This window comes from Mycetomoellerius zeteki, unplaced genomic scaffold (assembly GCF_001594055.1).
Source record: "Mycetomoellerius zeteki isolate Tzet28-1 unplaced genomic scaffold, Tzet1.0 scaffold151, whole genome shotgun sequence".
In the NCBI taxonomy this organism is placed as follows: domain Eukaryota; kingdom Metazoa; phylum Arthropoda; class Insecta; order Hymenoptera; family Formicidae; genus Mycetomoellerius; species Mycetomoellerius zeteki.
Window position 1 is genome coordinate 1,714,455 of NW_017256458.1, and position 135,018 is coordinate 1,849,472.

At 35.4% G+C, this 135,018-nt stretch overlaps 6 protein-coding genes and 1 long non-coding RNA gene across 10 annotated transcripts in view; 4 read left to right on the plus strand and 3 right to left on the minus strand.

Moving 5' to 3' along the window:
- Positions 1-31,736: 31,736 nt before the first annotated feature.
- LOC108720557 (centromere-associated protein E) lies at positions 31,737-70,756 on the minus strand. Its single transcript, XM_018444637.1, has 8 exons — positions 70,457-70,756; positions 64,451-64,751; positions 60,846-60,940; positions 43,324-43,430; positions 42,314-42,609; positions 41,282-41,459; positions 38,105-38,274; positions 31,737-36,625 (listed from the first exon to the last, which is right to left on the minus strand). Exons 1-8 carry the CDS (start codon positions 70,501-70,503, stop codon positions 31,781-31,783), a joined length of 6,039 nt encoding a protein of 2,012 aa, XP_018300139.1. The 5' UTR covers positions 70,504-70,756; the 3' UTR covers positions 31,737-31,780.
- A 65-nt stretch (positions 70,757-70,821) lies between these two features.
- On the minus strand, positions 70,822-77,990 carry LOC108720509 (odorant receptor 13a). The gene is given in 10 exon segments (XM_073512019.1): positions 70,822-70,903; positions 70,905-70,960; positions 70,963-71,152; positions 72,326-72,378; positions 73,190-73,404; positions 73,822-73,930; positions 73,993-74,092; positions 74,925-75,208; positions 76,335-76,643; positions 77,572-77,990. Coding segments are annotated over 10 exon segments (1,554 nt in total). The 5' UTR covers positions 77,728-77,990.
- A 421-nt stretch (positions 77,991-78,411) lies between these two features.
- LOC108720550 (BTB/POZ domain-containing protein KCTD3) lies at positions 78,412-86,003 on the plus strand. Of its 2 annotated transcripts, XM_018444625.1 has the most exons (12): positions 78,412-78,476; positions 79,839-80,125; positions 80,366-80,679; positions 80,774-80,923; positions 81,494-81,682; positions 81,768-82,247; positions 82,486-82,602; positions 83,081-83,086; positions 84,224-84,363; positions 84,459-84,645; positions 84,839-85,117; positions 85,522-86,003. In XM_018444625.1, the coding sequence occupies exons 2-12, from the start codon at positions 80,067-80,069 to the stop codon at positions 85,719-85,721; spliced, it is 2,121 nt and encodes a 706-aa protein (XP_018300127.1). In that variant the 5' UTR covers positions 78,412-78,476; positions 79,839-80,066; the 3' UTR covers positions 85,722-86,003. The 2 variants fall into 2 exon arrangements, with proteins under 2 accessions (XP_018300127.1, XP_018300128.1); XM_018444626.1 differs by lacking the exon at positions 83,081-83,086.
- Positions 85,588-90,461, minus strand: Sras (Ras converting CAAX endopeptidase Sras). Of its 2 annotated transcripts, XM_018444627.1 has the most exons (7): positions 90,043-90,251; positions 88,773-88,878; positions 88,568-88,706; positions 88,115-88,351; positions 87,872-87,934; positions 87,682-87,796; positions 85,588-85,641 (listed from the first exon to the last, which is right to left on the minus strand). In XM_018444627.1, the coding sequence occupies exons 1-7, from the start codon at positions 90,162-90,164 to the stop codon at positions 85,596-85,598; spliced, it is 828 nt and encodes a 275-aa protein (XP_018300129.1). In that variant the 5' UTR covers positions 90,165-90,251; the 3' UTR covers positions 85,588-85,595. The 2 variants fall into 2 exon arrangements, with proteins under 2 accessions (XP_018300129.1, XP_018300130.1); XM_018444628.1 differs by lacking the exon at positions 85,588-85,641 and having other exon boundaries at positions 86,399-87,796; positions 90,043-90,461.
- FBXO11 (F-box protein 11) lies at positions 90,398-99,692 on the plus strand. The gene is made up of 8 exons (XM_018444624.1): positions 90,398-90,839; positions 95,305-95,595; positions 96,000-96,791; positions 97,249-98,101; positions 98,190-98,410; positions 98,828-99,046; positions 99,124-99,331; positions 99,427-99,692. Exons 1-8 carry the CDS (start codon positions 90,752-90,754, stop codon positions 99,554-99,556), a joined length of 2,802 nt encoding a protein of 933 aa, XP_018300126.1. The 5' UTR covers positions 90,398-90,751; the 3' UTR covers positions 99,557-99,692.
- A 2,384-nt stretch (positions 99,693-102,076) lies between these two features.
- On the plus strand, positions 102,077-104,262 carry LOC108720520 (uncharacterized). Its single transcript, XR_001936529.1, has 2 exons — positions 102,077-103,376; positions 103,451-104,262. It is a non-coding gene; the product is annotated as an uncharacterized lncRNA (long non-coding RNA).
- Positions 104,263-127,210: 22,948 nt separating this feature from the next.
- The window catches only part of side-III (sidestep III), a 20,303-nt gene continuing 12,495 nt past the window's right edge, over positions 127,211-135,018 (plus strand). The window contains exons 1-5 of one of the 2 annotated variants that reach the window (XM_018444571.1): positions 127,211-128,796; positions 129,149-129,577; positions 132,505-132,637; positions 133,512-133,720; positions 134,157-134,267. In XM_018444571.1, coding sequence (XP_018300073.1) covers positions 129,394-129,577; positions 132,505-132,637; positions 133,512-133,720; positions 134,157-134,267 — 637 coding nt within the window. In that variant the 5' untranslated portion in view covers positions 127,211-128,796; positions 129,149-129,393. The remainder of the gene's footprint in view (positions 128,797-129,148; positions 129,578-132,504; positions 132,638-133,511; positions 133,721-134,156; positions 134,268-135,018) is intronic. The other variant, XM_018444572.1, reaches the window with a different exon arrangement.

A 135,018-nucleotide genomic window follows, 5' to 3' on the forward strand; every position in this document is an offset into this window, starting at 1 on the left:
CTTAAGTAAGATGACATTTCTCCGATATTTATTCTATCGCATAACAACGATATTCATTCATTCCATCACACGAATAACAATGACATATATTCCATAATGTAGATAACGAACACACATTTCCAAGATTTTCCTGATCCGTTTGCCAATGCACGTCCTCCTTGCTCGTCTTCTTTCTCTGTCACTAAGATTGAACCGTAATAAACCAGGACGTGATAAATTTTATTGAGGAAACTGCAATGCGAAACGTATCGCAAGACACGAGATGCATACATGAAGTAAAGTAAGCCGCGAACGAATTATCAGAAGCACAGGCATAAAATCTTGCTTGCTGCAGCGCGGACACTTTTATTGCGTTGTTCGTCGGAAGTTATTATAACAACAATCAGGCGAACTTCCGCATTGTTCTCACGTCTTACTTCATACCTGCCATATTTCCATGCATAAAATCTTTTAATTTAAATTTTTATCTCACACCCGAGACACGCTCGCTTGAACTCGCGAGAATTTCGAATTAATCCACGCTCCTATTCATTTTTATTCACAGTCCGACGATAGTCGTAAAGATCTGATCTCTCTTTAGCACTAATTTTCTCATTATATTGTTGCTTCTATATTCGGCTTTATTATGTTCCGCATTTAATTACAAACATTTTTCTCATTCTTATTTCTCCTCGAATATAACTCTTTTACGATGTCACGCCAGCGCGCGAGTGAATTCTTATTACTTAATTATATTCTACAGAGTAACTATATAACTGTTTCATTTTATCACGGTCCTCTTAATGATGCACTGACATTTACACGCCAATATGTCACCGATTTTTTGTCCAAGCTCGCAGATTATATTCTTATATTTATAAAATAAGTCTTTTGTTTTTTAACATAATAATCCTATAATTAGTAAAAAGCCTTAAAACTTTCTTATTAATATTTTTCCTTTTTGTGATTAGGTATTTTTGATTCTTTTAATTTCTGCTTTTCTATTAAAATGTCAACCCAAATATATTCAATATCTCATAGTGTATAAAAATGTTATACTTTCATAAAAAAAAACTTGTGAGAAAGAACAAGAGTTTGCATTTTGAACAAATTTGTGAGAAAAAAATTTAACATTCTAGAAATGAAATTATAGCAAATCAAAGTAATTCCGACAAATAAATATGACAACTCGAAAAACGGCATCATTTCTTCTATCACATCAAACAAATGAATAATTACCCGAGCGACAGCGGTAAAATATATTGTATCGTATTTTCCTCGTCGACGCGGCGTGATTGAATGGCGCTCGTACTTTTCCCGCGGAGCGTTTAGCTCACTTATTTAGAACCGGACGACACGATCCCGAGGGACGGACGGCCACTGTGATAAAATAATAAAAAAACCGCGCATCGAGGAAATAAGAAGCGGGGTACGGCGCATTAGTCGAGAAACACTGGTGGCGGTCTATCATCTGGCATATAACGTGGCACAGTTAAATAAACCCCGGGAAATGCATTTCTCTGCGTACGCGCGCTCGTCCCGCCGCGAATACCACCGGATGTGGCTGTCATCCCCGCGTGCTCGTGCATCATCTTCCAGAAGACGCGGGATCACATCTTCCTCTCCGTTTCTTCGTCGGTTCCCATTCCTATCCTCCCCCTCTCCCATCCCGCCTGCTTCCTTTTAATGGTGATCCTTCTTTTGGTGAGCTCCTGCTGGTGATTCTTTGAGTCCACGAACATTATTAATCCTCCGGTATTTTCACCTTATTCAAAATAATCCGACTAACTTCATTATTAATTCGTTGAATTTGTGAATATTGCAGAAAATTATGCCACTCTTGCATATTTTCTTTTTGCGATATGGCTTTTCATTCTTCTCAAAATTTTTGATAGATCATATAGTCATTATCACTGATATTATAACAGTAATAATTATAATTATGATAATATACAGGGTGTTTCCAAATTAAATGGCAAAACTTCGGGAGCGTGTAGAGGAGTAAAAAACTAAGAAAAAAAGTCCTATAGACATATGCTCGTTTTTGCTCCGTTTCAGAGAAATCGAAAAAAAATGTTTACATTTCTTGCCATATCTAGCACCGACATATTTGATTACATTTTCCACTTTCTGTTATGAATTTGTCAGTCGCTCTTTGAAAGCCTTTAACAGTAGATGAATTTTGTCTTTTGCAATATGCCGCGTACGTATTCTAATAGTGAATATGCTGATATGGTTTTTGTATACGGTTTCTGCAACGGTAATGCTTTAAAGGCGGTGCGAGAATATGCACGACGATTTCCAAACAGAAGAGTGCCAAACCGAAGAGTGTTTATGTTGACATTTAATAGATTGCGAGAGACTGGAACATTTTCAATTCGACAAGAAAACAACCGATTTCAAGCAGCGTTACGAAGAGATTTGCAGGCAGGGAATCGTATTTTACAACATTTTGACAATCATCCTGAGACCAGCGTTCGGAATGCGTCGGCTGTATTGGGAGTGTCACCACAAACAATTTGGCGAACTGTAAAAGGAGATAATCGCTATCCCTACCACATTCAAAAAGTGCAAAATTTATTACCTCAAGATCATTGGAACAGATTGAACTTTTGTAACTGGTACCTTCAGACATGCCACAATGATATTTTATTTCCATCTAAAATAATGTGGTCAGATGAGGCAACATTTACCAGAGGTGGAATAATTAATCAAAGGAATTATGGGCTCATCAAAATCCCAGGTCTGTTAGAGAATACAAATTTCAGCAAGAGTTTTCTGTTAATGTCTGGCTTGGAATTTGGAACGACGTTTTAGTGGGACCGTTTTTTTTACCTGCAAGATTAAATGGGGACCGTTTTCTAAATTTCTTGGAGAATGAATTTTCTGACTATTTAGACTATTTGTGACTAGTTACAGTCACAAATATCAAATCACTTTCATCTCAGTACATATTCAACATCAAAGATAATCTCACACGAACGATACGTAAACACATCACCTTGTGCAGCTTGGCATAAACAGTGCTACAAATGACATAAATTATATACATAGAGAGACCTTTAAAAAATCTCGCGTTTAATCACTTTAACACATAATAAAATGATTGCGTGAACGGAAAGCGAATTTATTCCCAGCATCGTACTGAACAAAGACGAGGACGATGACAACGATGACGACGAGAACGACGACAACAACAACCATTGCAGCGACTTGGACGATATTTTCAAGGCGGGAAATTTATGCCGCTCGCGCCATTCGTTACGACGACGGCTCTATCTGCGCGTGACGTTTATTAATAACCTTTCTATCTTTAAAGGGAATAACGACGCGCCGGCGTGTCACCTCGCTAACGAGACTAAAAGCTCGTAATTGATTCTCTTCCGGCGCTAACCCCACCAGACGGGACCGTGTTCACTCGGATGAAAAAGAAGGCTGGCTATTAGCACCCGTTCATCGGCGACTATTAAATCAGAGAGACATGGCATCTGGCATGCATCGCTCGCCAAGGTTACCTTTGGCTACATCTGTTTTACAGAGACTTTTTCTTCAATCAAAAAAGTACTTTGATGTGATTCAAGAAAAAGCAAGAACTGTGTTCTCTAATTTGTCTCAGTCACATTTGACAGCGTGTGTAATTTCAATCATTGAAACGTTTCGTTTACAATAATAGTAAATTGCTATTCTTTATATTGTATCAGTTAATTAATGAACTTGCTAATTAATAAACTTGTTAATTAATAAATTTGTCCTACATGAATGTAACAGATGTTTTTCAAAAAGTTAGATTTATTCATAATACGTTTAAAATATAAAAGATGAAAGCTTGAACTTCCCAATCAAATTTAAAATCAAAATTATATGCTACAATTAAAATTATTGCTACTTAATCGTACCCCGATTTTACAACATAATTATATAATATATATTATAATTACAAATTTAATTAAAATACATTTCATGGAAGGCATTAATCAAGTAATATTATCTTAAAATTAAATCAATTATAAAGCTAATAATAAATTTTATCTGTTAGAATTCTTGAAATATTCACATTACTACAGATTTCTAATTTCAATATCCAATAAAAGACTTCAATCAATATTGATATTTGAATAAATTTATAATTTAAAATACATTTTCTCTGCTTTAAATCGCTGATCAATAGATCAAATTGTTCAAAAGATCAAATTGTTCAAAAGACGTTATTAAAATTGATAATATTGAATTACCGCGCTACTGGGAAAACAATTTTCTTGACATCGTGTCGCGTGGCACGTAATGTCAAGAGAATTGTTACTACTGGTACACTCACCAGAGATTCTTCGTGATACACCCGGCTTGAACGCAATTTCTCATTAAAGATAATGCCCGTCGTTCTTCAGGCGAACAACTGCGACCGCGAGTAAGAACAGAACGTAATGCCAGCATTCCTCTTAATTAGGATCGTACCTCACCTTACTGCGAAATGCGTTCTACACGGTCTGCTTGTTAAACAATAGCAGAGATATGAGTAGATACCTCGTTCTAATATTCTAGATAAATGGAATTATGTTGAAAACAAGAAAAATAGATTTAGAAACGAAACAACTACGGTTATTTAGTCGGATTTCAGAAAATGCCGACTAAATTAATGTTAAGTATCGGCAGATTATAATTGTAAATTGATTCCTGAACGGATTATCTAATATTAATTAGTATCAGATTATAATTGTAATTATATTTAAATTTAATTATCTCAAGGTACATTAATTCGAATAATTTGAAGGTATTTTCATAGTACGACCTCGTATTTATCCACTTTACAAATTACACAAAAATGTCTGTCAAGATCGTTTAAAAGCTTATTTTCAAAAAAACCTAAGTTCAATTCAATTTTAGCTTAATAAATATTTTATATTTTAATTTTAATTCACGATTGAAGTATACGCGAATAGCAATTAGCCATGCTCATGAATTTTTGTTACCACGATCAAGATTTATAAACCGATCGACAAGAACAGACGATATTGAGAGAGAAGATCGAGTAGTGGTGTATTTTCGATCGAACCAGCACTCGAAGAAAGTAGCTAGAGCTCACTCGAAACAATCGAGAGCCGGTCAGAGTGCCGTCGGGAAGCTATACGAACGACGTCCTTCCGACCTCGTATTCATCCACTTTGCAGGTCACACAAGAGTGTCGGTCTAGATTGGATGGCCATCGTCGCCATTTGCAAGGTCAATTGCATCGGTCATTTGGGAAGCCACGAAGGTTTTCTTCGTCGACGTTTACCGATACTGGAATCGAACTATTGTAACTCTTACGAGTTGTCGAAGTAGAAAAAGCAACAATCGCGCAAATGGCTTTGGAAATAATATCTTTAAATCTATTGTAATTGTATAAAATGTTCTCTCTTGGATTATTAAATATAATAAATCTTAAAAAATGTTTGGTTCCATAAACTACAATAAGATACGCTTCCAAATTATAAATCTCATTTTTCAGAGATACGATCTCTGATTTTTCAGAGATCGATCGTATTCATACAGAGAGAGTTTGTATATCATTTTCATTCTTTAAATGAAGCTTTGCAACAATTTTCCAAACAACGAATTGGTCATACATCAACGAATAGCATAATAACGGAATTTCTATTACACTAATTAGATCTATTATAATTTACGTGCACATAATATCACAATGGCACGCTCCGACGCGTTGTTCACGTTGCAAACTAAATTACAACCGATTATTTACATTGAGTAATTATGAATATCCCGCTGGGATCGATCATAATCAACGCTATATGAAATTTATGGAAATCCTTTAATGCAAGAATACCTTTGATGTGATTTTAACTGAATGATCGAACACTATCTCAAGATTTTTCTTGCGGAAGGAAGTTTATTTCGCGCCAAATTTATTGACATTATCTGTTACCACGATTATCTTACTTTTATATTTTAATATCTGTAATATATAATATTTCCGTTTCCTCTTTCAATTATATCTATTACAATATTTATAATCAGAGAAAGTTTATAAGTTACTAATAAATTTTTAGATTACCTTGTATGTGTTTGTACAGAAATTTAATACAAAAAGTAATACAAAATTGAAGCAAATGATGAAATATAATATAAAAAATAAAATATACCCAAGCTCATTGTACTCAATTTCTTTAATAAAAAGTTACTTATAAGTAACTTGTAAAGTAACTTTCCTAATCCTGATTACAATATTTAATATGTTATATTAATACATGTATATAAACAAGATATCGAATTTTCCTAAATATTTCAAGAATATTTCACAACACATTTTTACTTCGGATATATTTGTGATTCTCAGATTACCTATGATGAATATCAAATATTTGAAATATATATTATATATTATATAATCTTGAAGCAAGTTATTTTAGGTCAGAGAAGTTTAACGACCATAACGTTCAAGTCTCCACATCCGAGATCATTAGAACGACTTCGGACAGACGTGTTTCTACGTGACTTGTTCGACGACGTTTTTCTCTCGTGGCTCGAAGGTATCGAACGTTGAGATCGTTTCTCTCAGTTTTATTTGTTTTGCGAACCGTACAGTCAACTAGACGCTTTCTTCTCCCTTCTTACGTTTGTCTTTAGTGTATATTCCTGTCCCGGTCTTATTTCTTACACTAAAACAAATGATACGCATATAGAAACTTACTCATAAGCTTTATGGATTCGGAAGACCCAAAGATCAAAAGATTCAAAAATCTAAGAACTTGAATATATAGATCTTACATTTATATAATAACAAAATCTCTAAAAAAACCTTTGACTAGTCTCAACAGAAATCTCAAAATTATTTTGTAAAATTTCTCGATGACAAATAATAGCCACACATAAACTTTTCTGTCTTTAATTTATTGCTGTTTATTACTTTTTATAAAGACACAGAGAATTTACTCTTTTTATATCTCTTTAAAGATATTATAACTTTTTAAACATTTATATTATTATAAAAATAGTTCTTTTAAACGTGTTTTACGATTACAATTAATAATTTAGAAAAATATTTTTTTCTTAACATTAATAAAGAATAACAATTAATATTTATAAATTTCACAAACGTCAAACCGTTCAAAAATAAAACGTTTAAAAAATATTAACTCAAATTACATTACACTTATGATCAGGGTTGGGTAGTACTAAGTTAAAAAGATAAAAGTTAAGTTAAAAAGTTAAAAAGTTAATTAATTTTAACTTAATTTAATTACATTTTAGACTTTTAATTTTTAACTTAATTTAGTTACATTTTATCGGTAACTATTAACTTTTAATTTGATTTTTTTGAAGTCAATCCTCAGACACAATGTGAGAGGATAATGAATATATAATTTAGTAATTTTATATTGTATAATCGTTACTCGTGAACAAAAATAATCAGATTTTTTAATAAATATGCTGTGAGAAAGGAAAAATACGAAAAATTATGTAAAATAGACAAACTTTTTCTTTTTTCTTTTTTTTTGGTTGTTCGTTCGGACCAAATTTAACTTTTAACTTTTCAATTACTTTTTTTTATTAACTTAACTTTTAATTCAATTAATTTCATTATGGATTAATTTGTATTTCAATTAAGTTAAATTTTCAAGGCTGATAACTTTAACTTAACTTAGTTAAAAAAAAAGTTAACTTACCCAACCCTGCTTATGACCTAAGAGAAAGTGTTTTGAGCAAGACTGTAACATGATTGTCAAATGTGATTGCCTTCTACGAATCTTTCGCGGTAGAGACACCTGCGTGGATTGCTCGAACGAGGTGGTAACGTCGCTCATTAGTGAATACCAGGTCGGATGCTGGCCTGCCTGCCTACAACTCACAGTCGACGTTACGTCCTTATGTTTTTTAATGGTATACGTATGAAATGACCAACTGGATGAATGTTAATAATACATTCAATAGGACAAACGATGTTTATGTAGAACAAATTAATTATTTCGGCAAATAATGGTTATTAAAATTTAACATTCGATTAAATCTTATCATACAATAATGAAAAATTTAAATTAAGTTTAAAATGACATATGTATTATTGTAGATTTTTATTTTAAATTATTATTTGAGTTTCCCGAAAACCTTTTATCACTGATCATAAACCAAGAACGAACTATTTCTTTTCGTAAATTTCCGGAGTTATCTTAGTGACAGGAAAAATAAAATGTAACGCTCGCAAGCGACCGGTTCCGATCGGCCGGATTCAGATGAAATCGCAGAACATCTCAACTTCGCGTTCACCAAATATCGAGAAGACGAGAAGAGAAGACCGCACAAGAAATCAAAACCGGCGCCATAAAACGCGACGTCGCATGTCGTCTTTCGAAAAAATTCGCGGCGTCTCGTCGAAGAGACGTCGAAGGGTCGTCGCCGCGAGAAATGTAACTCGACGACAGCATTTCCTCGCCGACGAAGTTTTTACGAAGAATCGCGGGCGTGGATTCTCTCGCCGACTTGTCGTCGACAGAAGTCCGGTTGTAAAATACGTATTTCTCATGACTGACCCGATTCGTCGTCGTGTCCCAATCAAAACTTTATCCCGTTGCTTTGTATCACGGTAACTTCCATCCGCTTTACATCCATCATCCGCGAATTCGTGCCACGTCTATTTCATTACCGTAGATTCAGCACTGCATGACTTGCCAAAAAAATTGAATTTTCCGACTCGTAGGATGCGAGAAACTTGAGAATTAATTAAGTTTTAGAGGTAACACAGATTCGGTCAGAATCAGTTAAATGTTCATAAAAGTAATCTTTGAAAAATGTTAAGAAGATTTATGTAGATTTCGTGATATTCATAAAGATTCTATTTTATTAATTATAATAAACAACTATTTTTATAATAATTAGTTCTATCAATTTTAGAATACTGCTTTCTTTCACAATTATATTCTCTCTCTGACACAGACAAATTTTAATAAAAACATTAAATTTAAACCAAAATATGACAAAAAATACCTGTTGCAGCATAAAATTTATATTCATTTACGTATGTAATAACTGGTACAATCTAAAATAGGTATTGTGTATTACCATAATAATTTTCTTACGTGAAATAAAAAATAGTCCAAATTCAATCGTATTAATACAGAGAATATCTCAGAACTATCGACGAATGTATAAAAACATTCAAAGCATTATAATCTCTCTATAATTCAAATATCAACAGCAGATATATCAACAATAAATTAGAATTTTTTGCATAAAAGAAAGATATTTCTAGTAAAATTACTAATGTTTGTTGAGGATTAAAGATACATAAAAAACTTCTTATAAACATAATCTTTAGAGATTTTGTGAGAAAATGATGCGCATAAAAAAAGTAATTTTATTAAAACGTCGATTTTTTTATATTTGTCAAAATTATTTCACAAATAGACATCAACAAGCTTTTTTTTCAATTACGTGTTTTAAAAGTATTTATAAGTTAAACTTCATAAAAGTTCCAAAAAATTTTTTAAATAAAATCATCACGATTTTCTGAAAGATATGATTTTTTGCGTTTTCAAAGAAATTTTTTTTTTATTTATGTTAGAAGTTCAATCAATAAAGATATCATTTATAAAAAGAATTCCATTGAAAAAATTTATTAAAATTTTATTTTTCGCCAAAAATAAACAAAAAAATAACATTTTTAAAATAATTTATAACTTTGATAAAATCGTTCTCTTGCAACTTTTTACACATTTTTCATAAAATCTCTAAAAATTGCATTTATAAAAAAGTTTTTGTATTCCTTTAAGTTTAGTATTCAATTAACAGTAAAGCATTTTACTGGAAGTGACTTGTTCGGTACGCAAGGGTCTTATAATCCCTTAAAAAAATACCTTTAAATAAACCAAAATCTTTTTCTCTCTCTCTCTCTCTCTCTTTCTCTTCGTGATTTCGTCCTAATGAAATTTCCCCCAAAACACCATGTTTTTCCACCTCGATCACAACCACATTTAGAGACATGTCGAAAGAGAACGAAGCACGACGTCCGTCCGCGAACGGTGTGGCAACTGGCAAGCGCATTAGAATAACGCGACGCGGCCAGACTGTGCCACTAATTACATCCCGCTGCCTAGTTTGTATTAATGCGGACGTTAGCATTCAGCCACGGCCGTCCAGCTTTCCGCGTTACGTCGTCGCGTCGCGTCGCGTCGTCCCGCGTTGGTGCCGCGTTACGTGCGTTACGTGCGTCACGACGACCGCTCTGGTGGCCGTTGTTACGGCCCAGAAGGGGCATGTTGCAACCCTCTCGCTCTTCAACCCCCGTCGACCAAGGGATGCACACGGCAGGTGGATTTAACTGCAGGTATACGCCGCGTAGATAGGCACCCGGCATTCCGTGCCCGAAATCACTTCGCGCGCTAAGCTCGTTACTGATCTCGTGCTTTATTCACAAATGTCGTCGCTACAACCCGTCTCGCGATTAACTCTGTTACATGGAACACGGTGATGAGAGTAAAAGATGTTTACTGACATGATAGATACCCGTAGCGATGTAATTCACTAGTGAAACGGTGCTCTATCGCGAGTTTGGATTATTCGTAATCCGAAATAAAGTACTTAGAATGTCATAAATCCATTAATATATCAGAGTAAAGTACTAATAATTAATTAGATAAAATAAAGCTGCATCGAATCATTTGTATCGTAATTGTTACATGTTACGAGATACTTTGTGCAATTTCATGTGAAGATTCGAGCTCCTACAATTTCGACCTTTCCGCTGATTCTTTTATTCCACTGATAAATTCTCAGCAATACGAAGATATAGCGGTATTCAATAATTTCAACATAACGGAAAAATAGGGAACGAACAATGAAAATTTGAGAGGGATCGCTAAAAGTATTAAAAAGTGCTTGGTTTTTTTAAATGAAAGTAATTTTCATAAAAGCACGACGCATTTTCCAATCCCTAGGATTGAAAATTTCTTCGATCCTACAGCCATTAGTCTCAATATCGTAAAACAGAAATGATATTCAATAAAGTACCTAAGGTAAGTGATAATATCAGGCAAAGCAACAAATGCAACAATTCACTCTCTTCCGTTTCTCTCTTTTCAATCTTGGATCACCTTTAGCTGTACCCGTGCTTTATTCGCTTTCTTCTTAAAAGGAATCGTAATAAATAATATTATATAAATGCAAATAAGCAATCACCGATTTTATGATACCTACGTTTGAAAATGTATAAATGAGAGTTCCCTTTATTACTTACAGTAATACGTAATATTATTTTCGTCACCTCATTTGCAACATTTTATGTATATCTGACACAAAAGGATCAAATGATGCAAACAATATCATATAACAAATAGTTAACGATATTTACAATAAATTAAAAAATATCATCGTGACCAGATATCTCGTTTTACTTTTACATATCATATAAATTAAATTTATTAAATCGTAAATGAAAATTTCAATTAATAGAGATGTATAAGGAGTTGTTGACAGTTGCATTATTAAATTGAAAATCCTTTTCTCGAAATTAAATGTTATCAGTGAAGAAACATTTACTGTTCGATTCGAAACAATTTACAGCAAGAGAAGTGCAGGAAATGTAGCAGTATCTCTACTCAGCCTTCAAATTACTGGCTATTCTCTGATACACATATTCGATTACTTGTAAATGATGTATACATATATGCTTCAAAGGAAGCAAACGGAGTAAATAGGACCATAGAAATGCAGATTAGCCGTAAATTGACGATACAGCGGCAAATTGGAAACTATATTCGCGGTATACCCTATCTTTGTTGTACAGTGCAACCTATAGTCTTTGTATAACCATATATCGAGCTTAATGTCTGTAACTTTCCACACTCGTGTATATTACAGACTCAACTATTTTTTATTTGAGCAGTACAATAAAATTGTTTATTCTTAAACAACAGTCTAACTATATTTACAAAAGTTTTTATGAAGTTTTTATGATTTTATGAAGAAAAAGTTTTAGTTTTTCATATTAAATAGTTACAATAAAATAATAGAATGTCAAAGTTTTATTTCTATACCGAATTATATTAGTATTCCATCCATCAAGATTATAAAGGAAAAAAAAACTATTTATCTTCAGAAATTCGTCGCGCATCTTAATTTCCATCGTGAACGAGAAAGGAAGAAGTTTCTTTCACGGATGTATTAATCTCGACAGGGCTACATAGAGAGATTTCGCTAATTACAGTCTCGAGTAAATCATACTTTGGACAAATAAGTAAAAATGCAAGAACTGCGCAGAAAGAAATAGAAACAAACGACAGGAAGAGGAAGGACTCCCTTTCAAGGAAACGCTGTGAATTAGTTTCCATTTGCTAATTACATGCGGAGTCGCACGACGACGGGAAAAAGAAGCGACGGAAATAATTATGTTTAATCTCACAAAAATTAAAAACTCTGAGACGATCGAAAGAAACTTTTTCCCCTCTCTTCACGAGCCACATGTTTAAAATCGATAATTGCAATGCATCGTCCATTATATTATTTCCAGCCCTGTCTTACTACAAAAATGATTATTATACAAACATTTAAATAACATCACGTTAATAAGTTTATTTAGTAGTTTGTTGCAATTTAAAATAAGAAATATAACAAATTTTAATTTACATATATATTTACTTACAGGGCTGAATAAAGAATTAAAATTGCAGCATTTAATTCTTGACTGAACATGAAACATGAGTATTACAATTTCAATTCTGGTAAGTAATGTTCTAGCAAGTAATATTGTGCTTTATTTATTAAAAAAGTTCTACAATATATTCCTTTTCATAAAAGGATTTTAAATAAAATGTAAACGTAAAATTTTTCACGAATATGTTTAACAAAAAAATAAAAAATATTATATTTAATATATATTCTTTTTGTGTGTACTGTAACATTCAATATCCTACATTTCAACATACATTTTTTGTGTACTGTAATGTTCAATATTCATATACAAAAAATTTTGCAAAAATACAATTATATTTTTTATCTTTAAAGGATTATAACTATTACACACATTTTCGAACAAACTAGTCATAAATTAGTGCGTATCGGACGTGATATACGTCTTCAAATGAGTCACCGTCCACAGTTAAGGATTAAAAGACTGCAGAAACGAACAGCGAGACACTCGCACTAAAAGGGTGCAAAAGGAAGGAGCGTGAATCGTGGAAACCTTCGGTCCGGTTTTTCTCGTCGCTTATCTCTCCGGCAGATACGTTCGTAGCGTTCGTTGCAACCGGCAACGGTGAGGAGAGGAGGAAAAAGGGGAAAAAATCATGAAAGAAACGAGGGCAATGCGCGAAAAGTACTAACCAACGTGTACAAGTAAGACCTCTGGAACAACCGTGCGCGTTGGTGCGCGTACCCGCTCGCGCTTTTAACGAGCAAACTTTCGACAAATAAATTTCGCGAATCAGCGCGCGCTTCGCCCGAAGGAGGCGCCTGTTCGTTCGTTACGCGACCGAGAAATCTGCGAGAATCGGGCTGCAGTCTCTCTTAACAGCGAACGAGTTGCATCCAATGCATCTCCAGAACTCATTCATTAAAGGGGAGGAATCACGCGAGTGACCACTTTTTGCGCGATCTACTTTAAACGCTTCCTCTCGGCTAGCTGTTCAAAGCGAGCGAAAGCAGAAAACGGTCGTGATCTGTGTAATGTCTGACGAACCATTTTCGCGAAAACGAATGTTGATTCTGCGGCTGTCCAAACAACGTTTTAAAGAGAAAGATGTCCTAATGTTTGAACATTCCTCGAACGTTACGTTATTTTTCAAAATAATTCACGTAACTTATCGTTTTGCGAGTCATCAAAATTATCACGAATTTATTCTAGTATGGATTCAAATCAAGAGTGAGATATTTGTATAGAAGAAAGAACGATTTTGCTAAAGTATTTAAAAATTTAGCTAGATACAGACTTGAAAATAGTTTTGCTGAATCACCAAAATAATTATGAAGGACACTCAAACTGGTTGCTACACTGCACTGATTGTGAGAGAAAAATCTATGGTATTTGTAACTATAATTACTATAATTAGAATTATTGCTGTTGTACAGTAATTATAATATTAATTAAAGCATTGCTCGTTATGCTTAAGCGTCTTAAATACATAATTATTTTGATGAGCCAATAAATTATTTTCAGATTTGTATCTGGTCATATTTTTAGATATTTCAGCAAAATCATTTTTCTCGTGTAACATTTACGGATACGATCTCATATCAGATATTCACAAGAAATGCATGTCGAAGATTTTTCACCTTCGATCAAATAGCGTGAAAAAGTCGCGCGTGAAAATTTCCCAAAGACTGGATAAGGAACTTGGCGCGTGAAAATTTCCCGATGACTAGATAAGAGATCTCGGCACGAAAATTGCATTCCACCATCACGCTCCGGCAAAACTCCTATTAAGTAGTCAATTTTATGGACGACAGTCAAAGAGCCTATTCGGATCGCTTTTTGTATAATTGAAGCGTGCCGAGCGAGTAATTATTGTCGCTAATAGATATCAAAGGCAAATGACGATACAAATATAATTGCATATAAAGTAAGACTCACAGTAGAAGTGTCTGAAGCATCTGAAGCACTAAGAGTTGAAATATCTGGAGAAACTGGACGAGCGATGCGATGGTTAATCTATAAAAAGACAGAAAAACCTTGAAGAAAGAATCGAGTTGTGATTAAATATGCGTTAAAAAATCAATTAGGTAAAGTTTACAAAAAATTGAGGATTTTATAAAATCACGAATAAAAATTATATATACACAAATTTTACTTGCACTCTAATTAATATGACGCGTATTTTTAAATGATTAAAAAATTAAAATTAAATTAGGAAAATCTATTTTTATTTATATTATTTTATATAATTAATAAAAAATGTACTTTGTATTCTATAAAATTATGATCTTTATATATTCGATTAAACACTGCGAAATTCTTCTTTTTAATAAAATGCTAAATTCAGGACAATACAATTGTAAATAATTTTTAATTATTTTAATTAATTATTTTCATGACTTAATTTACAACAGAACAAATAAATTATTTTATTAAATTATTTATATGTATAATTTAATATTTGTAATCGTTTAAAGATTAATTTCTATTATTATGATATAATGATATTAAAAGCTATTATTAGTTTAAAAATTTAGAATAATACTGCAATTGTAAATACTTTTTAATTACTTTAATTAATTTTAATTATTTTCATGACTTGATTCACAACGCAACAAATAAATTATTTTATTACAATAAATTAATTATATAATTTAATATTTGTAATCGTTTACAGATTAATTACAATTATTATGATATAATGATATCAAAATATTACAAATAAGCAAACAGTTTAATTATGTAAAATAACTGTTTCTATTATTGTGTCTGTCTCTATTAGTGTGTCTTTGTATTTAAAATAAGTTATAAAGAAAATTACCACAAATAAATAAAAAAAGATATTGTTTTATTAAGTTAAATTATTAATAAACACGATACCAAAAATAATATTTTATTTTTTAACCATAAAAGTATAGTAAAAATTTTTCGAAAGATACATATCACAAATACGAGTCCAGTAATACCGCAAGATTTTAAGCAAGATTTGTTTTTATTAATGTGCCCTGGAGCTGAAAACGTTGTGTTATGAGTGTACATTGAAATTGTAAGTATAATTAAAATAATAATTTATGTGATATTAATTTAAACAATTAACTTACATCTATCATCTGTTTTCGTAACTATATATGTTAAAATGAGTCAAATGTGGATAGTCACATAAATTGGAGGCACATTAATAGGAGCATCGTCTTTTAAAAGAACGTATTAATAGAGACAAAATATTTTCTTTATTTTATCAAAAACATAAAACATCCTTAGATTAAAAATGTATTACAAGAAAAAGAAATAAATGAAAAACCGATATCGATTTCAAGCAGACAAAAAGCTACAATATTTAATGATTAATTCAGTAATGAGCAAGTTGGCTCGAGGGTAGGTATCTGAGGGTAATTATCTTAAGTTATCCTAGTAGAAAAAAAATAATTACTTACGTCCCGTCGCTGCAATCGGTTGACTCCGCCACTACTTTTAACATCGCACGGCTGACCAAACTCGTGGGATTATCACTTAGTCCACGATCGATCCGCATGGAATTCTCGGCTTTCACAAATGTGATAATTTTCAAACGCAAAGTTCTGAAACGAATGTAATTGTTATAAATGCAAAATGTCTGATAAAAAAAATCGGCGAAGTCAAAAGATGTCGAACAGAAATGCCGTGGAAAATAGGGAAATTCATGCGATGATACATATCGTCGATTAAATCGAGATTATAAGTTTATTCGACACTCCTGACAATTCTGAGATACGTTGAGCAATTCAAAAAAACATAAGCCACTCACGTCGTCGGAAGACGCCAAATGGTGGAGGGGGATGGTTCCTTCACTTCATATCGACGCTCACTTCATACCGACGCTCGGACCTTCGACGAACCACGAATATCCGACATGATCGACGCGATCGACATAACTGATATCACAAATGTCCAAAAAAATGTTAATACACGCTGATTTACGCTTCGCGACGACCGCTCGTTGTTGAGCCCGACACTCCCGACGCGTCCGAATGCGAGATACGTTTTTAGGAAATTCGAAAGACGACGGCAACTTCACGCCGATGCTCGAAGCTTCGACGCGACGCAATATGGCGTGGTCAAAGTCAAGTGGATTTGAAATTGCGTTTGACCATCGCACGTACAAATTTATGCTAATTTATGCTATGACGATCACTCACTGCTAGACTCGACACTCCCGATGCGCTAAAGACCTGTTCAAGAAGACCTGCTCGGAAGATTGCGGCAACTTCACTCCGATGCTAGAAGTTTCAAAGGGCCAACGCTAACCGTCCGATCGGAGCAACGAGACTCGGTCTGTAGGATATCCCGAAATACGGATCGATTAGCGGTCGCACGTACTAATTTATGCTCCAAGATAATCGTTCGACATTCCCGACACTTCTAATAATACGCTACAGGAATCCATAAGACCGCGGCAATTTCACTCCGATGCTTCGAGCGAACAGTTCTTGCGATTAGCAAGAATAGATTCGCGGCACGCGTTGCTCCACGACAATCATTTATCACCGGATTTAATATTCCCGACAATCCTAACGTTCATTGTTCACACGAGGCTCGTCCTGAACGGAAAAAATACGTGCGAAACACGGAACGATGCGAAACGCATTAAGGAGACACCGGCGCGTGCCGAGTCGTCCAGCGAACTGACGCGCGAATCGCGTCGATCGCGCGATAGACTCCGTGACGTCACGTTGTGCGTCGTACGATAATCATGGCCGATAATTAACCGTTACATTTTCAAAAAAAACGATCGCGGTGTTTTCGCATCGCTAATGTAGGATTCACACTGCGTACGACATCCGCGTCGTCCGATATCTAATAGGAGAGCTTGTTTTCTAGATATTTCAGCTAGCAATATTTTGTCGTACGATGATGCTCGTATGAAAATGTTCGTTAAGGTTTAACTTTTTCGTCCGACGACGTATGTACATACGACGGATACGTCGCAATATGCAACTTACAAAATATATGCAGATAAAAATGTCGCTAACTAGAACCGTAATGCAGTGTGAATCCTACATAAGGATGCTATTTCATTTGTACGTTTTCGTCGTACGACAAATGTGTACAGAACAGAGAGGTCCCCTCGGATCTCTCTGTCTTGTAGCTAATCAACAGGCCAATCAACTTGAAAAATTTGTCGTACGACAAAAACGCACAAATGAAATATGCGTTATATATACACTTGTAACGCCGTTACTTTGTTGATTTTCATTGAAAAAAATGCATGTAATTTTACATGGAAATTACATGCATTTTTTTCAGTGAAGGTAACGATCAACAAAGTAACGGCGTTACAAGTGTATATATAACCATATTTCATTTGTGCGTTTTTGTCGTACGATAAATTTTTTACATGGAAATTACATGCATTTGACTGGAAAATTATCTAAATCACATAAATATGCTTGGAAATTTACTGGAAATTGTAAATTTCCAATCATATTTAGGCAATTTTCCAGTCATGAACATGTAATTTCCATGTAAAATTACATGCATTTTTTTCAGTATTATAATAACGATTTGGTAATGACATTGTGAAATTTTTATGACGGTAACGCTAACATTAGAGTTAAAAAAGTCAATCGTTACTTGTAATGGATTGAAAAAGTCATTCGTTACTGAAAAAAATAACTCCTAATTTGTAAGGCGTTACTTTTTAGTAACGAGTAACGTTACGCGTTACTCGTTATACTTATAACTTTTTCAATGTAACGCGTAATAGTGACAAGTTAATTTTCAAAGTGACTTTTCTAATCTTAGTACAACCTTAGCATTTAGTTAGTTAGCGTTACCGTCATAAAAAATTGCAACATCGTCATCAAATTGTTTTATTATATTTACTATAAAAAGTAATGACAAAGTAACTGAAAAGTAACGTTTGCCAACTCTGAAACTGTTACTATATTTTTATTCGTCTTATTCTATGGTTTATCTTATATGTATATCAGATAGTGGATGTGAACGACGTGTCGATCGTTCATTTATACTTATATTCGAATCTGACTTTTTATAAAGCCATGTGAAAAAATGCGAAAGAATTTCAAAACCGAATCGATGAGACGATAAAGAAAATTTACGAAAAATGATGATACTTTAATGTCGATTAAACTCACTACGCGAATAAAGATACTGTCGATGTGATTTTAGCAACGTGTCACGCAATTAAATTAATACTTGCATTAATCGTCCAGTAATATAATCGATATGTGCAAACGTACTCGTCGCAATTTCGAAAATGCGAACACACATCAATAATTCATTTGTGTTTATTAATACCAATGTAAATTAACTATAACTTCGATTTAATTTATTCTTTATCTTTTTCTAATTTTTGGAACTGGAAAAAGATAAAGAGTAAGTTAAACAGAGATTAATCCTTCATCGGTAATATAAAATTATTATAATTTTCAGTTTCCACGAAGAAAATGTAGAAATAAAATGATCCCTGAACGGTCGCAATAAAAGTTGTAGTCTCCTATTAGAATTTATGATGAAAAAATCATCCGTGTCTTTAAAATTCAACATTGTCAGTATAAAGTTAAAATTAATCCATATTGGTAGAAATGAAGGGATATTAGATAATTTACTTTTAATATGAAAGTGAAAAAATTAAAGCCGAATCATCGATATGGCTTCTCGCAAAAAACATAGAAATACAGATGTTTATATTCGAATATATAATATCGTTATAACAGATTTACACTAATCCTTGTATCAATTCGATATTCTGGTTGACGTGCAATCACAATTACGAATAAACGAACGAAATAGCGAATTTTAACTACGTAATTTTAACAAATAAATTTATAATAGATTAATGTTTCAGATATAAAGAATATGTGAAAAAATATGTGAAATTGGACGCATTGTTTCATATAAAACACAAAATACGTAATATGCAGATGGGATGCACACATAATGTGCAATATATTATATTTATGTAGATGGAAAATAATATGTATCATAAAGTGAATATGGAAATATTTTCGCGTTGTTCGTGCTTCGTGCATTCAAATACTTTTTAGCCGCTGAAATACCAGTTATCAGTTATCATGATACAATATGAATTTTATACAAATTCTACTACTATCGCTCGTTTGCTACAACGATATAAATTGCCAGAAATTATCATTTTTTAGTTGCTTGCGGAAAAAGAGCGCAAACATAAAGAAGAAAAAGAAAAAAACGTGCTTTAAAAGAAAATACTTTTATTCCTCTACAACTACCATATACTTATTACAGCAAAATGGTATTTTTTAATTAATATTACAAAATTTTAATGACTCAAAATAAACTCATTTTCTGAAAAGCTTTGTTTTTTGAGTCATTGTAGTAAATGAACGATATTATTTTACATTATATTTTACATTTCAATGTGAAACAATGTACTGTCGGCTATTTAGCAGTCATGTAATTAACGATTAATGACATAGGACATGCATTCGGAAAGTACGTTGTCAACACTATTATGTCATTATATATCTTTATCATTCATTATACGTAAAACAAGAGAGTCGATTGTGTATCTTGAAACGAGGTGAAAATTACAAAAGTGAACAGTGTTGATAATGAAATTATAAATATTCCAATAAATCACTCACTTTTGTAATTTTCGTCTCGTTTTACACTATTAGATATCAAAGGAGTAATGGAATCCAATCCCTTGAATTAAACAATACTTTGTTATTTTTAGCTTTCATATGTATTGAAATGTAAATCAATCTATTTCTTCCATCATCCATTAACTTAGTAAGTAATAATAAACTAAATTTTAGTCTTTTTAATTTCTTGAGTTAAATTGTGTTTAACTCCATTGTTTTTAGTGAAATTAACGACATATTGAGTAGAAGCAGTGACGATCTATAAAAATAAACTAAAAAATAGAAATTAAAAATAACTCAAATTGGGTATAATTTGATATTATGAATTTAATAATCCAAGATACACAATCGACTCCAAGAATAATACGGGGTCTAAAACAAAAGTCGTATTAAAAAATACGTGTCTCTTAGATTTTCGTGTTTTACAACATATATATTTCATGGAGAATCAAATCGGTTCCGGACAGTTGTGAAACTTCCATTGTTAATATATACTATAGAAAAAAAATATGGGTGTTGGATCTATCTTATGCAGGGTCTACCCAATAGAAGTCGTAGCAGTTGTAAAGTCTTAAGTCGTAGAAAATTGACCACAATCACAGTTGATTATTCTTCTCATATTCAACAGTGATTAGTCAATTTTCTACGACTTAAGACTCTACGACTGCTACGACTTCTATTGTAGACCCCGCATTACATGTCAATGGCTACGTTTACACCGTGCATTTAGGCCGCGGCCTATACAATAGATATCCTTGTTTATCCTGTAGGTTAAACAAGGACATCTATTGTATAAGCCGCGGCCTAAACGCACGGTGTAAACGTAGCCTATGGTCTCCCCCCCCCCTTTGGCTACGCCTATGTTGGTAGCAAATCGACACGTTCGCGACGTACTTCAGAGCGTATCGCGGTGCAAGTTGCAACATGGCGCATCAGTAAATCGGTTCCCGCGCAATACAATCCGCTTCCTTCTGTAACGCACGATATGAAGATATTGAATAATAAACCGAAGGGCTCTTATATTCACGATACTGTGATCTGCCTTTGTGGGTCGGAAATTCAATGGGGAAGACAAAGAAAGAACCGAGGATTCTTCCGTCGAGCCGACGGGCAATGAACATTGCGAGTAGATTGCGTTGTTTACGTCGCCATGTTGTGACGGTTGCAAATAGGTGATATAACGCTCGACTTGCCGTGATCGTCCGACGCTCCTAACTCCTTGTGTGTCAACATGGCATGCGATCACTGTTTCCGAGAACGTAACTAACACCGTTCAACGTAACATTCGAGGTATGCGACATTCGGGCTGCGTTCCATTTGCTGCTCAACGCTCGTGGAACTATTTCATCCTTGTTGTTTGTCAAATGTCGAATAAGGATAAACGATCGTAAGCGCCAAATAAAATGCATCCTATATATGTGTTATGCAATACGGAAAACGTCATTCGGTCGTGAGATTCATGATATTTACGTATAGCCATTGTCGTTAGTCTGAACTATCAAGGTGGGGTCATTCAATATTAAATTTATAGGGTCAAATTTAACCTATATATAATTTAAGTTAAAATTTAAATTATTAATTTAATCCAATTTAATTTAATTTAAGTCGCCACTACTTCTACTCAATATATCGTTATTTTATACTAAAACAATTGATTTAAACAGTTAACATTGGATAATTAAATACAATAGATTTAACAGTTGGCGCGCCATAAGCAAATTATTTTTTAATGAAATTGAAAAAATAGAATATTAAATTATTATTTGAATTATTACATTGAAAAAATTTTTATGTATATATTTGTACTGAATGTATAATTCATAAAACGTTTTATTTTAACTTATATTCTGGCTATAAAAAGAGAATGACAATCTAATGAAATTTATGTATTTTTATATGTAGGATTGCCTTAAAAAATATTTTTGGGATGTCAAAATTGTAATTAAGCATTTCAGAAATATTAAAAATATACATATATAATATTTTGCTATCAATATTTTTAAAGAGAGGATTCCAAGGGAAGAGCATGGTTTTATGACCCCTCCGTGAATCCGCCAGTGAGAGCATTAAATAAATAGTGTTATAATATTTATATCTTTTTTTAATACAGGATCTCCTAAATACATTTTAAACATGTTAAAGTATATATAAGAATCACATTTAACTAATTTTTGTATATTTAATTATTATAAAGTGTGTGATGAAAATTATTCCAGATCCATCATGTGCAGCAAAGGACCAAAAAATCATCTAAGGACCAGAAAATCACCTTCATGAACTAAGGGTTATTCTACAACCATGCCTCAACTTCTCTCATCTTGCGATGAATTGGATTATCGTACGATATAGAATTTTTTTTTACTTTTTTTAAAATGCTGTAAAAAGAATGTTACGTAAGTATTTCTGACAAGCGATATGATTGTTGTATCGCTTCTGGTATCATGAAACGTTAATTTACGATTGTAATTACAGATTACATGTACTCTCTTGGCGGAAATGTCCTGTCATGTGTGAGTGAACATTTCAGATATGGCAAGATTTCAACGATGAGATATTGACTGGTGAATAAATTTACTTATTATACAGGGTGTTTTTTACAGGGTTTTTATACACGCTCCCGAAGTTTTGCCATTTAATTTGGAAACACCCTGTATATACTTGCATGTTTCAATATCAATCTCACTTTTAAAGATAAAACATATTTATCTTGAATCTAATTTATTCAATAATGCAGTGTACTGAATTTGATTACAAATCTCGATATAATTTTTTTTTTAAGTAAATGTAATGTTAATTTATTTGCTACAAAAAAGAGAAAAATTTAGAGGGTATGTCCTTTAAAAATAATTATTGAAATATGTGATTTTATTTATATATATTTTAAAAGATAAAATATAAATTGATATAACATATCATGTGAGATCCTTTTTCAATAAATTCGGTTTACATAAAAAATAGACAAACGTACTGAAGGTTTTACAACATTCGAGTAATGATCGTTTAAATAAACTGTACAAAGTAACTGTGGTATTTTATATAACAGCCTTTTATTCAATTTGTCTTTGTTTTATAATTAACTTGAAATAAGTTTGATTAATACAAGTTGATAACAAGTTATTCAATTTAGCTTTTACAATAAATTGAATATGAGCCTGATAACAATTTTTATTCGATTCAGTTTTATTTTACAATTTATGTTTGGTGTATAAGCTTGTTCTGATGTCAGCTTGATAACAGTCTTTTTTATTCAATTTAGCTTTACAATAAATTTCCTTTCTTTTTTTTATCTCTTCATAAATACGAGAAAAATATCAAATTTTTAAAAAAATTCAATTTCTATCTCAATTTAGAAAATAACGATTTTCGAATCTCTCTAGATCATAAAAATGAATTAGTTTATACAAATTAGGAGATATTATCATATGTTGGGCTTCTTCGAAAATTTATAGCACATTTAATCATTGCTTGATTTTATTTTCGCACATCTTTTTACAGGGCAATGGCAACTGCTTCTCTCATCGAGCTTCTGTCATTTCATTCTTCAGCTCACTGCTTGGTAAGTCCTTTTATATCTTTAGACTATAATCTTTACTGATTTGAGATAATTACTGGTTAATTATCGAATTTTGTATAAAATAATTTAGAGCGAAATATTTTTCGATTAACTTGCATTTGGAAGATGGATTTTTCATCTTTTTCAATAATCGCTGCTTTTACTCGGTATATATGCTGTAAGGAATGAAATTCTGAGAAAAGAGTGACTTTTTGTACGCCGGCGGAATCAAGTCCGATCTTGCGACTTTAATTCTTCAACTTCCACCGATAGTCTTCGGTTTGCGTCATTCCGTCACCGAAAGAAGTTCACTTGTCTTTCCTTAATTCTGCGATGACGACGCGAAGCACAGACAACTTAAAAACTAATAAGTAACTGCCGCCTAGCCACGTCCGCTTCCTTTTTCTTCGTCTCGCTTTGTATCTTTCATATTTCGTCGCGTTTCTTTCCCTCTGTACCACTTTTCATTCTTTTTGCTACCAAAAAAGAGCCTTCCATCTTGCTACTGCGCATTTACAGGGTGTCTACGAAATGATTTACGGAATACTATACGTAATAATTTAATGGCGTATGTCTTAGAGAATCTTAGATACGAAATAAATATTTGCAACATTATACATTAACGTAAATTAATTTCGTTCCTAGATAAAATATATCACTTAATTGACTTTCTTTAATCCAAAGTAGTCACCTGATTTTCTTTTTTGTATCATGATTACCTGAAATGTCTTTACACCGCAATTCAAAATCACTATTATTAATGACATAATGTTTATTATTGATTGCTTTCCGATTTATTAATATTTGAGAACATTATGGATAAGTATTTAATCACAATTTTCTGAAAAAGTAAGAAATTAAACAAATATTGAACGGAATAAGCACATTGAGTAGTTTATTATGATAGTACTTCTAAAGAATGAAAAATATATAATGATATTATTTCTAAAAAAAATAAAGATTTTAATATAATGATTTTTTATTACAGATTTTCAATGGAATTGCATATTGAAAAGTTTGTAAAGAATAGTTATTATTAAAAAAGAAATTTTATTAAAAGAAGTTTTATTAAAATGAAAAAAAATGTTAAACAATAACTATTAAAAACAATATTTTACAATAATTCACATTTTTTTGCCACTGGCATATAAAAAAATAGGTGACTATTCCCGGATTAAAAACATTTCTCTCAAATTTTACAAAATTTTTGATATTTATTTATGATAGACACATGATCGCGTAAGTAAACGAATAAAGCACTAAATTTGTATCAAGTCTCTGATAAAAATTAATCGGTTTTAGTTTCATCTGTTTTAATTTCGTATTATTCTTTTTCTTTTAAAATACTTAGTGTATCTATATATAAATTTGCGGTCGCGAGAGCGGCTAATTGCCAGAAATGTATCTTCTCCCGGTCACAAAATTCGCTCGTAGTCCACAGAATTGCTCGACAAAGCTAATCCCGCGCCGAGTTCCTCGACCCTAAAGCCAAAGTCTCATAAATTCAACGAATCTCTCTCAATGCGCGCTAAGATTTAGTTAAAAAACGAAGAAAAGAATCACGAAGGGGTGAGTCATTCTGTAGCCCGACAGTTCGGATTATTGCAGTATTAACCCTCATCTTGACAAGGGTTCTAAAGTTTTCTTGAGAAATCGTAACGACCCGTCTCGTCTTCGAGTTTTCTTTGTGTTTGCTATAAATACGATAAAACGGCAAGAATATGGTCAATGAATAAATTGGCATCGATTCGTAATGACTTTACAAAAGTTAATCCGTAGAATTTTTTCTCAAAACGATTTTTTTAATTCTTTATGATTGATTCTAATAAAAGGATTATAACGCTATTATTAACAAACGAATACGGAAAGAAGTTTTGCTAAAGTACGTAAAAATTTAGCTAGATATAAATAAAAAATAATTTTGTTGAACCATTAAAATAAATATGTAGAACGCTTAAAACAATGCTATAAAAAGTTTTAACATTCTAGGAACCAGTTTGAGCATCCTACGTAATTATTTTGATGCTTCAAACAAAATTATTTTCAGATTTGTATTTAGCTAAATTTTTAGATACTTAAGCAAAATTTCGTTCTTTCCGCGAATGATGTGTTTTTTCAATTGAGTTGATAATAATTCCATTTTTTTTACGGTGCTCCTGAAATAAATCGCTGTAATAATTATAAAATGTATAAAATTAATAGAGATTCAGGTTTCTTCCTGCTTGTACTCATAGTCACATCTTATATTTAAGACCGTCATAAGTACAATCTTAAGATGACATGAACTAATCAGAAAGTCACATTAGCATCTTAGGACATTATTTAAGATGATCTACTTTATCATATCATGAGTCGGTTTTCATTGGTAGAACTGGTTCGCACTCAGTGCACATTAAAGCCGTTGTAAATCAATAATACAGAAACAAATTAAACCGCAAAATTCTCAATACATTTTATCTTGCTATTTGATAAAATGTATTGACATTTATCAATTGAGATATCTCGCTTTTACATTCAGAATATCGATCATGTAACTTTTTCTCTAGAGCGGAAACGTAAAGTGAAAATTTTTATGTATGTATGAACATATACACATCTACATATAATAAATTTTCACTTTTCATGTTTCCGCCCTAGAGATAAAGTTACATGATTGACACCCAGATTAGATTAGTGTACTTAGCTTTAATGTGCATTGAACACTTACCAGTTCTGCCAATGAAAAACGCTAGAATCACGATATGATAAAGTAGATCATCTTAAGTAATGTCCTAAAGTGTTAATATGGTTATTTCTGATTAATTCATGGCATCTTAAGACTGTACTTAAGATAGTCTTAGATATAAGATCTGACTATGAATACAAGCAGGGAGAAACCTGAATCTCTATTAATTCGATAGATTTTAGTTATTTCAACGATTTATTTCTATCAGGAGCACCGCAAAAAAATGGATATTGTGTAATTTACATCCACTTCTTCAAAAGGCAATAGTGCGCGGGAGCATTTTGCGGTTGCAGGAAAAAAGCCCTCATGTCTTCTCTCAGGTTTCTCTCTGGTGATACGTTGGAAAAGACCTTGATAGATACGCGCGGGCACATCGGCAGGCGGTGGTCGAAGTTAGACCCCCCGCCTACAAACCACGGCAATAAAATGAATTTATCGATGCCGCAAAACGGCGGCTCCTTACTCGCTCTCCTCCCGCGGTCGTACTTCATTTTACCAATATTAAACGCTGTAAATTCAGACCGCCAGCTTCCATCCTCCTCATTCTCTTTACCCACAGTTCGCGCTCTAGTCATCTCTGCCGCAGGGTGCTCGGGAATCGATGGACTCTTGTGTTCTACGTGCATGTGTGCATGTATATGCAATGACTATATCGTACATCATCGAGGTCGTCTTGACAACGATTATTATCACGTAAATGAAAAGCATCACATAGTATTTTTAGTGATGTAAGTTTTTTTAAAACTTGACTTATTGAAAAAGTTATACGTATAAAATATCGATTACTATTATGTCTGTGATGGAATATTGTATTTTTATATATGTTTTGATAATTGCTTAGACAAAAATTTGACGCAAGGTCGTTGAAATTTATTTAAATTTTTAAAAATTATTATAATGTTATTAATGCTCGAGTTTTCAATATCGATTTTCTTGTAAACGAAAACTTATGAAAAGATCTTATCTCTGAAATATTCTGTAACTATTCTATAATTTTATTTTCCCTATGCTTTTCTTTGTATCTCATCTTATGTTTTAACTTGTAGCGAGTACACTTTATAATTTTGAATAACCAGAATTCAAATTAAAATAATCATAAATGTAAATCAAAAATAAATTTGCCTGTTTTTGTTAAAAATTGAGGAACATAATTTCAGTAATGGATTATAAACAACCATTACAGCAAAAATAGACTTGTCGCTGTTTTCCAATTATATTGCATTATGGATTATATTATGCCAAAAAAATAATTATATCACTTTCTAATTACATAACATACAAAATGATTATATTACATTAAAAAACTTCATGTTATTTTCAATCCAAATATTGCATTGTATCTCCATTATGTATTAGACAGTTGGATCGTCCCTCCCTTGCAATTATTTAATATTTCATCAAATAACATGTGACCATCAATTGAAATAGAGTCACATATGGATTTCGCGGCTAGATCAGGCTAGATCTATTTGATAAAATCGCGATGCGTTAATCGAACTAATTGCTGCGTCGTTGATCGCGTTGTTGATCGTTACCACGTATCGCGTCAGAATTTCATTCGGAATGCAGCTCGTCGACGTTGACGCGAACTAGCGCAATATCGGTATCCCCCATCCCACCCCCATAATCAGACTCGTAAAAGTGAAGTTTACGGCCGGTCGAGCTTACGCAAAAACCCAATCATATCCACGTATAACGCGGCGAGAGAAAAATAGCATGGCGACGCCGCGCCACGTGGCGAGTGCTCGAGTATCGTTGCATAAAATTCCGGATCAACAACGGATTTTGTTCGATCGAATGACCGAGTCGTGGATTTATATGTTATAACTTCATGGCGACAACGAAACGAGCATTGGCTGCTCGCTCTTTATTGCCTTATTTTAATCAGGGGTTCTCGAGAAGCACGTGATTCATCTATGTACATGCGTCGTTGCGCGATTATAAAATCGTTCTCAGCGATTTCAAGGATTTATGACAGTATACTTGATTTATTTAGAACTGCGTTTCTACTTTAGCTATAATTAATTAATCTGTCTGCGATATTTATAACAAGAGAAAAAAATTAATGAAGAGAATAAACACTGCGATTTATATTAATTAATTAGAATCTGAAAAATTAATATTAATTCTCCGGTAATGTGAAAATGTTTTACCTTTTATCCTTCAAATTTCTTGATTTCTTCAAATTTCAAATTTTTACTAAAATCTCTTCTATATTTTTTTACTCTTTATCCACAACTTTTAGGTCTTCAAATTACAGTGCAGATTTTTATAAATGCATAGGTTTTTACTAAAATTTGATATTTTTGCACGACGTAACAAACCAAAAAATTATGTTACATCATATGTGAATAAAAAAATTAAAAATTTAATTTACTTAATAATCTATATTGTAGTTGTTATTTAATTTCATTTTAAGAAAAATTAGGATATATTTTGGACTTCAAAAATAATTTTTTTCGAAACTAACTTTTTTTTAACTTAAGTTAATTCAATATTAACTTAACTTTCGGCAAGTTAATTTTTTATTCCTTCAACTTTTAACTTAACTTTATTAATTTTGTAAAGCCATTAACTTTAACGTTATTCAGTTAAAAAAAAACATTAACTTACCCAACCCTGATAATCTGTAAGAATGCCTTTACGAGACATTTTCTGTTTATTTCTCATCACAGATACGCGACACTTGAGTTACGCATGATGGAGACACGTGAATGCATCTGCAATATTTACGAACCGTCGGATGATCGTTTCGCGACATTCTTTGGCAGTGAAGCAACGTCGCGATGCAATGCTTGTAAAATAGCGAGCGAATAAATCGAAAATTCGTGATTTATTCGTACAGACATTTCACACCGTGAGCGTATAATATAAAGTGAACGAATGTAAACTCACGTATTGCAAAATGCAGATAGAAAAAGGTGTACGAGTCTCGACTTAAGGCGCCTCCAGATATTGCCAACGTTCCAACATTGGCAAATACTATGCACACACACATGACATACATAATTATCCATATTGAATGTATACCAATTTAGCGAATGTGTGCAAAGTTGGTGTATATATTGATCATATCATCTGGAGGCACCTTTAGCGTAAATTCACTACGATCATCGCGTATCTTTCTGCTAGCTTTGCCGTGTTATCTGCACATACGATATGTGGGGGTAAACGAGCATCGTTATGCTTGCATCAGCATCAAAGACGAATACGACGAGCGGAAAACGGGACATGTGGCGGCAGTTTTCTGAACGTGCCGCGCGCATAATGCATTCGATCGGTCTTTATCGATGTGGAGGCGGAAGCGACGGCCTAGAAACACAATTATCAGCTTCTACATCTCTTCGCGATCCATATACAATTTTAGGTCTCTGTGTTTCGATGATATTGCGCATTTCTCTGTCACGAGACATGTTATTTTTGCGGAGTAAGGAAGTCTTTTGACGATCTTGACGTTTGATCACGTGGTCCATGCATAAAAGAAGGCTGATCGTGAGCTGTAAAAACTGTACTATAAGATTAGAAACATTCTGAAAATTAAATCAGTAAAATTAGATAAGTCTTTTTTGGCTATAATAGTAGCGTGGTTTAGAATCTATAACAAAAGTATATTTCTCAACTTATATTAAACGGGAAAAATTATTGATTAACGTTGCATTTATGATTATTTCAATTTTGTCAGTCTTATGAGAATTAATCGCATGGGTTTAGACTATAGTGCTGTCTTCAATTTCATTTCTTTCTCTGTTACAACTTTATTTACTTGAAAAATATAATATTTGATATATATATTTAAGAAAATAAGTGTTTGATGAGATAAAATGACTAGAAAAAAATTATTTTTATAAATGAAATCTACTTTTGAATGAAAGGTTCAATGAAAATGGACACACAATAGGAGAATCAGAGTGCATTGGGAGTTTTCGCATATCGGAGATTTATCACGCAATAAAATGAAACAGCCGTTGTAAGCTGTCGCTCTACTGGTGGCATTTCGCTCTACTCTCGACATTATTAGGATCGCAATTGCCGGCGTCGGAATCGCGGCACATTCAGCATCGCAGCACATGCGTCAGTTCTTTTCTGAAACAACGCGGCCCGCGTTGGCTATTAACTGTCGTTTCATGACACGAAATACGAGCTTCTTTGTCTCGTAAAATTATTATCGATGAGATTCGCAGTGCATTACACATGTCGTTGAATAACGATATTAATCGACGAGTTTGTGGCATATTTCGCAAGTTTATTCCGAAAAATAAAATCAAATTGTACCGAATAAAATATAATGGCGAATTTATTATACACTTGGATGTCCAGATCTTTATTTTGAACTTATCAAAAAAGATTGCCATAAAGAAGATAAAATTAAATGCATACAAACTGATAAATTCATGTTAATTGAATTATAAGTAGAAAATAATAATAAATTAGTAAAGAATAATTAAAAGCAAAAAAAAATGAATAGTTATATTTATAGAATTTGTTATTCTCTTTATCGTAACCGATAATAATTTAATATTAAATTTATTATTTCATAAAATAATCTTTATTAAATGGTATTTATGTATGATACAATAATTATATTTTTATTATCTTATGGTATGTAATATTAACATATTTTTATAAAGATGATTAACGATTTTTAAATTCTTATAAATTAAGTTACTCTAGCTTATTATTAATTGAATCATTTTATGATATTTTTATGATACAAGTTGTATAAAAATTTGTAGAATTGGGAATCGTGCATTATTAATTTGAAAATAATATACATTATATTATTATTTATTATTATGTACAAGATATCGTTAATTTAATTATTATATGTATAATCATAATTTATGAAAAGTGTTAATGGCCTTTAAATTAAAATTTTTAGAAAAATTTGCAAAGTTTGATATCTGCAAATATTAAACTGATAACAAAAAATTAAATATTAAATGTAAAAATTGAACAAACATCATATGTATTGCTATAGAAGTCAAGATCCATTAATACTTTGCATACAATTCGATACAACTATTATTATAATTACATATTAAAAGTAAATTATTAAATTAAAAAACTGATAAAATTTAAGAGCATATGTGAAACGCGCGCAAATATTACGTCATTATTTACAAATTTCTCGTAACATATTTTTATATTTAAACCGATTACTATAATTATTTTCTCTCTCTCTCTCTCTCTCTCTCTCTCTCTCTCTCTCTATGATAATTGTTAAAATACAAAATATATGTGAAAAATAGATTTACAATTTAAGAAAAAAGATCGATTGAACGATCTTAAAATGCATTCGTACCCCTGCTATTTTCTACGATACGTCTCCTCTCTCTTAAAAGCTCCAAAAATTTTGCTCTTGGACTACCGGGATATTTCAATTCCACTGTAAAAGAATCTCCAAATCTGGAGTTTATTAACTCAGTTCTTAAACTATCTTTTGATTTCCGCGCAATCTCCTTTTCTGTATGAGGCGGTCCTACTTCGATCGATTTTGTAGGGCCTATTAGGTAATTATGATGCTTTATTTGGAAAATCGTCGATTTGTTCGACATCTCGATATCTGACAAATTATCATTGTCTTCCGATTTTGAAATTGATTCGCCGCAAAATGCTTCAGAATCAATTTCAAAACCAATCGATGTCCTCGAGTTAATATCGTTCGTTTGATCCGATAGCTTCGTTTTCCTAAACGTCCAGGGGCTACTCTCGATTCCGTGAATGTGGTCGAGATAATCCTCGGCGGTGGAAACTTCGTCGAAATTAAGGATGCCATGAACGTCCTGTTGGAAAGTCCCTCGTAACTTGGAGTAAGTTGTCGGGCTTTGCGATCTAAGATCGGATATTTTCCGGGGGCGTTCCTGTCGGGATTGTTTCAGACTCCAGCATTTACTAAGATCGGCCGCGCGCATTAGTTGATCGAAGATTTTACGCTCGAGATCATCCTCAGTAATATTGTTGTTCTTGTCGTCAAGATCCTGTTTATCTATTTCAGTAACAGCTTGATACTTTTCTGTCTCATTTAACGTAAATCGTTTCGCGACGTCAGTTCGAGTGGAAGACAAAAGTGGTAAGGAAATCCTGGAAAGATTGGATTTATCGCAATTCTCAGCATCATTTTCGGAAATTAAGTTCCCGCATTGATGGATAGCGTCGTCACTGATGCTGGACACCTTAGAGTCTACACTGGAACTCGCTAAACTCAATTTAGCGCCAGAAGACTCAACATCGATGCCATATCTGTCTCGAAGGACTTGATTATGCTTGTTGACATTATCGATGCATGCCTCCAATCTCTCGATGCCTTTCATACATTTCACGTAAGATTCAATAGCAACAATCTCATCGTTGTCCGGCAGCAAGTATTTGTCGGTGTCATCCTTCAGGCTCACTTTGCATCCTCGAAATTCTACATAATCTTTATCCATACTCGAATTATTCCCACGACGACTTCCTCGTCTTCTGCGACGCTTCCCATAGTTCTCCAACATGTTTGTGGCACTCATGTACTCGTTGATAGAGTTCATGTTGCGCATGAAAGTTATTGCTTCATTCAGATATTCTTCAATAATATTTCTCTTCGATGCTGTACGAGAATGAGCGTCTTTGTCGATGACGACACTATCTTCGATAACTTCGTTGCGAGGATCTTCGTTGGAGAATTCCATCTTCTCGTTGTTAAGCGATTCTTCGGAGTTCTCAGAATCATTCTTCTTTTTCGAAGCAGGCAGAACCTCTTCGCTCTTCATCGATTCTATCTTTTTCTGCTGTAAAGACTGATCGATTTTAACATTTGATCGAATGATATCCAAACTTTCAGTCACAACCGGCTTCTTCTTCTTCACCTTCTTTATAATAGGCTTTAAGGCTATCTCTGAATTTTGTTTTGGTGCCAGAATTTTACGATTAGTTACGTCGTCAGTTATTTCCTCGAGACTACTGGGATTTGAAAAAGACACTTTTTTCTTGCTGGTATTATCAAACTGTTTGGTTTTCGCTTCTCCTTCGGAATCACTGTCTACAATATGTAATGATGTTCCTAGGATCAACGCCTTGTAATCTTGCAGTGAATTCTTTTCATCAGGTTTTCTCTTTGGAAACTCTATCTGAATATCATCAAAATCGTTGGCTATCTCGACTAATGTCGAGGACTCAATTGAATCTACATGATTCATCGATTTCGAAGCTTCCTTCTTCGTGTGCGCAACGACATCCGGAGGACAAAGGCTCTCATAATTTTTATCGTCATCCATAGTTTTTATCTCAGTTGTCTTTTTCGCAACGTTGTCGTCGTCATAATCAAGACTGTCATCCGAAAAATTATGATCGTAATTTAATAAGTTCTTTATTGTAATAGATTTTGATTTCTTCAAATTCTTGCAATTGTCCTTCGAGTCTTGATTACATGATTTCTGAGCCGTGTCTTCTGGAATTATATCGTCAAAAGAACATTTGCTGTTTATCATAGAAGAAAATAAATTATCAACTAATTCTAAATTAATATCTTGTTGCGTAGATGATGGTATAGTTCTTCTCTCTCTGTTGTAATCGATAAATTTCGATCTTTCTAGACACGGAAGGGTCCAGTTTTTCCATAGATCATGATCGGCAAGTCTATGTGGTTTTCTAGGACTCAAACTGTAGCTACGTTTCTTAATGATGAAAGCCTGTGTTAAACTACCTTTCGGAATCGGCCACGTTTCCTGACAAACGTCACCATTGTATATTCCATTCCGTTCCGTCTCTGTGCCATTCTCTTTTGTTTCGATGACAGAAGAAGTGCCTAAAGAACTTCTAAAAGTTACCGACTTCTTCATCGCATTCTCTTTCTTCACATCGGCAGACGCGTCATTACAGCTTTTGCTCTTCGGATCTTGAAAGATATTCTCGATTCTAAAAACTCTGCCGTCCGTCTGAATGGCCGTCGATTTGACTGTAAAATCCTTTAGAAAGGATCCTTCAGTTTCATTTTTAACCTCTTTATCCGTTTGTGTTACCTTGTCGCTGGAAATGGGTTTCGGTTTCTCCTCCACGGCATCACTGCCGTCTATCACCGCGATTCTTGATTCTAGACCATTTGTGCTCTCAATAGTTATACTGATCATTTCTGGTAGAGATATGGAGATAACGTTTTTTTCGGGATTATTAGTTCGTGTGTGTTGACTGAGCTCGTGAATCAAACTACAGCATCCGCTATAGCTTCTATTCTCCGAATTATCTTTTAGCCGATTCGCTGATTCCAAACGTCGCACCGTCGTTTGCACCGCCGAATTCCTTCCCGGCGATGCGAGGTACGTGTTGGTCGAATTATCCACGCATGGTACTCTTTTGTCACCACTTTCCGGGTAAAGCTCGGACACATCAGCGCTGGATAGATTACTTTCGGCGTAATTCTGCGCGTCGTCGGAAAGTATACCAGAATCATTTCGCGGCGAGTGGAGTTCGTAGTCGTCGAAGTCCAGGTCAGTTGCTAAGCTTTCAGCATCCTTGCAGCGGAAGATGCTGGTTGGCGGCCGTCGATCCGTCAGTGTTGCCATGTCTTTTACTCTAAGAACAGGTAACCGACGATCCATTGCAACTATCGCGACATCTCCGTTCGCGTGATCATCCGTGAGAACCGCTGCGTCTTGGAGAACCACCTTAGGTTGGTCCGTCAAGCTCGCTGTATCCTTGAAGCGCAGTGTCGACGCCGTTTCCGTCTGAGTATCAACATTGATCTTTCGTCGTTTCAACAGCATCTTTCGCGAAATCTCCTGAAGTCTTGATCGCGCTATGAGACTGTTTGGCATCTTCACATCGATACCCTCCGGTGGTGAACGCATACCCGGTGTATTGCTGCTCGCCATATTAGTCTCTTCCGTGTTCTTTCTGCTGGAATAGAGTCTTTCTGTGACAGCCGCCACAATTTCGGCGCGTTTCACTTTCTGAATGACTGTGTGATGCTTTAAACCGCCCGCCGCTGTTGCCGCTGCTGCTGCTGCTTCTTGATCCAAGGAGCTCTTTCTACGCGCTACCTTGTCGCGTGTCAAACTCGAGATCAAGATCTGTTCGTCTTTAGAGCTACTTGAGCTACTGTCCTTGCTGGTCTTTCTCTTCAAGCTTTCCAAACTCGACTTTCTGCCGATACTATTATAGCTACCTGTTCTGCCACTGATAGAGTCTTTCAAACTCTTATCAGACTCGTTGCTACTCTTCCTCTGCAGATGATCTTTACTGCCGATCGCTCTCCAAATGTTACTCGACTTAACATTTGCCTTGCGATCATCGATCTCGCGAATATTATTGAGCTTCTTCCCACGTTCGGATAGCGTCGGGCGTTTCTCTAAGTTCGTGTGCGATCGCTGAACACCGAAAATTGGTTCCTTCTTCTTGTTAATCCCGTCGATAGAGCCAAACTTCTTCGAGACGTTCAAGTTGGACGAAGGTAAATCGATCGAATTTTGCTTACTGAACTTACCTCTCGGTCTGCTTCTTCCAACGGATACCGGACTTGGAGGGCATCCTGAGGTAATCTGATGAATATCACCGATTTCTGAGTCTTTCAAGATGCACGAATTCGCTGAACTGCTGCGATCATCAGGATCGACGTCATCGATTCTTTCCGATCCCTCGAAATCCTCGTTGCTGCCTTCTATAAAATCTGCATCAATCGAATCTTCTTGCACTTCATCGGAGCAAATTTCTTCGATCTGTGTAGATGATTCTTGCAAGTTGTCGTCTGGCTTGATCAACACAGCTACCAGCGTTGGTATATCCACAAAGACAGGTTCCTTGATCTCGTTCACCACCTCGTCATCTTCATCGTTCAATTCAGTAACCTTGGCCTGGTTATAATTGCTGATGAAGCGGTCCGAAAGTTGCAGATGCTCGTAGGAGTTGAACTTTCTGATAGACCCTGAAGAGCTCGTCTCATAAGTCGTCACACTATCACTGGAATTGTATCTTCTTATCGGAAATGTATCGAGATTTTTGTTATCTTTCGATTGTACAGTTTTATTTTTATGATTCGATTGCTCGAATTGCGAAGTGTTGAGCAATTCCTGTTCTTCACGATACTGAGGATCTGTCGCGGAATCCTTTGAACTTTGAACTTTGTTGCAGCAACACGGCGCTTTAGTCTGGTCGATATCCTGCAATAAGATTCGTATAACTAGTTTTAATTTAAATTGAGAATGAAAATATAATATATATATAATATATTTAAATAGTAAGATACATATTTTATTAATTTGTGTAGTAACCTAACCCGTACAACATAGATAATTACAGCAACATTCCTAACGTTGCAGTAATTACAGTAATATTGCAACGTTGCAGCAATGTTCCTGCAAACTTCTATTTGGGAATTTTTCATCATATTCAAGATATACTTTAAACTATACTCTTTTTTCATGAATATTTTTGATTTGAAATAATCTCTTAAATTTTTTCTCTTAATATTTTTTAATTTTTTATTATATATATATGTATATATTAAAATTTGCAATAATTTTCACTCCTAAAATTATAAAATATGTAATTAAAAATTAATTAACATTTAAATTGATGCTTAAAATTAAATATTTAAATCATATTAACTTAAATTGACAATTGCTTTCTACATTTGACGAAAAAGGGGAGCGTTTGATTTTGTTTCAATATTTCCATTTCCAATATACATTACAATTATGATATTCTATCTTTCAAAAGAAATTATTATTGTCCATGAATAATATTTTATCTCGGATTTAAAACACGATGCGGAAACTCATGGATAGTCGACGAAGTAGCGATTGTGGACGAAGTATGAGGAATTTAATTAATCGGCGATTATGCAACGTGCGGAAATGAAGGATGGAAACTACCTGATGGAAATGGAAACGCTGTTCGCTCGTTAAGCGTAACACATCGGCGTGCTATATTTTATCAGCAATCGTTCGGCCAATCGCTCGCAATGGGCGCTCAATAAGTGTCAAATAAACGATCAATGAATCTCATTTGCGTAATGACATCGAACAATATCGCGGTACCGCTCGTATTGGTAAACCCCGATAATAAACTCGCACACCCTCTCGCGCGCAAGTTAAAACGCGGCTGAAAAATCGACTGCTATTTATCGCGGATTCGCGCGTTCTACGTCGAGCAAAATTGCGAAATTTGTTTTATAATGCCGCGTTATTACCGATCGCACGCTGCTCGAAACTCATTAATATTTTCTGCCGGCAGCATGCGAATCTCCGGCCACGTTATAAAGTCGCTCGATCAACATCAGGCCGAGGATTAAATCCTTTCGCGTTTTCAGCCTCGCTTCCGCCAAGCTCAATTTTTCATTTCAACCGCGTCAGAAGACAAACGAGAAAGTAGTGTTAATTTTTATTCAATTAAAATAACACCTCTACAGATAATTTGTAAAAAAGAGTTAAAAGATATTTGTGAAATAATGCCATGTAACGTGTAAATAATTGATATTTTATCAAAATTACATCAATAAAAAATCTCTGTTATATTATCCTTTTTACATTCATTTTGTCTTAAATTAACATAAATTTGAGTGGACCGTTTGGGATACGTGAAATGTTAAAAACACGAATTTTCCAACGGTGTGAGTAAGATATCCGTAAGTTCCTTGCCTTTTCCAATAATAAAGATTTCAGTCTGGCAACTTCAGCCCTTAGTTCACGGATAATTCTCTCCACGGGATCCTCGTTGACCACTGGTCGATTGACCACGCTCTGCGCCCTTTGCGCGAATCGTAGGGTGTGCGCGGTCTCGTTGTAACTTCCGCTGGCCGGAGATATCGCTGAAAGAAAGTTAATTCTCATATTAACACCGAGAAAACATGATAAAATTATGGTACATTCCAACTACAACTATTTAATCGTTACAGTGCGATTTCCTGATTGATACTAGCTGCGGCACATTTGCATTCTAAGTACAATCGTACATCAGCGATTGGATATCGATAATGAAAGATTGTTTTATGAATAATATCTACTAAACGTGCCTATTGCGAAACATCGCAAAATACTATTTGTCTATTCGAAGATGATTTTGAGATCGTCCAAAATATTTTCCGTTCACTAAAGAGAACGTGCATTTTCAATATAGAAATATATTCTATTCACTGATAAAAGAGTTGATAATAGCTACCAAATGTTTAGTAAATGTGAAGTGATACCAATTAAATGTTAGTTAATATAACTAAAAATTATTTTACTTTCCTAAATATTTAGTAAGTATTGCCAAATGTTTAGTGAAATAATATCAATTAAATGTTTAGTTAATATAAGCAATAACGATAATTATTATAAGTTATATTGACTGAACATTTAATTGATATTATTTCATTAAACATTTGGTAGCTAGTACTAAACTCTTTTCAATATTGTATGCTCTTTGGAAACAGATCTATATAAGATTCGCCGCATTCATAAATCCATAGAAATACAGATAATCAAATACTTCCAACAGCAGGCGTCTGTCAAAAATTAATCGAGAGGAAATGTACGGAATGAAACTCCGCGTAGACAAGTCAACCGGAATAACTCACGGCTCGCCGAGAGTTCGATAATCTGAAATGAATTTTCAAACGGACGGCAACTTTTCTGGACGTCGTACTGCGAAATCAACGTATAAAATCCACCATCGCGGCGGCGGAGTATGCTGTCCGCGAGATAATGTAATGTCTATTCATCTACGCACTATACGCTCAATCACAAATGCGGACCCGTTGAATATTAAACGTCTCCCCGATAATAAACCGAAATGCTATTAGCAATTCAATTAATTGCCGATGATCAGCGGTTTGGAATATTCCGCTACGATTAATTATACACGTCGCCAGGCCGGCTAGAAGTATTTGCAAAACTCTCCGTTGTTTCCCGGCCAATTATACAGATCGACTCTTCCATTTCGGCAATTAATTGTGACGAGTCGAAAGAGGGAAGATCGGCACGCCTTCCCTTGATTAAGGTCTCTTTTACGCCGTCGGCTCAATTACGTCAGTTTCGTTGGTTTATCACGGAACGATAGAAGAGATAAAAAATATCGCGACGATCAACGAATCAAAGTAAACAGTTAAATTGAAGGTATAAATTTTATCTTTCTTTCCGCGACCAACGATTTCAAATATGATAACGTATCTTAAAAATTACAATTTTTTAATACGCAATTGTGTTACGAATTCAATCTAAGAAAAATAAACCTAAGGAAAATATTCGAAAATTCAAGCATTTATATCCATCTCCAAAGTAAAAATCCGTAAATTATGTATTTTATCGGTTTTTTATTGTTATTTTAAATTTGAATCCGATTTGATTTTAATCTAAGGGGAAGATCAATTTTTCGAAAAAAATATGGTTCGAATAAGGGTTTATCTATTAGTACTGTGTAACTCAATCTTCTCTACGTGCTTTATCTAACTACCATAGATTTCTACGGAAAAATAGCGTTTCCCTGTTCTAAATTAGCAATTTAATTGTCATTTACGATGATCTTAATATTCTATTCAGTTCGCATAACATTTATTCCCTCAAGAAAAACTGTTGTGCAAATTAGTACAATCAAAGAGAGTCGAATATAACCAGGCGAAACCCTTCTAAGGTGATGACGCACGCTACTTAGATAAATCCGTCATAAACAGTTTACTCTAGAAAAGTCAAATTAAGTTCCTAAATATTTCTGACATGCCTTCTACAAAGCTGTTAACAATATTATTCAAAATGCATTAACTAAAATGTACACAAATTCGAACATATTCAAGTATTATTCTATAATTGAATTAATAGTTTAATTAATTAATGGTTCAGAAAACATTTTATACGAGTAATCATTGCTAGCGTTCATCAATTTAACTTGCTCGTATTGGCTCTTAATAATTTTTTATTAAATCTGTAGAGGTGATTGTATTATAATCGCATTATGCTATAACCGATTATATAAATATATATACATATATTTATGTATATAAAGTATTAATTTTCATATTATATTATTGAAAATATTAAATCATATTCGATAACGACTACCATATACTGTCGGAAGAATACTGGCGATGGATCGATCACGTAGCTACTGTCGCAAGCTCACTACAGATTTCTTATTTACCGCTTTTCGCGTCTCTCTATCTCGGCTCTATTGAAATTTAATCTCCGCGTCTTAGCTCGCCTGGAAAAGCATTTAAACCAATTACATCCAGCCCGGGTTATCGCGAATGGGAATAATTTCACAAATCTTGCGATAATATTTCTTCTCCAATAACTAGTGGAATTTATGGGAAAATGAGAAATTGCCGCTGCAAAGAAAGGAAAGAAATATCCGGCTTTTCGCCGTAATCCAACGATCATGAAAAGAAAACATCTGAATTCGGAGGAAAATGTCTGAACGAGTTAAATAATCTTTAACGAGAAAAGGCAAAAGAACGTGAATTTAGGAAATCAATCGATTAACAACAGCCGATTGTAATTAACCCTTTTAACACGAAAGTTTCGTACTAAAAAGGCCAATTAAGCAATGTCGAATTAGTCGTTGGATTTCAATCTGCGCGCGAGAACGATGCGTCATTCTGGCAACAGAAAGGATATTAAAATGGAAGGTTCAAGATCAAAAGAGGGGAAAAGCGAACTTATAATTTTCTCACGAAAATACACACGGCGAAACGCGATTTGCACCAGTAGAATATTCTCGGAAGAAAACCTTTTAACGTCAATGGAACATTCTAAGATCGCGAAGGTTGAAAAAGGGAGTGAATACGAGTTTAGGAGGACGGCAAGGGAAAGATCAAAAGGAAAATACCGGCAGACACTTACTGGCGAGCATAATGGTGGTGGCATTTCCGCCGAGTGCATCCTTCAACAGCCAAGTGAGCGAAGAGTCTCTGTAAGGGATGTATCTTCTTCCTGGCCTACTTCCGGTTGAGCCTCTCTCAGCGAGTGCGGATATCACGTTCCCTAAAGCCACCAAGCTTTTGTTGATATTCGCACCTTCCTACAAACAACAACAAAACGCGAAAATAATATTAAAATTATTAGGCTTATTGGATATTTTTATTGAATATATTAATTTAATATCTTTAATTTCCTAAAAAAAATTTTTAATGTCGATAATTGTCTGCTTTCAATATGCTATCGAAATAAATATTACGACAAATATTGCGACGACTAGTTTGTGATACTGTCTTATATTTTTTTTAATTTAACGAAAGAATTTTCAGTAATGAAGACATACTTTGACTTTCATACGTGAAATACTATTAGCGATGATTCCTAAATTTTTACTACGTCGTGATGATTCTTTCCTTATCGTAGAAGGCATGATCATATCAATATCGATCAATCACATTAATGACTAAATTGCACGTGCATAATGCATGGAACACTAACATTTTGTCTCTTATCTACACAATACTTTTCATCTGATACACCAAATCCATTTCGAAAATAAATTCATTTTCATACGTATATATCACACAAAAAACTCGCGGTGAAAATGGAGACAGGTGCTAGGTATCACTGAATGCACATGAAACCTCTTTAAACACTTATACTCTAATAATTACGAATTCAAGTAGCTTCAGTTTGTCAATATAAAAACGTTTCGTTAAAAAAATAGTTATAGATTTGCATCAACACTTCCTCGCGCTCGTCTTTCACGCTTGTTACTTTCGCGAGTAACTTCGACGGTCGATTAGGCGAGTCTATTAGCGCGCGACGCGGCGGCCAGGACGAGATTGATAACGGGGTTCTATCCATCCGCGAAACGGACGAATATCGATTTTCATCGCGCGAAATTCAACCGGCGAATATTCCGGCGGACGATATTATTTTTAGGAAATGACTCACCTTCAGTCGATGAACGCCGCTGCAGGTGGCCGCGCTCTCGCTGCCCGCCAGATCGACTAGGTGTAACCTGCTACCGCCGTGCGGAGTGGCGTCCTGCCTCCTGGAGGACAAGGAAGTACCACTGCTGTTGGGACGCTCGGCGTCGGCTGTCTCCTGCGAGAGGTCGACCGTCAGCAGAGCGTGGCTACGACTGCTACTGGGGTTCTGAAGTGTCGAGGCTGTCTTTCTGGCCTTCGTGCCCTCCTCCACGTATGATATCAACGACCCCAGGGTGCGAACCACATGGTGCGTTAAACCTAAAACAAATAAAGATCATTCGATCGAAGAAAGCCAAGAGAATCGTCAATGACGAAACATATTAATTCGTATCACGATTGTGAGATCTATCCGCGATTAAGTTTTATTGTCGAAGTAGATTATGATGGTGAGTAGTAGATTAGCGGGAATCGATGCAGAAATTAAAAAAAAATGATATTCGAGATGGAAAATTTGTGTCGAAAAATCGAGAATCCAAGGATTTAAAAGTTATATTAGCACTCTAGAATTCGAAGATGACAAGATTCGAGAATCAATCCATTCAAGGATTTTACAATGTGGGAATAGTTAAATCGATCGAAAGCTCAAGGATGCAAGTACGCAATAACTTAATTAGAGGGCTTAAGAAGTCGAAATGCATTTATTTGTATATGGATAACAATAGTGACATATATTAAACAATAAATCTTTTATTTAATAAAGATATAATTCATATTTTCTAATATATCGTACAAAAAGAATAATAATTTCAAAATAAAATTACAATTATTCATGGAATTAATAATATATTTAATGCGATATTTGACATAATATTTAATGTACTTACCGCATTTATTTTTATATTAGACTTTAATAATATAGTGAATAATATAGCGAATGAGAGAATCGTAACGTGAAGAAAGAAGGTCGTAGAGCGAAAATTTTAGCCGACGTCCTCGGTATACGCGACGTTTCACAGTAAACGAGCGGAGTACCTTGAACGTAAGGTCCTAGTCGAGGATGTTCTCGAACTCTGAGACCGCTCGTGCTCGTCGACGGCTTCAGGAGATCCCTTACCCTCTCGTTATATATCTCCAAATAACTGAAACAGATCCATACATACAACTTTAAAAGGATTTCTATAAAATTGTAACTATGGACATATAATCTCATTCGTTTCTCAAGACTTTTCTTATATCTTTTTTCAATTGTTTATATAAATATTTTTTCCATAATTATATATAAAATGTTGAGAATATATATCAATTATTACATGAGAATAATTATACCGATTCTTGTCAGCCATGAGTAATGTTCATCGATAACATTAATCATATAATAATGTTTTTCCAATATTCTAATAAATAGCACTAGAGTGACTTACTCTCTCCTTTGAAAAATATTTTTAATTATTTTTAAGAATTACATATTTCATAAATGTGTTATTGATTTTTTAAGCTCATTTTAGATGATTTATAATTTTTTTAGAATTTATGATATTCTATTTATAATATTATATATTATGTAATAGATAAAGTAATCGAAGAATTATATAGAATAAATTTAATTAATTAGGATGTAAAATGCATATAAGATATAGGATGAATAATATATGCGTACATCCTGGCGATGCATCTCGGTCGCACGACTTATACCGAAAATTTGTTTAGTAGCTGATCAAGAGAGCTGACAGTTCACGATTCGTGATTGACCAAAGAGCCATATAACGCGTACTGCTGATATAAATTATAGATGTTCTAAAGTGAGTTTTATAAATTAAAATTCATATACAACATGATGTTGAGACAAAAAGAATAAGTCTACACCGTCAGAATTAACACATTATTATAATAATCACCAAATCACTGCTTTCAATCTCAATACAACCAAATTTCAGCTGAGATATTGATTATAAATTATCATGAAATTCACCGGTTTCGTTATTGATCAATAACCGGAAAACAGGATTTTGTATGAATTGGCGACGACGTTATTCGCGAGAATCGCGACGCGTCGATTCTTGTCGTGGATACATCTCACGATACATCGCTCTTCGAAACGTGTCGCCAGCGCGTCGCGGCGCGAAACGGCATGACGCACGCGAACATGATGTGCAACGACGAAGACGAACATGAGATCTCACATACACGACACGTGAGTGCGGAAGCTCCTATGGATCCTCTTAACGTCATTATCCTTCCCGTTGCGCTCGTGGAATTCTCGCACGTGCGCTCGTAAATCGGCTTAACGGCGATCGCGGCCTCACACGGTCACGTTTACCAGGTGAAACACTCGTTGCTTCCCTAGACGTGTTTGTTTCTCTTTCCTTTTCCCTTACAGTCTCTCTCTTTCTCTCTTGTTGCATTCTTCAACGCGACGCGATCCACGAATCTACGCCACACCGTGATGTAAAGTCTGCTGCACACGATGCTTTTTTTCCTGCTGGATTACTTGCGTTTTAGTAAATTACTACTCTCTCAATTCTTTGGAATGAAATCTCACTATAAAGAGTGAAAATTGAGCCAGTCTTGAAAAAGAGACGAAAAACATTTTGTATTCTTACATCATGGACCGCACAAGTCTTCACAGATTTCGATCACATGTATGATCTGTAGGAAATAACAACATATAAGATAGGTAGGCCAAATTTTCTTTAGCAGACAATATACGAAGAATTTCTGCAGATTAATGTTGAACGGGTGTTACATAGCGATGCCAAAATGAATTATAAAATAAATTATAACGCTTTCGTTGTTTTATAATATTTTAGCATCCATTATTTTAAAGCAGAAATCTTCTATTTTTCTTTTCTGTCTACTACACCGTGCCTTATATTTATCTCTCATTTCTCTTCCGTTTTTCTTAATGATAATTTAATTCAATCCTTTTTTTATTTACAATTCCATTATTTTTCTCGTATCTTAATCGTAGGTTCTGTCTTCTTCTAAGAATAATAGTCCCTAAAAGAATTGTACGGTTGTCCGACTTTGTAAGCTGTTTACGACCGACTACGTTGGTGTACTCCCTGTTTTTTTCGGAAAAAAGTTTCGTCGTTCATTTTCCTTGATCTGAAGATGTGACCTCCTTATCGGAACAACGGCCATTATGATGGCATAAATTACGTTGCAGTGAAAATTTGCAGACAAGTGAAATATTGTATTACACGATATCTGGCCTCGTTCTCGAGAAAACGTTTACTCGAGTTCAAAGAGCAGTTACGATAAAATTCACAAGAATCGTTACGTCGTCGTGTCGGATTGGGCGTTCACCAATTGCCGAGGTTCTCGTTCGCGAATTTCCTTTCTCGGCTAATGCCGCAAGAAGGATGTAAAAATTGCGAGGAATATTACGCGAAATGTACAACGCCGTGCATTTTCTTTCTGCATCGCAACGATAAATATATCGTTCGCGTCACGCAACGGTTCGACATTATTGACGATGCGCATTTCATGATTTTTTCATAGATGAGTTTAAAGGTGAGGAAGATGAATGTAGAATTTATTACATGACAGCAAATTATTTAAAATTAATTTAATCCTCACCTAGAAACCAGCTTGTTACGCTTAATTAACTTCGTTAACATAAATTACTTAAAATTAGGAGAAATTTTCTACGAAAGAGAGAGCTATCGCTTTTCACAATCTTGGTGCAAAAGAAGATATAGGTATTGAATATATTTTTAAGAAAACGAACAATTTTTTGCGTTTTAATTTAAATTTTAATTATTAAAAATAAATTAATAATAACCGGATAAAGTTGCAATAATATAATAAGTATCTTAGAATTTACAATATAATTATAGTTAATATAAAAAGCGCAGTTTTTATTATTAAATATCAAAGGAGTAATGGTATCCCAATCTCTTGAGTTAAATAACATTTTGTTCAATCCATTTGTGTATAAGTTTTAAAATAAACAACATTAGTCCATATTAACGCACTCAGAGAGGCAGCTAATAAATAATAAACTAAATTTGAGTCAAATTTAATATATTTTCTTGAGTTAATTATTTAATATCATTGTTTTAATTAAATTAACAACATATCGAGTAGAAGCAGAAGCGTTCTGTGAAATGATTAAAAATAACTTAAATTGTGTATAATTTGACATCATACATTTAACAGTGTTGAGGGTAATTATGTATTGTATATTTTCGTTTGATCTACAACTCGCAAGTCTCTCCAAACTTGCTGTTATCTCCTCATTGAGGACACTAGATTTCTCAAGGGAAAATCAATGCGGTGTAGACTCCTTCGAGAATATTCGAGGGCCGCACAACATGGTAACAAAATTCGATATCCGATAGTTAATGAAAATTAATGTCCCATATTGCATTATCGCTAATCAATGATGTCCAATCTTGTCGACATTCAGAATACCATCTCGTTGTTTAGCTTACTTTAACAGGACGATACCTGCCGTGCCTATTATTTCTCATTGACATTGATCGCGAGCGTGGAAGGTATTTTTATATTTAAGTAAACTTTCACTTGTACATACATAATAATTTTCCTGCGACTCTGGTAACTCGCCTCGCGTCAAATTCGTGAAATATGGCGCGTTATTTTAACTGAACGCGATAGATTATAACGGATGTTAAGAAGAAATATGTATTCTTTCCGGTTCCAGCCGTTATAGATGACTTGGATTCATCGACGATATATTCCTCGATACATAGTTCACCAAATTCGTCGGAACAGTTCGCGTGCGGATTTCATCCCTCATCGACAAGACGCGCGACTGTCGGCGGAAACTTCGCCGAGAAGGGCCGGCGTGCGCGTTAATTACTGTTAATTAATGATATCCGGGCGCGCCGGGCCCCGGCGGATGAGGGGCGCCGAGAGCCATTTATTACGAGCCTTAAACTTTTCGAGTATCCTCCGTCTCCCCCTGCCACCTGAGCACTGAAAATGAGACGAGGGGCAGCTAGTTTTCGCGTAAACGAAAGCCGGCGCTGTGCCGTGTAACGCGACCGCCCGCACCGGTTCTCTCGTGCCTGACGAATATTACGCCATCGGAATGAGAATCGATCTTACAGCCCTGATGCCTGGAAAATGGGTAATGTCGATCGCGAGAAAAAGAATCGTGTTGAACAATCTACCTGTCGCGCGGTGCAATCCTTGCTTTTCACTTTTTCATTTTACACGGAAAGAACAACTTTGCTAAAATATCTAAAAATTTAGCTAGATATAGATCTCGACGTAATTATTTTGACGTTTGAAAATAAAATTATTTTCAGATCGGTATCCTAGCTGAATTTTTAGATACTTCAGCAAAATCTTTCTTTCCATGTAACATTATCCAAATACAATTAGTTACTTATTTATTAGTGTGTTCACTTATTACTTGTGCAGTAGACTTTCTTTATTTTACTATAAAAAAATACAATAAATAAATTAATATTTTTTAATTTTCTTAACACGAATATAAATCGGCTCCTCACTTTGCAAAAGCAAAATTAAAAGACAAAAGGACCAAATAAGGTGTAATATAAATAATAATGTTAATGGTTCATATATTGTAGTGAAAAACGTTTTTGTTTAATTTTCTTGCTTTTCCTTATGATAGGCTAGTTAGAAATTTATAAAAAATTTAACAATGTTTCATTTTTTACTTACTTAGATTGAGAAATTGAATCTCTTTTTAATAAATATTAATATTACATTTGTCAAGAATATGTGAACAAAATAGATAAAAAACTATAAACACACATAAAACAAGATAATCATTTAGACGAACAAGGAGAAAATATTTTCGGGAATAACAATTTTAAAAATATGATTTACGTATCGCTTCGTCGGTGAGCAAACGAAGAGAAAGACGAGAGAAGATACAAAGAGACAAAGGGCTTCCGGCTTCGAGTGGTGAGAATGATAAAGGTGAAAGTTATAAGCTTCAATGAGCAGCATACTCGTGATAAAGACACTTCCGATCACCCTCGATAGCCCTACGTGTAAAAGCCTGCAAAGGGATCTCTCAGGGTTAACTGACCTGACTTAACGTTTTCTGTATGCTCTACTTGCGTTCGTATTTAGTTGTGTTAGGTAACACGCCGAATTTGGGTGCAACATAATTTCGATCGGAAAAATTATGTTGCACCCAAAGTTTTTTTTTAAATAGCTAAATTTTTAATATAATTTTATTAGTTAAAAAGTAAATAAATAGCGTGTAATCGGCGTTTTAATTTTATTTTCATTGTTCAAAAAAAAGGAATTAAAAGAATAATATCCGTTACATAAACGAGCGAATGATAAATAATTTGCTACTTTGAGATATAACGAGCCAATTATTTAGGATAAATCAGAATCTAGTATATCTGGCGAGCTACGTATATAATACCTCGTACAATGTGAATCCGTTCAATTAGTTCTTTTATATAGATATAGCTCGCGGACACAGAAAATGTTTCTGTTCATGCATTTACAATGCAAATACGAGAAATTTCGTATGTTATCAATAACATTGTAGCAGTGATCGAGGAATAAACGTAAATGTCACGCAGCTTTGCATTACGATCGTTTGTAATGAAATACTTTTAACATACAATATTCGCGGGGCATAATTATATTCATTTGCTACATTTGACTGTTACATCCAACTGCATCGCTGGAAACAGTTAAACCTCCTCCACCTTCGATATTAATCTTTTATTCTTTTATGTTATACCGCTTCTTTTTTTAAATTATATATTCCACACAAAAGAACTGTTTTACTAAAATTAAATATATATAAATCTAAAAATTTAGTTAGATACAGGTCTAAAAATAATTGTATTAAACTATCAAAATAATCATGTAGGACGCTTGCGCTAGTTGTAATAATGTCTAAACTTTTTACAGTATTGCTCATTTTGCTTGAACATTATTTTAGTTAATAAAATTATTTTGTATCTAATCACTCTAAATATGAATTATATAATCACTGATGTCAGTGACTATCTACTAATTCAGATTTAGAGAATATCCCAATTATGCCTTTGGTAATTAGTGAATTCACGGTGTAATTCAACTAAAAAATCAATGAAACGTGGAATCCCTAACTTAGCTAACCTTGCCTTAGTATATGAATTTAATACATATTAAAACATGCAAATATCAGTATTTTAATTATAATGCTGAAACTTTCTTTCTTTTTCAGTTGAATTTTACTGATTACCCAGTCAAGAAACTGGGTAATCAGTGATTATCCACTGATTCAGATTTACAGAGTAAATTTTCAGCTACTTCAGCAAAATCGCTCTTTCCAAACAGTAACAGACAATGTCTGATGAACATCGATTTAGGAAGAATCGTCGATTTTTTAACACGGGGACGTAGATAATTAATGTTGAACTATCGGTTCTAATCATTCGATAAACCATTGTATATATAGTGTCGGAATTATCCTCACGGGACAAAAACAATCCGTTGAGTGCACCATCGATCAATAATTATCGTCATTAGGCACTGACGTTTAATGCGACTAAAATCGCATTCCATGTGATAGCATGCTGGTCGGTTCTTTCCGTCCGCAATGAAACGGTAAGCCATCAAAAGCTCTGCATTACTTATGGCTGATTGATCGATAGAGTTCACTCTCTATGTGCCTTCGTCTTTGTCTAGTCCTCTCTCACTCGACGGAGCTTTAATTCGACCCCGAGCGCGTTTTCGATTACCGCCCTGGTCATTATGCGATCGCGACTGAATCGCAAATTCAATTCGATCGGCATTCGGCCGTCTCTATTTGCCGAGGGCCATCATTTAGTACGTGCACCGCTTCGCCTGAGGAACAGACGCATGCACACGTACACTCGTATACATAAAAAATCTACATAGAAAATTTTCAAAAAGTTTTACGGACTCTAGTTTTACATGCAAATACTGTTGATTTTTTTGTAAATATACTATCTGGAAAAATTTTTCCTTTATGTTATAAATTAATCCTTTTCGTAATTAATCGCAGTAATTCAAGAAAATGTGTACGTATTTATACGCGTTTACTGAAGAATTTTATCTGATGTACTTCGATTCTTTTTGATCTTTCTTATAAAATTAATTTTTCTTATAAAATTTTTCATTGCTTTTTAACAAATATAATAAAATCAAAATTTCGTAAAAATGTATTTTATAAAAGATGAAGAGAAAACTAAAAGAACAAGAGATCTTTATATATTGCATTTGACTTTTTTCCAGCAAGAAAATTACGGTGTAAAATATATACCATATTCAATATTTACATTGACACGGTGTAAAATATATACCATATTCAATATTTACATTAATTAAAAATTACCTGTAGAAAATTTTTAAATAGTTCCTTCCTATATTCACAATTAAAAGTAAAATACATTCAAGTTTTGCGATGTAAAATATCACTTTAATCTAAAAGGACGTAACTTTCCATTCAACTCATATTTAAATCAGTCATGTGCAGAGCAAACATTATTTTTTAAACAATGCATGTTTCCAACATGAACATCGTAGGACAAACATTATTATAGAAACACAAAATATAATATTCATATCTGTCTATGGTATACGCACATGAGAGAAAGATATATGTCTTAATTAATTTTTTCTAGATATTTCAATTCATTGCTGAGAGAGATTGATATACATTACTAGAAAAAAACAGGCTTTTATCTACAATAAAGTTAGAAACCTGAATTTTCCGCGAAGTATTATATTGCTAGACATTATAAATGGATGATGAATAGCGAAGTTTGCATTACTGTTATTAATTTCCAGTTAGATTCAATTTGACATGAAATTGCCAGATCGATTGAAAATTACTATCGTTTCAAACAATTTCTCTAAAAATACGTAAAACCGATTTAATTTTCGTCCTTAGTATTTTCTTTGCACAAATTTGCCTACAATAAACGTTTTCTTTACCACTGAAATATCTTTACCACTTAAAATTTTTATTATTATATTACTATATAAAACTTTTAAATTTTTATACGCAGTCGACTCGCGTATTTCATAACATTTATTTTATAGACATAGAAAAGAAAATTGCATATTGTATACGTACGTCAAATTTAAAAATAGACAACGAGAAAATCAATTAAAAGATATAAATAAATATTAAAATTTTTATCGAATGAAAGTTTATTTAACAAAATAGAACATAAATAAACAAGATAAGATACACTGAGAGAAAATTGTGTTTGGTATTTGGGACTATAATTATACAGATAAAATAATTATGATTAGGAGCTCTATTTTTATTTATTTTATTACTGTTGTAATGTAAGTAATAGTAATCATATATTTATAGTTCTCTCAAATACGAAAAAACTATAAATTATGATAATTTTAAATATTAATATAATAAAATATCAAGATATACAGGGTGGTCCATGTGTCACAATCTATTATCTCTGAAAGTGTGTGTCAAATGACTAATATGTTCAGACAAAAGTTTTATGACTTTGAGGAGAGCATAAGATGGTTTGACCTTGGGTAGCGTTGTCAGAGTGAAAGCAAGGTTACTTTGAATTTTTTAAATGGAACCCCCCATTTTTTATTACATTTTATTGTAGCTTACCTTGAGAGCTTTACAAAACACTATAATTAAATTTATTTTCAGTGGCCTTGCTCTCACTTTGACAACGCTAGGTCAAACAAATAGTACCATCTTGTGCTCTCCTCAAAGTCATAAAACTTTTGTCTGAACGTTAGTCACACACACTTTCAGAGATAATAGCTTGTAACGCTTTACACGGACCACTCCGATAAATAAAATAAATATTTTATTCTGTAAATACAGTCGTAATTATAATGATTATAACTATTTTCTTAAATTCACTTTATTATTTATGTGGTAATAATAAGTAAAAGATATGTAGAAAAAGTTAAAGATTTTCAAGCAGAGTGTTTGATTATTGTTATGTAATAGCACCATATATATTGATTATATTTGCATGTTTAAAACAATCATAAATATATAATTGTCTCAAAAAATGTGATTATAAACTGTAATTAAATTTTGGTAATTGCAACCATTTTTCCTCTCAGTTTAGAGAGTACAGCTTTATCCTATCTATTTTGATAGGATAGCTTTTCGGATCTGTCATGATACAAATTTGTCATAATGGGAAAATGCGTAGGATCCTGAAACCAATGTCAGGCCATGTGACAATTTCCAAACGATATTAGTATGTTATGACGTATCGACGTTTAAGCACGCGTCAGAGGTACTATTGTCGTTAGCTCGTGAATTTAATTATACCTCGCTCGGCCGAGCGTTTATCGACGTGGGCACGATTCGCTAATAGATATAATTAATTGTGCAACAAAACATGTGTATCAAACTCCTACCCCTTTTGCGGAATACACTTCGGTACATTCGCTCCGTGCGTTGCCCGTATATTCGTTATTATGTTTGCTGTGTAAACATTCATGTACGTGATAATGAAAGTACGCGCGGGATGCGTGCTCGTAGATAAAACGGCCTGATCGCTGCTTGGAAAAGCCTTTCCTTCGCGGAAAGTAGTTAATTAGTTCCTCGAGCAAGTGCGAATGAGTTGCAGTTACTGATAAATGTATATACATTCGTTTCGTATCTAACAAGGCCGGTCTTGTGCGATCTTACAGCTTTATTCAGCATGTCATTCCTTTTAACCGATTTTATAAAAAATATCAATATAATCAAAATAAGATTTTGTTTCATAACTTAAAAAGAAAAAGGACGAAATTTAATAACATATTTTTTTGTTTCCTCTTAGGGATTACAACTTCTATATTTATAGGTTTCTTGATTATTCATCACGAATAGATGCTTAAAATAAAATTCACTTGACTCTTTCACTTTTTTCCTTTCCATCCTGCCTTCTAGCTATTGTATCCTTTAACTGTCTCTTCGATTCTTATCCGACGGTCAAATCAGACTCGATTAAAGGACTGAAAGGCCACTTCCAAAGAAAGAAGAAGACTTACCCCAGCGAGGAAATTTCGCTAATTCTATTAGTTGTCATTTTTGACATTTTTCACTTTGAGCATCGGCCTTTACACGGCTCTAATTTTAATTCTGCCTTCATCTACTTCATCATCTTCAATCCTCTTTATTCCTCCTAAGAAATGGCGAAAGGCTGTCATTACATATAATGACATTAATAAAATTATATTCATAATTCACGTAACATGCGCATTGATAATCTCTTTTACATTTTTATTTAAGTATCATTGTTTGCTGTTTTATTTAAAATATTGATTCTTTAACGACCAACTTACTTAAGGAAGTATGCGTCACAATTCAAAGGATTACTAAAAATATAAAAATTTTATAGATTGTTCTATTATTATATCATTTGAGTATGTAAAATGTAAAATTTAAACACAATTCTCTTATTAATTTAAAGGTTATTTAATTTTTTATTTGCTTTAATCCATTTTCCTCCATTCGATGGCATTACACTCAAAAAAGTGATCTTGCAGTTATAGCGAAAATTATCTAACAATAAGTACAAAAAATAGCTAAAATAGATAAATTTCTAGTAAGTACTGCGATATATATTGAATGTATCTAATCATATAGATGACAGATAGAATTTAGATTTGTGCTATAAATTCTATGCATATGATACATAATTAACATTCCAAATCGACAGCAATTTTTTTATCCTTTCCTACTTTTTTCGTTCTCTTTTCCATTCCTTATTTTCTTTATTCATTTCGTCAATTGGTGTGTTTTCTTTTCTTTTTAGTTCTTTAAGCTCTTTTGTCTATTCCAATTTTTTTACAACGAAATATATAACAAGGATGAATCGATCGACGCATAGCAATTCATGCGATCGAATTTTATTTATCGACATTTCTCATGATCAAACGCGTCACCTTCAATTCTGGTATAGACAGCACAAGCCCACGTGTTGTCGGGAACCGTGAAATTCGGTCTCGCATATCAATGGAGGTCCTGCGACCTTCCTTTAGGATAGACCAATATTCAACGCCGTATCATTTCACGGCACGTCGAGCTCATGGTTCTTACGGAGCATATCGGTTAGTGCCGTCATCGAGATCGCAAGGATTCAAAATGTTATTATGATTCTTTTCAAATTTCAAGATTTTACGTGTCAAGAGAAAATATCGAAAATAAAAAACCTTTGAGATCTAAAATAAATTCTAAAAATGTATAGATATATAAATTATGATTTGCAACGTTTGGATTAAACTAATATTTTAATAGATGCTAATATTTTGATACTTTTGCAGAATATGATTCAATTTGCAATCTCCCAGATCAAATTCAAAGCAGACGGGAATGCGAAAATCGCAGATCTAATATTTGAAGAAGTTACGTGAATAAAATATCAGATTTATAAAATTCAGATAATTTGAAAATATCTTAAAATTTATGCGCGCAAAAAATCATACGATTTAAATATTTTAAAAGATCAGAATTTATAAATATATAATCATTTTTATAATATTGTTATTACAAAATTCTGGCACTGTACGAAAGAGAGTTTAGAAACTCTCAACTTTGCTCTTTATTTCAAGTTTTGAAAATCTATAAATTCTAAATTTTATATTATAAATGTCATAAAGTTACTTTAATGAGATTGATCGCCGACAGTTTCTAAGTTGTCTAATACATTAGAGATAATTTTAATGACATAAAGTTAAAAATTCAATGATATAAAATCTTAGATAACTTAATGATTGTCGGTGATCTCCTACATCATTAAATTTGTATATCGTTTATAATATAAAAGTCAGAATTCGGATATTTCGATACAAAGTTAAAAATTCAATTGTATAAAATCTTTTATGTAATGTAGGTAAGACAACTGAAAAACTATTCGGCGATCTCTGAATTTATTTTACGCGTTTAATGGTTTTGTTGACACATATAGAAACTGCGGATTATTCGAACGTTTCCCTCTCGAAAAAAATCACGCATGCAGACATAGATATCGGGACAGCTGCTTATTTATACGTGTTGCGTGCAACACCTTCTGTGCCTCGTCAGACCACGGACATGGTATCTGTGTACATATGCCCGATCGTGCGAATGCCTGTGTGCAAAACGCCATCGCGTTTTATCGTTCGGATTCACGAGATCATACCACCGTGATACCGCGCCATCGCCGCTAATATCCGACGATACAGGCTGCTGCAAATGCAAAACCGACTCGTATCCTTTCGCCAATACGGGCGAAATAACATCGCGAAATTCTTTTTCGTAGCTGCATTTTTTGCGCGTTTCAAAACGGGCGGACAAAAAAGCTTTTTCAAAGTTTAACGTAAAAATAAAAAATTGAACATTTATTTGTTTTTGATGAAAGATGAATTTTGTGCGTGAATTGAGTAGAAATATAAAAATATTAAACAAAATATATCTTTCAAAACTGTAATGTGAATACACAACAAGTAAGAAATAAAGGCCCTAAATCTTTAGATCAAACTGAATCTTCAGTGCTTAAATAATTTGGTTTAAATTTGCGCCAACTAATTGCGAAAATTTAACGACTGCTTACAAGTCTTATCCTTCCAGTATAAAAACATTAACATCCACGTGCAGATCGCTACAACATTATTTCTCATCCGTCAGTTACACTCGCGATGCGTTTCACTTGGGCTGTATTGTTTGATGATTACGGATGAAGCTTTATATCCGATCAATCACGCTTGACGGGTACATTGGGCAGCTGACTCGAGTGGGTTAATGCGTCCATCGATTATAGATGCACGTTTCAATGATGAATCCGCGTCGGAATCGATTGCTGGGCAGCGCCGTGCTGCTGTTAACACACATTTAATCCGCGATGTGATATTTCACGATGACTTCCGGCTCTTTGTCAAGTCGAAAGCTCGTCGCGTCCCCGATTTTTCACAAGCATCGCCGATAATATCGATCGCAATTACGAGGCGCCGCGCATTTTACACACGACGCGTGTCGAACAGTCCATTATCGCAACGATTAATTCCGATGAATTATCAGGGCCAACAAATTTGATCGTTGCGATACAACGTTGTAGCAAGAAACAATACGGTTACATCCAGGAATGTATTTTTATACCGACATCTATCGAATAAATGTCTACATGCAAAAGTTTCGGTAAGAAACTTCCGCGTTTAAACTAGCACGCGCTGTTCTTACTTGGGGCACACGCAGCATGGTAGACGGTTTATTTTTATGACGATGATACACATTAGAAAGATTTGAAGACACTTTATCTTTCAAGTATAACCATTCTCCGATCATTATTACCTAGTGAGAAGCATTTCGCTCAATAGGAAACGCGAGCGTCAAAATTTTTGCAACATGTCTATCTCCCGTCGCCCGCCCCGCTGAATTTAATTTACCCCTAAACAGTCGACGGTGGCAAGTAGAAATGTGCCTCGGACGAACTTTCTTGCTCGACCCACTTAACGATTTTACGTCCGACTGCTGATGGGCCGATGGAATCGGCCTCAAAACGAAACGTGGCGCGACTGATTTGTCTTTTTCATATTGAACCCAATATATCAGCCTGTATGAAATCGACACCAAAATTATTGCCGTCTTTCTTTTAATTACTATGAATTTTTCCTTAACTATTATTGTTGACATGCAGAGACTACTACTATCTTATACTTTTATTATTGAACGTATAGATACGTAGAATATCTACTTTCGTTTATTACTATTTTATCGAGAGGGGGAAGATTAAAATAGGAAAAAGAATGCTTTTATCTATTTTTTCAATCGTTACCGAGTGTTCCATTTATCCTTTATCTCGCTAACCGCTCGTTGATACGCACGATAAAATGCTTTGCTTAATTATCGAAAGAAAGGAAGATATTAATTGAACGCGAACGAGAACCCGTTCAAAATTTGTGAAATTATACGCGTGTAAGCATGGCAATAATAAAACGATTTATTTTTTATGTGATTTCAAAAAGTACACTCGACGCCGTAATGTTCTATTATTTATTTTCATAAATATTTGATACTTGCATATCGAATTATAAAGTTATTATGAACAACATTACTACACATAAGATGCTTATATTGTACTTTATATGGTATAATGAGAAACTTTCTGTTTTGTGAAATTCGAGAGTGATAAAAGAATAATTTTGTGTATATATTTGATAGATATAAAAAAAAGAAAAAGAGAGATATTCCCCTTTCCGATGACATGCAACAAAATTATATCAAAGAAAAAAAAAGCGACATAAACGCTGAAAAAAACGACATAAACGCTGAAAAAAACGCTTGAAAAAAAGTTGAAGAAATTAAAGATTCTGAAATTCAGTGATTTAAATATTCTAAAGTCAATACTTTTTAGAATATAAAAATATCGAGATCTGAAAGCTCTAGGATTTTTGAAAATCTTAAAACATATTCTAGAAAAGCAATTCTGGAATGGGAGAATTTAGAAATTCTAGAAAATCAGTGAATCAAAGATTAGGAAGTACATAAAAATTCTGCAGATCTACGAATCCATACAACTCAAGATTTGAGACTTTCAAATTCTAAGAGTTTATCGAGGATCCGAAGGTTGCAGAATCCAAGCGTCTTGGAATACTTCGGAAAGTCGAGGATCCATGAATCTAAGTTTACCGTGTTCTTCGGTCGAAATGCGTGAAATATAAGAAACGTAGGAAATTCGATATAGTGCACATTCGATGTTCAAGGTGCATAATTCTTACCAGATTGTAGCGAGATTGCGTCCGTCTAGGATTGCGAGTCACGGGGCACTGAGCTTGCAAGACACATCCAGGCCAACAGACCGCGCTTGCAAACCTCGCGACTCGCAAGCTCGCCTATCGTCTCTCCCTTCCACCACCGCCCATCGCAACCCTTCACTTAACTCACAGTATTTTCCTTTCTAAATTTTCTTGAATCATTGAAAAAAGATTTATCGTAAGATTGCGATTATTACTTAGAAATTATAAATAATTAACTGACACATCTCTATTTTTAAATATTTATCTTTACACTTTTTAATTATATAATGTAGGGATTTTTAAGGATAGATTTTTTTTAATATCATAACATTAAATGTTACAATATTTAGAACATCAAAGAGGCCTGAAATTTTTAAATTTTCTGGTGTTTTCTAAAATACTGAGACATGGATTTTAAACTCTTTCCGAACTAATTCTACGGCGTTCAACTCATTGAATTCAACGAGCATGCATACGAAAAACTCGAAAGCTTCGTGCTACAACTTGTCGCAAAGTTTGTCTTTTCGATATGCTCACAACACGATCAATGATAGCGGAATTGACTTTATGCCAACGCAGTTACAGCTTTTCCCAAACTAATCCTCGATTTCATCTAGCGTCGCGTTTAACGACTGCCAAAAATACGCGAAGTCGGACTATCCATTTATTCGCGTCACGAACTTCGATATACTGCGTCTCGGCGGATTTTTTTTGCCGATTGGCAATTATCGCGAGCGATTTGTTCCCGCAAGTGCGGACTATTTCGATACACGGGACAACGATGTAAAAGCGATTAAAGCGGAATAAATAGTAAATCCGTATGCCGACGGCGATAGATCGGCAAAACGACTTTTGCGATCCGCGTAGCGCAGAGTTTCGATGCGGTATCAATTTGTCATTGTTACTTGTGGGAGAGCTCTTGCTAGTACGGGCGCGTATCGAAGCTGGAGCAATTCGCGATAGCGATTAGGCGCGAAACGACGTCGTAATCGCCGACACGAAAGGAATGAACTTGAAGCTATCGATGGTAATAGATAAAAGCGCACCAATTGACGGGCCTTGACCGAAACCATCAATGTTTTTTGCTAGTATTGATAGTCGACATGCAGGATGATCGAAAAGTTATGTATATACAATCTACAATTATTACGGTGATTTTGACATACATTAATATCGTATATACGTGAATATGTTACAAGAGGATTGGGAAAATTACTTATAAGTTACTTTTTAGGTTACCTTATATGTGTTTGTTATAGAAATTGAGTACAAAAAGTAATATAGAATTGGAGCAAATAATGATAAAATATAACATAAAAAATAAAATACCCGAATTAACTTATTGTACTTAATTTTTGTAATAAAGAGTAATTTGTAAGTAACTTGTAAAGTAACTTCCCAACCCTGTGTTACACATACATAGATATATCACGCAATCAAATATTTCATTGTTACAGTTGTCGCGATTGTTGAATATAGCAGCATATTTTAATACTGCTAGTTTTATGAGAGGTAGTGTGAACAGAAATCTTTATACACACATTCTGTTAAAAAATACTATAATATATATACAAAATAAAATTATTTATATGCAGTTTCTCGCGCGCAATTTGTCTCTATAATTTTTTTTATTTTGATAACGTAATGCTAGTGGAAAAACGAGATATCTAAATTACATTTGATCTGATATTCGACGACATATCGTGATAACAGTTAATAATAATTTTTACGCACTTTTTTAATGAGTAACTATCGTACTACGTATATATTTCAGTTTCGTGACTTTTCGATCATTCTGTATCCACATTTCGCGTACGTGTATTCGTGTGGTGTTTGCGAGCAAAGGGCACCACGTGAGGATGTTGATTTTCCCACAGTTATCAAGGCGGACACGTTATCGGCAAGCGTGATTAAATTGATACACTATTCTGCAAATATATGCTAATAGCGACAATATTGTATCTAGCGTAAATGTTAATCACCGACAACAACATTATACTGTTGTTGTCAATTATATCTCTCATCATATTATGCTATATAGGTAAAGTATTATATATATATATCGTTCTTTTCCAATCATTAATGTATGAACATATAATTCCATATTCGGTAATTTTATACATTTTTTAAATACAAATCACAATATTAATTGCATATAATCCGAATTCTTGCGGATATTATAATATCCGCAAAAATTCGGATTATATGCAATTAATAATTTGAAATTTGCCGATTCGAAAAATAAAGAAGTTCATAAGAAAATTGATTCTTGCAAAAGAATTAATATATTTGCAAGGAAAATCTGGAAGCGCCGCGCCGGCGGTAGGGAAAATAAAAGAATACAAGCAAATTTTATCGAAATTGTAAGAAGCGGCAAAATTCCAGTGGTGAAAGGAAAGGCACGTGTAACGCGATTCGCAAGAATCTTCTGGAATACTTGATACAAAGTATCGGACTACTTCGAGCATCTTAAGTGGCGATCGGAAAGTTTTCTATCGATAGCTCGCAATTTTCGTCGATGTTCTCATCGCGTTAGCCACAATATCAGGATATCGAGGATTATTACAACTTTCCTCATAATAATGAAGAAATATGATGTTATCTATTAGTACTAATTTATTTTTAATAGTTATTAAAATAATCAAGGATGTATTATTTTATTTTCTAATACGTTCGTTTAGAATAACAACAATGAAATACAACAATTTGCGGACATTAAATTGAATCGCCATACGATTACATTTTGTTTCTTTTTTACGCGAATGGCGCAAGAGGTAAAAATGAAAAATCTACTTTTAAAATCAGGATTTAAAATACTTCGCGTATTTATTTTTGGAGCAGTTTAAAAAGTTTTTGTCAGATAATGCATTTACCTAACTGTCACGCGATAGATTCTCTCATGCTCGCTCTCCTGTTCGATCTTTGAGAAGATTCCTTCACAGAGTCGTGGAATCAGTCCTGGATCCTCCTGGGAAAATAAAACGGATTATATGTAATGATGAAATTATCGCAAATTTAAAAATGAATCAAACGTTTGATTTAAATATTCGCTATTTAATTATAATTTTTATTGTTATAAAAATAATATCCATAGATAATACATAAAGAAGATATGATGAAACAATAAATAATCTTATTTATGACAAGATTTATTCATAATATTGTTTCTAGATTAGCTATATTTTATCTTAATCGATCATTTCTCTACATTTCTCTAAATATCAAACGGCCGAAAAATAAACGAGGATAAACAAAACGAGAGAGTTTGTTCTGTGGAAAGAATGAAGGTTCAGTCAATAAAATCTATTCAGACTGGAAACAACGCGCGGTACCTTAACGAGGGGGGGTCTTGTCAATTTCGAAATTTGATGCATTATTAACCAGCGCTCGAAGCGTCCTTTCATAATTGAAACCCGACAAACGAGTACGCTGTACAACCACAACACGTGCTGCGCTTTTAAAAGTCTGCTCACCCATCCGCCACCCACCTTTTCACCCCCATACTATGCATCCCCTCGCACCCATCAGATGCATCTCCCGATCGCGCGCGAATACGCCTGCGGAGGTCGCCATACAATTTAATTAAGCGCCATTCCGCAAAAACAGTTTCAATTTACTGTTTGAAATTTTCGAGAAACGGAACGTCGATTCGATCCGGCAACGAGCTCTCTTTCTCTCTTGTCAGCCAATTAAAGCAATGCGATATAATAATTTTGCGGATGTGATTGCTATGGAGGAGAAGATATACAAAGTGGGAAAAGGAAAACGACGGATAATCAGATCGATTCTGTTTGAACTTTAAATATGCATTCAGTTTATGCAGAATGCAAAAAATCTAGTTTCGCGAGGATGTTATACGAGAGCGTTTGAGCTGATGGAAACTAAATATTTTTTGCAAAATTCATCCCGCTGATTTTACTTCGTTTGACAATACGATAGTAAGATAAGTGAGATTTTAAATTAATATAATGTGTTAGTGTAGATGTGATAATGAGCTTTATTGCGTTCGAAACGTCGATATTCAAGCTATTTTACATTTGGCATGTTCTCAGGAAGAGATTACTACTGAAAGATAAAAACTTTATGAGAGGTCGAAGTTTAGGAATATAAAGATAGAGAACAGTATTCTGGAATGAATTTTTAATTATTTGAAATTTTAATAATTAATCATGGAACAACAACAGTAGTGTAAAAGTGTATTAATTATTAAGAAAAAGTGAAAGTGTATAACAAGTAATTAATTAAAATGATAAATATGATATTAAAGTAAGTATAAATAATATAAATAAATTGTAACAATATTTTTATTTAAATATCAAACTCTTATATCGGTTACGAGAAATTTGAGAGGATCGAAAAAAATGTAATTGTTATGTAACCGTTGTAACTAAAATATTCATAGAAATGTAAAATCTGTTAACCATGATATGAATAATTGAACCTACAGGAAGCTTTTAATTTAGTCAAGCAGTAAAACAGCTCAATTTCATTAAATATTATTTTAAATGTTTGTCAATTTTTATGTTTTAAAAACTTGATATTGGCATTTCGATGTAGTACTCTACGCACACTGCTCAATTCGCGCATGTTTAAAATCAGAATTGTGGAAAATATTATAGCAATTAACAGCTTGTTAATTAAACAGATATTTGCCAATAATATAATGAGCCAATAGCATTTTATCATCGATATTTTCAACGTATCAGTACAGCCTCATTAAAAACTTCATTTTGCAGATTTATAATTGCAAAATGCAGATAAAAGTATTTCGAATCGCCGAAGAAAAGAATATATTTCCAAAGGAATAGAATAATTTATTATCTATTCGATCTTCATAAAAAGATTAAGAAGATAATAAATTTTTTCGGTGAAATTAATTAATTCTTTGTTGGATTTGCGAGTCGAAACTTTTAGACCGATGTATGCACGAATATTTTCGCGGATATTGCGAAAACGTCAGCGGGTACAACGCTGATGACAACGGAACGTTGTCTGACTGAAATAAAAGCAAATAGATTGCGCCCGCTCTACCGCATTGTGCGGAAAATAAAAAAAAAATAACATTTCGCGATATATTAATAAAACGCGAGATAAATCAAAGTAATTCTCGACTCGCGCATGCACAGTAGGCGCTTTGCTTGTGAAAATAATACCGCCGGCGTATCGACGAAACGGGGCACAGGTTGACGATGTATGGAGGAGGTCTATTATGCCCCGCAAAAATGAAAATAAAGTGCCAATCAGATTTATTACGAGATAAATCGAAACAATTTGCACATTGTACGTTGACCCGTAAATACATCATCACCGGTTTATTCAGACGGCAAAAGAGTTCTGCAATGCCGCTGCACAAAAATAACATTGATAAAATAGACATAAAATGCAAAATGTGTTTTAGTAGACGATGATGACATGCTTGGAACCGCAAATGCAATTTTTTCTTTATTTCTGTACTACTAAATGAAACTTTGATAAAAACGGTTTTGATTAAATATTTCACATGAAAACCAATAACTTATATTGATATAATTTATTTTGATAATGTAGCTAATTTTGTTAGTATGACATAATAACTTAAAACTTTTCTCTCTCTCTCTTATCTCTCTCTCTCTCTCTCTCTCTCTCTCTCTCTCTCTCTCTCTCTCTCTCTCTCATTACAAGTATGTCTACTGTTAATAACTACATTTTCTAACCCTTAATTAGACACGATGTGAAAACAAAATTGATATTATTAATATTTTGTTAAGATATGCGATATAATATTTTATAATAGTTTATATATCTCTCTAAATCTGAATCAGTGGATAATCACTGATCTCAGTGCCAAGTATGCCACTAATAATCAGTGAATTAAATGTGAGATTCCTAACCTAGCTAATCTTTATTATGTGATCTAACTAATCTTGTTTTAGTTGTTAAATTCAATAAATATGATATTGGAAGATTGAAATTAACGTGCAAATATCAATATTTTAGTCAAATAATGCTCAAATATTCTTTCTTTTTTAGTTGAACTTCACTGATTATCAGTGCCAAGTATGCCACTGGGTAATTAGTGACTATCCACTGATTCAGATTTAGAGAGATAATATACATTTATAAATTATTATTTAATGCACATATTTATATTTTGTATCGTCTCTCATTATAAAGTCAAAGTAAGTTATGTTTAAAACACTCAATTATTCATACGTCCGATTATGAGAATCTACGTCAAATAAATTTATTATGTATATATGTGTATATAATAAATTTATTTAAAGTTTCAAACTAATAAAAATATTTAAAATTATATTAATACGATACATAAGCAGTTTATATTATGTTTATGTAAATAAAAATGTCAAAATTAAATATGCATCATTTATAAAATGAAATTTCCACGATAATTCATGTCCAAATAATCAGCTGAAAATTATAATTATAATATTACAATTTTATTATATTATTGTAATGAAACAGCGGCATAACTGTACACCTTCGTGCCCATCATGGTGTAGGTTTTTCCCGATGCACTCTGTCCGTAAGCAATCAGGCAAGAATTGTATCCAGAGAACGTAGCATCCAAGATGGACTGGCCGAGTGTCTCGTAGATCGTCGCTTGAGTGGCATAATTTTTCGCTTCAGGATCAGACGAATCGAAGCAGTAGTCGAAATCATATCTCCGAGTTCTTTCGCGACTGTCCCCAACCTTACTCGACGATACCTTTAAATTCGTCAGGGAAATCTCATTCGATTCTGCGCGGACTACCACTGCGGACCCCGTTAAGTTTAATTCCCTGCACATAAAAAGATATATATTAGTAATGCTCTTAGAATTTAAAAATCTACATATATAAGTCTAAAAAATTACAACATGAAAGAGTCCAAAAATTCAGTAATCAGAAAATATAAAAAAGTATTATATCTAAGAATGACAGTAAATATTTCGAAATTTAAAAATTTAAAATGCTTTCAAAAAGCTTGAAATTTCTAAATAGATTTGAGATTTCTAGATTTCTGATATTTATTTTCTTGACGTAAACGAAAATGGTCAAACGAATCATAATGTATTATAGAGCTTTAAAAATGTTATCAAAATTCATTTTATAAAGATTTCGCAAAATCAACGTCTAACGATCAAACGAGGAATAACCGGGTGAATATCGTCGAAAATACTTGCGAGGGGGAGTCAATAAACTCATCCAAGCATTGCAAGCAGCTTTGCCAACATTTTCGAAGCCGACATCGTTTTTCCATCTTTCTCGTCTGCATGTACATACTACGCTCTCTCTATAGGTATTCTTTTTTTTTATTTCATCCTTTTTTACCAAGCACATTTTTTCATGCTTCGTGGATCGGAATCGATTCATCGAAAAGCGGTGGCGGCAGCGACAGCGACAGCGACAGCAGCGGTGATGCATACGACCGTGCGTCGCGTTCACACGGGGGTATGCGCCCCCCTTGTTATTCTATAGAGGGCTTTGCCCGATTTTCTCGAAGCATTCCGCGCAACCAGCCGACTGTTTTATAAAAAAAATTATCTGCTTTACGCAACAATATTTTGTTAATTTTATAATCGTGACGTGTAACACTTTGCAACAGGTACAATATATTTTTAGCTGCATACCAACCTAATAAATTTGTACAAACTTATAAGCGATTTAATTATAAATACGTTCGAGAATCCGAGTTTTTTTTTTGTAGTGATGTAATGTCAATAATTCTGCAATAATATATAATGAATAATAATTATTATTCTTATTCTAATTATTATAAAAAATTAATACTGAAGGGATTAAGGAAACAATCAAGGAATATATATAAGGAATTGAAGGATGTATCAAATATAATATAATATATAGTCTCTGCAAAAAGTGACTGGAATTGGAAATTTATACTTTCTGTGAAAAATATGCGTGTAATATATCTTTGACGAGAAAAATAAAAATCGAGAACCGTAAAGATCCGAAGATATGCTAGAGAAGATACATTCATAGATTCAAAGAATGTCTTCCGATAAACAAGTCTCGGGGACATCGAGGTTTACATCGCGAGGTTCATAGACGGTCGCGTTTTCGGGTCAGTCGATGTCGTGTGACACTGCATGTCGCGACAGGATAGAACCGTGTTATGTATGCGATATCTTCGGTGCATATAACATATACGCGGAGGAGAGCATTGCAGTGCTTTAACCCTGCAATACATCGCGTGATCCTGTTAGACACGTTCTCGTCCTAATATAGTGGATGCTCCGATACGATTTCAAGCTGCGTCTCATTGTATAGTGACAAAATTCTTGCTAATATGTTACATAGATCAAGAGACAATTCATCTGTGCATTTTTAAAGGAAACCAAATGCTAAAAAGACATATTTTGAAATTAAAAGAAATGTATGTAACATACGAATGATACTGAGCATTTATAATATTGTTGATTGTGATTATCTGTTTTTTTTTTACATTTATTTTTTGTCACACATTCTGTCATTTTTTTGTTGATATTAAAAATAACAGTGATATTAATGCATTTAATATGACGTTAAAAATTGAAATAAAACGGACATTTATAATTAAATGTTTGGCGAAAATATCAGGAGTTTTTATATTAAATAATATAAAAACGAAATGTAAAAAAAACATTCATAAAATTAATGACAATATAAGGCTGTAGGTTCAATTCAGAAGACTTGAAAATATGCACAACAGATTTTTATGATACTATGATGCAACGATTGTTGAATCATCTTAGCTCTGTTTATTTGTCTTCGCACTTCAATCACTTGAGAGCAGCTTGCTAGAAACAGATTGCTTCCAACGAGGTCGTTGGCAGACTAAATGAACGTAAAAGGCATTATTTTTACTAAGCCTCAATTATGATCTTCTCTCGCGACTCTAAAGTGCAGACTCTTCTTTTTTAATTCATAATTGATTTACATAAATTTGTAAATAGAAATAGACAATTTGAATTCATAAATTTATTTTTAGATTTTTAAATCCTTAAACTTTTATATCTTTATTTTCTTAAACTTTTGCATTTAGAGTTTTCTGTTTTATACTTTTGGAGTCGTGGAGTCAAGCTTTTCAAATCTAGATTTTCTGAAATTCTTAGATTTTCGAAAAAAGTAAAAATACATTTGCTTTCCTCATTAAAGATAAGAAAGAGAAAAAATTTCTACATTAGTATCAATAAAGGTTCCGCTCTTTTAGAAAGTACATAAATCATTGTTATATATACATTCGACGGATTTATATAAATTGCGAGACACTTTTGAGACTTGCTATCTTTACTGCGCTTGCATTGGCCGACGCACATAATGTAAAAAAAGACATGCGTATCTCCCTCGATTCTCGCATTTCATGGCGCTGTAGGCCGAAAATAACAATGCTAACGCGTTAAGACGATTCTCGCATACCTGTCAAACAGAGGCAACTATAAACGAAACGGATGCGCCAGCTGTCAAGCTAAGGTCGCTCTGCGCCCCGTCACAAAGTCGTAGTCCCTCTCTCAATCTTCCATACGGTCGCACCCCACGCTAAGTCAATGGAAGTATTTTCGGCGTGAAACGCACTCTCGGAATCATTAAGCGACCTCGACGCGCAGTAGAGATAGAAATATCGAGAGAAATATCGGATACGTCTCTTTATCCACGAAGAAAATTGAGTTCGGTTCAAGAGTGAGGTAACTGAAGGAAGCATATAATTTGCGGGATTTGGTCTCAAAATTAAACTCGGTCTCATATTCAAAGTGGATCTTATTATTAATTATGAATTGACTCCTTATTCTCTTTTACATTGAAACATGTGATTTTAATTAAAGGGGGATCTCTCTTTAAAAATATATAGAGATTGTGTATAATATAAATCTAAAAGATCCAAGAATATAAAAATTTGATGATCTGAGAATTTAGAGAATTAAAGATTTAAGTCTTCAAATATCTGTTAATTTTAAAGAATCTTTCCGTCTTCTTTCAAGATCGGACACACAAGGAAGATTTTGTCCATAATATTAACTCGAGCAACATATCGTGTAAAAATAAACTATATATATATATATATATATACACACACACTGAACCAAAACTGTACGTAAATACAATAAAATATATTCATTGAATTATGAAAAAATAATAAAAATTGGTCCAATGAATTCTCATAATGATTTAGATTATAAAACTATATTCCTAGAATTCATTGCAAGAATGAATATATAGTTGTATAAACGAATCCAGTTATTGTATCAATGAATTAACTACATTAAGTCGGACATTGATTAACGATCATTCATTGAACCAAAAATGAACAAAATTTTTTTCAGTGTATATGTATATATATACGTTATGTATGTATATATATCTAGATAAATAAAATTCAACCAAACTTAAACACTCCTTGCATGACCACGTGTAATAGGCTTCGGCGTGCAAAATCATTCATTTCCTGCTACAAACGAATTTCGTGAGAGAAACTCCATTCTACACCTTTAAATACCCGCGGTTGAAGTATAAATTCCGATTGCACTCGATTCATGCACTTATATGGAGAAGGATGGATTTAGAAAATTTCAAAACAACTTTTCGAGAAATTAAACTTTATTAAAATTATTATTTACATCATTCGCGCATACTTGGCGTTCTTTCGTAAGAGATAATTTGAGATTTGCGTGTAAATAAAAAACATCACGAAAATATTTAAGAATCAACTAAACTCTCAATTGTCTCGAGATACAAAGAAAGTATTTACAATTAACACTCCTAAATTATTCATTTAATGCAGCGCGACAGGGTACCCCAACGCAATGAATCACGCTTTAATTACGATTTGTAGTGCGAATAAATGCGCAATAACTTGCGACAGAAACCTTCGCAGAAGGTCCTCAAGTTCTCGACGCTCAATTACTTTTGTCTGCGCTTCCGGTGACTCCGCTTCGGTCGCCTTTACCGCTCGCGGACGAGCGCACGCGTTCGTCTTTTTGCAGCGACCCTAGTAGGCTAAGTATAGAAACGAGTTCATAAGTGTTTGCACCGACTGAGGCCGTGCACCAGTACGTAAATTGAGAATTCGAAGATGAATCAAGAATGTATTAAGAAAAATTTCTTGATACAGAGATCGAATTTAGTTTAGTCTCAAAGGCATGATATCTAAATTGTTCAAAGAACCTATCATATATTTTTTTATTAGAGATTTATTAGAGAATAATAAAAAGTTTGAGATTATGAAATGGGAAAATCTAGCACAAAAACATTTAAATGTTTCAATCCTTACGTCTCAATTTCTATCTTAATTTACAATCTTCTGAAGTCTGAAATGTAAAACAAATTGAGATGGTAGTTTTCAAAGTGCGGTTATAAATCTTGATCTTCACTAGATATTAGATACCTGCTGGGAAAAAGTCTTAGCATTATTTTGGTATTTCTATTATTATTCGAACAACTTACTTTTTTCGTTACAGTTTACTATGCATTATTGTTATAATAATTTGTGCCAATGATGATACTTGAAGATAGCTGTTAATCATCATCTTCTTAAAACATTATGTTACGTGCAACCAACGTTACGTGCAAATGCAAGAAATGCAAGAAAAGAGTAATGAAAAAAGCAGTAAGCCTTGACCCACATTGGTATATTTCGAACTTCGTAAAGCATAAAAGAAGAGAATAGGCGATTCTTTCTGCTATATCTAATAATTTTTAACAGTTTTTTACAAACATGTGTTTGGGTTTTTCTGTTATTAAATGCGTTTGCAAAGAAATAATCCTGCAATTATCCGATATTATCAACATGTTAAACCATTATATTGAAATTAATTTATTTATGAAATAGGAAGTTATTATATCTTTTATTATTTTTTTAATCGATTAATCGAAGAAGCTCAATATATAACTTCAATGTAAAACAAATCGAAGTATTTTCAGTTCCACTGACAACACGCACAGCTCAAGATATATCTCTTCTAGAAACCATATCGATATTTATGTTATCGATATTATATATCTGTGATTATTATGTTATTCTTTCATTCAACTAGACTTTCTTTAAAATATCCTCAGAAAATCGCATTACACTCATTTTTTTAATTAAAAATGACTATTCTAAAGAGTGACACACGATCTCATCTCGCGTTTTAATCTTATTATTCAGATATAGTCTATTATACAATACAAATATAGAACATTTTATATGAAAATATAATTGAAATAGCAGACATATAAAGGTAACGTTTATTAGATATATTATAATTACTCTACAAATAGTTTCATTGCTTGCACTTCCCAAGAAACACAAAAGTAAAAAAAAAATCAAAATAATCTTATTTTGATTCTTAACACCAATAAACAGTCAAATTTTGTAATAAAAAAATCATCATTTTGACTTTCATTTTTGACGTCAACATAAAGTCATTTTGACTTTCTGTGGACTTGGTGTGTCTCTTGAGTTATTATTTAGCGGGCGATTTATATATTTATGAAAAGATTAAGTATCAAAACAAAAGAGATGTACTCACCTAGCAGATACCGGTCTCACGCGCACGGCCACTTTGATGTTCGCCATATTACCATCTCGCGGATAATAATGTTGGCGTCATCCGGTTATTTACATTTCGCTGATGTTTTCCAATAACGAGGCACAGAAGTCCAGGTCGTCACGGATATGAAAAGTTAACGACAGAATGCACAGAAACGATTACTAACGCGACTCATCACATCTTTTGGAGATCGAATGCACCCGCTGACCTCCACAAATTTGGTAGCGCGAGCTGGCAGAGAATGATCGAGACGAATGCGTGCACCAGTAGTATTGGGTGCACGTGTTGCACTGTCGCGATGAAAATACCCTCGAGTCGCTCCCAAGACCATCCCGCTTCGTGATTTACCCCACCAGGAGTGAGCGAGTGAACGAGCGAGCGAGTTTAGTGAGCGTCTCGGCCGAACTCACTGTGCCATTTTGCCTAGATGTTATCCGATTTCTTGCCCCCGACGACATCAGTACGGAAAAGAGAGCACCACGAATCGCTGGTGAATTATGTGTACAAGGCGTTCCATAAAACGCCAGATGGTAAATATGATCAGGATTTGGAAGAAACGATTTCGGACAGCTTGCCACATCGAGCTTGTAGAGTACAAAGAATTTGTAAATGTGAAAATTGAGAGATTTAAGTGCTTGCTGGAGCTGAGTGCTCAAGGATGTCAGGATTGGAGATCTATGTACTTAAGAGCTTAAGAATCTAAAAATATAAGAGCTTTAGAAACTTCGAAACTAAGAGTTCAAAGCACTCCAAAAGCACAAGCATACAAAGATCTAAAAATATAAAAATTTAGTAGCGTTTTTATTCACCGTACCGGGTTTGAACCAATCTGAATTGAATTAATAACATGTTGCATGCTCATAATTATTGCTAGAGCATGTAATGTCAACCAATAGTAGAGCAATATCATTAATTCAACCCAACTTGGTTCAAACCTGCTACGGTCGAAAACGCCATAAGAAAACCTAACGAATTAAAAAAATTAAAATATCTAAAATAATCTGGAATCTTAATATCTAAGAATTTTGAAAATTTATGCATTTGTTGATTTATAAATTCAAGAACTAAAAGATCAAGATCCTTAAAAAATATAATATTGCAAGACTCTCTAAGAGAGGATGTATCTAATAGATCTTTTATTGAAGTCTAATTAATAATAATAGTAGATATTATTGAAGTTTGATTCTAATTACAAAAGGAATTTTGCGTATAATACTCATTGCTATCTTGACACAAATAATGCGCGCGTTTAATTTTATTTAAATCTCCTATTGTGGAACAAGCCGCGACTTACGGATCACCCTGTAATTTAGCAAACAGAACTCGGCGGAACGAGCAAGGACAAATTGCTGCTGTTGCGGTATTGTTGATTATGTTACCCCCTTCTCTCTCTATACAACGAGGGCACAGTCACCGGCATGTCTCGGTGTTTAACGGAGTTACTGGGTTACTGTGTTGCACGATGGTGACGACCGCGACTTAACGCGGTTCTATCGGTGGGGAATTAATCAGAGGGTCAGAGGGTAATTTACTGTGCCTGTGTTCGCCCATGAGAGAGGGAACGTCTCTCAATATTTAACAGAGAGCACGTTACAGTCATTAAGAAAGCTCTCTCGGATCATCGCGGCTCGTTTCCTTTGTATGTGTATTCCATTTCATCATGTATGGTCTTCATCTCGATTTCTTTGAAGCACTTCATCTGTCTTTTATGATATCTTAAGAGTGCGTTGACTTTCAGACGAGGTCCCTCTTTGATCCGCGCATGATATTTTTGGGCTAGCAGATCGACTAGCATATTCTCTGTGAGCTAGAGCTAGCGCTACGATTGCTAGTGCTGCTGATCCTTACTCCTCGCTCGTGGTCACCAAAACCATTATATAGGAGAAAGACGTACTGAGTACCTGTAATATATAATCGTTTATTATATTGTATATCGTAATGTAACTTAAATATTACTATAAATTAACTCTAAACATAGCTTAAATATTACTTTAAATTAATCTTCTATAATATGTAATTTTGCACCTTTCATTAGCAACCTGGATTTTTGAACTTGCAAATTTTTATATTGTTCCAGACAATATAGAATTCTGAAAAAATTTTTGCATACTGCGCGGAAAAAATGATTTTGCTAAAGTACCTAAAAATTCAACATAAACACAGATCTGAAAATAGATTGATTGGACCATTAAAATAATTACGTAGGAATCTGAAGCATAATGAGTAATGCTATAAAAAGTTTTAATATTCTAGCAATCAGTTTGAGTATTTTATATAATATATTTTGATGGTTCAACAAAATTATTTTCAGATATGTATGTAGCTAAATTTTTACTATCAAATTAAATTTTATTTTATTTATTCTTTTATAGATTTAAATTGATCTACCATAATTCACCAGAATTCATAATAAAAGAATTGATTGTGCCTTCAAAATCTCATATTACCGACGAGTTAAGAATTGAAATTATTAATTTATTTATTAGAAAAAATATTAAATAAATTTTTAAATAAAATCTTTTTATAAAACCTAAAATATATTTACATATATACATTTAATATTGTTTTTTGTAAAATTTTGGTGAAAAGAAGATCATTTGTCAACATCAACAAATATGTTAGCATACACAAGATAATTATAATGTAATTAAGTCTTGGAGTATATTGCCTAAAATTAAATTTAGTTATTGTTTGACACAATAATCTACTCACTTGAGAGAAACTTTCGAGAGACATGCTGTAGAACTTTGCAGCAGTGATCCTGGAAGGAACTTTCGACCGCATCATCACGATCTGCAGACTGCGACCGAAAGTGCCGCCGATCCAGTAGCTACAGTAAGCCGACTTGCTCACGGCATCGCTCTGGTTCGTTACAAGCGTTGGCCGTAAATTAATTACAGGCGATTGTGAGCTCAACGAACTATGTACTAATGAAGATACATGCGTTGGTAATCAGTCGATACGATTATCGTGCATTCAGTCTTCCATCGCTCGTTAAAATTCGTGCAATTGCAATACGCATGCAATCTGATACGTTATCTAATAATCTACATTGCACAAAAATTTACGTATATAATGACATAATTATAATGTGAACTGATAATAAGATGCATAAATTTCGCGGAAAAGGATTACAATTTTGCGCCACGATGCTAATTTAATCTAAATTTTATGCTGACGTTTTACTCGGCAAAAAATAGCAGACATTGTAATAACCAATTTACAATCCAAATAACTAAATAAACCGATTAATTATAAATAGAAAATTAATTTAAATATTTATTTGCTTATCAAGCTTCGCAGTTTTGGTTTGATCAAATAACGTGTAATTAGATATAGAATACTCGCCTCGTCTATTAACGCGTGTCCGCTGAAACTAAACATGAAAAGTTCCAGGATGGCGGAGTTCAAAAACATCGAGTATTTCATCAAGCGTACCTTGTTTTTCATCATCTAGAATAACATTTTGCAATATGATATTTTTAGTTTAACGCGTTTTTAGCAAACGAACGTACCGAAGTAATTTGAAATCCCGCGAAGCAAACCAAACCGGTGCTGATAACGAACTGTCCTAACGCCAAGATGTTTATGATTCTTTCGAGCGCATCCGCGAAACTAAAGCAGAAAGAAAGCGAAGAACGATGACAAGAACTGTATTACTGTATTTACGTATATAAATAGAGTAAATTTACAGGGTTGCCATAGAATTGGAAATCAAAAAAATGTCAAGAAAATTTTAAATGTCAGGAAAAAGTAAGGCAAAATTTTCTGAAAAATTTAAATTCTTGACTTTAAAGAAGTTTAATATACGTACATCACATCTACGCAATTTTAGAATATCAAGTAGTGTCGGCAACATTAATGGTAATTTGCATTGCTATATTAAATTACTCTCTCAACAAAATATTTGACGTCCAAAAAAAGACGAAAATACAAAAAATTTCAAAATATTATTGAAAACATTAAGGGAAAATCATAAAATTTTATCTGGAAATCAGAGAAAAGTGGAATTTTAAGATGAAGAATTTGTGACAACTTAAAATATACGGAAAAGATGATTTTCTGAAATATTCACAAATTTAGCTCAATACAAATCTGAAAATAATTTTGTTGGACCATCGAAATAATTATATAAAAATGTCAAAACTTTTTGCTGCATTAATTGCTTAATGCTTGAGATTCTTTATACGTAATTGTTTTCCGATCTATATCTACCTAAATTTTTAGATATTTTATCAAAATCGTTGTTTCCGTGTATTACAGACAAATTTCACACTAATATATTTATGCGAAGGTATTTTTTATTATAGTGTAGCTTTAGTGGTCAATTGTTAGTGTTCAAATATTTTTTACATTTTATTAAAGAATTATTTTAAAAATTGTTTTTTCCTACATTTTAATATCATATCGATCTTTTATACTTAATATAGGTAATATAAATACTCACGTAATAGCATTTTGATGATCTTTAATGCAGTTTGCCATTGCTCTGTCAGCATCGGGATCATTGCTATTCATTGCTTCCAGCCTCTTTCGCAGCACCGCGAATTTCGCTGATCCATGTGTTATCGCGATAAAATTGAAACTGGTCGCGCCGACTATCGTGCCACCCGCAAAAAAGCCACCCATTACATTGAAAACATAGATACATTCGTAGACGGGTGTGACCGATTGATTGATGAAGAAATACCCACGGAAGGGAAATATCTTCTCTCTTCCAAGAACATATGCCTAATCAAGCAAATAAATATTTCTGAGAGTTAGGACAGTTAATCGCTCTTTATAGTTAATTAATTATCTTCTTATTGTTTGTGTAAGGATTATATTTCAACCGAGAACAAAAAACAAGATAATTGATAACAATTATAGTTGATTACGAAGTTTGTAATGACCTTGCTTTTTAGATTATATTATTCAGTATTGATTATTATTGTGTTGTCTCGTATTTTCCTCTCCTCAGCTCAAATTAATTTTCCACAATTGTTAATAATTTATTAACAATTTAATTATGTGTGTATCGGGGAAATAAATACGGCGAAGGGATTAACATCTATGTAACGTACGCGTGCGTGTGCAGGTGTTTTCGAAAGGCTCGTAAAGCGAAACGACCATCGGAAAACAATTTCCCGTGTAAAGGCACTACCGACGCATTTGCGAAGCGATAATAAACAATTTCGGGAGAACGGTACCTTACAAAAAGAGAAAAAAAATGGAATTTCGAAAAGCTACAAATGTCAGCGTTAATCATCGTGCAATTTGCGTTGCCCTGTCGCACGTGTTGCATATGTCAATCTATCACCGTCGTTTCACGAAACATGAAATGGACATCTGCAAAAGTAGTTTTTCTCGTTTGAGAACGTTTGTTTTATAAATGTCTTGCAATTAAAATTTATCGTTAAACATCGTTTTATTAAGAAAATAGACAGTTAGATTTAAAGAAACTTCCGCAGTTAATTGGTCTACAGGTACAATTTAATAACGGAGTCAATTAAAAAGTTATAGAGAGAGAAGTACGAAGTTTTGAAGCAATAAGCTGAAGTTCTCGGGAAGATCTTAAGTTTTATATCAAAAGATATTCTAATGCCACTTCATATTTAATTCAAAATAGATCTTTTATTATCATAAAATTGAAAATTTGCAACTCTACGAACGATGTAAGAACCTTGAAAATTATATTAAATTTTCAGCATTGGAAATAAAAGATGTATGAACAGAAATTTTTTTCAATTGCGAAAATTGTCTTACGAAAAATTACTTTTAAATTCAAAAGTAAACTTTTTATTTTCTTATAATCTTTGTGTCTTGAGAGAATCTGTGTATGTCACAAATAGAAATATTAAATATGTCTTGTACGTACCTCTAAAATTGGTATGCATGAGAAGGTAGCTACGGTTACAGTTACCATAATTATAAAGCATTTTGCAAGTCGAAATGCAGAAAGGCACTTCTCCTTCAAAACGTCTCTATCTTCATAAGATGAACAAATCCAATCCTTTCTCATAATCTCGATCACATATAGCATATCTTTTTGGGAGGACGTATAGATAATGAGACGTAACGTGGCAAGATAAAATGCGGAGCCCATTAAAGCACATGCTGTCAGTTCGTCCAAATTGTTAAAATTGTAAACTATATCGGCCGTCACACTGATACACATTGAGATGAGCTATATGTTGCAAATGACGTTGAATTATTGAAAAAATAGATCTATCAGTGATAGTTTATTTATTGAGAAAAGTTTACGAAAGAAAGAACCAAAGGTATATCAAAAAGTATAACATTTATGCTCATAAAACTTTTAATACACCATAGATAGCTTGAAAAAATGATTCATTGAAGTCCTTTTTGTTCATCATATTATAAATTATATTATATGAAAACTAATTCATTTCACTGAATTTTTCATATATTGGAAAAAAATAATATTAAAACACAAAAAATGATATCGAAACAGCATTATTGTAATTGAAAATAATCTTGTTGATTCAATAACAGTATTAATGAAATAAAATTTTTAAAACAAGAGCATTTGTTCGTTATAGCGTTATTATAAATTAACAAAATTATTTTTTATTAAAATAATGCTGTTTTGACGTCATTGTATAACATCATTTTTTTCAGTATATAATTAATGCAGAGTCCTTTAGTTGTAAAGATTAAAATATTTAATACTAATTAACAGAAGTAACCCCTACAGCACAAAGTTGCACAAAAAATTGCAGCAACATTGCATGTTGCAGCAATATTGCAGAGATTTTGCAGCGATATTGCTGCAAATCTTATGCTGTATGGGAAATCTCTTTTCCTTATCTTAAAATTTTGTTGCGTCTAATTAAACCTCCACCGGCAACTGGGGTCATTGTGAATTTTGGTAGATAAGTTTAAATGATCTGTAAAAAATAAGTAAAATACAACTTTTAGAATGGTAAAAATTCACTGTTAAAACTTTGACAAGTATATATAATTTTTTTAGATTTTTATATAATTCGGAGCAATAAAAAGTTTATTCTGTTTCTCGGAGACCCCTATTGCTGATGGAAGAGCGAAGTTCATATTGACAGTGAAGGGTTAAGCAAGATATTAATTTTGCATACTACGAAAAAGAACCAGAGCACGTGACAAGTCTTGAACACCTCCGCACTAGTTGAATGGTCCCTCTCCAAAGGCCAAAAGGAGACGAATTTGGCAGCTATCATGACGGGCTTGATTAACTCGTCGTATTCTTTATTAGCGTACATTTGGCGTTCCATGTCTTCTTCTCTTCAGCCCGTTATCAATGCGACTCGACGATGCGATCGCGACTCGTGACTTTTTGCGACTGCGGAAAAGCCGGAAGTCCGTCACCGTTCGCTCACCGGCGGAGAGGTCTATGTGCCAATCTCGAAAGTGCCAATCTTTTCTTCCCCTCTATTCTCGTGATTCGATCGCACGAATGACGAGATAACGACCGGATGTCGTTCTCGTAGGTGGCATAATGCCCGAAGTTCGAAACTCTCCACTAACGGGCGGGGCAAACTTCTTGCGTGCATAGATGTCGACCTTTTCCCTTTCGATGGGAAAAGAAAAATGCCTTGTCATCTCTTAACTTAAAATTATGCGAATCTTTGTGCGAGAATTTTTTATTTATTATAAAAAATCGAATGTTCTATTTCTCCATCATTTTTATATATTTGTATAATTGATTAATATTATTCGTATGACAACTTTAACGTTGATTTGTGCATGGTTAAGGATTATTTCAGATTCTACGCCAGTGACTTGGGGGAGTAGCATAGTTACGAATATTCTATGTAATCATGGTAAACGTATAGGAAGTAAGAAGGTAATAGTTGAGAACAAATTCTATCTTTGTAAGTGATTTTCGATTTTATTACAGGGAGATTTTGCTCTAGAAAGAGGGCTATCTGCGTTATTGAACGTTTCATACTTTGCGTTAAAAATAAATGGGATAGTGAAGGAGAAGGAAAATTACATAAGAATACTCTTGCTAACAAGTAAGGTATGCAAAAAATATATTAATAGATTTTTGAAAATAAAATATATACTTCTTTCGTGCATAACTTTGATAATTATGCATAAATACATATGGATTTATTGACTATTTATACGAAGTTTCTATCTCGAGTAATAAATATGCATCTATTCAATATGACGATATTATTGCATAAATGTATAGACTATATAAATTTATAGAGGCGTCTATTTGCATAATAATGCCAGAAATAACAAAGACACCTTTTCAATTATGTCCTTGTTTGCGCATTATTTATGATTTATTATAATTTTATCTCTATTTTTTTAGCCATTCATTTATATTGTTTAATATATTTTTGTAATTTCTTAAAGTAGTTTGATTTATACGGGATGAGGACGAATCAATAGAACCGTATGGGGAGTGATTCCTTTTACAAAAATAAGTGCAGAATAAACTTTTTTATGTTCACAGTTTTGTTTTCGAGAAAATCTAATTCTAATAGTTTGTGGAAATTGCGTTGAGTATACGCGTCTTCAATGAAGATTTTGTGAAATGTCACTGCACGGAAAGAATTTTCTGTTAAAATTTATCCTGAAAATATGATAGTTATGTACAATACAATATTTTAAAGATTTTTACCATGCACTTTAGTAAAATTAATCAAACTTATTTTATATTTTATTGTAGTTTTATTATTTAATGAGAAAGATTTAATTTAGATTCTAAACATTATAAGTTTATATACACATGGAGAAAATTTTTTCTTACAGTTTACCCTGAAAATATATATAGTAGTCGTGGGATAGTATTTGTATTTCGAAGAATTTTATTAAATTAGAAATTTATTAAATTAGAAAAAATAAACAGTAAGTTAAACTGAAATTAAAGTTAATCTTACAATAATCGAACCGAGTCACAAAGTAAATAAAATTTAACTATTTGTCACATTTTTTAATTTTGCCATTCATAAAGTTGACATAATCTAAAGTTTAGAAAATTAAAAAAATTTTTTAAATGTGACAAATAGTTAAATTTTATTTACTTTGTGACTCGGTTCGATTATTGTAAGATTAACTTTAATTTCAGTTTAACTTACTGTTTATTTTTTTCTAATTTTTAAAATTATAAAAGACAAAGAGTAAATTGAACCGAGATTAAAGTTAATCTTATATTGATAGAACCGAGCTTAAGAAAGAAATTGCTTTATACAACAAAGCCTCTGAAGAAGTTTTTATCCTATAATTTTCATTTATTTTTGTCCTGAAATGTCCAAGAAATTTCCTACGTTCGGTTGTATTATATGTCTGTTTCTGTAAAAAAAACATATCCTTATACATTTTTATTTGAATTTGAATTCAAATTTTGATCTCTCGATCTCGTAAGTAGACGATCGATAAATTGTGCTCCGACTTCACACTTCACACTTCATTGAGAATCGCTGAATAGAGTCGTCAAGTCGTGCATGCGCAGTAGAATCAGGCTGATGCATGCATAACCTATCAGAACCAATCAAGATTGTCAGGAGGGTTGTTTTCGTTCGTGATAATTGTGACATCCCCGACGATCTCACGGGGATATGAGTTGTCATTGTAAAAACACGCGATAGCCCCGAGAATGGCTGCGCCTTATCTAGGCGTGAGCGATATCGTTCATCTGAACGTTGGCGGCACTAGGTAGATTAATTGTTCACTAATCATTTTTTTTCTATCATCTGTTTTTACTTGACCCGTTAAATAAAATCCAACTTTTAAACCTGCATATTAAGATATTGGTTTATAGATTATTTTAGATTATTTTACATTTTTTGTCTTGATATTTTATTGTTTTTTGGATCTTATGTTGTATTTTTTCATCAATCTCTTACTAGGTCTTTTACATCTTGGTCTTGACAGTCAAATCGTTTCTTTTTTTAGATTCTCCACATCTCGTCAAACTCTGACGTGGATCCCGGATTCTTTCTTTACAGCATTGTTAAGTAACAGAATCGACAGTCACAAGGATGAGACTGGCGCACTTTTTATAGATAGAGACCCAAAGCTGTTCTCTATTATATTGAATTACCTTCGTACCAAGGACATTGATCTGAAAAATATAGATATTCGAACTTTAAGGCATGAAGCAGAGTATTATGGCATCACTCCCTTAGTTAAACGATTGATACTCTGTGAAGACTTGACTCAGTCATCTTGTGGCGATGTACTGTTTTATGGTTACTTACCACCTCCAAGTGTGTTAAACATGTTATTTATTGTAATAAATGTAAAGTGAGAAAACAAAACTGTAAAATGAGAATGTAATGTAACGATTCTGTTTATTTAAAGGTATACCGCTTCAAGAACCTGCAGTAACATCAAATGTCAGTGATGTATCAGTTCATATTAGAGTTAGTTCTGCTTCAAACTCTAGAGTCGATGGACCATCTACCTCGCAATCTGTGACAACCACTAACTCTACTAATCAAAGTGCTAATGGTATTTATAGATTTTATCACTGATTTCCTATTAACAGTATTAACATTCCAGAGCTGACAATGAATTTATTAGACTTACTCAAATATATTCTTTATGTTATATTTACAAATTTGAATTATTGTTCAAAGTCAGCAAGTAAAAAGGACAATGAGAATCAATGGAAAAAAAAGTTGGTAATGATTAAAAAAATATATTTTAATTGCAGTAACGTTAATATCAAGTCGCAGGAATTAACAACCACACAGTATTTATGATTTTTAAAATTATCGTTATTAAAATAAACTTAGTATTCATTCTTTTTTATAAGAATTATGCCACTTGTTTCAAAATTACACCAAGAATTTTACTTAGAAATCTCTTTTGGTGGTGTTTTCGTAGTTCCTTGGATTAATTAATATCTTCTAATCGATATAAATTAAATGAGTCTTACAGACTCCACGTCAATAACTGTTACAGATTTTGGCATCAGCTCTGAAGAGTTAATAGATATACATCTAAAATATTTAATTAAAAAAGCGTTGAATTACTTAACATTAAAAAGAAAATTGACAAATAATTATTTTGCCACAGGGCTACAAAATCATAAAGGGGCATTAGGAACCCATATAAGAAATTCCTCTTTAGATTATCGATTGCCACAACGCGGTCTTCCGCATTCTCGCACACCATCTTTAGATCTGAGACATGCTAGGAACAATTCAGCTGATTTAAATAAATTATATAAAAATGATATCGGTTTAATATTTGGATCACAACAAGGTAAGCATCAATGAATCATTTTCTGTAAAATGATGCCCATTTTTTGCTTTCCATTTCTAATATTGATAAAACTACTTGATTGCAGTTTCATCATGGGTAGACCCTTTGAGAGTACAAATTATAAAAGCGCACCACAATTGGATAGTGATTGCTTACGCGCATTTTATCACATGCTATCGGCTGAAGGACTCATCTGGATGGCAACACGTGTTCACCAGTCCCCATATCGAATGCATAATAGAACGCGTGGCAATAAATGCAAAGATGGGAAGTGGCGCGGATGGCAAGATGGTTGCGATCTCCTATGGCAGTCAAGTAAGACTCTGGGGTGTGTCCGAAGAAGGAATCAAGATCAATGTGGGCACATTTAATTTAAATGTGCGTGTGGAATACTTATTCTTCATTGGCAGCCAGTTGGTTGCGTTATCGCCGACAGGAAAAATCGGTGTGTGGCACGCGATGACTCATCATTGGCAGATACAGGACGTAGTGCCCATCCTGTCATTTGATACTGCTGGATCTTTTCTTCTATTAGGTTGCAATAATGGTTCTATTTATTATATTGGTAAGCAAAAAAGTATATTTCTAAGTAAAATTCTTGGTACAATTTTGACAAATTGTATATTAGAAGAGTGTTATGAGAGAGTATAAAAATTATATTCTCTAAAACCTTAAATATTTAAAGTAATTGAATCATTAAAAAAATATTTAATAGATTTAGATCACTTTATAGATCACAAGCTAATTTTTAAAGAATTATATTTCTGTAATCATATATATTTCGATTACTATATGAATTACAGATATGCAAAAGTTTCCTTTGCGAATGAAGGATAACGACCTACTCGTGACCGAGTTATATCGAGATCCGAGTTATGATCCCATAACTGCGATATCTGTGTATTTGACGCCGAAAACTAGTAAGTCTTTCTTTATGATTATTCTTATCTTAATGTAAGAATGTCATCAAATATAATAAAAATCTAGTACTCCAAAGTAAAAACTTTTTCCTTTAGAGACAACTAGGACTATTTGTTAAAAAGCGATTCGAACGAGTGACGTATTTTATCAAGATTGTTTATTAAAGCTGCTTAATGCAGAATGTAATAACAAACGTCACCATTTCAACAGTTTCATTTCGCGAGGATCATTTTTTCCAGTTACTGTGCTAAAATAGAATAACAGATTAAACACAATCATGAATCATTAATAATCACATACATACATACATACATATAGATGTAAATATATAAATGTTTTTACTAACCAGCGTCTATTTTATTTATTAAGATATTATAGGAATATTATAAGGTTTGATGTATTGGTCCTTAAAGATATTAATGAGAGTTTATTATTACATTCTTTGCTTCATCATTTCTCGTACAACTGGATAAATAGCACAAGGCAAGTATGGGTCGATGTAAGCAGACTTTCTGCTTTCTCACGTTCAACTCGTACAAAACGAAGCGTCATCCGCCTTCATCTTTGTGTTGACTGCATCAAACATGATTCGTGCGATTAAAGCAAATACCCTCTTCCTCTCCAGATAGCGTTAAGTTTTATATCGATGCACTGGCGCATAGTTATATATTTTTTGCGTATCAAAATATAAAAAGAAATACTTATATATAATATATAGAAGCGTCCCTTAATATATAGAAACTGTCACAAAAATATTTATTTTATAATTAATAGAATGAATGCAAACACATGTCTTTTTGTATATGCGAGAGTACGAATTCACATGGGACTTATGAAATGATATTAGATTGCACAACTTATACACAACCCTGCTATCCTTATGCGTCCAGTTGTACTAACGCGATGTTCTTTTATTTTTTCGCATACTTTACGCAGTGGATTCAGTTAATCTGATTTAGCTGCTTGCTTGCTCTTTCTATTCATAGTAATATGTTCCATGCCAGCATCTGAGAGGGGAAAGGGAGGTAATAGAAAACATGTATCTTTGCTTGTGTACTTTTTTTCGTTGGTAGTGACAAATTTATAGGTAATTTTTACTTTTTTGGACTAAATCTATGCAAAAATTAAATTTAAATAATATTATTAATAACTGCACACATAATCGTGTTATTGCTTAATTATAAGATATTATAATTTTAATTATATATATATGTATACACATTATTTGTTATAAATGGCTTCTGCTTATTGTTGCAATGTGCAGCATGAGGCATTGTAAGCTTCGAAACATCATAAACATTATTTTTTATTAATAGTACTCATTTGAACACATGTGTTATTTAAAGATTACTTCACGTTACGTCTACATTTTTGAAATTTTTCATTGTCGTAGTTATTATATCGGTAATTAATCCTCTGATACACTATTAAAATTTTATCTTATCCATAAATTGCATATTAAATTGAATAAGTATAGATTGAAATGAAAATCTTAATTAGTATATAATAGTGTTAAAATTATATGTATGATCAGAGATGTATTCAGTCTAATTCTTAAAGTGTATCAGGTGATTAATATGTAGCATATTTTTCTAAAAGTACATCAACTCCCCAACATAGGTCTCTGCGGAAATTGGATAGAAATCGCCTATGGCACGAAATCCGGAAGTGTCAGAGTAATTGTTCAGCATCCCGAAACAGTTGGCCACGGTCCGCAGCTATTCCAAACCTTTACAGTGCATCAAAGCAGTGTAACCAAAGTACGTTCAGCATCAATAGAATTATATATTAATATTGTACATCATATCACAATATTGCATTAAAAATTAACTTGTATGCAAAAATTATATTACAGGTAACACTTTCGGAAAAATACTTAGTGTCGGTTTGCTCGGAATATAATCACGTCAGAAGTTGGGCGGTGACCAGATTCCGCGGAATGATTTCGACTCAACCGGGATCGACGCCAGAGGCAAGCTTCAAAATTGTTTCTTTAGAAGCAATTGACTCATGCGTTAGTTACAATGCCGGGAACGATTTCGGTATGTTGTAATATTGCAACTCTTAAGCTATCATCATTCTTTCTAATAATTTAAAATTATTTTTAAATAATACTTTTTGTATATGTATGTATATATATATATTTTCTACCGCGTTTTTATTTTTATTAAATATCTTTTAAAATACGAATTTTATTTTTTTGGTTTATTTAATACACGAATAAAATATTCATAGGACCATTCGGCGAGCAAGATGACGAGCAAGTATTCGTACAAAAAGTCGTACCCGAAACTGATCAGTTGTTTGTGCGATTAGCGTCGAATGGGAAAAGAGTTTGCGTAATACAGTCGGTGGACGGCAGCATCATAAGCTCATTCTATGTGCACGAGTGTGAAGGTTCTAGTCGCATGGGCTCAAGGCCCAGACGTTTCATATTCACTGGTCATTCTAACGGCACCATTCAAATGTGGGATCTCACAACGGCATTGGATCCGTCTTTCAATGCCACTCGAGGTACGTTACTCTCTCCCGTTGTGTGACGTAACGGAATCAGCGAGCATGACTCACATATGTGAAATAGTGTAGGAAGTAGAAAATTAACATAAATTGTATATATAAGAAAAGTTCTATAGGAAGCAAACAAACTATATTTATTTTATATTATTATATATTTATTCTGTATTTATTCTATATTTATTCTATATTTTTTCTTTATTTATTCTCTAATAATTTTTTTTATTCACATTGTATTTTAGAGAGGAAGAAAAATAGCCTATATATAAATAATTGCGATTATTTTTTTATGATAAATACTAATTTTATATTAATTTTCTACAAGACTTTTTGTGACTAATTTCGTCGATTGAATTAAAATGTCTTGTCAAATTTTTGTTATCCCCGTGTCTTTTTTACAATAGATACCTCCGGTGGACCTACGCCAGAAGAACTTTGGAAGTTGTTGGATCAATGTGATCTAAGCAACAGCCACTGCTCAACGCCTTGCATTAGTCCGTCTCCTTCCTTGCTCGCAGCTGGACCTAGAATTAAGTCAAGTAACGTATTGTTTCTCAATCAATCGCAAAATCCAGAACCAACGCCTGGATCAAGTCAAACGTAAGGATGTGCCTGATGCAAGGTATGTCGTGCTAAAGTGCACACAAACAGAATCTGCATTTATTTAATTATTTATTTATTATAAATCGTCAAAAAAAGTCTGTAGCCATAGTTCCTAAATCGCCATCTTTGCATTTTCAATGTGTAATGAGACCAGAGTTTGCTGTCTACTCAAACAATGTGCAATTTAGAAATAACGTAGCGAAAGACATGACTGCACATGACTACATTTTTAAACTCTGTAGCCATTATTGTTGAAATCATTATTTTAATAGGGAATTTGCTCTTGTGCATAAATATATGTGACTGTTTATTAAATTATTTTTAAAAAAGTTTGATAATATCACTATCGCTTTTGAACATACGCAAGAATATTGTTGTTAATATCGACATAACAAACTTTTTCTAAAATTTACTGTTTTAAAAATTCTATAAATATCTAGAGATTCATATTTATATGTTTTTCTTGCTACTTATTGTTATTCATTTTATTGCAAAATGGCTATTAAAGAGATCAATTTTATGAGATATTGTTCGATGTAAATTTTTATATGTTGGCTCGTTTAATAAGATAAGAGAAGGAATAGATATTTGACAAAATCAAGAACTGATAGATAATATAAGTTAAACATTTTGTTTATATATTATTTATGTATATATGTATATTCAGTATATTATGTATCAATATTATAAAATGAATCAAATACGAGATGCATAGAATGATGCACGGAGTCATATTATTTGTCACATTTTAATGTCTCGAAACAAGATTGCCAAATAATTTTAAATTCTGATAAATTTACATTGGAAATCAGTGTGACCATCATTACGTCATCATTATATGTATATCAATTAATATTTCTATATAGTGATCTTGCTTCGAGTGTAAAACACTTAACATTATTTCAACATTGTATCAACATTTTATGTCCTGAATATTATTTAAGAAGTTGATTTTACCACTTATTTCTTGATTAAAGAATGGTATACATTACGTATGCAATTAAAAGATTACACATATATTCAAAGATCAAATTGTACTCTCATTATATACATAAATACTTACAGCTTCACTGCATATATAATGTATACGCGTTCATCAATGTACATATACATATATAAAACTTATAGTAATATTATTGCGCAATCGCGTTACTTCTGTGATTTAAATAAACCATTGGTATGTGTATGGAGATGTATACTGCTTATTGTTTGAATATTTATCACTGCCATGTACAAATGGACATCTTATATACACTATACATAGAGACTGTTATAAAAGTAGACGATTAGAAAGATCGTTTTAGAAATTTTCTCAGTTGGTTACATTAGCTCTATAATTATCTATATTATAATTTTTGTTTATAAAAATCTTTCTCTGTGTCTGAAAATATCGATAACATTTAACGAATTGTGGTTATGAAATAATATAATGTTGCGGCATATAAATATGTGCAGCAATTCGTAAATAATAATTAGGGCTGGATTCTTCGCATTTTGCTTTTACGAACAAGTTCATCTAACAGTTGTAACATTCGTAATTACCACTATAAAAGTTTAACTCTCAGGCACTACGGTGATATACTTTGTAACAATGCTGAACTGCACGATTAGTTAAATTATAGATATACGAATATTATAATTATCGAATATATAGTTAAAATTAGTCTAGAGTAATTTTAATTTTCGCATTATTTTTCGACAGATAGATATTGTACTCTTTGTTAAACATAAATATAAAATATTCCACAACAATGTGTGTGTAAACCGGAAGATCGGTGGAATAATTGCGATAAATTCTGCATAAAAACATTTAACCCTAATATTTGTTATATCCTAATATTTGTTAGAGATCGGACGTGTCTCATATAAAGTGTTTAGTCCAGAATAAATTATTATTGAACAATGATGGATGAGTCATCGGCATCAACAAGTAACACCAGGCAACCAAGCCGATCACAAACAGACACATAAATCCAGCTCTTTTCAGTGGATTCTTGTATGTCGCTATCTCAGAGAGATCAGGAAATCCCATGTGATTGCAGAATGAATGCGCAGCAAATGGTGCAACAAAGTGTCCTAAGAAAAATACATGAAATCGAAAAACTTTTCTCTAATAATTCTAGAACAAAAAAAAAGGGAAAATGATCTCACCTGTCCTCGCAAAAAGAAAGGCCGCGTACGCTCCAAATAACGTCGTATACGTAGATTGAAAACCTAAATTCAACGTAATTTATTTCAGTTCACTGGACATTATAGGGTGTTTTCCTTTTGGTGACACAAGCATCATTCTTTCTTAGCGTTCAGTGAGTAACAAAAATAGATCAATACTTGTGTTGACTTATGTTACCAAATGAAAAGCACCCATAGATTCCAAATATTCGCCTCAAAACTTACAAGATATAAACAATGCATGCTTGATGCTCATTCCCATCTTTACTCTCTCCACCACATGATGGAAGTGAGCCACCCCGAAGAATAGAGGACACACGAATATGGCAGTAGTCGGAGTGAAGCATTGCAGGAGTAATGGCAACATGCAAGCCCTAAAAGTCCATTCCTCGGACAACGGAGCGACCACCTGATTTCTCCACCAAGTTAGAGTTTGTACGCTCGCCAGCCAATACATGGGCTCTATGATAAATGTATAGCTATTAACTGTTAGACGTTAATGCTAATTCCCACAAATATAGATTAACTTTAATCTCACTATAACTTATACTTTATGTTTTCCTAATTTTTAGAAAAAGAATTAATTAGAAAAAGAAGAGCAATTTGGAACCGAGATTAAAGTTAATCTATATTAATGGAAACGCACATTAGACTCTTAGATCAATTTCGGATACTAACCAGTATACAATCTCCACAGTCCGTTGAATCCTTGTAAACTCAAGGGACCTAGGAACAGGATCATCGTTAGGAGCAACGATATCACAGTCGCCTGTATCAGGCCCGTCCATCGAAGGCCCAACATTTCCCAGATGGTTGTCTGTTAGGTACAATAAAAATAGTTATCTATAGAGAATAGTCTAAATTGTGTGTAAACGAAAAATACCTTTTGAAGTATCTTCTCATTTAGTCCAAAGTACAAGGACGCCGGCGAAACGAGAGTCATGACAAATACGCTAAAAAATCGTTTCTTTATAGTCGATGGATGCTCTCTGAAACATAAGCCATCGAGTATAAAGTTTAACGTCAAAATATGATATCAAATATTTTTATAAATAAGTATATAAACTATATGAACTATATGTAATGTATGTTATATTGTGGAAATTAATAGGATTATTAATCTTGCCAGTTGCTTAATTACTATAATCTGAAATTATATTTATTTGTACAAATAGTCTGTTCATACTAGAATTACTTTGACATTTTTTTAAAAATCTAGGTACTACATATTTGTTATGTATTTATATATTTTTTTGAAAAAATGAAAAACTAAAGAGAGAAAGTTTAACATCACATGTTATAACAAACGTCATGAAAAATCTTAGAGAACGGACCGTTTTTAATTTGAATAATTTTTACAAAAAATTATAAAATATTTTTTAACTTTGATATATTGCTGGAAATTGATAGGATTATTGATCACTTGCTAGTTGCTTTATAATTATTATAGTTATCGAAATTATGTTTGGTTGTACAAATAGTTTTTTTGACATTAGAATTGCTTTAACATTTAAAAAAAAATATACTATGTATATTATATTTATATATTATATTTGAAAAAAATTAAGGTTTAAGAAAAAAATAAATTAATTTAATTATAACAAACATAATGGAAATGCGTCGTGAATTTGAGTAATTTTTATACAAAATTATAAAGCACTTTTTTTGATAAAGTATTAATTAACGTCGAATTCAGATTCGAATATCGCGCTAAAGCAACGCCGTTAATCGTGTACGATCTAGGTGGCGCACTCGATGTCTCCATCGCGTGACGTCCCCCGGAATTCCGTTTGACGGGTTTCGCCGTGCGGCGCTGGCTGCCGTTTGTCCAGAAATTCCAGGAGCGGCGCCGCGACAGGGAGCCGCAGGGAGCGCCACCACGTGCGGACAACTGCGTGCGTCAGTCACAGCATCCATCCGGTCGGTGCGGGACGATTCGCGTTCGCGAGCGGTTTACCGAACAGACAAGTGTGCTCCGACAAAACGGAGGCGCGAGCCTCCTCCACGCGAGGAGTCTCGCTGGATGGACGTATTTGAAGGAGAGGAAGAAGCGCGGGGTGGGCAACCCGTTGACATCAGGAGTGTTCGGTGATCGCGACGTCGCCGTCGACGTTGCGCTGTTCGCCACCGCCGGACGCGTTACCGCAACGTACCTGTTGTGCGGCGAACTCCAGACATAGAGGCTCGCCACGTAGACGATCGAGAGCGCGAGGCACGCGAGGATCGCCGAGGCGCAATTTGGCGAGTTATCGGTACTTGGTTCCGCGGCCTCCATAACTCCATAACCGATGTCGGTCGCCTGTGTCGCGCTCCACTGCGAAAGGGGGGCTCGGTAATAAGCCCCGTGGCGTTAGCGGAGATCGCGGGGACGAGAGAGAGAAGGAAAGAGAAGAGAGATAGAGGCGCCGCAGCGGTAGAGGGTTGGAGACGGTAGAACGCCAGAACGGTGTGAGTCGAATGGGGGGTGGGGGGTGGACGACGGCACGCACTCGCGGAGCAGAAACTTGTCCGATTGGCGGCTGCCCTCTGGGCCAGTCGGCGAGCAGAGACCAAGAAGATGGCCGCCGTGCACGATGGTAATGTCGCTATTGTGTAGTGCATCCTAAGCTTCTGGCAGCTTCTGCCGTGGCAGAGGCAGCGTCCGCCGAACACGGTACCGCGGCGGTTGCCCTACTGCCGGGGAAGGGTACCGCCGGACCTCGCGTATCCTCCTAATCGGCTAGTGCGACGAATCGCAAGATCGACAGAAGCGGAACAGGAGAGGCAGACGGCGACCGAGGAGGAGGAGGAGGAAGAGGAGGACAACGACGGCAACGAGGACGGACACGAGGACGACCGCCGAGGGCCGCCGACGACACGAAGATGCCGAGCGCGTCGTTTTCGTCGTCGCGCAGCTACGTGCGGAGGTCGCGTCGGAAAAACGGAAACAGGATCCCCTTGCCGAGAACGGGTAAGCCGAGTGAGCGAGCGAGCGAACGAACGAACGAACGAACGAACGATCGTGCGTGCGTGCGAGCGAGCGCAACGGAGAAGGAGCGAGCGAACGAACGAGTGAGCGAAGAGGGACGGACCGAGGGAGCGAGCGAGAGCGAGGAGACGAGACAAAGACGGCTTTTTCCGTGTGCCGTCGGACCTCTCTCCTCCAGGACTCTCACGTCCGCTCCGTCGCTCCGTCTCGTCTCGAGACTCCACGTCGAGATCCTTCGGGGGTGCCCGCGACGTCGGTGACGACCCCCGAGACGACTCCACGCCTTTGTTCCCTGGGATTGCTACGTATGCACGCGGGGGCACGCGCCGCGTTTCCTGCTCGCCCTCGCTTCGATATCCGCCCATTTCTCCACGGCTTCTTTCTCCGGCCTCGCTTCTATCCTCCCACGGATTCTCTCCTCGGTTACCTTCCGTTCCCCCGAAACCTCGCTTGGAAGACAGCGGACTTTGGAAAGGTGCTAAAAGAGGTGACCCCAAACTGTGTTTGTCCAGTGAAAAGGGAAAAAAAACGATTGCTTTCGGAATTAAATTTAGTGTTGCAGTCCGATATATAGGGAACGGTCTGTTCTAAATATTCACGAGTTGCTACATGCATTTCATGTTTAGCTGCTCCGAGTATCTCTACGCGTTTGCAGCTGAGGTTAGGTAGCGTAGAATGTGCGCAACGATGAAACTGTCAATCGGAGTACTCTCGGTCGCAGTTGCAACGACAAAGGAACAACGTAGTTGACATCAGATGATAGTCGCGTGTTTGACTGTTAAACGTCAAGCTCGCAACGCTGTCAATCATTCGTGCTCCGGAATTTGCGCCCCCCCTTCCCCCCCCCCCTCCCCTCCTTGTCTGTGAATCGCTTTTTCGGATTTACGAGCAATTTCCGATTGGCAGCTACTAACGGCCATATTGCTTTTCGGTATTTGTGAATAATTTCTGATTGGCGGCTGCGCGTCCACGGGAACGCGATACAGTTCGTGGACCGAGAGAAGGTTGCAACACTTTCTTTTTCTCTTCTTTTTCCTACCGATGAGTTGCGGAACGCAGCGTCTCTCTTGCCGTCGCGCGCTGCCGTCCGGGTAAACAATGGTGAACGAACGATTAATCGAACCTCGAACCGCCGCGCCGGAATCCTGTCAGCCTTGAATGAGCGCGAATCGGCGAATTCGTAAAATTGCGAATACCGTCGAATCGCAAATTCGAAGGTGCGGGACGAGGACGGGAGGAAGCGTCGCGTGCCCGTCAACGGGAAACGGTGGGTGATCACCGTTGCAATAATATGTAGGGCCGAGTGTCTCCAGGCTATAATATAATAAGGGTTGAACGACCCCACGGTGGATCGAGGGTATGCGACCCTTAGTGTAACGCAATATCGCGATGAAATAAAGTCTCCCGCTCCGTTTGGAGAACGTTTGCTTTTGTGTGCAGTCTCGTGCAGAAACGGTACCATACGTCCTACAGGCCGATCGTATCGATTCGCGATCTCCACTTCGCGATCAATCCGCCGGAATGTTGGCTCTGTAGTCGCCCTCTCTCTCCCTCCCCCCTCCTCTCTCTCTCTCTCCGCGTTCTTTTTCTACTTTCTTTTCCTTCTTTCTCGCACGCATTCTCTCTCTCTCTCTCTCTCGTTTCCGAATAGCCAGCGATCCAGCTGGAACGCGGCGCAGCTTGCGAGATGCACGTCGATCGGTGCCGAATTTTCCGGTCCGAGAGAGAGGGAGAGCGGTCGAGGATGAAACGGAGAGAGGAGGAGAGTAGAAGCGGGAGAACACAGACGGAGGCAAAATGGGAGGACGAGTGAGCGAATATTCTTGGGACCACTGAAGCTGACGTCCAAATATTCGGAGAGGTCCGGTTGTCGTTTAGCGTGATTATTGGCACGCACGATGATACTTGAGATTCTTATTGTTAGAAATACATAAAACAATATATATTGGAAATTATGTTGAAAATTAATTAACTTTTACAGGACGGGAAAGCCACTGGTAGTATGTGACGTTGAAACAGTATCGTCTTTTGAAGCAAGAAATATAATGAAATAATGAATTGTAACAAAACTTGAGGAAAAGCTGTAAGATTCTAAAAATAGACCTTCGTATTCTAAAGAATGCTCTATACTGAGAAAAGTTTCTGTTTGAAAACGGACCAACCAGAAAATTCTCATCACATCACTCAGAATTTTGGTTATTTCAACTAGAATTATAATAGATTCAATCAGAAAATTTTGATTTATTCATTTTCAACCAGAATTAATGCAACCAGACTCCTTTTTCCAATGTAGTTAAATTCTAAAAGATGCTCTATTTAAGCTCAAATGTAATTAAATGACGTATAGCTTGATATTACTGATACAGATATTAGGACACTTATATTTGCTAAAGTGACAGATAAAAATAAAAATGATGTCATCCGATAAGATCTTGCACCGAGAAAAATGTCTGGTTGAATTAATTGGAATTCTCATTGAAAATTGGCGAATCAGAATTTTCTGGTTAAATCTACTATACTCAAATTCTAATTCTTTAAATAACTGGAATTTTGATTAATATAATCAGAATCTTTTGGCTCGTTCATTTTCAACCAGACATTTTTCTCAGCTTTTTTAACAGGTACTCGAGAATCTTTTACGATCGTTGGAGTTACATCGCCCACGGTTTGTCGAAAGACAAGATACTTAAAGGAGGTTTTTTGTAGGAGAGAAAAAAAGAATGATGGAGAAGGAGAAAGAGAAAAAGGACTCAGTGTCTATTACGCGGTATCGATGCGTTTTGAGTGACGAATTACCAGTGCTCCACTTTCGCGAGAGGACTCGGCGTGACCCGGAAACGTGATCGAGAGTATCCCCGGCCCCCAGAAATCGGCGTGTCTCGGTGGATCCCACACGAGCAGCGCCCTCCCGTGTGCTGCGTGTATCCGCCGCGTGTGCCAGCAACCAGCTAGAAAGTGAAACGTCAAGCAAGGCGCTGTTTACGAAACGGAACCGAATGAAGCCATGCGCGATGACGATTCGATGTCCGTTGAGTACGCGAAAATGATTCGAAAATGAATGGAGATAGGTCGAAGTGCTGGAACCATCAATGAACTTCTGTCTACTTGTACCTTGGCATAAATCTCTGTCTTGCGATAACGGAAATCGGTTGATAGACGAAAGCCTATCGTATGTGCTCATGCATTCCGTAATAATCGTAGACGTGTTATTGGGAAAGATACACCACGCGGTGTATCAATAGTTTATTGCACAATGCGCACTCTTTGACTTTGCGATATGTTCGATACATACATAGTTGAAAATTTGTGTTAAATTTAACACATTTCACGTGTGCCAAACGATCCACTCAAATGCTCGCTCAAATGTTAATTTAATACAAGATGAATATGTTAGAAAGTAACACAAATATTATATTTAAAAATTAAAACAAAAAAGATAAAATTAACAATTTATGAGTAAACTGTAGAAGCTATTTTTACAATAAAATTAACATTTATATGTTAAATTAAGATGCATTTTATTCATTTATCTTAAAATTTACATTTAAAATCACATCATTTTTTTATTATTTATCCATTCATAAATTGCATACTCCGAAATATTGAATAAGAAATTGTATTACTAAAAAATGTTGAATATTAATTTCACTCAAATTATTTTAATAACATAATCACATTATTAAATTAGCACTCGAATATATTAATAATTCAACACAAAATTTTAACTTGAGTGGACTATTTTCAACACAAATACAAAGTGCTTTTTACTGTATGGTGTAAGAATTATATTATTATTATCATGCTTATTTATGCCATAGTTGACGTTAAAAAAATTGAACCAGCAAACTCGTGTGGACCATTTTCATCGTTCATGATTTCGTCATTGCACATTGATGTGCAATTGGATTTGCATAATGTCAACAATTACATGGAAATACATGTAATCGTAACGTTGTTTTTTATTAACAGATTCTCCATGCGGGCTTGCGACATTATACACTTGACAATTTATGCCGTAGCATTTGTAAAACAAGGTCACTTTGTATCACCATGCAAATTTCTCTAATGGTCCCTGGCTTACTATAAATTACGCGACAGATAGCAAATGTTTGCACATGCAGTTACAAATACTTTTGTTTATGTTATATATGATATAAAATATGATAATTATTATGATATATATATATAAGAATATAATATTATACAAGTTTATTTATGTTCGCGCAAAGAGAATGATGGAAAGAGGGAGAGAGAGAGAGAGACTGCTTTCTATCCCTCAAATTTTAGAAATGTGCGAAAATAGACAAAAATAGAAACTTAAAACGGTCTCTTTCTTTTCAGAGAACTTTGAAAGATTTTATCTCCTTTGAGATTTTTGGAAGAAGTGCTCGCTTCTATTTCTCTTTTTGTTTTCTTTTCTTCTAACGATTACATTTTGTGTTCTTAGCCGAGCCATGCGATCTACCATGTCCAACGGCCAATCAGATCATTCCAGTAGTAGTTGGCGGTGGAGGCGGAGGAAGTGGTGCACGAGGCTCGTCCCCTAGTGTATCCGGAGTTGCTGCTCCCTCACCGTCACCTCAATCGCACTCGTCGCCATATGACCTGAGACGTAAAAGTCCACCACATCCAGATCCGGCGCCTGGCACGAGTTCCGCTAGTATTGCTGCTACTTTTGGTTCATCGTCCTTACCGGCGAGGAAGCGACCAAGACGAACATGTTCATTGTCCACAGATGGTATGTCTCAAGGCGATTATTAACTTTCGAAGAGTAGAATTAGAAACTGTTCTGTATGTTGAAAAACAAAGGATTAATCTTTACCTGGACCAACTGGACGGAAAAGTTACTATAGTGGCGCTGAAACAGTGTCATATTTTGAAACAGAAAATATAATGAAATAATGAATTATAAATTTTACTTGAAGAATAGTTGTAAGATTTTAAAAATAGATGCCCGTCCTCTAAAAATTAACACATAATGGTAGATATATCATAAATATTATTATCTCTAGCATGATATATACGCAACGTAAAAATCTTAATAGAAATCTCATTTAACGATGCGATTTCTTAACGCGAATCTTTAGAAATTCAAGTCGGAGTTTATTAGATTTCAATCGATTCAACTTTTATTTTTTACAGGTATAAACACAAACACGGCAGCGCATTACCTCCAGTATGAACTGCCTGATGAAGTGCTACTCACAATTTTTAATTACCTAATGGAACAAGATCTTTGCCGTGTATCGCAAGTCTGCAAGCGATTCCAAGTAATTGCAAACGATACGGAATTATGGAAATCTCTATACCAACAGGTCTACGAGTACGACTTGCCACTGTTTAATCCAGGGCCATGTAAATTCGAGTTTGTCTCACCAGACGAAACTGAGTATCAGAATCCATGGAAGGAAAGTTTCAGGCAGCTATACAGAGGTGTGCACGTGCGACCTGGCTTTCAAGACTTAAAGTTTAAGGGCCGTAATCTGCCGTACTTCAACACGGTTCAGGGCGCACTGGATTACGTCGACGAGTACAGGAGCAACAGCGCCTCGGCAAACAGCGGTGCTACAACTGCGGGCGGCCAAGGTTGTTGCAACAGCACTTCGCAAACAAGCGGAGAGGACACATCGACGCAGCATTTAGTCTTTTTACATGCTGGCACATATAGAGGTGAATTCCTTGTGATCGACAGTGATGTAGCATTGATTGGTGCAGCGCCAGGAAATGTCGCGGAATCCGTTATTCTGGAGCGAGAAAGCGAGTCAACGGTTATGTTTGTGGAAGGTGCAAAACGCGCTTACGCCGGGCATCTCACATTGAAATTCACACCCGACGTCACGAGTACGGTACCCCATCATAAACACTATTGTTTGGAAGTTGGCGAAAATTGCAGTCCCACTGTCGATCATTGTATCATCAGAAGCTCGAGCGTTGGTATGTGTGCGCTTAACACCTTTATAAATTGAACATACGATTGATTAAAATATTTCAATAAAAATTTAGAACTTAAATTTTGGAATTACCTCCATATATAGAAAATATAAATAATGTCTACATTTCTACCAATATAGATTAACTTTAATCTCTGTTTTTTCTCTAATTAATTAACTTTAATCTCTGTTTTTTCTGTAATTTACTCTATCCTTTTCTAATTCTTAGAACTAGAAAAAGATAAAAGATAAATTAAACCAAGATTTGAATTAATCTATATTGGTAAAAACAGATATAATCTTTTAAAGACTAAAACGAATTATCTTCAAGTCTCACATCTATTCTTTATTCAATATACAATATAAATTTATATGTATAAAAAATATACAGTATGTATGCATATACAATGTTTGTGTATAAATTGGCAATTTCATTAAAATTACGCATTTTTAACTTCTAGTTGGTGCAGCGGTTTGTGTATCAGGCGTAGGTGCTAATCCATTAGTGAAGAATTGTGACATATCAGACTGTGAGAATGTTGGATTGTATGTGACTGACTACGCCCAGGGAACATATGAGGATAATGAGATCTCACGAAATGCCCTCGCTGGCATCTGGGTGAAGAATTACGCGAATCCTATCATGCGACGGAATCACATTCATCACGGTCGCGATGTCGGAATATTCACGTTCGATAATGGGCTTGGTTACTTTGAAGCCAATGACATTCATAACAATCGGATAGCAGGTTTTGAGGTAAAAGCTGGTGCTAATCCTACTGTTGTTCACTGTGAAATCCATCATGGTCAGACCGGGGGCATCTATGTGCACGAGAACGGTCTGGGACAATTCATCGATAACAAGATTCATTCAAACAATTTTGCTGGTGTATGGATCACATCGAATTCTAACCCAACTATTCGTCGAAATGAAATATACAATGGCCATCAAGGTGGAGTGTACATTTTCGGCGAGGGTAGAGGTTTGATCGAACACAACAACATTTATGGCAACGCACTAGCTGGTATACAAATTAGAACAAACTCGGATCCGATCGTCCGGCACAATAAAATACATCACGGCCAGCACGGCGGTATTTATGTGCATGAAAAAGGCCAAGGCTTAATAGAGGAAAACGAGGTATATGCCAATACTTTGGCAGGCGTATGGATCACAACGGGTTCGACGCCGGTTTTAAGGCGAAATCGAATTCACAGTGGTAAACAGGTCGGCGTATATTTTTACGACAACGGCCACGGGAAATTGGAGGACAATGATATTTTCAATCACTTGTATTCAGGAGTACAAATAAGGTAATTTTTACTTCCGAAAGAATTGTAGGCTTAGATACTTTGATGTGTAGCAATAAGAAAATTGGGTGAATGCGTGTTTCTTCTGCAGGACTGGCAGTAATCCAGTCATACGTGGTAATAAGATATGGGGAGGACAAAACGGCGGAGTTCTAGTGTATAATAGTGGCTTAGGCTTACTTGAACAAAATGAAATTTTTGACAATGCAATGGCTGGCGTTTGGATTAAAACAGACAGCAATCCGACTCTTAAAAGAAACAAAATATTCGATGGACGAGACGGCGGAATTTGTATATTTAATGGAGGCAAAGGTAAAGCGTTTTCTCTTTTTAATTATGAAATTTTGACTTATGTATTATTAGTCAATGACGTTTGATCATTGATTAATAATGAATATCATATATTAAGCGGCAAAGTTCTTTTAAATAATTTATAATTTTGTTTTTGAAATTTAATTCAACATTCTATTTGTTTTTATTAAAATTTATGCTAACTAAAACAAGTTTTAGTGCATATTAAAATACATTGCAAGTAATCGAATTTAGTTATTCCAACTTAATAATTAATGATTTTTTTAATTGTCTAAACTCTGATCATAAAAAGTTATTATTACAATGAAAATTGAGCAGCGTAATATAAAGATAATATCCATAATTATGGATGAGATTGGATAAATATATTTCATTGAAAAGTAGACAAAATTATGATTTTCGCGTTTCTCAATACAGGTATTTTGGAGGAGAATGATATATTTCGCAATGCGCAAGCGGGTGTGCTTATATCGACACAATCGCAACCGATCCTGAGGAGGAACCGGATTTTCGACGGGTTGGCGGCCGGTGTTGAAATAACTAACAACGCCACTGCTACCCTGGAATTCAATCAAATATTCAATAATCGATTCGGCGGTCTGTGTCTGGCGAGCGGGGTGCAACCGACGACTAGAGGTAAACATTCGCTTCCAATAGCTAATCGTCGGTGCTTTTAACGAAAAAGTATTGCATATACTTTTTTTTGTTTTTAGGCAATAAAATATTTAATAACCAAGACGCGGTAGAGAAAGCAGTTGGGAATGGCCAATGTTTATACAAAATCTCTTCGTACACCTCCTTCCCCATGCACGACTTCTATCGCTGTCAAACGTGTAATACGACGGATCGAAACGCGATATGCGTCAATTGTATAAAAACTTGTCACGCCGGTCACGATGTGGAATTCATCAGACATGATCGGTGAGTTTGCATGCTCGATTCCGTGCATTATTTAGGCGTGCTCGCCATAAGTGGAGTAATCGCTTAATATAATCGTGTGCATTAATTATTTCTAGATTCTTTTGCGATTGCGGCGCCGGAACATTGAGCAATCAGTGTCAGCTACAGGGTGAACCTACGCAAGACACGGATACGTTGTACGATAGTGCGGCGCCCATGGAATCACATACACTTATGGTCAACTAGGAACTAACCTAAAATAATTTAAACAATCAAACAATGTTTAGAGCCGTAAGTCCAGTAATATTGCGAGCACGCGCAGTAAATTTATTGCCGAGTTCTTTATCATAATCTTTGATTTATATCGTCATTATATCATTGTTATACTTTAAAAAAATTCTATTTATTGCAATGATTTTATTTTTATTGTTAATATATGATATATTACGATATAATATGAATCACAAATCACATAGTATGTATCAGTAATATTACTTCAACTGTAATGTGATATATGATATTGTTATATATTTATTTTTTTTATCAAAATCGCCATCTTTGTTCTTCGTACATTATTTGCTTTAATTTTTACGTGAATATATTCCATTTTTATACGAACGCTTATTACATCACATTACGAATAATATAATAGACTTTTTACGAATTAATAATTTATCCACTAATTTAAGCACACCTTAAGCAATTAATTAGATTGGTTATCTTTTTTCTGAATCTATTGAAATTACGAGAGATTATGTGAATTCACCTATATTAGTTTTATTGCAAACGTTGTTTCTCTTTGATTGGTTCTTGTTAAAGATTTTTAATAGAAATGAAAAAATTGTTTCTTTTTCATATTAAAGTCCATAAAGAACTCGGCAATCTAATCGCCAAGAAGGCGATAGTAATAAAATAACAAAGAAAGCCCTCATATGTGTAAAACATATAGTATCGTATTAGGTATATCAAATTAATTTAAATGTGTAAACGAGGGAAACGCTAGGCTAATCGTAAATCGAACTTTTCACGTGACTCTTTTTATTGAGGTTCTACAATCCTTAAAATCTTCATGTAACAAGAGAGTGCAGTGCTGTAAAAACGAAAGGAAGAAGAAAGAGAAACATGTGTATACGCCATAATGACACTCGACGCCTCGTAATACGCTCTAATGTACTGCTTAAAACTTAACGAAAACCGCGATAACGTAGATAAGACGAATGTAAGTTCGCACAGTGTGAAACAATGTATCCGGAATGTAAATTGTGTATATCGAACGCAAAGCAGTAATAACGCTGAGGGTGAATAATACAGTCATATTATCTACTTTTGAGCAGAAACATCAATCTACAATAAAAGAACGTAAAGCATATAGATAAAATTTGCACTCGATGAAAAGGGCTACTGATAAAAAGGGACTTAATCGTACCAGTGTATAAAAGGAACGCAACCAGTGCGCGTCGTTGAGTGCCGCACTCAAAATTGCAAAACCGAAAATCTTGAATCTCACTTGACAACAAAAAAAGAAACAAAAAGCAAAAGGACTGTAAACCAACGGGTCACGGAACGTCACGATCATTTACGTATTATCAAGTGCAACTTCGTTAATCAATGATCTATCGAATCTTTGCGGTACAAAACGAGAGGAGACGGAACGAAGAGACCGGGAAACCACAACAAGACGAAGAACTGCAAGACACACCGGAACGAATGTCTAAAATATGTGATATACAAAACTCACACAGGTGGAATAATCAAAATAAAAGTAAACGTGCTGCTAATTTTTCGACGTAAACATACCTCGTAATTAACGCGTAACAATTCCATTAATCGCGATGGTGAATTATGTGATGGTCCTAAGTTGCCCCCATACGGGCGAAGTGCATAATAAGGATGGGATAAATGTTGAAAACTAAATTTAAAACTTACGAAGGGAAGAGTGAGAAAAAAAGAGTGCGTACACGCGGAAATGTACGACGGTGTATACCAGTGAAAAAAAACAAAGGAATGAAAACGGAAGCAGTTAAGCGCTCGAAATAGAAGATGTACTGTCCGAGGAACAGTTTTTAAAAAGTCTCGAATTTTTCAGAGTAATCAGATTTTTTTAATTATTACGTTAGTGGGTAAAAGAAGTCTAATTACCTTATTGTAACATGTAATTTTTCCGGGAGCGGCGCGCGCGCTCCCGTGCGAGGAAAGGAAGCGCCTATTAGCGATATAATTTTAGACCGAAATCACCTTTATTTACGCAAATGGTATACATATATAGATAAGTAGAGAGGAGCGGACTGTCGTGAGGCGTTCATCATTGTGAGTTTTGTTCGGAATTTGACAATTCGTAAGTAATTCGTTACTCTATGTGTATATTCTGTGGTATCTTTTGTATGTCGTGTACGGCAAGGAGGCTCACGAAAATTGCCTTTCAGCTTACCGCGACTCAGGAGGATAATATATAGATACATATGTGTGTATGTGTATCTATATATAAATACATATATATATAAAAATACTATACAGTTCAGTGCTCGAACAGTCTCATATGGAGCAAAAGATCCGGGTTCGTTCTCCGGACAACTATTCTGAATATACGACACTAAGAATTTTAAGTAGAAAATATCTCTGAGATATACATTTAAGTGTGTGTATATATGTTATATATAGATATATATTATTTATATATATGTATACACACAATACAAGTATACTTATATACGTACACGTATATGTACGAATATGTGTACATTAAATGTATGTATAGTAGAGATATTTTATATATATATATACATTTAGTTACCTTGAGATTAAATTTATCTTTTGCAGACTTTGTTTGTCAGAGATATGTGTACATGAATATATATATTCATATGCGCAAAAACACATATATGGTATGTATATATCTACAAATAGTATTGAATGGGAGAAGATATTAAGTGAAAGGCATTTTTCATGCAGCGTGTCGCATTAAAGAAGGGAAAAAATAAGATGTATATCGAATCTTTTGGGTTCTTGAGTGATATATTGTATGATCTGTTGTTTTGTTTAATAATTGTTCGCGTTTGACGAAAGTTCGTAGATCCTTTTCTGTCTAAGATTTGAAGTGGAGAAACTGCAGAAGAATGCGGCGATGCAACGGGATTATAACGATATGCGGTCAAATTATATTATGTATATTATATTCCAGCTATGTGCCGGATGCGCACTCAGAAATCGTTTCTGTTTTCTTTTTCTTTTCACGTTCGAATTATCGATCAGAGTTTACGCCGCTCTCTAAATTGGACGTGTGATCATGGAATTTTATTTATCATTATTTATCGGATTGTGTAAATTATTGATGGAATTTGAACACTGGATGTTCTGCGTTATTCTTGGACCGAATCATTTTGTTGTGTATACATGATATATGTTGCAGAGACGTTTGTATGTGTAAATACATTCTTTATTTTCTTCTTTTTATCGAAGCAATCGAAACGGAATCGCGTGCACACGGCCGCATTCTTCATCTCTCTTCCGAGGAAGGATGAAACGAAACTCGGAGGTATAAATTTATCATCGTCCGTGCGGAGCCGTTTTTCCCCCCGAATACGCGAGGGGAGCATTTTTCTGCGATTTCTACCTTCTCACATATACAGCGAGAGAAGGAACTTCTCCGTCACAGCGTAAACTGTCACTGCTGCTATTTATTCAGCGATTCAACGAGACTTGCTTAAATCTACTAACATTAATATTATATTAATAATCATTTGTTGAATATTGTATAAAATTTTTTTGTTGAAATTTTGTAATTCGTTTAGTATTACAGCAGGATGATCTGCGATACGATACGCGACAAACTCCAGAAGTATCAGATGTTGTTGATGCAGCAAAAGTGCCTCGAGAACATGATATAATTATTCCGCAATATCGTAATTAAAATGACAAAATCGCAGAAAGCTATTTCTATCGGGCAGAATCGGCGTCTTCCTCGGCAAGTCTTTTCACTATTCGTAATATAACAACTAACGAAACTCACCGGCGACAGTGACAAATTCAGCCGTGTCGGCGATTTCTTTTTCTCCGTGCAGTTTCCCAAGTATGTATGTTGAGTAATGTTTCGAACACATTGTTTTTGCGCAGCAGCCGTGTATATATGTATGTACGTTGTAGGATGAGGCAGTAACCAAGCGGCGAGCGATTCGTGGACTCGTATAATAACTTCCCGACTGCTTCCACACTCCGCCTGCTCGAGCGTACGCGTTTTACGGCTTACACCCTCGTGACCTAAAACTCCAAAAAAAAATGGGAAAAACGAGGAAAGAAAGGAGGAACACATACAGACACATCCTAGACGCGAGAGATAGGTAAAAATAGGTTTGCACAAAAAACTTTCACACACATACACGCACACATAACATATATACACAAACACACACACACGCGGTGGGTCGAGACTTTCATATTCGGCTGCGGTACGATTCCAGTGTTTCTCTGTTTCTAGTTGTTGAATGTATTAGAGATAAGACTCGATCACAGCAATAGAGCAAAACCCCATCCCTCCCACCCTTCCAGTTGTGTTTGTCATTTTCACAGTTCCGCGTGTAAGATCCGCTGACGCTAAATAGAGCTTTATCGCACGTTCCCACCAAAGTGATTGTCGTTTCGCGATATTGCGAAATCTTGAGAGTGAGAAGAGCGCATCTTGTAACAGAAAAGAAAAAGAAAGAAGAGAATGGAAAACCGTTTGGTATCGTGACCGACAAGAGGGTTTCAGACGTAAACAAAAAACCCGACAAGTGCGATACAATGTAGCATACGTTGATTGTGCGTGCCGGATTGTTGAGCTAATCGGCTTAGTCGCGAGCAATGAGCGCATTTCGCATGAAGTCTCGAAGTCTTAGAATGCTGTACGGTAAAGCATTAACTGTTTGGACGCCGATTATCCTGAATAGTGAATCTCTTGGACGATCGATATCAGCAAAAAAATACAGGGAAAAATTTTTACGTCATCTTCCTCATCGTCTCGAAATGCTTTCTTTTTTATTTATTTTTTTATATTTATATGAAATATTTATATGAAAATTCATATGAATTTTTTTTATATTTATATTATGATTTTTTTTACTTTTAATATCGTACCTTGTTTATGTTATTCTCCACATGTAAATTTTGTATGGATAATCGATAATGATTATATAGGTCTCCCCTCTCTCATTTTACATCTGGATAATCGGTGTCTCGTGTACAAGATGCCTGAGTTGAACGATTTAAAAATAGTTTTAAAAATACGAAAAGGAGAGACACAATTATTTATTTTGAGAATTGAAACGAGTTGGTCATTTCGATAAATGCATCGTGTGAGCAAACATACACGATGCATTTATCAGTATTGTGCAAAACGAAATAAAACGGCCTTGATCCATCGGTCTCTCTTCATCGCGACTCTTCGATCGCTCCATTCCACAAAGTCTGTACTTGCACCACCGTCAAGTATCAGCTCTCTCGATTTTCCGTCAGCAAGTACTTGCCATTATTACGTTAGTTGCCATAGCCCCATACCGGTGCGGTAGAGAAGCTAGATAGATTAAGAGCACACGAAAATTGTTGTGCAAACACACGGATTCGCAAAAAATCAGTAGAAGTACGTATAGTGTAAATATTAACTTGATCATTCTATATATATTATATATAAATATATATACATACCGTATTGATTGCACTATTATATAAAAAAATATATTATTGTCGATTATAATTTTTATTTTTTTTATCCTTTATTGTTAGTTTATGTATCTTTTTTTTTCGCTGAGACGAAATATGTTCGATCTGCCGAATTGCGTTTACTTTTGCATCTAGGGTAAGCGGAGAAAACGAAAAAGGGATCGATCGTCTTTCGTACGATTAAATAAACGATACCAAATAATTACCTCGTGCAAGTAGATTTCGGCCGGTTAAATTTACAGAGTGTGACGTTTAACGCGAGCGAACGAAATTTACCGGTACCGCGTACCGATTCGAGCGGCACGAAACGAAAGAGGGAAGGTAGAAAATGGGTAAAAAGGAAAACCGTACGTCGTTCTTTTCCGCCGTGAATTGTTCGTTTAAAACCGCGATTCTTCACGCATGATAATTAAGTAACGTACGTTGATTACAGGAGAACATATTAATCCTGTCGCGACCGTGGCACGATTGTATTACACGCGGAAAATCTAAATTGTCACTTTACGTGTAATATCGCAGAACATACAAAACGACAATAAGAAATAGCAACTTGATTCTTTGTCATATTTATCTATTAAGATTACACACGTATTGTTCAGTATTGCACGCGCGTGGTGGAATATGTAAATTACGCGCAATAAAGCGGGATATATTTCGTACAGCAGCGAATATAATTTCGTTTTTATTATTATTTTGCAGCATGTGATTTATTTATTTTTTAAATAATTATTTATCGCATTGGAATTATCAGAAATAAATAAATTCGCGTTTTTACGAGAATTATCCTCGACTGTGAAAAAGTCAGCCTTCGATCGAGACAATGAATATATTTGCGATTAAGGATTATCGTTAAACTCCTCTGTAATTTGCGCAAGGGAAAAAAGTAGATTGCACCAAAATGATCGTTTCGTCTCCTATTATTAACTATCATGCAAGAAAGAAATTATTGCAACAAAAAGTAAAAGCGAGCGGTCGCTTTTTTTTTACAGTTTCGTGCTGATCAGAGAGATCGCGAGACCGTTGCAATTTTCGCGAGATCAAATATCGCTACTAGCTGCACGCGAAAGTGATACCTGCGTGTTTTTTTTCCCCTTTCCGACAATGGAGACGCCGCGATAGCCGTAAGGTTTATTTTTCCGTATCCGCGATATCGAGAGAATTGAACTCGGAGTTACACCCCGGTATCAATCTCCGATGACGAGATGTGAAACGGGATCGCGATCGTATCGAATTTCAGTCGGACGTAGATTGCAAGGGAGAAAAGAAAGGGTAGGTAGAGGTTGGGGAAGTAGAAGGGGCGAAGGATGGTTTTTCGCTGATGCTGTACGATTCCGCGCGACTCCCCATAAAATGGCCTTAAAATAGTTGATGTTTAGTAACGGTTGTCAGCTCTCTGATTTTTGGCCGGACACTGACTTTTCGAACGAATCTCCCTGCAAACGAAATAAATCTCCGGCTAACCGATCTAAATTTTAATGGCCTGGTTTTAAGCACGCATCGGTTTTCCGATTTCGAAAAAATTCCTTCGGTAGATAGCCAGATCTTTTTTTAGTGAAAAAAATAACAATTTGAACAATAGTAATCGATCTCCGGAGGTAATTTCCGGCAGGAGGACCGTCGATCTCCACCAGTCGGAAGGTGGCAACCGTGTGTTTAGTATATATACACGAGAAGCATTGTAACCAAAGACATGGAACATGAACAGCACCAGCCGTGTGTAAAATTAGTCAACAAAAAGGAAAGAAATAGGACACGAAGATAGCCACTCTCTTTCTATTCAACTAATCACAATATCGTAGAAAGAGAGGGAGGTCGTTTTCACCCTCTCTCTTTCTCCCATTTTTATTGACCACATTTGATACACTATTTAGATACGGATGGCGCAGTCTATGTTCTGTGTCTTCGATTGTAACCGTTAAACGAATGCACCCTTGTGCGATAGGAAGCATAGAAATTTGCGTTTGTTTTTAAAACTACGCCAATTTCAACGTGAATCAGAATCACGAACGCACGCACACCCTCGCTGATAATTAAAGATCGCATTAAAGGATCAAAATTTTTCGCAAGATCCTTCCGCATTTCAACGTCCAATAAAATTTTTCGCGAGATCCCTTAAATTCGCATTTCAACGTCAACCGCAGTTCTACGATTTCTTTTCCGTTAATCTTGCTAATTAAATAATCCTAATCAATGTACAGTTGCGAAGACTCGGCGATTAAATAATAAGACTTAATTCACGAATTTGAATTCTGGCACTGAATTATGACGAGCCGGATTATGATTTATGGAAACTTAATTGCACGCGAGGAATGCGTGCAAAGTGTAATGAAAAAAAAACTGTTCTTCTCCAAGAGAGCGAAATGGAAGTTTTTATTTTTCACGAATCACCGGTCGTGAAAACATCGAGGATTGGAACCGGTTTAATTTTGATAAGCTCGCGAAGAATTTCGAAATAAATTTGTGTGAAATTTATTTCGAAATATGAACTCGAAGTATACACAAAAAGAATTATTTTTAAAATATCTAAAAATTTATAGATCAATTTTAAGCAGAATCGTATAAGATTCGTAACTTGTTCTCGTAAGACTTGTAAAAATTTATGACTCGTGTTCTAATTTTATGCATATATACCGTAAGACGTATGATTATTTGTAAATATCTACAATTTCTTGTAAATCTTACGGTTAGCAAGAAGCTGTCTGTAAAGATATTGCATAAAGTTATAAGTACTTGTAAGTTCTTACAAGTCTTGCGAGAACATGTTACGAGCCTTACGATATTCTGCTTAGAATTTAGACATTAAGTAGACACAAATTTGAAAACAATCTTGTTGGATCGTTAAAATAATTATGTAGGAAAGTGAAACATAATGAATAAAGTTATAAAAAAATTTTGACATTCTAGCAAATCAGTTTGAGCGTTCTACACAATTACTTCGATAGTCCAACAAAATTTTCAGTATCCAGTTAAATTTTTAGATACTTCAGCAAAACCATTCTTTTCGTGTACAAATTTCGAGAGCAGACGCGGTAGGGACGCAAAAGTTATGTATTTACGACATGTACGAATGACGATGATTGACGTTAAAATAATCTATTCTTCCGTAGCACGGAAAATTGAACTCGTCGAAATTCTACCGCTTTCGCTTCCCGCAAAGTGTACAATATTCAAAACTGTAAATATGCGTGCGTGTTGCTGGGGTAATCTTTATGAGGGTTAAATCGAGCGGGCAGTACAGCGTGCCTTTCCGCCACCCCTAAAGGATAATCTTTCAAGATAAACCCTTCAACCCTTAATCGGTGGTGTACCTTTTTACATGTATAATATTTTTACGTGCAAGGATCATAAATTACCATGTTGAAGCTAATAATTTACGACAGACACGATAATAATGGGATAATTGAGTAGATCGAGATCGATATCAGAATTTCTTAATATTTTATACAAGACCGTGACTGTATTCCACGCTTCCGGTTAAGGCTCACAAAGCCTTTATTCATATCCTCGTAAAGCTTGTACGAAAAAAGGAAGAAAGGCAGAAACTGTTATCACCACTTTCACGCTTATTATATTGTAAGGACGAAGGGGAGGGACTATTGTCACCACTCTCGCATTTATTACGTCGTAAGCGAGCGAACGAAGGCTCCGCGATGGAACGAATATAAATTCAACGATAATTTAATCGAGCTCAGCGCAGTGCCAATTCGTTTAACCCTCCGATGCATTTTCAGCACGTCGGAGATAACCCCGGTGCATCGTAATTTTCTTCTCTTTTCTTCTTTTTTTTTTCCTTCATCGAACGCGCATTATAAATATTCACCGTTTCGTTCATCAGGATTTTTAAAAATGTAAAAATCCAGTTCAATACCTTGGGAGCAAATGCGCCAATTGGATTTTTCCGGAGGAAAAATATTGGCTCCAAAAGTTTGCCTAAAAATCTGCCAGTCTGAAGGCAGGAGGGCGCGAAAATCTGGGACACCCTGTGTAACATTTCCTCCTTTTTATTCGCGGGTCGACGAGTCTCCAGCTCCCGTTTCCAAGGTATTAAGCTATTCGGGACTTTTCGCTATATCGCGTTTCAGATACGGTTCAACGCTAACGTCGCGGACAATACGGGACTTTGGGCGTTCAACCCCTATCCCGTCCGAGTTACGGCATCGCCGCGAAAGCCTCCTTCCACCGATGAAAATTATATTAGTCCGGAAACTTTGACTTCGCAGCGCATCAGAGGGGTTAAGACGAAGCCGTAATCCAACCGTAATATCCAGCGCGAATTTCACCCGCAAAATCCGCGTTCGATGTAATCCTCCGCGCGCACTAATCTCCTTTTGTTTCCGCTAAAGACTCCATCGCGCCGAACTTGGTGAACCGGCGACGAGGTACGAACGCGCACGATTATTACGTGCCGGTTGCGCCGCAACGTTGATTAATCGACCATCCAAGTATTTTTCATTCCCTCCCGTTACAATACAGGGCCATGATCTGGAATGAGGCAGCTAAAATCGCTAATCGGAGTCAGTTAGCTCTGGATTGTCCGTTTGCACCCGCGTCAATTAATAACGCTTTTTGTGATTAATTATGTATCCCATATTGCTTCGCGTGCGCGTTATACAATATAAAGGTACTTGCTCTCAAATCAGTCATCTTTTGTCTACGCGGATCTTTTGGTCGGCTCGAATTTACCTTGAGGCTCCTGACCGCTCACTACGGACTTTTGAAAAAACACAATAAAAATTCCTGCAAAAGATATTAAAATAGAAATATTTTTCAATAAAACAATATTTGCTGGAGTACACTTGAAAACAGAATATATGCGAAAACTCCTCTTTTAATTTGGGATAGAATGAAATTATATTTATCTCATTCAACTGTTATCATGTAATTTGTTTCGTTTTCTAGTTAAGCATAATTTGATTTTAAATATATGGTTATTTATTGATTACTAGAATACAAGGGGAATATTTTCGGTATATTTTACAAATCTGTTCTATCGATTGTTTTATTTAAAAAATATTTATATTTTGATATCGTTTGCAAGAATTTTCAGTATGCATGTATTTTTTCACTTCTAACGTTACAATTCAAGGCTGCACTGCGGTGAGTAGATAGAAGGTCTTAAAGAAAATGTCTTCATTTATCGCTAAGTTTACAAACAGAAGGTGATTTTACTAAAGGGTGTATGTGAATTCTGAGAAATCGTTAGAGGCGGTTAGGTACGATCGGCGTATTTAACGTTTAAGGTAGTTAACTATTCGTCACCATTCTCGCTTTTGCTATCTTTGTCGCGGATAGAAACACTAGAGACGTCATTCTGCTGAAGTATAATTCTCGGTCTAGGGGACGAATTGTTAACGAGAGTTAGTTGGTCAGTCGGTCAGGCGCGGTTAACAAAGTTTTCTTTATTCATCCATGTTATGGATGTACTATGTGACTATAAACCGGGACAGCTCGAGACTCAGAATAACTTCATTAGGGCTGCACGCGGCCCTCATAGCCACTTGGAACGTTAGTCAATTATTAAACTACGGTCTACTAACGTGGCGCTCGCTGTTTACTTCGCACAGGATAATTCTTAGTTCTCCGTATTTCACGAAAATGTAATCCTCTTCCAAAATGTACCTTTTTTAAAATAGAGGAATTTTATAAAAAGAAATTGGCCGAGAAAGTATGTATATACATATATATAAAATTTATTAATGACTGCAAACTGAAAAAGTTCTAGTGGAAAAAGTTCCTTACAATTGTACTGCGATCGCCAAATTAACTCAATTTTTAATTAACTATATAATTAAATAATTATTAAAATTAAGATTTCACATGTGAGAAATGCGATACGTGATAAGGAAGGAAAGAGAAAGAGAGACTCTTTTAATATATTCTGTAAGAGAATCCCGTAGACTTGGACTATTTTGTTTTTTCATGCCTTTGCAATATATATCGGTGTTTGTAAAGCATCTTTGCACGCTTCTGGAATAGCACGTTTTTATCGATCATCCTGTAGATACGATCTAAACTGTTAATTAACCAAGACTGCCGGGGTGCGATCGATCCTAAGCCGCTTTTCTAGCTAGAGGAAAACCCAAAGTGCTAAAGCGCAAAGCGTTTCCGGTTTTGGACTGAGACGAAGCGCCATGGACTCTTCGAATAGCACCGAGAATTGATTATAACACTCTAGTCTCTCCCGCGTGCATAAATAAATCGGTGCGCGCAAAAAGTTTCAACCTTGATCCGATTCCTATAGAATGCATGAAGGTTCTAATATCCACACGCGAAATACCCTTGCTCGCGATTTACACTTGAAAGATTTCGTAGCGAAAGGGAAGTAAAAATCAAGAGCGGGAAGAAATCGACATGACAGTTTCCACGATTTCGCTTATACAAGAAAAAGAAAACAGACAAAAATACTCTTCTTTCTCATCGTACGAAATACAACAAATTCGATCACTAGTCACTAGAATTTTATTAAAGATTAGTGCATATTAAAAATATAGTATACTGCTATATATAAAATTAGCAAAATTATAAATGTAAAAGCACATAAATAATTAAACCGATTAAATACCCAATAATGATATTGTCATGTTATTTAACAGAACATGAACGTATTATTTTATTATCAAAGTTAATTAAATTATACTCCTGCATTTAGATATTTTGTATAAAGCAGCCTTTAACGTGCACTAAGTCCAGTCTACTGCGAGTGATCGAGTTCACCATAGGTCAAATCCGCCGATTTCGGATTAAAGGTGATTTTAGGTCTGCTTTTCATTTAGCTGAACTAATAGTACACCTTTGCGCTTGAAATAAAATACAACCTCGCCCAAAAATATTAGGCACCTTATTAATCATTTTATAAAGTTTTAGTTCAAAAATTGATTTATGACATTTGCTGCAAAGTGTTCAAGAATTTAAACTGTACAATGCCGATAATTAATAAGTGATAATATAAATAAAAGAGTTCCAAATAAATATGATAGAATATATAGGTGCCTAATATTTTTGTATGTTTGAAATTTGGCGAAAGAGAGGAAAAAAATTGTAGCGCGCGCAGTCTAGTGTAGCAATAAAAAATAAAGCCTTTTTGCGCGAGCCGATTTGTACAAAAGGCCTACTTCAAATATCTCCTCGAGCGAGCACTCGAACTCTCGACGTTACGATTACTGGGTCGTCGTCATGCGACGGAAATGCATCAAGCGAATCGATGCGAGAGAATCGCTCACGCTGATCGCTCACGTCGGGAGGACCGTCGGAGTGTACAGTACAATACGTACGTGTAAGGCTAGGGTAAGAAGTAACGCGATTAATGTTTCACTCCCGGCCCGATGCAGTCGCTCCCGTTCGGTGCACAAAGTGCTGCATGAGGTACGCTTTCGCGTCCCTTTGGAGAACCAAGCGGTTTAAAGGGACGCCGATGGGGCTGACGCGAGCTCGGCTGACGGCTTAGAGCGCGCCTCGCGTCGGGGGTGTCAATATTTTCTCGTGCAGTATACCGAATCTCTCGCAACACCTAAATCGTACATTTTGAGAGAGTATTTAGGAAATAGACGGAGTATTTAGGGCGGAAATAGACGATCGATTTTGTCGCGCACGCTGCCTTCATAATTCTGAATGTGAGGGAGAATAATTCGCATGTTTAATTATCAGTCGTTTGTCTTTTTTTTTTTAAATTCCTCTTGTTTTTACGTCTCATATATTTTGCGAGAACATTTAGGAAATAAATAGATGGTGTATTTAGAATGGAATCTGACGATCAATCTTGTCGCACACACTGCCTTAATAATTTCGAGTGTGAGAGAAAATAATTCACCTGTTTAATTATCTGTGTTTTTTTTTAATTTCTTTAAATTCATTTTGTTTTTACGCTTCGTATTTTTCTCATGTAATTTCCATGTGCTCCGCAAAAGGTATGCGATGAACGACAAAAATGATTATTATGTGTATATTGGACTGATTGCGCATATGTCGCATTTATTTAAAATAACAATTAATCATTATCGATCCCTTCGCCTCTACTCTACGCAATAATTTTTCACGAAAATAATTGAAATAACGATCCTCGGTACAACGCGAACCATTAAACGGAGTTAATTAACCATGACTCGCGGCATAAAAGCCGACTGTATCAACGTCACTTTATGCTCGGCTAATAGAATTACCTATCTCTGTCCGCGCGTTACAGTTAACGTCTGCGAGAGAAGGCGGAAAAGTCGTAAAGTCGGTCACAAAGGGTGTTTAAGGCGCGGAAAAACCTTGACCTTTTTGCCATAAATCACTTTCGAGCGTGAGTCGCGCGGTCCGACGCGCGATACGGCGGTGTCGCTAAATTGGCTCATTTGAGAGCGCCTAATGACGCGTACGCTCGCAAAGAGGGGTGGAGAAAAGAGGTCCGGGCAAACGGCCAACCGACCCCCATTCACCCTTCCCCGTCGTCGTCGTCGTCGTCGTTGGCGGAAGCTCTTAGAAACGCGACTTCGGGTCTGGCCCTGAATGGGGCGGTTCGCGTGATCGGACCGAGGCACACCACGGCCGCTCGTGTATCACAATAAACGGGAAGAAAAAAATCGCACGAATTACCATGTGTCTCGCATACCACTATACTCTAACGACAGCATCGATAACGCTCTAAACGATAAGTACCTAAACGACACACCGTTTAAGCCGTATCCAACCCGTAAATCTCAACTCTAGCTGCACCAAGTGCCATAGTCCATAGGTACACGATTATGATTACATAGAACTCGATATAGCGTCAGCAGCTGATCACGAGTGAGAAAGCGAGCGAGCGAGCGAGCGAGCGAGAGAGAAAGAGAGAGAGAGAGAGAGAGAAACAATTATTAATTGCGCAATTATTAATTGAGCAATTGGTTCTACGATTACCGTGACTGCACGCGGAGTGAAAGGGGGAAGAACTGAGAGTGCGAGAGCGTGAGTGAATGAGAGGAAGGTGGCGGGACGACGGTAAGCAGGAGTTACGTTTTGCAATCGCGACACGTGACTCGAGATCTGGCGAACCCGTGGAACCGGATAGCGCTCTCGAGCGTTTACAGACACACCAATATATACGACAATATACACGTTGAGATTGATTGATTTCCGGTCCGCCTGTCGCCTCGGTTACTCTGCACCACATTCCCTCCTGGGTACATGGCATCCGTTACTGTACATTACACGCCGGCTTATTTTTCGACGCCGTTAGTCTGCGATTAGATTTGCCGCTTCCACTCCCCGATCCCCTGTGACTCGTGAGCTACCCTAAGCATAGCGGTGCGTGAAGTTGATGAGAGAAAAGAAGAAGAATGTGAGAGAGAGAGAAAGAGAGAGAGAATATATGCAGTATGAGTGTGTGTGAGAAAGAAAAGCGTGAAATAAAGAATTTTGTGGATGGGACGAGACGATGGTGCGTGACATCTTTGCAAGAGACATTATCGAACACTTGGAACTGTAGTAACAAATTGCAATTGTATGTTGTAAACATTACTATTTCAAATATAATGCTATTATTAACAGAATATACGTGTGTGGTTTGTAGAGTGGTGGTTGACCACGCGTCCGTTCTCATTTCACGTCGACAAGTTACCTAAAATCCATATCACGTGAAAAAAAAAGGGAAAAAGAGAACCGAGCTCAAACTGATGGTCGCCGATAGAATGTTGCGACCAAATGTGACGTTTCCCCGGTTCGTACAGCATCGATTTTTAGCAGACGTCCCTTTTAAAACTTGACTGACGTCGAGACGAGCGAGAATGAAATCTTTTTGATCTTTTTGGCGTTACATCTCTTTCCGTTTTCCCGTTTCGAAACGACACTCGAATATTCTTAGATCTCGCCCGTTTGAGGGAAGGATATAGCCGAGATAAATGGTTATATCCAACGGTACCGTGGCGCACCACGAATATTTTATTCCGTTTAAAGCGATGACTCGTTTCCGATAAATATATCGACGTATCAATTCTCTTTGAGTTATTAGCGATCGGAATTACTCTCTCGGATTCCTCTCGAAATAAGCTTAACTTAATAAAATCTTTAATTTGATTTCCAGCAGACTTCGCCTTAATACAATTTTAATTTTCAAGCTTCATCTACAGGGGACATTCAAAGTTAAACGTTAAAAATTTGCAGTAAATTACGGTCTTTGCAATCTTAGCTCGGAAAAATGCAATTTCGAATTTTTTATTAAGATCAAGACTTTTACGGCTATCTTTCTAAAGATATTCTGGAACACTTTGCTCACGTCAATTTAATGCCCCCCCCCCCCTTCCTCCTTCTCTCTCTCTCTCTTTTCCGTTCATTTAATTCTTTACAAAAACTATTCAATTTGTAGTCTGATTAAAATAGTTAATTGTATCGCGAATTACACAAGTGAGATAAATGTCAACGACAAGTAAATTCATCGACCGGAATGTAAACCATCAATATCTCGCAGGATTATAATGACAGATTGACGTAGACGGTAGAATTTATTCTTTACCAGGAAATACGTGGCTTGCACGTCATGTGTATAAATAAGTACGCGTACGCTAATTTTATTCGTTGTAATAAAGATTTACGCCATTTTTACGTCAAGTAATGTGCCACGCTTGGGACTATACTTTTATTTTACGTACGTATATTTTTATATTACTGACCTTGCGAATAGCAGTCATAAGGGAAGAGACAAACAGACAGACAGAGAGAAAGAGGAGAGAGAGAGAGAAGGGTGGAAAGGAGAGAATATAATTTATACGCTCTATTTAAAACTCTTTAAAGATTAAAGGTAATCTACATTTAAAATTAAAAATGATTGAAAAGGACGTCTTTATCCGATAAATATTTTTTTTAAATATGAATGAATGAACGAACGAGTTAAATAATAAAACGTCAGGTTTTAATAGAAATACGAGCAAATAATACTGACCATTTATTAAAAACATTGACGAGAGAGTTATGAAAATACCGACTCGATAAATACAAACGTTATTCAAATAATATACCTCCGTCGTCGTGTCTCTGGTCTCCCTTTGTTGACGACAGCGAATGAATTTCAAAATATTTCACTGCATCAAGAACAGTAAAAAATGAATGCCATATAATACAACTATACAAAATATCCCGAGTATTATGTAGCCTCATTTCTCCTTTCACGCGATCGATTTTTTCTTTTCGAGACAAAATCTCCTCCCCTCCCGATTTCGTCGAAACGCTCGTCATATAGTAATTATCGGAATTGTAAAGAGTAGCAAGGGATGAAATAGCTTCTCGCGGACGTCTCGTTAGACGCTCGTAAAACAACGCGAGCAATGATAAACGTGCGGGCATACGCCTCTGAGGATCTCCGGGCATTTTTAATTACACCTAACGCGTAACGAGGTGCCGGCGTGGCGCGGCGCGGCGCGCCGGTGAAAAATTCTCGACCTATATCTACGATGCTGTTTCGCCGTTGCGCGCACGACGTACCGGCACATGAGGGAGAAACACTAAAAATAACGGGGCGCGAGTGTAAAGGCCGCACTCGAGGCACGCAAAGGTCGATTACGGGCGGAACGAGCGGCGAGTATCCAGGCATCAAATCCTTCTGCATAATTCCGCGCCGCCGTCATCCACCGAAGTATAATGCGTCGGAACTTGGGAATTCTAAAGACGTCTGTGTGCTTTACCGATTATTTTGCAAATAAGTATTTTCCTAACTGCCTTTACAGATTAAAATATTCTTTTCCACACACACACACACACACATACACAATTTAAGTATAAACGGTAATGTGGTCCAAACCGGTCGACTTTATGCTAAAAAAATTGTTAAAAAATTACATTTTAGTAATGGTATAAAGTATATGAGCTGTTATAGCTCATGTACTTCTCGCTACTTGTCTTTCGCGATACGTTAATTTATATCAATATAAATAAAAGTACCGTCGTAAATAAGTTCAAACGGACGTTTCGATTCTTACAACGGTCTTCTTCAGTCAATATAAAATATAAATTAAGATTACGATCATGAAAACTTAATTACAATTCATTAATTATTTCGGAGCATGATCTATGTTGAGTTCCTCTTCATGTATTCTTGGATTATAAATTTCAAAATTTAATCTTATTATCAATGCATAGCTTGTCAACTTCAGAATATATGGACCATATTTGCAGTTTATTGACGTATATTAAAAAGCATTTATCCAAACGTACCGCAATAAATTAATGCTTTTTTAATTATATTTTGTATTTTATATAATTTATAATTTGTTTAAATTCTAAAAGTTAATAAATTTGTTTTCAATTCTCAAGCTCATCAATTTAAAAATTTAATTTGTTTTAACCAACTTATCAATTTATTTGTAATGTAACCTATTTTCTTCTTTATTCGCAGCTTTCGAGCAATAATAACTGAGAAACGATTATGTTACAGACTTTATACGTTTATTTGGTAGGGATAACCTTTTTTAGATGGAAAATTACAGTTTTATTATCGGCTTCTGACGTCAACTCGTAACAATATTTGCTGTATATACAAGTTTTATATTGTACGTATAAAAGTCTTAAGTCTGTTTTTTCCTGCACCAGACTGCACTAGAATTATCTTTCTCACTTTAATCAGTATCAATCATGTACCTATTTCACTTTAAGTTCCAAAAGTGTATATAGTGTCAGTCATAGAAAAAAGACTATTTAGTTTGGCAGATCACTAGGCATTAGAGATTACATGAACAAGCAATATTGAGTTCTAAAAATTAGTAATAAATATCTGATATGAAATATTAGATAGTAAGAAAATTTGTACGTATGTGTGCGTACGATATTGATGTTGTAAAACTGCAGCATAAATTCTTGCATAACGTATAAAGCATAGTGCATAAGAGAATCAACCAATAAAAGTTTCTCTTTTCCGTGAAATGAAAGGAGAGGAAGGATTCTGATTAGTTGATTCTCTTGTGCGTTATACGTTAAGCGGCGTCTACAATGAGACTTTAAAGCGTAAAACTTCAACTCTAAGTTTTCAACCGTAAGAAATTGACCAGTCCTAGTCGATTGATCTTCTCACATTCGACTATAATTGGTCAATTTCTTACAACTTAGAGCTTAAAGCTTAAGTTTTACGTCGTAGCATCTCATTGTATAATAGACGTCGCTTTATGCAAAAGTCTGTACTGCGGCCTTAATGTGTAGTAATGCGTCAATGACATGTAAATCGTACGTGTATAAGTTCCATATTCCTATATGGAATTGGTAAAACAGATGACTTTAGGATCCCTTTAAACGGCTGTTCGCGATTGGCCGTTTCCTTAAGGAACGCATAACGGACCGGATGGAATAAAATCTCGTTTTCCTCTCGTTTTCGAATAACGAGAAATGAAATAAATGGCGAGAACTTCCTGCCACGGAGACGCGACCTACATAATATAGACCCGAGAAAAATTGAGAGAAACTGTTTGTACTCGCGCTTTGATCTTGCAATGATTAATATTTAGATAGCGAGATTAATATACATCCCGATATTTACCAAGCATTTATTAGACGTTTATTGATGCATCGTTATTGAATATTGATTTAGTTACGGGCGGAGAAGGGTGATTCATTTACTCAATCATACCTAAAAAACCTGGAGAAAGCAAAACGCGTAGACAGGTTTAATTAAACCGCTTCTCTTAAAAGTATTCCAAATATAAAGATGATATCAAGACTAATCCATCAACATTGATCATTAATACACGATAATAACAGAATTGTGTTCTAAAGCTACACGCGGCCGATTCGATTATTGTAGAATGGTCATCATCGCAAAGTAATTGCTTGTTGTCAAAGTAGCTTGTCGCTTAAAGTACGCCCTATCCAACCCGTCTGCGTTTCCCGCGACGACCTGAAATTGCGGTATAAATTGCCGCATAGAAAGAAAGAAAGAGAGAACGGGTGAGTGCGCGAAAGGAGGTGGTGGCAGAACGAAAGCGGCGCTTATATGCTCGAATTCAATTACACAATGAATGGCCGGCAGGCATGAATATTTTCGCAACGACGTTGCAGACAGGGCTCGTCTTGGGCCGAGCGCGGCGTAGCGGCGATGAATCCGATCGATCGGCCCCAGTCACGCTGACCGACCTGCCGTGTTGCCCTCGCGATTTCGATCTATCGAGTGCGGATATCCGCAGCGCGCAAAATTGCGGCCCGTTCGTAATTACGTCGCCCTTTCGCCGATCGGCCGTATCTTCGTGAAACATTCACGCGTGTCCATTGGCGTCCCGCGCCCGCGTCGCCCACCCCCTGGATCCGGGTGTCGCATGAAAAAGAGATCAGCACAATGCGCATCATTATATGCGGATAGAAGCGGCACGCGATCGATCCGTGCGGTAATTTTGCGAAAAGAAGCGTGCCAAGGGCCGCGCGTTCCCGTTCAAAACGAATAAACGAATGAACGAGTTGCGCGTTTTCCGTCACCCCCGCATTGCTGAATTCATCGCGGTCGTTGATTCCTTTAAAAAAAAACTCTTTCGTTCCCCTCCCTCTCCCTTCCCGTCCCTTTTCTACTTTTGCCTTATCATATTCCATTTTATTCCGCGCCATACCGTATAATTTAATTTAACTTCATTTAATTTAGCCTCATTTCGCATTGCCCTATCCTATCCCATTTTACCTAATTCTGTTTCATTTCGGCTCTCATCCCCCGCTTTATTTTAATTGATTTTATTTTGGCCTGTTTCGTCCGGCTTTATTCGGGATCCGCGTTTGATTTGAATATGTGTTTTATTTTATTTCCATCTGTGCACCATCGAAAGAGAGAAAGGGAGAAAGAGAATTACTATCCTCTCGGCATTATTATATTCGAGTACAATAAAACGTCGATTATTGCATACGACAATTAAATTAGTTACATTTTTACGGTTGCACGTCGATTGCACGTCGTTTTTGCGTTCCACGCGTTGCGGATCGACGAAGCTTCCCTACCATTTAACAACGTTAATTTGTGCAAACGCAATCGTCGTTTAATTCATCTACATATCGCGCAATTATTCAGGAATTCTTTTTCTCTCTTTTCCTCTTTCTCTTCTCCCCCTCCCCCCCCATCCTTCTTTCTCTCTCTCTCTCTCTTTCTCTGCAGTTTACATCCGACAACGGAGTGACAGTTTCGAAAAGATCGGGTCTTGCATTCGACACTTCTGGATGCGGGTGGCGGCGGCGTTAACGATCGCCCTGCGGAAACGCCCAAAGGCGACGGGAACCGCGTTTCGAATCTGACGCGCACGTACGCACGCACGCACGTATGCACGCACGTATGCACGCACGTATGCACGCACGTATGCTGGCACGCACGCGACACCCCGCCGCTTTTCGGTTGACACGCGCATCGTTATGCATACCGTAACGCCGAACACCATAGGAGCCTGTCGAAGTGGGGTTGGGTAACAAGTCAATTCGCCGACGACTTCGTCACCCGGCACCGTTGCCCGTCAGGAAGGCGAGGAGATAGCGGCGCTATAATTCCACACTCTCTTGTTCCCCCGTTGTCGACAGTCAATCGAAATCATGGGGGGCGAAGTTTAAGGGGAGAGGGAAGGAGACGTCTGTCAGCGTTTTATTTCAATCGACCGGTTAATTACCGTGTTTTCAATGCCAATTTTCGAAGGGATTAAGAAGCGATGAGCCGTATTTGCGCGAGATTTTCACGGGTACGGGTAACCGTGAAATTAATATTGTCAACTACGTCCGCTTAATGCGAGATAAATATTGACGCAATTAATTAATATTAATCATTTTCGTTTCGATGTACTTTCGTTTATTGTTATTCGAATATTTAATTCGTCAAACTGATATGGTTGTGCAAGGAAGGGAGTGAATTTAGTTTCCAATCTTTACGTTAAAAAAATATCTATCTTTACGTTAAAAAAATATGTATTTTCTTTTTTATGATACAAACAAATTGTTCGAAAAATGAATAAACTGTCATGCTCAGAATATCTTCAACTTTCATGTTTTTACAGTTTCATTTTGCAAAAAATTCAAAAGCTTAAAAAATTAAAATTAACCTTTTCTTACTTAATTATATTATCTTAATAAATTATACTAATAAACTCTGAAAGGAAAGAACAGAGCATGCTAATTTATATATACATATATCTCTCGTGGTCGGAGTCCTTTTAAGTATTATAAATGATAAAAAATGCTCCATCCTTCCCGTATTTCTTGAATGTAACTTTTCCCCGTATTAAAATTCCTTCTAGGTAGAACAGAATGTAAAATAATGACCTTATTGATATAGAAGATAAGCGCCACTCGACAGTTTGAAGGACCACCCTAACAGACGAATATTGAGCCACCCCTGCTGGATTTCTCCCCTAACGTCTGTTCGCGACGTAGCTTCACAAAGAAAGTCGCAAACCTTCGCGTCACGCTTTTTTACCCTTAAAAACGTCGTAAATGATTTCCTTCCCGAATAATCTCTAATTCCTCCACGTCACAGTTACAGGTGTAACGGTATTCGAGCCGATATAATTAATTACTGCTAATTAAAATTATTCATTTATATGTGTCACTCTTTCTATTATATCACATTAAAAATATGTCAAATATCGACTTCTCTAATATTTAATCCTTGGAGACTTTGATTTAATAATATTAAACTTGAATATTGATTCATTATCTGAAAGCGTGGATTAATTAATTATTAAATATGCAGAGCTTAATATATTATTTAATATTTTTAAGTGCATAATAAAATTAATTACTATCTATACACAGAAAAATATCGTTCTATTACTAAAAAAGGATTACTCAATTTTCTTTCTTTTAAGAAAGAACTTTCATCTTTAACAAAGAATATTTTCTTGATAATAATCTTAAAATATACTTATTACAAATTTTAAAAAGAAATCATCATTATGTACTCGAACAAGAATCTATTTTCTTTTGAAGAATATTATAAGATGGATCGAAGAAACGACTTTATATATGTATGTAATAAGCAAATCGAATTTGTTTTAATTGAATCATCTTGATTGAAACATATTAAACTTGCTAAAATTCGTGGAATACATTTTGAATAAATATAACGTTTGTCATAAACTTGTGAATTATAAATTTGCGGATATATGGACTTTTAAAATACTTAAAACAAATAATTATTAATTAATTGCGTATAGTAAGTATTTTTCTGTGTGTATGTAATCTCTGTGTGTGTAATTTCTGTTTGAAGTCGCATAAAAATGTTTTTCCATTATAGCTAGATATTACATAATTTAGTTGGAATTAAATCAAAATTTAGGTCGCATCAGAGAAATGGTGAAAAGTACTCGCATATTAACATTTGCCGCGGCACCAAAAAAAAACCTAATTTTTATTAATAAAAATCGCAAATGTGTTATCGACTTGACGTTATTTAAAGCTTTCGTGAGCTATCTTCACATACGCTAAACAAAAAGTCGATTATCTTGTAGATATGATAAGATCGAATTAAGACAAAAATATACAATGTATTCAAAGAACGTTGCAAATATAAATTATTTAAATAATTTTCTTGTCAAACAAAATTACTTGAAATGAAACATTTATTCTTAATCATCTGAACTAAAAATGAATGAAATGTTCGAATATTTATTTTTGCAATACTCCTCGAGGACTTGTTTAACAGGGATGTCGGATGTCGAAATGTCAAAATGTCGAGATGTCGAGAATAAATAGATTTACTTTACAGAGTGAATAATTTCGTAACAAAAATGACACATTTTGCTTTTGTACCAATTAAATCTCTCAAATTTGTCACCTTGTAATTTTCTCGCGAACAACATAGTTCCACAAGTTGCAGTTCTACACAAACGGCAAACGGAAATTCTCTCGTTCGCGAAAAACCGTAATAGTGCGGGCAGGTGTCACGTTTTGCGTGTGACTCGCAATTCGAATTGCTGTAGGGCGACAGCAAAAATTTCCTCGTTTGCTGGTGTGTTTGTTCGCTCGCTCGTGAAGCGAGCAGGTGTCGTATTATACGCCCCTGTGTCTATCGCCCACCCCTAAAGCATCGTGACTTCGCTCAGTAAGGGCGAGACTATTACTACGCAGGGCTGAATTGGATAGGACAAAAAAAAGCCCCGGCTTCCAGGACATTAGATGATCGAGCTCGTTATTTTTTTTCCGGTCGGAGTTTCTCCTCTCCACTGTATTATCTTGGCCCACCGCTGACTCTTCGTTCCCCGCGGATACCACATAAGACAGATGGTCTGGTCATTTTACGTGAACCACTAAATACAGGGTGTGTCCTATCGATAACGGAGAACGTAAATACGGGAACGCGCGATAACCATTCATTTTCCTCGACTCTCGACTCTTGAAACTGTCTATTTGAAGAAGAATTCGATTTTCGAGTTTGCCAAAGTTAACGGGCCACAACGTTTTACGCATCTCTTGCGGTAGATCTTGCACGTGGAGCTCGCCAACTTTCGCATTGAACTTTAGAAAGTCATTTAATAATTAATTTCTAATTAATTTTGAAACATTTGCTAATTGACTTCTTACTTCAGCCAAAACCTTCTTCAGAGGACGACTGACCTCAGAACTTTCGACATTGAACACTCTTGTAATTGAAACTGCCTTAAAATTATTTTAAATCGACACCTCGATGGTATTACCATTATTATACATTAGTTTATGCAATTTAGATTTGAATTCTCAAGACCGAATCGTAACTTTGCTCTCGCTCAACTTTCCGCGAAAGAAAAATTGATCTCAAATTTGCCAAGAGCACGCCCTTCAAGTTTGATGTAAACTTTATGAAACACCCCGTATACCATCTAGATCCCGGTGCCTCCAATTTGTTTTCTCATGAATACTTTCCTCCGATCCTGGCGACGGCGTGAATGCACCGCTTGCGCAGTCGCAATAAATACAGACAGTCGTCAGGAAAGTGTCTGCAGATGAAAGCTTTAGGGTAGACTTTCATCACTACTATGTTGTTTAATTTCCATTAATTTTCATGTGTATTCATATGACGAAACAAGGCCAAGAATCATAAAAAGGAGCGATGTGAATTAAAATATAGCCCTTAATAAAATTCATAAATCCCACACAGCATGAAATATTTATATAAATCATTTTCCAATAAAATATTTTAGAAGTATTTTGTAAACATTTGTAAAACGTTTTAAAATATTGCATTAAAATATTTCATAAAAATATTTTAGAAATGTTGTACAAATATATTGTAAGAAAAAGAATATTTCAAAAACTCTTTCCTGGATATATTTACATTTTAGAAATATTTCAAACCTTGCAATAAAACATTTTGCAAATATTTCTGAAATATTTTGTGCTGCGTGGGATATCACATTTTCTCATAATTTATTGAAGTAATACATTATTATATTAATTACATATTACATAGTGAAGCAATATCATAAAACCCACATTCGAAGAAAAGTTTCTAGATTCCTTTCAACGTAGAAAGTTCTAAGAATTCAGAGAGAAAAGTTCTTAAGCCGGTCAGGCGACTAATTGCTATCACAAATCAGAACATAAGATCGCATCGCGTTTCCAAATTCTGCACGGCATGCATCCAATGTGTTCTTAATTGTGTCACATTTCTTTTTAATACGATTAGATTACGGCTACAACCGCTTCGCAAGCTGTCGCTCAAAGTAGAAAAACAGTCATCAATTTTAACGTTTAAACGATCATCATATTTTTAGCTTAATATTTTTTCGACGTCGTAACTAATCGGACATTGAATAATAAAATGAGGAGGACCTATAATGATTCCCCTCGATTTATGTCAAAAAATCTCGTATTGAATCTTATAAGTGTAATATACTGGCATTTATACCAAGGTTGTCACAAACTAGAAATCAGAGATGTCAGAGAGATGTTAGAAAAATTGAAAATAATCAGGGAAATCAGAGAAAAGTCGTGGAATTTTGCAAAATTCTCTAACAAATCACAATTATTTGCTTTAAAGAAGTTTCATATTCGTACATCACACCTACGCAGTTTTGGAATACTACCAACTTAACAAATAAATGCAAGCAGTATCAACGAAATTAACAGTAACTATGTTAAACGTTGCTATGTTAAATTTCTTTCTCAACAAAATGTTTACCGGTTTCCAAATCAAGAGGTAAATAATGTAACTTTTTTCCTTAGGGCGGAAACATGAAAAACGAAAACTTTGTAAAACGTACATACATACATACATACTACATATATCAAAATGATCACTTTTCACGTTTCCATTCTAGAAAAGAGTTACACGATTGATACTCAGAACAAAAATATAAAAAATTTCAAAATGTTGTTGAAAGTCAGAGAAAATCATGAAACTTTGGCTGGAAATCAAGGAAAAGTTATGGAATTTAAAAATGAGAAATTCGTGGCAACTCTGTATACGTCGTCGATGAATTCCAGGACACCCCATGGCGCGCCCCACGCGCGGACAGCCCTGCGCGGCAGCGCGCTCGGCACGTTCTCTACCACCGCCTCCACCACCGCCTCCACCGCCACCGTCGGCGTAGGGGGTTGTACATCGCGCGGGCATCGAAACGCGTCGAAACGCGAGGCGGCCGGATCGGACTGACTCCCGAAAAACGATCGGCGCCCCGTCTCGCGCGCGTCGTCCTCTCTCGCGGCGGTTATAGCGGCGTGCCCGCGCGACGAGGAAGCGTGCAGCGCGTCGCACGCGACAGCACGCGTCGCGGAAGAGACGAGTTCGGTCGTCGGGAACGAGGGTGCGAAGGAGATCGTGGGAGCGAGAAACACGGTTCTTTCTTGCAACACCGGCTGGAAGCCGCCGCGCCTCGCGCTCAAGGCGAGAAATTTCGTGGGAAATTTAGCCGGTGTCGTCGACCCGCTTCTCTCTGCTCCCGTTACCGCCGCCACCGCCGTCATCACCACCGGTCCGCGATCGGACCGCGATCGTTATCGAGATCGGATGAGCGAGATTTTCCCGTCGCTGCGAATGAGTGCGAGATCTCCTCGAGAAGAGCGTGAGAAACTACAACTGCCGATGTCGAGATTCAACGTCATGCCGTCGGTAGCCGGCTGGTAAAGAGAGATGAACGGTTCGTCCAAGGTGCTCGTGTGATCGGTATTTCCATTGATTAATTTAAAAAATAAGGGTAATCTCCCCCAGGAGCACGAAAATTCGAACTGGAATTTTTTTGGGGAACCTTACAAATGATCGGTTGTGCGTGACTCTTCATATCTACTTAGAAAAAAAATTGTTGCTATCAATTGCGGCTGTTAAAAAGCAAAAAACAGAAAAAAGCTGAAAAGGTGAATTAAATTGATCCTAAATTATTCTTTAAATCTTTAAGAGAAGGTCAGCGAGAGAAAGAATATAGAAACGAGAACGATCATGTATAACGGCTGTGTATGACTATCCGTAACTACTGCGGGGAAATTTTTCCGCTGTCAAGAAGTAGAACAATTCGCGTCAATGAAAAACGGAACGTTCGCCGCTGTTGAAAAATAAAGTTGATTAATTCGAGAGCGAATTTCACGAACTCGTCGGTCGGTTTCGTGTATTTTGCCGTTTTTTACATGTGTTTTATATCGCCGTTTTTTCACGGGACGTAGCACCGTATACTTCTTATATTTTTGACGGTCTTTTTCTTCGCGGAAAAAAGAAACCCGCAAAATAATACGGGAGATGATCGATCACGGCGGAAATTGAGGACCAGTAGAATAACAACGGAAGTATCGTTCGTGTGTCGAAGTGCACGCCTCGTGCAGCGGGTCAACCGATCTGTTATCGCCATTGTCGAATCGCCTAACAGCGGCCCTAAACCCCGGAGGAAGATAGCTCCAGGAGAACGATATTCTCCGCGGAGAAAGGCGGTGCTTCGTCAGAACGCGTTGCGCCATTTCAGGTGCGAGTCTCGAGCCTTCCGCTCGAGTGCTTTAACGTGTCTCTGGGTGCTTTAGGTGAGCTTGGCTCTCGCGAATCACGTTGCGAAAGAAAGCATTCAACAGACATCAAAAGACCCGGTGATTAATGAACGCGGGTAATTAAGAAACATTAAGGAAAGCTGCCGAAGGAGTCCTCGAGATCCTCCAACTATTCGGAGAGAGCGTGTCATCCTCCCTCCGCTGCGCCCTCTCCCCTTCTCGAGAGGATCCTCGCCGGAGGACATCGCCGCGGGGTTAGCGGTGGGAGAAGACCGTCTACCTTCGAGGTAAGAGAGAGAGAGAGAGCTAGAGAGAGAGAAGGGGGAGGGAGAGAGGGAAGGATAAAGAGAAAGAGAAGGGGTGGGAGGCCTTTAGGGGTGGAAAATCGTTGGAGAATACCGTCGCGGTGAAATCACTCCTCTCGAACGCTCGCGAGACGATCAGACCGCGAAGCATCCCCCGCCGAGCTCATCCTGCTCCCTTGCCTGCCTTTCGCCCCTTCGTTTCTCTCGAGCCGGTGGGGTGGAAGTGGAGGAAGTGGCTGTCTGATCTCGGACGGAATGACAATAAGACTCCCCTTTGATTAATCGACGGAACAGAGAGAAGAAAGAGAGAGGATGAGTAAGTGAGAGAAAGAGGGAATTAGTCCTCTCGAGACGGCGGATTGTTTTGCAAGTGCTAAGAAGTTCCGACTGTTAATAGAACTGACTAAATATAACTCTAACCGAGTAACTTAGACATAAATCTACCGACTCGAACTTAAGCGATGCCTCGAATAGCGCATTCAGATGTCACGCCTCTTCATTAAAGTCGACAAGATTGTTCAAACGAATTAATACGTAATGCTTTCTTGTTAAAATGTATTAATACGAAATATCTCCCTGATAATAAGAAAATATATCCGGTGTCGACCTGTGGCTCGTCTGGAACGTTTCAACGCTATAAGAACGTATCGAAGTGTAACGAGTGCAACGATTAATCAAGTGATTAACGATTGTCCCCCAACTGAAAGTTGCTCGACTAATCCTTTTCGTTGCATCCGATCGTCGAAGAACTTTGCAGACACAGGGTTGTGCGGGGGGCAAGGTGCGCGACAATAACGCGAATGAATTCGGGAGGAGACGGGATAAGTAGAGTGGATCGAAATTAGAATCGTGTGCAGCCAGTGGAAGAGGGTTGGCGCTTGATCAGGCGAACCGGCCAACTTGAGCTCAAACTGCACTACTGAAAAGAACTCTCATTTGTTTAAAGAGATCTTTCGCATTGCAGCGCATCTCTGTAAAATTGTGTGTTACACGATTGGAAAATATTCGACGAAGTGCGAAACTCTCTACTTCTGAAACGACAATAATAAAACGCGCGCGATGCATTAACAGTATCGAAAATAATTCATAATAATCGATCATAAAACGTCGACGAGAAATATCGACGGGAATTCCGATGCCAGCCGGATGTTTTCGAATGTCCATCTTTATTTGAGCCAGCGACAGGCGTCAATTTGAACGGTGAGTAATCTGGACCTCCATGCATCTTCCTGGACGAGTGACGAATGCCGGGATGTAATCGACAACGATAACCGAACGTTAACAAATCACAGTGACGACAACGGGAAAATTTGTGCGGCCAGGAAAAGGCGATAAAGTAAGAAGGACTGAGTGACAAAACTGCTACCATTGAGAACTTGGAGTTTAACAAGAGTTTGATGGGCACATGAGAAAAATAATGGTAATGTAGCAGCTACAATGAGAACAATTGAACACCTTTAGGTCCGAGGACAATAAAGTTAAACGAGGGTAATCGAAAGCAACCACGTGAAACAACCGAGTAGTCACTGTTGAACTCGATATCGCAGAGTAATAAAAAAATCGACGATATATTTTAGCAATCGGATCGATCAGGAAATAAAAATAGTGACAGTAATAGGTGCGAGAACGTTTTGCTGAAACATTAAGTTGATACAAAAGGTTTGTCCGTACGACTTTTTATCTATCTTTCTAGACATTATTTCTGATATTCTTTATCATTAATTTTATCAATCCTAACAACTGTGCACGTAAATTTTTAAAAATTTCAAGTTTAAATATTATTCATTGATAAAAATTTAACAAAGAATCTTACTAATCAAAGAAATTTTATTGTTTAAAAATATTTCTTTTTTATTTATTATATTATTGCACAAAATTTGATATAAATTAATATAACAATTTAAAGATTAGCTTATTAATATAACAATAGAAAGCAAAATATATTTTAACATTTTAAAATAACAGAAAAAAAGAGAGACACGAAAGGCAATCCTTTTGCACTGATTCTTAGCAGTGACACGAGTGCAACGAGACGCGGAGTAAAAGACGCAGTGAAGAAAGCGCAGTTTTGTCATCCAGGCACTTCGATGCGCCTCGACGGTAGGCGTTCGGGCTTGAAGGATCCACGCTCGAGTCGGTGAGTGTCTGCGTGTTCGTCGTCCTGCACACGCGGCCGGGACAAGGAGCCGGAGCAAGGATAGGTCCTTCCCGGTGTGGAATGACAATAAGGCGCCGCCGTACCCGCGGGGTGGTATTATGCTGGAGACGACGGATTTGAGCTTGCGGCCCAAGTGCCCGGCGAAGGTGTCGCAGCCCCTTCGTGGGATGGCACTCGGGACGTTGGCCGAGATAGCGGTGCGACTCGTGATTAGCGGCTACATATTCGCCGTGGTCGTCTACGTGAACGCCAGCGGCAACTGGGATAAGGACGATGACCTAGGTACGCGCCGCACGAGCACGAAACGGTCGCACGAACAGCCGAGATTAACCACTTCCCTGACCCGCGCGAGCGATACTCGCTTTTCGAGCGTGTCCCAAAATTGCCGGTTATCCTGACTTAGAGACCAATTTTCTCAATTTTTTTCCTTAATAAAGATACAAGAGGGCTTGCAATTTGCACAGTTTAAGTATTATTTATTGGTAAAAATAAATTTGACACTATATTTTCCATAAGTAATTTTTTAATTTTCAGCCTTACGTTTTTCTTGCATTCGAACTTCAAAAACTCATCAAAGTAATTACTTCTTAAAATTATAACTAATAAATATACTCGTTTACTTAATATATAATTAAATAAAATTTATCAATTACTTGAGCGGGCTTAATTTAATAAAATTTCATTTTTGAAAGTGGAAATAGATGTTTAATTTAGTTTAAAACGAAAGGAGAGTTCTTCAACCACTAATTACTCGAAAACTATCGGTACTTCAATATTCTCTCATTGAGAAAAATATCGATATTCAAGTTAACGGAGCAATATATGGTCAAAAATTTATCTCGCGATTTTGGGGCATAAAACGATCGTTTGTTATTTTTTTCTCTTTTTATAATGGAATGTGAAAATGTGATTTAAAAAAGAGTAGTTTACAAAAAGAATGTATATGAGTGCGTAGATATACGTGTTTTCATTAAAAAAAATGTATTTTATTTTAACGGTTATTAAAAAAAAGCAGGAAGAGGAGAAAATTGAATAATAAAAACCAGAAAGGATGTTGCGGTCGGTTTTCTGTGAAAATACTGGGGAAGGAAATAGTTAAGTGAAGCCATGCTTAGCGATTCGTTGCTTTTCTGTAGATTATATTATTTCGTTGTGCAATATATTGTTGAAGATTAACAAAGAAGGAAAAATTTTCCTTGATCAGAGCCACAATGGGTCCCTTAATTCTGCTGGTAGCTTCGTTTGCCGTGCACACTCAGCATGTCCGGCGCAGAATGGAACTCTATATGGCTTTTGTGCGCAAAATGGAACCCAATACGTATTTCATAAATGCATATTGAAAAGTGGAAAACTGACAAAGTCATGAAATTGAAAACTGTTAGAATCGATATTTACAAAGTTATGGCATTTTTTAAAATAAAACTAGGTCGAAACGCAAAAGCAAGGCTGAATATAGTCCCTTAAAACGTGATGAAATAATAAATAAGTTCCCGTTAATGCATAACGGTTAATGCCTTGATCAAAAGTGCGGAGCTTTTACAAGTTTTGAATTTGTAATCCGTCCTGCTTACAGCTGTTTGAAAATTTGCCAGTGGATATTTCTAATTTTTCCTTCCTCTCGTAAATACGCGAACGGTTATTTTATCTTAAACCTTCATTCACACAGCCATTTTCCAATTACATTTGTACCTTGATGTCAGTTTTTATTTATATCTTTGAAATGCCTTCAGCATAGAAAATGGCATGCGTTTAAATAGATGGAACAGATAATAATCGCGCTGATACGATGCTAAAAAAGATAAATGGCTCGTGGCATGTACATTTTTCATCGGAGCGTCACAAACAAACGTAAAAGCGATATCCTGCCGGAAGAGTTCGTATTCGTGTTACAGACGTCGTTCGATTGATGAAAATTGCGGCGTATCGGAAAACGGGGGAATCAGACGCAAGCTTGTTGCGATACCGGAAATCACTCAGAGCGTGAAACTTGCTCAAAGAAATGTTACGCGGCGTAATTATATTTCGCGCTACCGGGGTGGAAACTCTCCATTATGCGCGAAAACGAACTTCATTAGTGATATTTTTCAAGCTGCTTTCTCGTCTCTTTATTCGTAAGAAGCAAAGCAGCTTCCTTTTTATAGTATATGTTGCGAGGCAGGACTCTTTCTCGCGTCAGAATGGAATGTTAAATTGGAGGGAAATGTCTCTTAAGATATCTACACATTCTTGATGCGACTTTATTTCGTGAAACGTAACGAAATTACTCGCTTAGAGTTCAGAGATCTTCACAGCTGCGTTACTTCAAGGTAATTTAAAATCACGCTAAACAATAAGAGGAAAAAATTTAATCTCAAGTTTTTCGCTGCTAAATCTCGTTTACCTGAATGGCTTGTAAGTTTACTTATAATACTTCCTACTAACTTAATAACTTTCCACGTTCTTTCGTGACATAAAAGCTGGCGTTACAGCTCATTTAACTTATTAACCATATAATTAGCAATTTGTAAAACGTCATGAATTGTTAAACATAATGCCTTCGAATATACATTAAGATTCAAAATTACATAATATTATATTACAGTTCCGTGTGCATTCGTCAGAATTATTAACTCAATTATTAAGCGACCCGTAATGTTTGCTTCTAAGAAAACAGAAACAGTATTGTAAGTAAAATTATTCAAAGCGTTAAAGTTAATCAGATTTAACTAGGAAAGAAAAGTCGCATTGTTTACAGTAAAGTTCCAAAGGAATCATTTAAAAAGACGTTGAAAAGATTTCATAATTCGTTGAACCTTCATCTCAAACATTTAAAGCGATTATAGATTAAAAAAAAATATTTACAACATATAGAGAAAAGTTATTTATTCAATAATTACTAAACAATATCTTTTCGTAAATGATATGGCTATGTTTACCAAACATTATCAAATTTTTATCAACCATTAAATATGCTACGCTGTTGGCATTTAGTTTTGATAAAAAGAAATAATCTCTGAACGTTACATGTTCAATATGTCCGAATCGTCAAATAAATAAATCCGGTAATAAGCATGCGTGGTCAAATAAACGTTGCGTTTGATGGACAGCTCGCGGCTTCATTTAGTTAAATTTCAATTAGTCGAATTATGCATAAACTAAACACGCTATGTATCGCTATGTACCGGATTCCGATACCCAACGCGTTAATCACCTTTCTTCAACCTCTCCAGTGTCCACATCTAAGGTCAGCGCCGTACTTGGGCGTACCGCCACTTTGCCTTGCGACATTGAGCCGTCCACGCGAGAGGATCGCGTCTACATGGTCCTTTGGTTCCGCGATTATGCGGTGAAACCCATTTACAGGTAAGCAAGCCTTGTCACCGAGAAAAAAAAGATCTAAGAAAGTCGGAAAACGTATTAAGGAGGTATGATACCCTAATGGAAATTTTCTCATGATGAGAAGATTTGAAACGGGTATATATCCATTTTAGATGGGTATATACCCTTCTAAAATGGGCATATACCCATGGGTCATGGGCATTTTTAGAACTACCTATGAGATTTCTATTAGGGTAGATATTTCAAAATAATAAAAAATTTCTGAAGAAATTACAAATAATTTTAGATCTCACATTTAAAAGTAATACAACACATTTTTTTTAGTAACGATTTACCATTTGGATCAAAAGTTATTTGAATAAGAAGTAGTACTTTTTTTAAGACTGTGCTCTAATAAAAATGTATGGAAATGTATTAGGTAAAACAAAATCTTAATTTTTTTATGTAAGTACTTTATATTCAAAATGATTATGTAAAGTTACATTGCGATGCAGAAATTAATTGCCCAGTAAATAAACAAAATATTTATTTGTTCTAAATCTCTGTAACTAATCAGAAAATCACAATGAAATTTTTGCATAAGTCATTTTAAATATTTTAAGTATAAAAATATTTAGATTTAGATTTTTGTTTTTATTTTTAAAATTTTAGTTTATAATAATAAAAATAACAATAAATAAAGTAAATACACTACAAATAAAAAAATATACTATTTAATAAAGATAGAATGTTATAAATACAATTTTCATATATATATATATATATTGTATATATATATATCTACAGTTTGTTTAAAGTATAAATATTAATATATGCTATGTTCGATCGAATCTCCTTAAAAAGAAGAATAGGATCCAGTGTTACTCGCAAATTATTTACAAATGAAATATGTACGTAGTTTCGATGTGCGAGGACGGGCTTTTAACAAGGCCCTGAACTGGTCGGACAGCACCGCCGTAGGGCCCAGGGCCTACTTCATCACCGTGACGAAGCCGGCCGCGCTCTCCTTAGAGGCGGTCCAGCTGGATGACGAGGGGATCTATAGATGCCGGGTAGACTTCAAGAACTCGCCGACCAAGAACTTCCAAGTGAATCTCACAGTGATCGGTGAGGAAACTCATTACCGTAACGACCGCGTAACACTGCTCCGGTATGATTAACTGCGTCTCGGTATAACGCGTAAAACAAAGATCGTGCCGAGGGAAGGGTGCTAACAGAAGAAGAAGGAGAGCGAGAATTAGCTGCAGTTAACGTCGACCGATATGCAAGATCTTTTTTCATCTCGACGTGAAGTTAAACTTGCCGGAACAATCTCCGTCTCGCGCGGTTTCGCTAATTGAGGGGCCCGCGTTGCGGCGGTCTAACCCACTTTTCTTCGAACTTCGGGGGGACAAGGAAGGGAGACGAATTAATCGAAATTTCATTTTTGCAAGTTTAAAATTAACTTTCGCGAGCTCTCTTTAAAAAGTCGGAATAGACCGTCCGAGCCATTATCCGTCAATTATGGAAAGCGAACCACTCGGTTCGTGAAAATTGTTCGCAGTGCCACCTCACCAGCTACTCATTTACGACAGCTCCGGGGTGCAGGTGGAGAACGTCGCCGGACCGTTTCAGGTTGGCGTGGAGTTCGGTCTGTCCTGCGAAGTGAGAGGAGGTGAGCACATCGTATTCCGATTCATCTCTTTGTGATTCGTCCTTAGGTAAATTCACGTGCAAACACAAGAGTCAGCGATTCTATCTGTGTCTTGAACTTCCGCTCGCGGTTATTTACATTACGTTCTCGGTTTCCATTCATGCATATTTGACATTCTGCTATGAAAACCGTAAATCAACGGGTTATCGTGCATTTAATTATAATTTGGGGCACGCAGTCCGCATGCATTGAAATTTCTTTATAATCTCTCCTCACACAATTAACATAATTAAATGACAGAGATGGGAGATATGAAATACGGTAGTTCGAGGTAAAGCAAATTTCTCGTCGCATAGTTTAAAAGCTGCGATGAATTTACCATTATGCATGTGTGTGTATACGTATAATTACGCGTTCTCGAGTTTGTAAAATTTTATCCGTTAATTCCTCCCTGAGAGAAATCAGGTTTCTCATTAATATGTTTAGTCGAGATACGAATCTCGGCGAGAGAGCGACAAATTACCCAACCGACCCCCCTTGCTTTAAGCGCGTATAAATCCCGACGTGACCCCCCCTCTCTCTCTCTCTCTCTCTCTCAAGATCGCGTGAATAAATAAAAAGAGAGGAGATACTACCGCGGGTTAGCGTTAGCAATTAAATACGAGCTCGGCCTCTAAGTGGCCGGGTATTACGCGGGCGCGCCCGATCGGAGACACCCGGTATTAAGGGTAATTATGGCCCCGGTGATTTGTCTGCTGTCACGCGAGACTGA

Coding starts and splice junctions, on each gene's coding strand:
- LOC108720557 (XM_018444637.1), bottom strand. CDS start 70,503: ATGGCGAACATCAAAGTGGCCGTGCGCGTGAGACCGGTATCTGCTAG. Junction 43,431..60,845: donor ATCTATCGCGTGACAGTTAG/GTAAATGCATTA, acceptor GATCTGTTTCAG/TTATTTGGAGATATATAACG. Junction 38,275..41,281: donor CACCACCATTATGCTCGCCA/GTAAGTGTCTGC, acceptor ACTTTCTTTCAG/CGATATCTCCGGCCAGCGGA.
- LOC108720550 (XM_018444625.1), top strand. CDS start 80,067: ATGGCTGCGCCTTATCTAGGCGTGAGCGATATCGTTCATCTGAACGTT. Junction 80,680..80,773: donor TGGTTACTTACCACCTCCAA/GTGTGTTAAACA, acceptor GTTTATTTAAAG/GTATACCGCTTCAAGAACCT. Junction 81,683..81,767: donor AATATTTGGATCACAACAAG/GTAAGCATCAAT, acceptor ACTTGATTGCAG/TTTCATCATGGGTAGACCCT.
- Sras (XM_018444628.1), bottom strand. CDS start 90,164: ATGGAGGCCGCGGAACCAAGTACCGATAACTCGCCAAATTGCGCCTCG. Junction 88,352..88,567: donor ACTGTGGAGATTGTATACTG/GTTAGTATCCGA, acceptor CATTTATCATAG/AGCCCATGTATTGGCTGGCG. Junction 87,797..87,871: donor CTTTCTTTTTGCGAGGACAG/GTGAGATCATTT, acceptor TATTTTTCTTAG/GACACTTTGTTGCACCATTT.
- FBXO11 (XM_018444624.1), top strand. CDS start 90,752: ATGCCGAGCGCGTCGTTTTCGTCGTCGCGCAGCTACGTGCGGAGGTCG. Junction 98,102..98,189: donor TATTCAGGAGTACAAATAAG/GTAATTTTTACT, acceptor TTTCTTCTGCAG/GACTGGCAGTAATCCAGTCA. Junction 99,047..99,123: donor GGTGCAACCGACGACTAGAG/GTAAACATTCGC, acceptor TTTTGTTTTTAG/GCAATAAAATATTTAATAAC.